Here is a 107,400-nt window from a genome sequence, read left to right on the forward strand (position 1 = left end):
CGGAGCTCGTCAAGTTCATTGAGTTGCAGTTTCCTCTTCTCACCAGCTGCATCATAATCAAAATTCAATCTTTTTATTGCCCAGAATGCCTTATGCTCAAGCTCCACAGGAAGATGACAAGCCTTGCCAAAAATCAAACGATATGGAGACATGCCAATTGGAGTTTTATATGCCGTGCGATATGCCCAAAGAGCATCATTCAATTTTATACTCCAATCAGTTCTTTTGATATTCACAGTCTTCTCCAAAATTCGTTTAATTTCTCGGTTAGAAATCTCAACTTGTCCACTGGTTTGAGGATGATAAGCAGTGGCAATCTTATGCGTGATATTGTACTTGGCAAGAAGTGTAGACACACTCTTGTTCAGAAAATGCTTCCCTTCATCACTGATTATAGCACGTGGAGTGCCATATCTTGGAAATATTACACCCTGAAGTAATCGGATTACCACCTCACTTTTGTTGGTTGGACTTGCAACAGCTTCAACCCATTTGGACACGTAGTCTACTGCCACCAGTATATATTCATTTCCATGAGACTTGGGAAATGGCCCCATGAAATCTATTCCCCAAACATCAAAGATTTCAACCACCAAAATATTGTTAAGTGGCATTTCATTCCTGCGAGAAATGTTGCCAAGTTTTTGACAATTATCACAAGTGGAGCAGAAAATGTGGACATCCTTGTGAAGAGTTGGCCAATAGAACCCTGATTGTAAAATCTTTGCAGAAGTTCTCTGGGTACCAAAGTGACCACCACAAGCGAATGTATGACAGAATTGTAGAATACTCCGTTGTTCTTGTTGTGGCACACACCTTCGAATGATTTGATCAGCACAATGCTTGTATAAATAAGGCTCATCCCAAAAATAATGCTTGGCTGTGGAGAAAAATTTCTTCCGTTGTTGGTGAGTCCAGTTTTTTGGAATAACAACTTTTGCAAGGTAATTGGCAATATCAGCATACCAAGGTATCTCAATTTGTACGGAGAAAAGTTGTTCATCTGGAAAAGTTTCATTCAATGGAAGCTCCGTCTTCTCACCATCGTTTGTTTGAACAATACGAGAAAGATGATCTGCCACAACATTTTCTGCTCCTTTTTTATCTCTTATCTCCAAATCAAATTCTTGGAGCAATAACACCCAGCGAATCAATCTCGGCTTTGAATCTTTTTTAGACAACAAATATTTGAGGGCCGCATGATCGCTATAGACAATCACCTTAGATCCAATCAGGTATGATCGGAATTTCTCCAATGCAAAAACTACAGCCAACAATTCTTTTTCTGTTGTTGAGTAATTAAGTTGGGCATCATTGAGAGTACGACTTGCATAGTAAATAACATGTGGTAGCTTGTCAACTCTTTGCCCCAACACGGCTCCAATTGCATAGTCACTGGCATCACACATGAGCTCAAATGGTAAACTCCAATCTGGTGCCATCATGATAGGTGCAGATGTAAGTAATTGCTTCAATTTGTTGAATGCTTGCAAACACTCGTCATCAAAATGGAAAGTGGCATCCTTGGAAAGCAAATTGCACAATGGCCTGGAAATCTTCGAAAAATCTTTGATGAACCGGCGATAGAACCCCGCATGTCCGAGAAAAGATCGCACACCTTTTACAGAAGTGGGAGATGGCAATCTAGAAATAACTTCAATTTTTGCTTTGTCAACGGCAATCCCCTTCTCGGAAATAAGATGACCAAGAACAATGCCTTCTCGAACCATAAAATGACATTTCTCCCAATTAAGCACCAGATTAGTCTTCTGGCATCTCTCCAGAACCAAGGCAAGATTGCACAGGCATGTATTAAAAGATGATCCAAACACGGAGAAATCATCCATAAAGACTTCAATGATGTGGCCCACCATGTCAGAGAATATACTTGTCATGCACCGTTGAAAAGTAGCTGGTGCATTGCAAAGCCCAAATGGCATTCTTCTGTATGCAAATGTCCCAAAAGGACATGTGAAAGTAGTTTTCTCTTGATCCTCTGGTGCGATCACAATTTGATTATAGCCGGAGTAGCCATCAAGAAAGCAATAATGGGAATGGCCTGCCAGTCTTTCCAGCACCTGATCAAGAAATGGTAAAGGAAAGTGATCTTTTCTTGTAGCAGAATTCAGCTTCCGATAATCAATACAAACACGCCACCCTGTCTGTTTTCTTGTTGGAATGAGCTCATTGTTTTCATTAGTAATCACCGTGATTCCCGATTTCTTGGGAACCACTTGAACAGGACTGACCCATTGGCTATCAGAAATAGGATAGATGACTCCTACATCCAACAACTTCAATATTTCAGATCGAACTACCTCCTTCATCGATGGATTGAGGCGTCTTTGTGCTTCACGTGAGGATTTTGAATCTTCTTCCAGTAAAATTCGGTGCATGCACATAGTGGGACTTATGCCTTTGATATCAGCAATGGACCACCCAATGACACCTTTGTACTGTCGTAGCACCCTCAAGAGACTTTCTTCCTCCAAGCCAATGAGGTTAGCAGCGACAATGACTGGTAATGCCTCTTCAGCACCGAGATAAACATATTTCAAATGTTCTGGAAGTTGTTTCAATTCTAACTTTGGTGGTGATTCAATAGAAGGAACCACTTTCGGAAGTGAAGGACCGAGAGCTTCAAATGTACGAATCCACCTATGATTCACTGGTTGTTGTGCCTGCAAATATGCACAAAATTCTGCAACTTCACCATCGTCTTCAACTTGCAGTTCAGGAAACGCAAGACAAGTTGCTAAATGGTCAATATATTGATGCTCCAAAAATGAATCATAAATTGAGCCATCAACAGCTTCAATGCTAAAACACTCCCCTGTATCAGAAGGGTGTCTAGTAGCTTCAAATAGATTAAATTCCACCGTTTGTCCTTGTACAGTCATGGACAAACAACCCTTTTGTACATCCACAATAGTTCCTGCTGTGGCTAAGAAAGGCCTCCCCAGAATAATTGGTATGTTTCTGTCTTCCTCCATATCAAGGATAATAAAATCTGCTGGAAGGAGAAATGTATCAACTTTGACAAGAACATCTTCTATGATACCGCGTGGAAATTTTATTGACCGATCTGCCAATTGCAACGTGATTGAAGTTGTTTGTAATTCCTTTTCGAGACCAAGTTGCACAAAAACTGAATATGGCATCAGATTGATGCTAGCACCCAGGTCTAGAAAAGCTTTCTCAAAAGAGACTTGCCCAACAGTACAAGGGATAGTGAAACTCCCCGGATCCTTTAGCTTTGGTGGTAGCTTCTTGTTTAGAACGGCACTGCATTGTTCAGACAACATAATCTTCTCATATGGTGCCAGTTTCTTCTTTCTGGTGCAGACATCTTTGAGAAATTTTGCATAGGGAGGAATTTGTTGAATCGCGTCAAGAAGCGGAATGTTGATCTCAACTTTTCTGAATATATCCATCATTCGCCGCATCTGGTCAGTCTTCTTCTCATTCACCAACCGGCTAGGAAAAGGCACATGAGACTCATTCATTTTATGCTTTGATAAGTCAGTTGGCTTGGGCTGAATTTCATCATTAGGCTTTTTGGCCTTTTCACCATCGTTCTCTAAAAATCCCACAGTTGTTCCGCGTCTGGTGGTAATAGCATTGATTTGTTCCTTGCCTTTTGGATTGACTTCTGGTTGACTCGGCAATCTGCCCAGATCCCTTTCACTTAGTCGCTCAGCAATTTGACCAACTTGAACTTCAAGCTTCTGAATAGATCCATGTATGTTGCTGAATTGTTGGTCGTACCTGTTGTTTTGCTCCGTCATTTTCTGAATAAAATTGTTGGTGTTGAGAGCTAGAAGAGCCATTTGCTCCTCCAAAGAAAGCTTCTTTGGTTCAATAGGGACTTGTTGTGTCATCTTCTGATTGTATTGCTTACTCTGGCCTTGTCCTCCCCAACTGAAATTTGGGTGATTTCTCCATCCTGGATTGTATGTATTTGAAAATGGATTGTTGTTGGGATGGAACCCACCTTGTCCCACATAATTGGTATGCTCTTGTTCAGAGTTGGAAGACATGGGACATGTTTCCGTGGTGTGGTTAGATTGAGAACAAATGGCACACATCTCAACTTGGGTTGCTTGTTGGGAAGATGAAATTGCTTTCATTAACATGTCAATCTTCTTCTCCATGGCTTGTAACTGAGGTTGGTTTTCTACTCTGGTGTGGACTTCATACACACCTTTTGGAAGCTTTACCCCTTGCTTTACTCTAGATGAAAATTGTTGAGAATTTTCACTTAAAGTTTCAAATAAGTCAAAAGCTTCTTCACTGCTTTTCTCCATTAATATGCCTCCACACGCTGAGTCTACGATGCTTGTGTTTGTTGCGTCGAGTCCTTCATAAAAAGCTTGAACTTGATCATCTTGTGATAAGTTGTGGTGTGGACATTTGAGCAGTAGCTGTTTGAAGTTATCCCAAGCTTCATAAAATAAGTCCCCATCTTTTTGCTGCCATGTTTGAATTTCCCTTCTTAATTGCTTCGTCTTCTGGGCTGGGAAAAATTTCTTCAAAAATTTTGTTGCCATTTGCTCCCATGTAGTGATCGATCCTGGGGTCAAAGAGTTGAACCACAGTTTCGCATTGTCTTTAAGAGAAAATGGAAACAACATGAGTCGTACTTCTTCTGATGTCAAACCCTGAACAGATTGTGTCTTACAGAGTTCAAAGAATTCTCTGATGTGTAGGTAAGGGTCATCAAATGTTGTGCCTCGGAAGTGTGGGACTGCATTGAGTAGAACTGGAGAGAATGTGGCATGGCCTTGGACATTGGGTTGAAATGCTATGCTGGATGGCTGCTCCATATTCTGAGGTACAAATGAATTCTTCATTGGCCTCCGAGTAAGTGCATTGACTGGTGGATTTGCAATTCTAGCAAGAGCATCCTCAGGATTCCCTTCTGCCATATTTCTTCTTACTTCTCTTCTCAGTTGTGCAAGAGTTCGTTCAATCTCTGGATTGAATTTAAGAAGATTTGAATTTTGAGATCGACGTCCTTGCATAAAAGAAAATGTCAGTGATAATAACCCTTTTTTTATTATTATTATTTTTTTTAACAAGTTAAATAAACACAAAATAAGAAATTAAAAAAAAAATAGAATGGAATGGGGCATAAAGGCCAACCATAAATAAAAAAAATAAAAATAAAAATAAATATATATTAGGCGGCTCAGCCGACCATATAAGCATATATATATATATAAATAAAGGTGGGGCAGTGTAAAGCCAACCACATATATAAATAATACTATATAAAAAAAATAAATAAATGTTACTGTTAGTGGCAGAAATTTAAATGTTAGTAAGTTAGTAACTGTTAGGGATAGTTATTATAAACAGATATAGGTGGTATAAGTAGAACCAGCCAATAATATATAGTTAGATGGAGCGGTAAAGCCATCCAAAAAAAAAAAAAAAATAAATAAATAAATAAATAAAATGAAATAAAAAATGAAAAACCTTCCATTAAGGAGGTGTAGTATACTAATATTAATATATACATATATACATATATACAAGAGTTATATAACAATATATTAAATCAGTCCCCTGCAACGGCGCCAAAAACTTGATGTGGGGTTTAGTACCCGCTAAAAGTATAGCGATTATAAACCCAAATTATACTCGCAAGTGCACGAATCAAATGTAGTATAGAAGTGACAAATACGAGTGTCGTACCCACAGGGACTGAATATTAAATATCTGCAATTCAAACTCTTGTAATTATCAATGGAAACAAAGTAAACAAGGATTAATACAAATAAACAAACACTAGGGATCCGATTTCACCAACTCTATTGTATTTAAATTATTTAGCCGACAATTATCATTTTATTCATGCATGTCAAAGATCAAGTCCCCTAATTTATGTAATAGTCATGGGCATCTGACTTACCACGTCTATTCTCAATTGCAACCATCCATGGGCATTTGGATTGGCTAGGACAATCAAGAATGCATTAGGATTTATGATAACTTATGTAGCGATCACAAAAATCCTAGCATATGGCATTTATGTCTAGGTAACTCCGGTATTAATTGCAAGAAGCTTGTCTCAAATTGGACATGGGCATTTGTCTCAATTTGCATCATGGTAATCGAACCTAGATGGTAGCTAAGCATCAAGATTTAATTATCAATAAAGAATAGTTAATTAACACTTGACATAGCATAAATAAACTAATAATCAAACCAAATTTATTTACATACAATAGAGTGGATCCATCATCACCCTAGTAAGAGGATTAGTTCCTCATACTAGGTTTATACAACCAACAATTGATCTCACAAAATTCTAGAAAGAATATGCGAGCAAATTGTTGTAAAAGAGAAAATAAAACTCAAGAACTCACTCCTTGATTTCTTTCTCCTCTTCCTCCTTGATTTCTTCTCTGGTTTTGTCTCTGATTTCTTCTCTGGTTTTTTTTTGTGATGTCTTTTTATCCGTGATCCCTCTTCCTCCTTTATAGTAGTGAAAATATACTGGTGAGATTGAAAATACTGAGGAAAGTCTTCACATGATTTCTTTAGCGCTGTGTTTTGAAGACTTTCGGATAAAAGTTGTGCTGCCTACATGAAAATCAATACAGATGTTAGACAATTATACATATATATATATATATAACACTATTCACTTTTTGACTTAAACGTAATATGTATATATATTTTATATAAACACACACACATATATATATATTACTATTACGTTGGACTTGGGCATATATATATACACACACATATATATATATATTACGTTGGACTTGGACTTGGACTTGGGCCATAAACAATCAATAGAGAGAGAGAAATCAAGAAATAAGGAAACCAAGTTTATTGAATCTTCAAGGTTTGGTTACATTAAGACCCTAGTAAGAAATCTAGCCACTCATGGAAGCAAAATACATCATTAAACAAAGGAAATCAACCATAGAAACTAGGATAGAAAAGGAGAGAGAAAACCCCCTTGTAGACTCTCTTCTTCTCCAAGCTTCAATGGTGGCTCCAAGCTCTCCAATGGTGGTAGAATGAAAAAACCTCCAAGAACTCCCCCAAAACCCTATTTTATGCCCTTTTATACTTCCCCAAACTCTTATGTCGTTTTCAAAACAAGTTGGGGTCGTTTTGGCTTAAAAACAAGTGAATTCGGAACTTTTTCACGAAACTGCGCGTGCTGTGAATAGCCTCTGTCTCCATGAATTCAAGGCTGTTTTGGCAGGTCCGACCGATCGGGAATGGCTCCGATCGATCGGAAATTGGTTCTGGAGTAAAAATCTTCATTTTGCACTCTTTTCCTTCCTTTCTTGCCTTGACACCTACAATATGCAAATATAACTATCTTAGGCAATATCAACTCTTAATCAACTCAAAATGAGATGAACTTATGTGTAAAGGATGTGCAAATGTATGTATATATTTGGCACATCATATTTCTTATTAAAGGAAAGGTGAAATTGGATATACTTTCATAGTTGGGGTTCTTTTTCATTTGCCACAATTTTGTCGTATTTGTTTGGCGGTAGAAGTTTTTTACTTTTGCTGTCACTTTTCGTTGTGCTGAGGTTTTTCTCTTAGGATTTTTGGTTGTTTTAGATACCAAATTGAATTTTCAGCCATGAACAGTTGTTCCTGAAGCAATCTATTAAGGTTAATGAACAGTTGCTTTTGCAGGGAAAAATCCTGCCTTGCATCGTTCCTTAGCTAGAATCAGGGCAAAACATGGATGTATGTTCCGCAAGAGACTACGCGTGGCTAAGCTGCTTGACCGACACGGAAGTGTGTGTACTTACCTTAAGTGTAAGGTATTGTCAAGTAATAAACCGGTGAGTTCGGTATCGATCTACGAGGAAGCAATGCAAATTTAAAGTGAAGATATGCAAATGACTAGTTAACACTAATAAACACAATGAATATAAAATAAAAGCAAGTAAAAGAAATGGGCCGAATGACTCGGTAGCATGAACAATTTTGTAATCAAAGTACGCACAAATTGGATTTAAAACAATTAATTAAATACCTAGTCTCTAATCCATCCCGGTGGCTACTCGGTTCTCATACTCAAAGTATCATTGCAAACACACACAGCCATACACAATGCATTGTGTGATACTATCAATTATGCATATGCAAAGAGAATTGGGATATAAGACTTCAATTCATACATGTAGGTCATCGGGTCTCTTAATCTACGATGAACGCAAAGGGATAAACACCTAATATTATGGATTAATGTTCCCCCTTGGGGCTCGGCTTGGCTAACACTCTAGTTTCACACTCAAAGATCAATTAACCATAACTCTCCCATGCACATTCTTAAATTAACCCAAAACCCCATCATCAATACACATAATCAATAGCTATGTAATGGAAAACTCAATTAATTAAGGAAATCATGCAATGGGTTTAACAATTCTCAATTGAACACATTAGATGCAATCCCTAGACTAGGCAATCTAAGAATACAATCAAATATGTCATTCTCATATATCCAATCACACAACTACAACGAAATTAAAAGAGAAGAATCGAAGCTACGATTCTTTGTGCATACCTTGAGTAATCGAAACCTTGCATCTACCGTTCGGGACTAGAAACTAGAAAGAGAACCTAGCCACTCATTATAATGAGAATAAACATCAATTTTATAGATGAAAACCAATGTTTACAATCAAGATCACAAGAACTAAGTAAAACCCTAGAGAGAGAAAGAGAGAGAAACTATGGAGGCTAGATGTTGGAGAATGAATGAATGAGAAAGAAAACCCAAATCTTAGGGTTTTCCCCTCTTTTTATAAGTACAATTACCTATTTACCCTTACAAAGCTTTCTCCCATTGGTTACATTTGAGAAATACCCAAAAACCCAGCTCAATTAATCATTCTTGGAATGCAGAAATCGGGCAACTGTCCGGACGGTTGAAATCTGTGTGGAAGATTAAACCTTCTGGTTCCAACTGTCCAAACAGATTATAGGGTGTTTGGACAGTTTGTGCAGATTTTCATTTTTGGCTGTAGCTTCATGATTCTTTGACCTTTTTGCCCTTGGATTCAACTATTCGAACATCCAATGAAGGTGTCCGGACAATTCTTCATCTCTATGCACTTTTCTTCAGTCCCGAGAGCTTACAATTTTGTCAGTTTAATCATATTTTCTGCAAAACCAATGAAAGACAATCATAAGAGTAAAACTAACTTATTTAAACACAAATACATTACTTAAGATACTAGAACCCCCTCATTAGATGGTATTAGGACCTCAAAATAGAGGTCCGGTCACACCCTCCAACTTAGACGTTGCTAGTCCCTAGCAATGCAAACACTACCTAAAAATAAAAACCTAACTCACTGACGTAGGAATCACGGTTGCATTTAGCATATGCAACAAGCCTTTAAACCCCTAGGTCACCCTAGTGGACGAGTTGTAGTCTCGTGAGGGTTTATCAGAGCGATACCCACAAACACTTGCCAAGGGATCCACCATTACTTTGAAAGCACCATAAATGATTCTTAAGTTCTTACATGCAAGAAATAGAGCTAATCCCCCAATTCCCCTGCTTAGTCAAAAACATGTAAAATCTTTGGAAAATCGATCTCAATCCCTTTAAAAATGACCAAGAACATTTTATACTATAAAAAATATATGTGTAATTAAGCAAGGCAACTCAACACATTAACACAAGTAAAACCTTGTTATGAACCCTTTTGGTGTTCATAATCCCCAATCCCAAATGTACACAAAAATATGAAAGCATTGTGCTAAGTGAATGACTTACACAATTGGATTAAATGTATGTGTTTATAAAAGATAATTTGGATGGGCATAGCTTTGAGAAAGAAATCACCTACAAGAGCAATTAATGCATTCACCAACTCACTTGCTTAACTTGGATCAAATTCATCAAAAGGTTAAATGGGTTGTAATGTGGCTAAGGGACAAGGTAGGAAGAATTGGGAACTAGGTAACAAGTTGCAAGGTTAAGTTCAAACATGTGAGCTAACTTCTCATTTTTGTCACCCCTTCCATTGTACCACAATTTCAAAGACTTCTCCTTCTTTACACACAAAGGATTCTTTATTGCATACACCTCTTTTTGATGTTTTTCTTCTCTTTTCTATGCTTTTTTTTCTTTTCTTCTTTTTTTTTTTCTCTTTTTCTTTCTCGAAAATGAACAACATTTATACAACAACCCTCAATTTTTTTCAACGTAAGAAAGGGTAATATCACTATCAACTTTTTTTTTTCCAAGCTCCTACTCAACCTTGCAACCAAAGGTGGGAAGTATTTAAGGAAGTGGTTCACACAAGGCTTGTAAGTGAAATAAAAAGGCTTAAAGAAATTTAGGCTTATAATCACTCACAAATGAATAGGCTAGGCTCAAATCTCTCAACCTAATGAATCATTCAATCCTAAGTTCACAGGCAAGTGGCAAAATACAAAAATCACACTTCTCAGTAATCAAATGTAATGGATGCAAAGCTATTGAAGAACAGGCGCATAAGATGTCAAATGAATATCAACGAATAGCATCACCCAAAACCCAATGTATATCAATGAAGAATGGCTCAAAAGGATGAGAAGGGTAAAAAAAGTAGTTTTTCAGACAAAATGATCCAAAAACGTAGTCATACAAATGCTTCGATGCCAAGATGCCTACTCAATCACAATTTTATATCAAACTAGGTCCCAATCATCCCAAGAAAGATTGATTACAACTATCCCACTTAATTGCATGTATCAACTTCACAAAAGAAATCAAGAAACCTACTCTACACTTGCACGTTTGAGCACGAATAATAAATTAATGTTCAAATTGGTAGTGAATCCCAAAAGCGTCTATCCTTCCCCTCCTAAAGTCCATCTAGCATGTATGAACAACAAAGCACAACACAATAGGATAGGGGGTAGGAAATCATACCATACTCTCCAAAAGTGGTCGGAATCATGAGAGACGAAGTATATCCTGAAAAAGTTAATACCAACCACACTATCCAAGCATGACACAACAAGATTTTTTTATTTTCAAAATTTTCAAAATTTTGATATTAACAAAAGCACACAAAAATAAAGCAAGTTTCACAATGAATTGACAATTCTCTCACCCCCAACTTAAATGAGACATTGTCCCCAATGTCAAGAATGAAAAAACAAGGCAAGAACAAATTGTGAAATGCATTGTGAACATACAAAAACACACCAAAATTAAGGGTAAGAAAATCATAACATAACACACAACCATTTCACAATTCTCACCCCCCAACTTGAATAAGTGCATAAGGAGCGAAAATTAGGAAATGGATTGTGAGCCTACAAAACACACACAAAAATTGAAATCAAATCAAAACAAATCACAACCATACTATGGTACAAGGGTGAAATCTCCCACAAACTAGGTGGGCGTGGGATCCTTTAGATCCCGGGGAACAACCAATGCATCAAAGTTCTCCATGAATGGTATCAAGCATTGGTCATTCACCTTAAACACTTTCCCTCCACTAGTGTCTTCAAAATCACTACTTCCATGTTGAGGAACATGGCGAACATCTAAAGGTCCATCCTCCTTGGTTCTCAAATCTCCGGGAAAAAATTGTACCCGAGATTTGGGCCGCCACACTTTCCTAATTTTTCCAATAACTTTTTGCACAAAGTGACGTTTAGGAGACTTTTTCACTCCACTTACTAAAGGTTTTCTTTCCGGTCTTGGTGGATGCAATTGGGATGATTCAAATCTAAGTGTTGGAGATTCTAATTCCTAAATGTCATCTTTCTCACACAAAGGTTGACTAATTTTCGCACCCAATGCTAGCACACCTTCAACTGGACCCTTTGCAAGGGTTAAGTCCAAATTATCCTCAACATGGGCATGGAGAAAATCTACATCCCTTATATCCTCACACTCACCCATAACCTTAGTCACACTAAAGATATTCATCTCCATGGTCATATTCCCAAAAGAAAGTTGTAGCACCCCACTCCTACAATTGATTAAGGCATTGGAAGTTGCTAGGAATGGGCGACCTAAAATGACCGGAATGGAAGTGTTAAAGCTAGTGGGGGGTTGAGTATCTAACACAATGAAATCCACGGGATAGTAAAAATTGTCCACTTGTACTAACACATCTTCAACAGTACCCCTAGGAACCCTAATGGATCGATCGGCTAATTGTAGGGTAATCGTAGTAGGTTTGAATTCACCTAACCCCAATTTTTGATAGATTGTGTACGGAAGGAGATTCACACTTGCTCCCAAGTCTAACAATGCTTGCTCCACCCTATGGTTCCCTATGACACATGAGATAGTAGGGCAACCGGGGTCTTTGTACTTAGGGAGGGTGTTGGTTTGAATAATGGAGCTTGCTTACTCCGCTAGGAAAGCTTTCTCCTTAACATTTAATTTCCTCTTCTCCGTACACAAATCCTTAAGAAACTTGGCATAAAAGGGTATTTGCTTTATGGCATCTAAGAGAGGTATATTGATCTTAACTTGTCTAAATAGCTCAAACATCTCCTTATGCAATGCCTTATTGGTGTTATTTCTTAGCCTTTGGGGAAAGGGTATCTAGGGGATGTACTCACTCTCCTTGCTAGGCTCTACTTTATCCTCACGGTCTCTTTGTTGCTTAACTCTTTTTTCACCAAGCAAAATTTTCTCATTTTCACTATTCACTTCCTCTCTCTTTCACACCATCACCAAAGTCTTGCACCACATCATTTTCATCACTATTCTTAAAGAGTATAGGTCTATCCACAACTCTTCCACTCCTTAAAGTAAGAATGGATTGCACATGCTCATGTCCACTAACCTCCCTACTCCCACTAGATGAATTTATCAAATTGGTTTGCTTTGAAGGATCAGGGTAAGATTGAGCCGGAAATTTCCCCTTTTCATAGATGGTGAGAGCTTGGGAAACCTTAGTGATTTGACTCTTAATATCCTCAATGGCCCTATTGGTTTGTTCTTGAAATTTGTTGGCCTTTTGATTCTCCCCTATTTGAGCTTGCATGAAAATGTTAAGAGTGTCTTCAAGAGACCTCTTAGGAGGTGGAATGTAAGGTTGTGGAGTTGGTTGTGCAACGCTTGGAGGAGGTAATTGTTGTTGGGGTGGATTGGGGAATGATTGAGATTGATCATTCCCATCATTCCTCCACCCAAAATTTGGATGATTCCTCCAAGGGTAATTCTCATTGTAAGAATTGTTGCCTTGGTTATTGGTAGGGTAGGGCTTCCTAAAGTTTTGAGAATTGTTCCTATTATAACCTTGCCCAAATAGGACTTCCTTATAAGCCGGTAAAGCATTACACTCATCCGTCCTATGATCCCTACTTTCACACAAAGTACAAGCAACATATTCATCAACACCAACCACATTTATAGGAGCCTTTAGTGACTCTAGGGACTCCAATTTCTTGGACAACAAAGCAAGTTTAGCATGCACATCATCATTTTCATTCAAAACAAACGTGCCACTAGAGTTTGGCACAACATCATGTCGGGTTAGTGGAGGAGCTTCCCAAGATCGGGATTTCTCCGCCAACCCATCAAAGAAAGTGAATGCTTCAATGGCATCCCTATTCAAAAAGTCACCTTGAGTCATAGTGGAAACCAATTTCTTCAAAGATGGAGTCAAAGATTTATGGAAGAAATTCACAATTTGGAATTTTTGAAATCCATGGTGAGGGCACATAAACAACAAATCCTTAAACCTCTCCCAAGCTTGGAAGAAGGTTTCATGTTCTTTGCAATGAAAATTCATGATTTGTGTTTGATAAGAAATGGTACGGTGGGAAGGAAAATATTTGTTGAGAAATTCTTCTTGCATTGCCGCCCAAGTCGCAATGGATTGGGGGCGCAAGTTCTCAAACCATTGTTTTGCATGATCCTTCAAAGAGAATGGAAAAAGTTTGAGTCTCAAAATTTCTTGTGTGCATGTGACATCACCAAAAGTAGTACACACCGATTCAAAATCACGCACATGTGAATATGGTCGTTCCGATTCCATTCCATGGAATTTGGGAATCATTTGGAACATTGATGGTTTAAGGCTCACGTTTTGTTGGTTCGGCGGCATGATGATGCAAGAATGTTGAGTTTGCCTTGCGGGATGCGTAAGCTCCCTCAAAGTGCGATGCTCTTAAGCTTGGGCATGAATGTACTCCATAGGAGGAGGTGCATGAAAGTTTTGCCCAAGGTGAGCATATTGTAGCACTTGTGGCATTGGATAATACATGGGATGCACATAATTGTATGGGGGAGGCATATGGTATGCGGGAGGCATATTGGGAGGTTGATAAACATTTTGCGGGGCAAATTACGCTGCATTGTCTTGTTGAAGTGGTTGAGGTGCATTTTGCAAAGCATGCTCAACTTGAACATTTGGCAAATTTTGGGCATTTGGCACATTTTGGGCATCTTGCACTTACACCAGATTCATCAACTCATCAATATTCACATGTTGCAAAAGACGACGCAATGCATCAAGATTCATATCACCCCCATGTACACTCCCTGCATCACTCGCATTTATATCACCATCTCTCCCATTTCTATTAGACCCACGCCCACTAACATTATCTCTAAGTTGAGACATGATGGCAAGGAACAATAGCAAGTAGCACACAAAAGTAGCAATCAACCAAGTCAAGTAACACAAGATTTTCAATCAACAATCAACAAACAACCAAGAACAATATCAAGCAAGAACAAGAGTAGAGATAAGAATAGAACAACAATCAACCTTAGGAACAATAACACACCAAGATGTAGCAAGTAGTGATAGAAATAAAAATGCGCAAAGCTCTCTCAAACGACGTATCACTACCAAGCAGCAAACAAGGTGGCATCCATCGCCCACAGGAATCTAACTTAGCCCCATCCGCCAAGTTCTCCTCACGATTTTTTTCTCTCTTTTCAGCAACTACACTAACTCAACTACACTAGAAAGCAAGTAAAAGGGAGGAACGAAGTTACCCTTGAAGCATGATCGTGCTCCTTCCTTATTTGATGGCATTTAATAGCATAAAGCTAGCATCTACAAGCCACCCAGCTTCGTCTTTGACACTCGCTTCCCCGGCAACGGCGCCAAAAACTTGACCGACACCAAAGTGTGTGTGTGTACTTACCCCAAGTGTAGGGTATCGGCAAGTAATAAACCGGTGAGTCCGGTATCGATCCACGAGGAAGCAATACAAATTGAAGTGAATGATATGCAAATGAGTAGCTAACACTGCAATGAATATCAAATAAAAGCGAGTAAATGAAATGGGTCGAATGACTCGGTAGCATGAGCGATTTTGTAATCAAAGTAAGCACGAATTGGATTTAAAATAATTAATTAAAAACCTAGTCTCTAATCCGTCCCGGTGGCTACTCGGTTCTCATACTCAAGGTATCATTGCAAACACACACAACCATACACAATGCATTGTGTGATACTATCAATCATGCATATGCAAAGAGAATTGGGTTATAAGACTTCAATTCATACATGTAGGCCAGCGGGTCTCTTAATCTACGATGAACGCAAAGGGATTAGCACCTAATATTATGGATTACTGTTCCCCCTTAGGGCTTGGCTTGGCTAACACCCTAGTTTCACACTCAAAGATCAATTAACCATAACTCTCCCATGCACATTCCTAAATTAACCCAAAACCCCATCATCAATACACATAATTAATAGGTATGCAATGGAAAACTCAATTAATTAAGGAAATCATGCAATGGGTTTAACAATTCTCAATCGAACACATTAGATGCAAACCCTAGACTAGACAATCCAAGAATACAATCAAATATGTCATTCTCATATATCCAATCACACAACTATCACGAAATTAAAAGAGAAGAATTGAAGTTACGATTCTTTGAGCATACCTAGAGTAATCGAAACCTTGCACCCACCGTTCGGGACTAGAAACTAGAAAGGAAACTTAGACACTCATTATAATGAGAATAAACATCAATTTAATAGATGAAAACCAATGTTTACAATCAAGATCACAAGAACTAAGTGAAACCCTAGAGAGAGATAAAGAGAGAAAAACTATGGAGGCTAGATGTTGTTTAGTGAATGAATGAGAAAGAAACCCAAATCTTAGGATTTTCCCCTTTATTTACAATAGAAAATACCTAACTACCCTTATAAAATCGTTCCCCATTGGTTACAAACATGATTTACCCCAAATGCCCTTGAAATTTTGGTGTAGAAAACTACAGATCCGCGGTAGGTGTCCGAACGGCTTCAGAAGGTGTCCGGACACGTGGGCTTCATCAAGTCTTCGTCATAGGCTCTGTTTGATTTTTCAAAGGAAGTGTCCGGACACCTAATAAGGGTGTCCGGATAGTAAGTGTCCGGACACCTTGGGAGGTGTCCCGACACCTCACAGCAAAAGGTGCCCAAAAAGTGCTCTAACTTGCCCGAACAAGGTCCGATTCCTACAAAACCAAGGGGAAACATTTGTAAGTATAAAATTAAGCTAGAATTCAATAAAATACATTAACTAAGTGCTAAAACATCCTAATTAAAGGACATTGGAACCTCAAAATAGAGGTCCAATCACCCAATCATCATCAGTCTCCAGTTTGATAGATCTGAACAAAGATTCTAATGAACTTAGTAACATACTCTCCTGAGCGAGATCTTGCTCAATTCTCACCGAGGGAGAGCAAGATCAAAGAAGAACAATAAAGCCAAGACATTTCCAAATTGTGGCCGAGAATAGTTTGAAGAAGCAGAGAAGTGGGGCAAATAAATTTGGGAAAGAAAAAAGTTTCTCTACCAACTTCACGGCTGCCACCTTCATTACTGTCTAGAATAGCTCCATGGGCAGATTTTTCTGTGGATAATAATCCTGCCTTGCGTCGTGCCTTATATATGATCAAGGAAGTAGACGGATGTGTGTACAGCAAGAAACTACGCCGAGGTATGGACTCTTATGTTTCTATGCTTTCTTCTTCACAAAATTCGTAAAGAATATAAGATACAAGATTTGCAGAAAACGTCTATATATTCTGTTTGTGCACTTATATATCAACTCTTTCTGCTAATTTCTCTCATAGTTTTCTCTTGCTGGATTGTAACATTTGAGTCTGTTGATTTTATGCTGATTTCTTATGTTTCCACGTCCAGCTGAGATGCTTGTAACACAAGGCATTGCCTGAGTAAGATGATGATGCTCATCCTAAAGCCACCTTTGATGGAAAATCAATCAATTTTGTGAAACTAGGACTGACAATATCTCTCACAAGCGGCTAGACTTTGTAATGGCCTTGCTCGAGACGATTGGATGGAAGTTACGAAGAAAATGCCCAGAATGACAACTATGAGAGGAAACTGATAGGATCCAAAGGTTTAGATGTCGTCACGTGTACCATTGAGTTTGTTAATAGTTGGTTTAATAACAATTGGGTTTCACTGGGTTAGTGGAACTGTTTTAGGGGAGGTTTAGCTTGTATTCAACAAATTTGATGAATACACAAGAAATTGTTCTTCTTTTCCATTTCTTGTTCTCTCTAGATTTTATTACCGCCATTGCTAGGTCGAGGACAACGAGGGCTATCAATTGGTATCGGAGCTGTTGATTCCTCAAATTCCCTTCCTGTTGCATGACACATAAGAACACACCTTCAGCTATGGATAATCGTCTATCCATTTTAGAAGCAAATGCGGAGAAGATCTCTACAACTCTGGAAAGTTTGCAGACTTTCGTTCACAGTGAATTTGTAAAGTTTTCATTACTGATAGACGTACAAATAGACTTGAAATTATCAACTAGTCTCGCGAAAGGCAAGTATGTGATGAATCATCAAGTTCCAGGACCAGTCGATGAAGATGACAGATCTAAGTTAGGGCTTCATCTTTCGTACATATGAAATGATGTACAAGCACTTCGTGGAGGTAAGACTAGAAATAACTAGTAGAAGATTGAATTTCCACGTTATACAGAAGGTGATGATTGAGTGGTCTGGATATACAGGGCAGAACAATACTTCTCCTTCTGGGGCACACCAGATCATCAGCAGGTACTTATTGTTTCTTTTAACTTTGAAAATAAGATTTTTCAATGGTTTCGTTGGATGGATTGTCTCCAAAACACCTAAATGGGAAGATTTTATTAAGGCATTTTGTCGAGAATTTGGACCCATTGAATTCGATGATTTTGCTGAATTATTGTTCAAATTGAAACAAAATTGGTAGTTTGAAGGAGTTTATTACAGATTTCATGAAATTAGCAAATAGGACATCTGGTGTTAGTCCTTGTAACATATGGAAATTTTTACCAAGTACGTGTTAAAAGAAAAAGAAAAAATCTTACATACGTGTCGAAAATATATGCATATATATAATATCGATAATTGAATAATTAAATTAGGAGTATGTTATTAAGCATATATGAGAATAAATTAAAAATGTACGTTAAGCTTAAATAATAAATGCATGCATGAACATATAGGGTTACGTAAAGTAATGGTAGCAAATATAGACTTTGGATTTGCATAAAGGAATGTTATAGGTAACTAGTTCCTAATAAGACAAATTAGTAAGCCTCACATGAGAACAAATGGGGATAAGACCAAAGAAAAAAAAAATTAAGAGAAAGAATGAGTAAATGAAGGTAAGAAAAATGATGTGAAAGGTGGCCAATTGGAGAGGAAGGTAGAGTAGTAGCTATTAATGATAATACCGTGTATAAGAGAATTAAAAGAGGTATAGTGAGCTAAGGTCAGGGCATGAATGACAAGTGGAAATGGAGTAGAATGTAGAGGTGAAATAACCAATGCGGGGGAAGGTCATTGTAAAGGATGTTGGGAAGAAAATCTAAAGTGATAGATATGGGAGAGTGGGTTGCCGTGTACAGAGAGGCGAAATTACACAGAGTAATCGATTAGGAGGCTGCATGATCGCCAACTGTCACTTGGACGAAGACAAAATGAAGATTAAAAAGGAGAAGAGGAAGTGAGATACCCATTCGTACACAAGCATATGAGACCTAGCGAGAAAGAGAGAGAATGAAAGAAAGATAGAGTAAGAGTGAAAGCAACACCCGAGAAGAAGAAGAGTTAAGTTGCAGTAATACTCAGGTGTGCAGGTAAGTTTCTTTCCTGTCAAAAATTTGATAAAAATCATGTGGATGAGCCACTGAAGGTGTAAGATATTTCCTTGCTAGGATTTTGGAAGAACTCAAGTGGAGTACCGAGAGAAAAAAAAAAAAAAAAAGAAAGAAGAAAAACAATCAAGGTAAGAAAGAGTCCATTTCTGTTTTGGTTAGTTAGGAGCTTATAACCGAGGCTCTGATAAGTATTAATACAATCTCTGGTTAGGAGAACCCAGCGAACGAAGAGGAGTTCGTGCACAAGGAGAAAGCGAGAGGTTAAAGGTAAAGACACTCAAAATCATTGATGTTATACGAATCAATATAGGGACATGATACATTTAGATGAGATCATGGCATGCATGTGTAGATCGGATGGAAATAAGGATTGCATGCAGGGCTGCCGAGAAATTTAGAATAGCAAACTAATTCTTATATGATGAAATACACGAAGAAATCGTGCAAGAAAACAAGGACTTGATCATCTTTCAAGTAGTTTAACCGAAATATGAGTTAGAAACCAAGTAACTGAACCTGCATGTTGATTTTTTTGAGTGAATGTGTGGGTCCCAAGATGCATGATAAATTTTGGAGGTTATAGGATACTAGTCAGAATGTAGTGATGTCTCTTTAGAAGTAATGATCATAAATGGAGACACTGATTATGGGTATTTGCATACATGTATTTCATGAATCATGTGACCTTAAACAAGTTATCACATACATGAAATAATCTGGAAGCCTTGTACCCAATAACCTGCATAAACGAGAATAGGAAATATATATATGTGTGTGTATATATATATATATATATATATATATGATGAATGATATACTTTTAGTATATAAAAATGTTGACTAACATAGCTCTATCTATTTTGGATATAAATGTGTGGTAAACCGAGTATAACCAGATTGGGTTTAAGTTCATGATATAGTCAAGTCAGGCGAAATTCGTTGTTTTTTTTAAAACTGGGAATATACGGTCACTGAACAAAATCTTAAAGCTTAATAAACTCATATCATACGGTAACAATATACTTAATATGTTCATTAAGCTTGTGTACTTGTTGAAGTAAAAGCAAATGATTTGACTAGGAACGGAAGACGTTGGACCAAGCCTTGTTTACGATAAAATAAAAGGGAAAGGCCCTGCTCAAACTTGAATTGTCGGCAAAGGTGAGGGTTGCCGTTGCTAAAATATTAAAAAAGATTTTAAGTGAATATATTTACTACTTGATGTGATTATGTAAGGTTCGTCGTCGCTACTATGTCTAAAATATTTCGACGTGATTTACAAGTTTTTCTATTATGATTAGACGGAAGTACATTATTTGATATGTGTCCAATTATTATGTGTCATAGATGACCGCTTGAGAACCATGAAAAAAGATACGAAATTTCTCTATACATATCTTTATATGTGCACGACATTTCAGAATTTGAATCCAAGCTTGTATAGATTGACGATTTCATAACTAGAGTTACAAATGAATTGAGTTGTGAATGCACCTGTATGCCATGCTTTGATTAAAAGGGATGTTGTGCTAAGAAATTTATGAGGTGTTGAATGTCATTAAATCCTTTGATTGATATTAGTGACAATATGATTTCAAACTCCCTGTACTGCGTTCCTCGTTACTCGGAATTAACGAATATAAGCATTGCATGCCTGTGCACATGGCCACCTCAACCTTGGCTCGGTTGTGGGTTTGCAACTAGTCCCGTGGTGCGACTAGGGCGGTGTGGTTGGAGCGATTATACTCCCACACCCTTAAAATATTTCGCCACGATCTTTCCGACGGGAAAGCATACCGGTGGAGTTCCTATTTACTAACCGAATTGACGAATCCGGGAAAATCGTACTTGGGAATATGTGAATTACTATACAAATGGGAATGTCAGACAGGGAATGGATTTTCATGAATTGTGAATTGAGTTACGTTTCTATATAATGACATTTCGTCTTTTATATTATGTTGTTTCCTGTTAGACTACATGCATATTGATTTGGTTCTTCCTATTATAAATGATCTTATATAATTGTTAAAATTTCTCGAAAGTTAAAGAAATTTAATGACTATATATGTATCTGCTCTATGATTAGCTTGGCTAACCCTCCTACATGTCTTCCATACATATAGATATTCGGAAGTGCTAAGTGAAGGGATCCAGTCATAATACAGTTCATGGTTTTGTAATAAATTTAGAACCTCATAAACAGATGTAAGAACTTATATCGGTATTAGATCCATAAGTATGTATGTGCTATGTGACGATTGTATGGATTATTAAGAAATTTGGAAACTTTGATGTTAGGATGATGTAATCTGATAATTAAGGCTTACGGTATGCTAATCGTGTGGACCCGAGCATCTGGGAAAATACGAATAGTTACCGTGCCGTGTAACTACCTCTGGTGAAGAATTTGGGGTGTTACAGTCCTGCTCTGTTGAAAAATTATTTTCTAGGAGGACTTAAAGCTGAATTTAGATATGATGTGAAATCAGAAATGTTCATGAAGCCAAAGCCATAGCAATCCAAGCTGATTCTAAATTGAATCACTTTCACATGGCTATGTCAAAACCTATTCCTACAAAATTGTAACAGCTCTTGTTTGCTGTCAAAACCTACTGAAATTCCTTTCAAGAAAACTAGTCATAACTTACCTGCTAGAAGGATTTCACCAGAAGAAGTTCAAGAAAAGAAATTAAAGGGATTGTGTTTTTATTGTGATGAAAAATATGTTAGAGGTCACAAATGTTGCAAGAAATAATTATTGTTGCTAGAAGTCAATTTTGAAGATGATATAGAAGAAGTTTCTGAGACTGTCAGTGAGGATGTTCAGACTAGTGCTTTGCAACAAATGGAACTTAGAGTGTGTTTGGATTGAGGGATTTAGAGGGGAGGGAAGAGAAGGGAAAGGGAGTTTCCTTCCAATTCCCTTGTTTGGATAGCTTATAAAAAATTGAGGGGAGGGATTTGAAGGGATTTGGGAGGAAGATTTGATTAAATTTTTGCCAAAATTCTTTCCTCCCAAAATGGAGTCATTTGGAGGGAAGAGATTACTAATTAAGTTACTTATAAGTTTAAAACCTATTTTACCCTTGGACATAACACTTAAACATAAAAAATAAGGATAAACTAGTAAATTAAACTATTTTTCTTTCCTTTTTTTTTTATCTATCCAAACATGAGAGAGGGAAATGTATTTTCCCTTCCATTCCCTTTTCTTCTCTTCCTTCCCTTTCCCTTCCCTTCCCTTCCCCCCAAATCCCTCAATCCAAACACACTCTTAGTGTTTGTGCATTCTATGGGATTTCATAAATGATTGCTGTGAATACTACGAAAGTAAAGGAGGTAGTTAAAAATCATCCAGTTATTGTCTTAATAGACTCAGGCAGTACTCATAATTTTGTTAGTTCTAAACTGATCAAACACTTGGGTTGGCTTTATCAAAACTGTAGAATTTGAAGTAATGATTACAGATGGTGGTCAAGTGAAGATTTGGTGATAACTGGATCTTAGATTAAGTTATCACAAAATCAGAATGCATCCATATGACATAGCAAAAATAACTTTTAGGGCTCATGAGTGACACTATGAGTTCTTAGTAATGCCATTTGGGCTTACTAATGCACCTGTATCTTTTCAAGGCTTGATGAATGATATATTAAAAAAGTTGTTGAGGAAGTTTGTATTGGTATTCTTTGAGGATATCTTGCTATATAGTAAGAGCTGGGAACTTCATTTAGCAAATTTGAGGAAAACATTTGATATTCTTCAGCAAAATCAGCTTCTAGTGAAGAAACAAAAGTGTGCTTTTGGCCAAGATAAGGTGAAATACCTAGGGCATGTAGTATCCAGAGAAAGAGTAGTAGCAGATCCTAATAAACTCATAGCAATTCTGGATTGGCCTCTTCCTACTAATTTCATAGAACTAAGAGGGTTCTTGGGTTTAACGGGTTATTATAGAAAATTTGTTTCAGGATATGAGAAGGTCTATCATCCACTATATCAGCTTAACAAGAATGGATTTATTTGGACTAAAGCAGCAATTGAAGCTTTTGAAAAGCTTAAAGATATAATGGTATCCCCACAAGACTTAGTGTTACCAGATTTTTCTATTTCCTTTGTAGTGCAATGTGATGCCTCAGGTAATGGAATTAGGGCAGTATTACAACAACAAAAGAAGACCAATTGCATTTTCTAGTTAAACTCTAGGTCCTAGAAATCAGTCATTCTCCTCTTATGAGAAGGAATTAATGGCTATAGTTTCTGCTATTAAAAGATGGCAGAATTATCTACAAGAGAGACACTTCATAATCAAGACTGATGATCACAGCAGTCTCAGATATTTTCTACATTAGAAGGTAAATTCTCCATTTAAGGAGGACCTGTTTCACAACAGTTTGTTCCTCGAGGATGACGGTCGGATAACAACTTTCCTCTACGGAGGCACAAGGAGGAAGAAGAAGAATGAAGATGAATATGAAATATCTTTGACACATACATATTGGTAAGTTTGTAACTTTTATCATTACTTCTAAATTTTTTTTGGCTTGTTTTTATTGGAACAAAACTCCCCCATTTTGTATTTTTGCGTAAATTCTCGATTGATTTATACGAAATATTATTTTTTTCTTCCCCCTAAAAGTAGCAAAAGTTTCTCTCCTGGATTGTACTTGGCAATTGGCATGTGGGTTTGAACTCCAGTATTGATAGGGCTCCAACAGTTGGTATTCCAGTTATCTCAGTTGTTGAGTTGGATGTACAAGATTTCATGTACAAGATTTCATGTACAACTTCACAAATTCACTTACATCCTTTGCGTCCAACTCAACGACTGAAATACCAACTGCTAAGATCTTTATCATTTTCATTCGGACTCGGAGGGTTCGATACTAAATTTTACATTAAAGAATATTTATAAATAAAAAATTAATCGTCCCAAAAAATTTGGTTATCTCGATAATTTTGTACAGCCTAAATGCTCCGAATCACAAAATACAACTTCCTCCTCCTTAAATTCCTACGCGGCAACTTTTTTTAATAGCAATTTTTTTTGTTTCAGATGCAATGCAAGATATCTATAGGAGCTAATTAGTGCCTCAATCACAAGAAGACTGCACTTGGAACTGTTCGTAGACTCTGCGACGACCAGAAGCTGGCAACATTTTCACTCAAGATGAGACTAATCAGCCGCAATTCATACGTTGAGAAGGATTTGTGCTTGAACCAGACTGTCGTTGTATATCAGTGTGAACTTCAGCTTGACAATGGTGGCCTAGACTCTGTCTTTTCTACACCATTTTTGCACACTACATTGTGAAATTACCGAACAATTTCATCTATATATACCTGGAGATTGTATGCATACTTCCCCAAGTCTTACCTCTCACTAAAGAAATTGGCATAAAGAAAACACACTACCTGTCAGAATGAGTCCATCACTTCAAAACAATTTCATTGCTTCCATTTTGCTGATTTTTGTGTTTTGTGCAGCTCAAGGCTTGTCCCAGACCTTGAATGACGATGCCTTCCTTGCTGAAAAGCATGAGCAATGGATGGGTCAATATGGTCGTACGTACAAGGACATTGCAGACAAGGAGAAGCGATTCAATATATTCAAGGAAAACTTGAAGTATATAGAAAACTTCAACAAGGCTGGGAACAACAGGACCTACAAGTTAAGCGCTAACAAATTTGCAGACTTGACTCATGAAGAATTCGTTGCCTTGTATACCATTAAGAACATACCAACTACTTCAAGCCCGACGAAAAGATCCTTCAAGTACCAAAACCTCACAGATGCTCCTGCAACAAGCATGAGTTGGGTGGATAAAGGAGCTGTGACAAAAGGGATAGGGGTTGATGGCCTGGACTGTGATAGAAGGGGTCACTGGCATGGTTATAGAAGCAGTAAGAGAGGTGGTGGAAGGAGGAGGCGTGGTCATGATTGTAAGACAAGGTGATCGGTGCAACTCACCAGAGTTTTTCAGGCTCCCGATACCATAAAGAGAATTAAGAGAGTACTTTCATTGATTGATTTATTGATGTACAAGATATTGTTTATATTGAGATACACGGTAGCATGTACGCACACGCAAGGAGATAAAGCTAAACCTATATATTATAGACTACAGACTGTCTATACTGAGAATGGCAGAGAACTGTTGAGTATTACAATCCTATTCAAATGTAAATAGTTGTACAACATAAGAGTTAACTAATATGGGCCTAGGAGATGGGCTTCATTACTTGTATTTGTTGGTAGAGGCCTTCTCTTTATTAGTACGTATCCTAGATTCACCACTAATCATCAGAATCTACAACGGCCATTTGCACGCATGAGAGTCTGTACAAATGAGCAGGAGGATGGTTACTAGTTCTTGGATTTCTTATTTAGTGTTGGATTTGTTGTTATACTCTATTGACATTTGAAGAATAAAAAAGAAAGAATTGAATGATGGCAAGTGTCGTTTTTCTTTCATAATGACTTTATGTTACAAAGTCTAACATATATAGTTACAGAATCACACGTCTTTCTCCCTAATTCTACTGTCAATCCCATAATTATAGGGATGTAATTATGGAATGTTGACTAATACCATATCATGCCGTGTTGAATGTTGACTAATACCATATCATGCTGTGTTGACTAATACCATATCATCTAATAACATTATTAAATAAGAATGCACCAAATCATGCTGTGTTGAATGATCAGCATGGCTTCTTATGAACCCAATCTCTTCAAGCACAGCACTCAACTTGGCGTACCAAGCCCGGGGAGATTGTTTTAATCCATAAATGGATTTATGCAATTTACACACCAATTTTGGGTCGCTGCTTTGAGGATGACCTGGTGGGAGTTTCATATATACTTCTTCCTGGAGATCTCCATGCAAGAAGGCATTTTTAACGTCCATCTGAGATAGAGACCATCCATGATTTACAGCCACGGACAATAACGCTCTAACGGTTGTCATTTTTGCCACAGGTGCAAATGTCTCCTTGTAGTCTACTCCATACGTTTGAGTGAAACCTTGTGCTACCAATCGTGCTTTATGTCTTTCAATGGAGCCATCTGACTTGAATTTTGTCTTGTATACCCATCGACTACCAACTGCCTTCTTATCATTCGGTAGTTGAACAACACTCCAAGTTTGATTGTCATTTAGAGCTTGAAGTTCTTCTTGCATAGCCCGTCGCCAGACTTCTTGATCGTTGGCTTCGTGAAAGTTTCGAGGTTCAGCTTCTTTGGTAATGGTACTGAGATAAGCTACATAAGATGAGGATAATCGATGATATCCAATAGCATTATTGACTGGATATCTTACCGTATATGTGACATAATCTTGCAGCTTTGATGGTGGTCGACGTTCACGGAGAGGATTGCGTCGAGGAGATAAACCAGTAGGATTAAGTGCTTCAATTTGTAAATTAGTACCTGTAGCTGCTTCAAGTGTTGGATCAATATTGGGAGTTGATGTGTGAGATTCTTCATGTGATGGCATATTATTGTCGGTAACAGTAGCAGGAGATTCCACCTCTTTAGTATGATCAAAAGCATAATTGTTATCTGTTGAGGTTGGCAATGGAAATAAGTCACAAAAGGACTCTTCCCCCTGACTCGAAATATCACCAGAGCGAATATAATAGGGAGTGCCTTCATCAAATCGAACGTCTCTGGTGACAAATACTTTGTTAGAGATAGAGTGATAGCACTTATACCCCTTTTGTGTAGGAGAGTAACCCAAGAAAACACATTTGGCTGCCCTGGGATCCAGCTTGTCACGTTGAGAGGATTGAATGTGCACATAGCAACAACAACCGAAAACCTTAAGGTGTGACAAGCTCGGCTTCTTTCCTGTCAACAACTCAAATGGAGAGATGAAATTTAAAATTCTACTAGGCAGCCGATTAATAAGATAGGTGGCTGTGAGCACCCCTTGAGACCAAAATTTCTTGGGAATATTCATTTGAAACATTAGTGATCTTGTTTTCTCAAGTAGGTCTCGATTCTTTCTCTCCGCTATGCCATTTTGTTGTGGAGTACCAACACAACTAGTTTGATGAATGATGCCATGCATGCTCAAGTATTGTGTCATGATATGAGACATATATTCTGTGCCATTATCTGATCGTAGAATCTTAATTGAAGATGAGAATTGAGTCATTATCAGTTTATGAAAATCTTGAAACACATGAACAACTTCACTTTTTGATTTTAAAAGATATAGCCAAGTAAACCGAGAGAAATCGTCAACAAATGTGACAAAATATTTATAACCATCAAATGACTCGAGAACCGGGCCCCAAACATCAGAATGCACCAAATCAAAAATTTTATTTGAACGAGATGTAGAGGAAGAAAATGGTAACCGAGTAGATTTGGAGAAGTGACAAACATCACAATTGATGGAATTTTTATTGAAACTAGGAAAAAGCTTTGCTAAAATTAACTCTGAGGGATGTGCTAGACGTTGATGCCACAATTGTTGCTCTGGAGCTAGAAAGGCATTTACGTGAAATCCCTTAGGAACGCGACAATCTTTGAGAAGATAATAAAGACCTTGAAAGAAAAAGCCCTCACCAATCGTCCTCTTGGTGACTATATCCTGAAATACAACATTGTGAGAAGAAAAAATAACATGGCAATTTAGTGAAGCAATAATCTTTCCAACAGAGAGTAGTTGAAAAGGGAAGGAAGGAACATATAGAACGGATGATGCAATTTGGTCAGAGAGTAATTTTAATTTTCCTTGCCCATTAATTGATGCACTTTTGCCATTAGCAACTGATATTTGAGATGGCGGAGACAATGTCTCAAAATCAAGTAAGATGCTACGATTATTAGTTATGTGATCAGTGGCACCTGAATCTATGACCCAAAAATCATGCACATTACTTACATTAAGAGCAGTTGAGAAAGCATTCAAAATACCTGGTTTGTCTTCATTTGAGACATTCTTATTTTCAGCAAGAAAACCCGCAAATTGGCTAAGCATGGCTGATGAACTTTCATTCTCATTCTTATCAATCTCACCTTGTTTTGCTTGAAGATAAGAGGCGAATTCATTGATGAGCGTGATCGGGCTAGAAGTAAACTTTGAGAGCCCATCCGTGGATGAAGCTGTCACATGATTGGCCTTGTAGCCTGATGATTGGAAACGTTTCTGTGCACTCTTGTTGTCTCTTGCAAATTTTGGCTTTAATTCAGGATGACGAATCCAACATCGATCCATGGTATGACCGATATTGTTACAGTGAGTGCACTTCAATTCGGGTCTCCTACCCTTATTTCCTTTTTCTTCAGATCGTCTATGGTTGGATACATAGGCCCGGGCCTCAGAAAAATCAGATTTAACATTTACGTTCATAACTTTTCTACGAACTTCTTCTCTAGAAATAGTTGAACATACATTTGCAAGGGAGGGTAGTTCTGAATTCATGAGTATGCGACTACGTAGATCTTCATAGTCAGGAGAAAGACTAGCCAAAAGTTGAAAAATTTTATCTTCTTCAGCCCGTTTTAACAGAACGGCGGAATCAGTTGTATGTGGACGATAAATGGATAATTCATTCCACATACTTTTCAAACTACCAAGAAATTGCACAAAAGGTTTACCTTCTTGCTGAAGACTTGCAATATCTTTCTGGAGTTGAAACACGCGCGCAGCATTATTCTGGTTCCCGTACATCTCTTTAACGGCTTTCCATAGATCTGCAGAAGACTCTGAAAAACTGAAAATCTCAGCAAGATGGAGTTCCATAGAGTTAAGCAGCCAAGTCATGACCAATTTGTCATTTGCGATCCAAGCTTTATATTCTCCTGAATTGACATCAGGAGCAACGCTATTCTCAGCGATAAATTCAAGCTTTGATCTTCCACCAAGAGCCAATAAAATAGCCCTTGACCAAGGAAGGTAGTTGAATTCATTCAAGAGGGCTGAAGTCAAACGCTGATTGGAATTAACTTCAAAAAAATTTGATGATGCAGAGACAGAAGAACTTTCTGCCTTTGAACTGGACGAGATAATATCTGCCATTTTTAGGCAAAACAAGGATGGAGCAGATGATTATGAACGGCCCCCTCTGATACCATGAAGAATAAAAAAGAAAGAATTGAATGATGGCAAGTGTCGTTTTTCTTTCATAATGACTTTATGTTACAAAGTCTAACATATATAGTTACAGAATCACACGTCTTTCTCCCTAATTCTACTGTCAATCCCATAATTATAGGGATGTAATTATGGAATGTTGACTAATACCATATCATGCCGTGTTGAATGTTGACTAATACCATATCATGCTGTGTTGACTAATACCATATCATCTAATAACATTATTAAATCTCATTTTGGATATCTTATTTTATTATTCTGATATGATTTTTGTATGATTCTCTAATTGTTTATACAAGTTAAATTGACTTTGTGTAAAACTCGTTGCGATTTAATATGGTTTATCAGCTTTGCTATTTGTAATAATTTGATGTAGATATAATATTCTTCATGTGAGAAGGCTGTTTATGCCTTTATGTGATTTCAGAGACAAAATATTTACTTTTTACATAGTTGAGCCACGAAAATGAAACTACGAATATAGTGGAGGAATATAAAATTGAAATTTGTCAAAGTTTGCCACATAAGAATTTTAGATATGTCGCACACGAATTTTTTGGTCACTTTCTCACTTGAAGGATGAAATGAGTAATTTTCAATAATTGATGGACGAAATTGGGAGTAAAAATAGTTAAATGACGAAAATGAAATAATGTATAGAGCAAAAGCTATATTTAGCCGTTTGGATTTGATGAATTAATTGGGCTCGATTCTTGGGTATTTGGGTCGTCTTCTGTTTAGCCCTCATATTGGGCATGTCCAAACTAATCAAGTATTGGGTAGAATAACAAGCCGAAATCCAACCCGATTGTCGATTGGACATAGAAGCCACGCCACCGCCTACCTCGATCGTCCCTTCCACACCGAGTCGGCTCCTCTGTATATTAGCCTTACCGCCCACTCCAAAGCTCTCAAGATAGAAACACCGAAGTTAGCGAGATAGAAACTTTTTTGCATCAAATAAGAAGACAAGGAAGATCATGGGACATGGTAATATCCCAATAATATCGTGTCTGGTTCTTCTCTTATATCATTAATACGATTAATGTGTAGTTACTTTTTCGTTTTCGGCTTTCAGGCGAGAAGGAGCGACCAAACAAGAAACTGAAATCCTCTGTGAAGGTTGCTGGATATGATACATTTGATGATACTTTTATAATCAACTTTTTAATTTTATTGGGCTCGCGTTTTTTAATGATCAATTATTCTGCAGCAGAATGATTTCCAGAGTGGTGCGATCGTGGAAGCTGGGGATGTTTATTTCGGTGAGGAAGCGGATGATGGTTTCCGTGCCGGTAAGCTTTATCATCCACTGATTATTGTTGCTGATATTAGGGATATGCACATGTTGTTAAATGTTAATTTCTTAGTTTGGTTTCTGGTTGTTGTGGGCTGAATTGAGTGATAAATTTTTGATTGTTTTGAGATGTGAAAGAGGGGAAGAAGAGGGATTTTAGCAAACTTGAACTGAAACCCGATCATTCGAATCGCCCCTTGTGGGCTTGTGCTGATGGGCGAATATTCCTGGAGACTTTCTCTACTTTGTATAAACAAGCCTATGATTTTCTCATTGCCATAGCTGAGCCTGTATGCAGGTATGTATGCTCCATAAATCAATGATTCTTTTCTTCTTTTTGCCCTTTTGGACTTTTATTCTGGAAGAAAAAATTTGGGGCATGTATGTTTCTGAATGTGAGTTGTGCAAATGCTATATTGTAGGCCAGAATCGATGCACGAGTACAATTTGACCCCTCACTCTTTGTATGCGGCGGTGTCAGTGGGTCTTGAGACGGAAACCATCATATCAGTTTTGAATAAGTTGTCTAAGACCAAGCTTCCCAAGGAGATGATTGATTTCATTCATGCTTCAACCGTTAATTACGGAAAAGTAAAGCTTGTGCTCAAGAAGAATCACTACTTTATCGAGTCTCCATTTCCAGAGGCAAGTTCATTGCCTTGATTTAGTATGGGGTTTTGCCTTGGCCCGTGATGTTGATGCTAATTTTCATTCGATATTTGCAGGTATTGAAGAAGTTGCTGCGAGATGAAGTTATATCTCGAGCAAGGATTGCTTCAGAGGTTTGTCCTTTATTGTGATTGAAAAAGTTACTCTGACCTGAGGTTTGTTCCTTTAGTGTGATTAAAATTGTTACTCTATCCTGTAGGTGGGTAAATGCTCCTTTTCATGGCATATGTCATATTAAAAAGTTTATTTTATGTGTATGATTTCATTAGGAGTTTTATGGACTAAAGTTATTTCCAAGGAGTTAGTTATAAGAGTTGCTTTATTTTCTTGTTGATTTAGAAGAATTGTTATTGAGGCAATATGGATATGTTATTTAGATGTTGGACATGATTCTTGAGAACTAGCATGCCATTCTTGTGCTTATTTATTTGAAGCTATGGATTGCATTCATGCTTCATCTGTTGTGAAGACATGAAATTTCCATTATTTGGTATTATCACTGATTTAGAATAAAAAATGTTGTAATATCATCTCTCTCTATCTAATTCCGCCTCCCAACCCCAACCCCAACCCCAAACATCAAACCGTCCACTAGTTTCGTATTGATATTGTGCCCAATTTATATGTAAAACTAGATATTTGCATGCACAAAGAGAGTGAAATCCAATCCCGTATGAGTTTCTTGTAAATTTGTATGTTCTCAAAATTGAATGTATTTGTTTTTTTTTTTTTCACTTTTATAGACAGTTTTGCTTTTCCATCTTATCTGTGTTTCTTGTCTCCCCGATTCGTTTCTTTTTTATATTTTAGGATTCAATCTCCCAGTATATGTCTTTGTCCAGGGTTCTCATGGAAGTGATGGCTTTACAATAAGCAAAGCTGCAGGTGAAATTGGAACTAGTGATGAGTTGTTAAATGAAGCAGAATTAGCAGCTGCAGCTGAAGAAAAGGAAACCCACTCATTTGAAATCGACCCAGCTCAGGTAATGCATTTTAAGTTGTTACCTCATTGTAACCTTCAAGGCACCTCCTTGATGCCTTCTGCATAAAATTCTTTTTCCACACACACACACACAAAAAAAAAAAAAAAAAAAGGTTCTGTAGGTCAACTTTCGCTAGAATGGAGATGTCTGTGCCTCTTCAATAATTAAGGACATGTTGCCAGTGTGGTCAATTTTGTTATCTTTGGGATTTAACTTTAGTGATATTTTTTTAGAATGTAATGAACAACCATTAGTTAAGATAATGTTCTACCATCGTGATTTGCATTTTCCTATATTATATTATCAAGAAGGCCAATTTGATGTCTTATCAATAAATAGATTGATAATGTTTCTTTCCAACTGTAATACATGAAAGGTCAAGATGTCAGATAAATCGGTTGAAATGCACCACCGATTAGATAAAATATATGTTGTTGATTGGGACTGTTTTGTCCTTTTGCTGCTCTTCTCCCGAGTACCTTATAGTTGTGTTTTTGTTTAGCTAGTTATGGGCTCTATCTGAAGTTTGAGAAGCGGGAAAAAGGTGAATTTCCATATTATTATTCAGATCCAATTAGGCGGCATCTAGGGTCCCCATCAAAGAGATTTGACACCCAAATTAGGCTGCATCTAGGGTCCTATCAAAGAGATTTCAGACCGAAATTAGTGCTCATCTAGGGTCCCATCAAAGAAATTTCAGACCGAAATTAGGTTACATCTAGGGTCCCCATCAAAGGGACTATCACAATATTTAGCTAGCCAAAGCTTAACAGGGCGACAAGTAATTATTTGTAAATTGACTGGCAATTTCCCTTTGCTTCCATTCATACCAAACTATGAAACGTTGTTTCCAAAGATGCAATTATTCTCCAAATGATTCCAAAGTATGCTCCAAACATCTCCGGTCCAAAAACAATGGAGGAATAGATGACTGATGGACTCTCTTCTGTTTTGAATAAGGAGAATATATTAAGAACATTTCATTGGATGATTATTAAGCAATTAATTGATTGACTTATCTGTTAGAATTGCTTGTTTCTGTATGTTCACATATGTGTATCTATGCCTATGAACATTTTGATTGATACTGGGAAGATCATAAAATTGGTGCAGCTTGTTTATTTTGTAGAATGGTATTAAAATTGAACTACCAAAAGAGTAACTGATATGATAGCAGTTTGTCTGACAGAAGTCAAAATAGTTTTTTTTTTTTTCTCCAGAGGAATTAATTTTTGTAATGAACTCACTTTATGGAATCTTTATGTATGAAACTTTTCTGGTTGGCAGGTTGAGAATGTAAAACAAAGGTGCTTGCCCAATGCTTTGAATTATCCAATGCTGGAGGAATATGACTTCAGAAATGATACTGTGAGTGAATTTGTTTTAAACAGAGGAATTATCCAAGACGATTAGCAAGTGATACTGGTTTAGAATGGTAAAGTTTAGGAAAAGAAGTTTGTATATCAGATAATAGTTATAAACGACTCCGCCCAATATTTTTAAGTTATTGTTTGTTTTGTCTAGAGGCCAGAGGACAACCTCTCCAAATATTATGTGTGTTAATGTCTGCGTACATCCTGTCTGTCCCCAACCCCGTCCACTGTGGGAGCCTTGTACAAGAGAGTTGTTTACCTACCTTTTTCTTTTGTCTGTTGAGGTCACGATTTTATTCCTCACCTCCTCCCCATTTGACGTGGGACTCCGATAGGCATTGTTGTAGAAATGAATTTTCCCCCTCGTTTTCCCCCCCTTTTTGTTTCAGAAATGAATTCTCCCGTTCATAATCCCTTTTATTGGTTGTAACTCTTGATGTAGGATTTAAGGTTGTATTCAAGTTGACCCAAGTTGAGACCAATCTTATATTCTTTTGGCTCAACTCGACTCGATCCTGTGCCAGCTCAAGCCCGAGTTTTGTTGCATTCAATCAATTTTTGAGTTAGAGCCTAAAATAGAATTAGCATTAGTTTAACTCGAGTCATACTGGATTGAACTCAAAGGATACAATCAAGCTTCTGGGCTCTAACTCAGGCTTAGCTCTCGTACTAAATATCTCCCCATCCAAATGCGAGTTAGAATATCCAATGGAAGTCACCTATGGGCTCTAATCAAGCCTGATCAAACTTGAGCTTGAGGTGCTAGATGAGAATTTAATTTGTTTGTAGCCTAATGGTAAGCCCATTTACTTTCTCAGGAACTGTCCATATTTTGCTTGCGCCTGTTAACAAGGTCTCACCGATAGTGTTGGTAGACCCAATCTAACAATTGTTGTCATTTTCTGTTTCGACCTAGTGGATTTTTTTTGGTTCACCCACAAAGGTACCTTATAGTGTAAGGATCATGGTCTTCATATTACCTACTGACTGGTTTTTGATATGGGGGCTCTAGTACCCTTTTGTACTTATGAGCTCCTACTGGAAGCTAGCTCTATGGGGACTGTAGCCCAAGGTTGCACAACGTATCTTGTGTTGACCATTGACTGGTATTTTTTTGAACTTGCAGGTCAACCCTGATCTTGACATGGAGCTGAAGCCTGAAGCCCAGCCACGGCCATATCAGGAGAAGAGCCTTAGTAAAATGTTTGGAAATGGTAAGGGTGTCACATATAACGAAAATCCCTTTTTTTCCTACCATTTTCAGCATAGAGCTATTCTAAAGAACTTCATATGTTTGTTAGTTGCGCTTTTGTACGAGCACAATTTAAATCTTGATTAAGCCGGTTACAAGACCCACTTTTCTTTTGATTTGAGAAACAATCAGCGCCGCCCTAAGCATTTTGTAGATATTCTGTAAAATTTGTTTATTAATTTGTTCACATATCCTTTCATCTCTCTTAGACTTAAGGTTGGCTTTATCTGCCTGTGTTTCTTTTTCCCTTTTTCCTCTGTAGAAAACAGTATGAAAATAAGCCCAAAAAAAGTGCAGTTAAAAGCATACATTGTCCAACCCAGCCTTAGATCCATGCATTTTTTTTATAATAAATCGTTTTGCATGCTTTTTATTGGGAAGATGAATCCTTTCCGCGTTAAAGCCTCCAAGTTGAATGTCTTGCATTGCAGGGAGAGCAAGATCTGGTATTATTGTATTGCCTTGTGGTGCTGGGAAGTCCTTAGTTGGTGTTTCCGCTGCAAGCAGAATAAAGAAGAGTTGCCTTTGTTTAGCAACAAATGCTGTTTCAGTTGATCAGTGGGCATTTCAATTTAAGCTGTGGTCAACCATCAAAGATGAACAAATTTGTCGTTTCACATCTGATAGCAAGGAAAGATTCCGTGGCAATGCTGGTGTTGTCGTGACAACCTATAACATGGTTGCTTTTGGTGGAAAACGGTCCGAAGAATCTGAAAAGATTATTGAGGAAATAAGAAATAGAGAATGGGGACTCCTTCTGATGGATGAAGTTAGTCTATAATATTATGGTTATTCTCAAGCTATATAGAATTCATATGCATTGTGTTTTAATTTGTACTCTCATCTGTTCAGGTGCATGTGGTTCCTGCTCACATGTTTCGGAAAGTCATCAGCATCACTAAATCTCACTGCAAACTTGGGCTCACTGGTATGCCTTAAAGTTACTTTGGGCACTTCACTACCTTCATCTTACTACTGAGAAAGCCATGCTAATTGTTTTGCAATTGCAGCCACACTTGTTAGAGAGGATGAAAGGATTACAGATTTAAACTTCCTTATTGGTCCCAAACTGTACGAAGCAAGTTGGTTGGATCTAGTAAAAGGAGGGTTTATTGCAAATGTGCAATGCGCTGAAGTATGGTGTCCCATGACAAAGGAGTTTTTTGCTGAATATCTGAAGAAAGAAAATTCCAAGAAAAAGCAGGTTAGCCCACAAGAGATTGTTAATGAGAGTAGTGTAGTTGAAAATCTGGGGTATACAACTTTTGGTGAATATGTAGGAACTATAGTGTAGGTTACGTTGCTGTCTCATATGGTCATTTAGTAGCAAGATGACTGCTATTTACTGATCCTTCACCACTTTATTTAGCTCACTGCTGGAATTTTGTAAGAATGGTCTAACAGTTCTTCTTTCTAACTTTCCTCCTTTGTGTTCGTAAATTCTTCCATTCCCTTAAAATGTGTACTCTTGTGACTTTCTATATCACTTTCGTTGGTTAATCATTATAATTCCCTCCTCGGAGGCAATAAATTCTTACAGGCACTTTATGTTATGAACCCTAACAAGTTCAGAGCTTGTGAATTTCTCATAAGATTCCATGAGCAGCAGCGTGGTGATAAGATAATCGTGTTTGCGGACAATCTTTTTGCACTTACAGAGTATGCAATGAAACTTCGAAAGCCTATGATCTATGGTGCAACCAGGTCTGTTGATACTTATCAACTGCCTTTTGAAGCCTTTAAATTTTAATACTTTTGGCGCTGCACATCATAATGGCTGATCTTTTGTGTTATGTGCAGCCATGTTGAGAGGACAAAAATTCTTCAGGCCTTCAAAACTAGTCGGGAAGTTAACACAGTCTTTCTATCAAAGGTTTCCAGTTTGAAAATTGTTACAATGTATTACTTTCTTCAGTATGTTTTTTACTGGTCCTGTCTTTAAACTTTGAGTATTACGAGTAATTATTTATGCCTTTAGAGGACCAAGAAAGTAGTTACTGGTGTCATAGTCGGGCGTATTAATGGAGCATTTGCTTGTTGTGTGCGTGCAGAGTTTCACATCCTAATCGTTTCTGCTTCAGTGATGTCTCATCTTATCTGGGGTTGTAGTGTAAAATTTGATATGTCCCATTTTGTGTGTTTGTTTAATTCGTGTTTCATTCTAAGTAGCCAATTGAATTCTGTTTATCTAATCTATTGAAAGATGACAAGTGATTTTCCAGAAAGTAATTTACAACTTGAAAATTCCATGTCATCTCGCAACATATGAGTGAGTATGCAACACTGTTAGAATATGTATAAATGCATGTTGTGAAATGCCTCAACCCAACTTGTTGAGGCTTTGAAGTTTATGATATTGTTCGTATGTACAGGTGGGTGATAATTCAATAGATATTCCGGAGGCAAATGTGATAATTCAGATTTCATCTCATGCTGGTTCAAGACGTCAAGAAGCTCAACGATTGGGTCGAATTCTTAGGGCAAAGGTAATTCTTACAATTTCTTTATATGTTTGACGTCCTAGCTTCCCTTATGACACGGGACGAAACTCGAAAGCATCATAAAGACTAGATATCGTTCTAGCTGGATGAAAACCTTGAATCCACTGGGAACAGATCTTGAATCCAACAGAGAAATGGAGCACTCTCTCTAATTATGCTAGAATTAGGAACTACTCTAAACACTACAGCTTTTACAGCCAACTCATATTAACTCTAGAGCTACTAATAATTCTATAGAAATACACTTCTAATGAGAAGAGAAAATATTTAAAGCCAACTGATGCAGGAAATGATGCAGGAAGACCATTAATGTTATGTTTTCATAAGTTAGTTTATTATTGGGTCTATTTTAACTAAGTTCTTTTAGTTTTCGAACTAAGGGTATTGTCGGAATTTCCAGATATGTTGGAATTTCGAATTTAGTAATAGTTATTTGTTTTGAGAGTCTTTTATTAGGTTATTAGTTTACTTCTAGGGATCCTAGTTTTATTTGAAGGAGGTTTCTTATGTAATTAGGATTACTAGGAGTCTATATATATGGATGCAAGTCAAGAATAAATAATAATGAGAGTTTTTTATACAAATTTGCTACAGGAGAGATTCTGTCCTAGGGTTCTTAATTTTGGGCTTAATTTGGGGATTAGGGTTTTGGTTGCTCAATCCTACAAAAATTCTACATCGGTAGTTTCAAAAACTACATCAGTCTTTGTAACTTGTCCTACATCACCTGAAGGAGGGAGTAGGTTAGTGCTAGCTTTGTAAGATCATAAGTTGATGGATTAAACGATTTTATTTCTAAGATTTGAAAGTGCCAGTGAAAAAACCAACGTCTTCGATTTATGCTATTGTTTTGTTTTAGTGGAGCATGTGTATTTATTAATCTCTACGTTGTGAGTTAAGAAAGGCCCAAAGTGGGCTTTTATTATCTGAATGAAGGGAAAGTACGATTGGATCTCTGGCATGCATATTTATGCTTCCTATTCATCTCACTATTCATTTGGTTTGGTTTCTTTCTCTATCCCATCGAATTTGTATTCGTAAAGGGGATATTGCATAGAATTTAATATTTTTTTGGGTTAACAGGGTAAACTTCAAGATAGGATGGCAGGAGGAAAAGAGGAGTATAATGCATTTTTCTATTCCCTTGTTTCAACAGATACACAGGTTTTTATTCTTAACTTCAGTATTTGTAGAGAGTCGGGTATCATTTTGTACTCCTCTCTTGCTTGATAATTAACCATCCTTGTTCCCCCTTGCAGGAGATGTACTACTCAACAAAAAGGCAGCAGTTTCTGATTGATCAAGGTTACAGTTTTAAGGTGCATTTTCTTACTGTCCAACATGGAAACAAACAATTTTTCCTTTCCCTTAATGTAAAATATCTATGTCAATGACCAGTGGTAGTGGTTTATCTGTGCAAAGTAACTAACTACTAACTAGAGGGTTGGTTAATTTGTCTACCTTTTAGTAGTTTATATATTATTGGGATAAGTATCAGGGGATTGCAACTAACTACTAACTAGAGGGTTGGTTAATTTGTCTACCTTTTAGTAGTTTATATGTTATTGGGATAAGTATCAGGGAAGCCCCTGAACTATCAAAAACAGATCAGTTGAGCCCTTAATCTTTTTTTCGTATCAAACTAGCTCCTCACCTTTCAGCTATGGTCCAGGTTAGCCCTCAGACCATTTTGCCGTTAAAAAATTCTGACATGGATTCCATTTTATGACATGTCCATCTTTTAGTTAAAAATACAAATTAAATGCATAATCTGACATGTATTTTAGAAAAGAAAAAAAAATAGAAAGAAAATAAAAAAATAAAAACATTCCAAATCTCCCAAATCAACAACTGAGATCCTCTTCCACACTATTTCACACCCTACAATTGTCCAAGAAGCTTCGTGACCTCAAAGGATCTTGCGAAGGCTGCTCAGCTTAACTACGAGATCCTCAACATCTGAGCATTGAAACGATGAAGGTTTTGGATCCCACTTCGTGTATTGGGTTGAATCCGACGTGGAAGAGGACAAAGTCTTCTATTGAATGACTGGTTTACAAACCTGGGCTCAGACGGATCTGACTTCGTGTACTGGGTTGAATTGAAGTGATGAAGGTTTTGAACCTGCACGGCAACATCTTTTCCGGTGAAAGCCTAGAATGTGTGCTCGTCAATCTTGCCAAATAAGGGAGACCATGGGCTGAGTGAGTTGATGATGAAATTTGTATTGGGTTTTCAATTAGGTTTTGGGTGTTGGATTTTCAATTAGAAGTTGCTGGTGTTGGTTTCGGTGGTGGTGCCGCCCAACAAGGCCGTGGATTTGCAGCTCCTCTTAGGTTTGATTTTTGAATTAGTGATTTAGGTTTGATTTTTGATTTTTTTTTTTTGTTTTCCATGTGGTAATGGAATACCAATAAAAAATAATAGCGTATTTCCACATGGAATATCATTAAAAAAAAAAAAAATACACATCACCATTTAACGGCCATGTCATCTCTATCATGACGGAAAGTGTTCGAAGGGTTAACGTGGATCATTGTTGGAAGATGAGGGGCTGATTTGACTCGAAAAAAAGATTAGGGGCTCAATTGATCTTTTTTTGGTAGTTCAGGGGCTTCCCTGATACTTATCCCTATATTATTTCATTATAGATAGATGTCATAATAGGGGGTGATATTTTCTACGTAGATGTTAAATTAGATCAGAAGCTGCGATGGTCTGGCTGGATGGATTCCCCCCACCCCTTTTTTGTTAGTCTGTTTACTTTTACTGTAAATAAAAGTCTTACGGCTCTGCTGAGGGAATCTATGAGCGTAATCAAATCTGGCATCATGTCATGATTACTCTTTGCTTGACCTGTTTACATAAGTGTGACATAGTTGATATGCCTGATAACCATTAGTGCATCAGCAACGTTGGATAGTTATTGTGTTAGTTGGCTTCTGATGTGTGCTCCCGGCAGGTGATAACAAGCTTGCCTCCAGCTGATTCGGGAGCCGACTTGAGTTACCATCGTCTTGATGACCAATTGGCACTTCTCAGCAAGGTGTTATTTCGCTCCTCCAGTCCTGTTACTTAGTTCTCAAAGTAGAAATTTCTGAACTGTTTCTCTTACCAGGTTTTGAGTGCTGGTGACGATGCAGTTGGTCTAGAGCAGTTAGAAGAAGATGCAGATGAGATAGCCCTCCACAAAGCCCGTCGCTCCATGGGATCCATGAGTGCAATGTCCGGTGCAAATGGGATGGTTTACATGGAATACAGGTATGTAATTACCTGTGCAGAACCTTAATAGTAATAAGTAAATGCGTCTATGATCTTTTGCCTATTCTACAATTTGTTGTTTTCACTTTGCTCTTTAATTTTGAATTCATGGTTTAATAAATGCGGTTTTTCTCCCTTCACAGCACTGGGAAGAAGCTTGCTGGGCAGGGCCAGATGAAAAGTAAGCCCAAGGATCCATCCAAGCGGCATTATTTGTTCAAAAGACGTTTTGCCTGAATGGCAATCAAACCGCTCGGAGTGGTGGCCTCTGGTTCGTTTTGCCCCTTGCTATATGCGCTATACATTGTTGCTTTCACTTGGATCTTCGTATGTGTAATACTATGGATCTGATCAACAAGTTATCAAAGCTTTATTGAAAATTGAACAGATTTTCAGAAAGCGTCGAATGTACGTACATCTGGTGTATTAAAGGCCTTGTGACCATGCTACTAATCAAGTTTTAATTTGTATACCTAAAGTTGATTGATCACTGTTATACATATTTACAACTTCTGCAAACACACCAACATGGTTTGGCATGGTTGCATCAATTCATTATTTATCAGTAGGTGGTTTCGACTAAGCTAAACCATTATCGTTTAATTTATTATTAATCACCGAACCTTCTCTCAAATCCTCCAAAATCGGGAATACCTCAAAGCAATTACGAAACATCATCGCCACTCATCCTCTTCAATCGTCTCTTTGGAGTGAATGTGAGGCACGAAAATCAATAATCCGTTTGGAGCGTCTTCGTTTCCTCTGTCGGAATTGTCGGAATCATCAATAGTGGTTACTCTTCTCGCTGATACGAACAGATATGGAAGAATGAAAGTGGAGATATGCAAATTAGCGAGCTAATATGAAAGTCACCAGTTCACGGTTTGACGGGTTTCACGATTTGAATCACAATTTTTGTCAGTTCAATGCTTAAATGATAAATTTCTAGCAACAACCCATGCTGACTATCAGTTCATGGGTTTCACGGTTGAACTGACAATCCGAGTAAAGTTTAAAAACTATGCTTTAAACTTAACATTTTTTTCAAAATTTTCCCGTTTGGGTTGAAAATCAGTCTAACAATTCTACAAAACCGACCCTAAATTGAACACAAAATTCAATTACTACCGCGGGCCGAACACCTAGTTTCAGCTTAAAATCCAGATGTCCAAAACCTATATATGTGAAGGAGGCATCTCTTGCGGATGCCACAACGAAGAGTCCAAAGTCCAAAACACTACCCTTTCATCCCATCGTCGCCAAACCCTAATGTTTTTGTTAGAGACACGATTGAAGCTAATGGCTACCATAGACGAAAGCCCTTCTGCTAAGATGTGGCTTCCTCTCGAAGGTAACCCTGATGTCATGAACCAGGCATGTCTCTTCAAAGCCCTAATCTCTCTTTCCATTTCTTCTAAATCTCCTTAATTCAAAGTTGGTTTTAATAGTTCGATAGATTGACGGTTTGGGTTTGATAAAAGGGTCGTTGGTAGTGATCTGAAAATTTGGGTTTATACTGTGACACTGTGTACTTTCTTAGTCCTTATGGTGGGTTTCGTTTTCAACTTTAATCCCCTTAAGGGATTTGGTGAACTTTCTGATTGAATTGGTTTCGAGATTTCCTTATGGTATATATGTTCGATAGTTAAGGAACAAAAAATCCAATGCTAAATTCAGGGTTAATTATGAAAAATCATTCTACAAAAGAACTTGGTCAAAATTTTGCATTTTATCAAACTTTTGCCTTGGGGTGAATATGTGAAATATAGACAGTCCTAATTTACGTTCTTCTATTGTGGCTGCAGTTCCTCTGGGGTCTTGGTCTCCACCCTGATGACGCAGAGTGCTGTGATGTTTATGGTTTGGATGAAGAACTCTTGGAAATGGTCTCAAAGCCTGTCCTTGCTGTGTTGTTTCTTTATCCCTTAACCTCACACACTGAAGAAGAGAGAATGCATCAGGAAAATATGAAAAGGGTGAGTACAGTGGCATTTTGATCATATGGTGAAAGTAAAAGCTCTGTTATTGGTGTGTTGTTCCTGATTAATTTTTTAATTTTGCATTGGATGCTGACGCTATATTTTTTATCACAATTCATTTATTTCGGAAATACTGGGGTACAGATTTTTTCCCTGTTGCCGTGATCTTTTATCCGATAACTTTCATTTACTTGGCAAATCGGTTTCTGGAAATTTAGTTATTAATTTACTGTTTACATTAATATTGATTGTATTTTTATACCTTAGTTATGAATTTTTGCAGTGTTGATATACCTATTTTAATCTTATACCTGCTGAAATGAACTGATTGGTAAGCCATGATGAATTTTTTTTTTATTTCACAATATTTGCTTGTAGGAAAAAATGGACTCTCACATTAGATGTGCAGCAACACAAGGAATTTAGTTTAAGGATAGTGACGATCGAAGATAAGATGAGATTAGATATTTTAAGATGGATTGCCATGTATAACGTTGATTGAAAATTGAAAAAACTCGGGTGGGAGGTATCAAAAAGAGTATAGGCTGAAAAACGATAGAGATGGAAATGATAATTAGCAATATTTGCTCCGTATTCTGCTGAATTTATTTGGGACAAACTGGTATAATTTTCGCTCCTTTTATCTCTTCATTCATATAAACTATGTGGGACTTTATTACTTTACTTCCTTGTTCCCTCATTCTGTACTTGAATTGTTATTTAATAGCGCCAATTAGTGACTCAATTTTAATTAATTAATTACTCACTGATCGTTGTTAGGTTTAATTTCTATATTGTTTATTTTCAGTTTAGCACATTATGTTATTGGGTTTTTCTCAAGCTTTGAAACTAATAAAAAGGTAAACAACACCCGTGCACCAAGCTCCCATAGTAGGCAGGGTCGGGGACAAGCAAGATGTTCGCAGACCTTAACCCACAAAATATGTGGAGAGACTGTTTCTAAGAATTATCTATGCCCTCTAGTAGGGCTGTGCAAATGAAACCGAAAACCGGACCAAAACCGGTAACCGGACTGATGCTTTGGAATTGCACAACTTTCTCCATAGAGGAGCTTTTCACGTTTTTGAGCAATTCGAGACATAACTTGGTCTATTAACGTCTTTACCTTACGAAACGTGGCACAAAGACGCAACTAGCAAGTTAGACATTTAAGATTAACTATGAAATATTAATATAATATATATCATTCCTTGAGATTTTTTTGGAAACATTTTTATCAATCTTTTAAGATTTGCTTACAAAATAGATATTTTACGAAAAACCATAACCGGACCGAAACCGAACCGGTTAGTCGGTTAACCGTAGTAACGGATTTTGATGGTTTTGGATTGGTTTTGGTTTCAGAAAATACAAATCCGTAATTTCCGGATTGGTGACGGTTTGGCCTCCACGGTCCGGTTAACCGGACCGTGCACAGCCCTACCCTCTAGGTTGCACCTGCAACCAGTGTTTTCAAAGGCGAAAACGCAAGGCATGGCGTTATCATCTCTTCAAGGCGAGGCGTAAGCCTTGATGCGTTGAGGCATAAATTTTTTGGGAAAAATATTTTTTACATTAAAAATATATAAATATGATAGAGATGTATAATATTTAAATTATTAAACTTGTGAATGAAGTTTAATTGGAGGCAACTGGGACTTAAAGCCCAAATGCCCAATAGTAAAGTCTTCTTAGGCCCAAAGTAGAACTAAATACTTCAATCAATCCATGGTCCAATTGAGCCTTCAAGTGGAAGACAGGACAAGATATCGCATAGGGCACTTGGAGAGTAGGATCCAGAAGGCTGAGGAGTGAGGACGAATGAAGCAAAACAGTACCTAATCTCTCTAATCTCAAATCTCTCGACCACCGGGTTCTCTTCTCTCCTCTCACTTGGGTGACTCAAAGTTCTTGTTCAGATGCTCTCGATCTAGTGACTCCAGGTTTTGGTTTCGATCTAGCAACTCCTAGTTTTGTTCTGATGCTCTCTTCTCTCCTCTCACTTGGGTGACTCCAAGTTCTTGTACTGATGGTCTCGATCTAGTGACTCCAAGTGTTCTTGTTTAGATGCTCTCCTCTCCTCTCACTTGTGTCTGGTTCAATTTTGTTTTCTTTATTCCCAAAAAATTTGTAAAACGATGTAGTATTGGCATAAATCCTGTGAAGCGACCGTATCTATACACATCACACATCACGCACCAAAATACACATTACGTCCAAAAGACGTACGCATAGTGGGAATCGTTTTTCTATATGCTTTGGTACTTTTTTTTTGTTGATTTCGCCCCAAAACGTGCATCGAAAATGCCTTTGAAAACATTGCCTGCAACTCTACCATACATGTTCGTCTGCCACTAGGTTTGAAACTAATGAAATGGAAAAATTTCAAAGATGCCTTGGAATGAAATATGGCGATAAATGATACGGATATGGGAGATTTAGAATATTAAGATATTTTTGATGGTTGTCAAAAATAATTCTGAGCTTGTCTACTAGATGTTTTCTTTTGTAATTATTTCTTTCCCTGTGTTCCTTTAAAATTCAAATTACCCCAAAGTTTGATTAAATGTTTCATGTAGTGTAACTTAAACGTATAGTACAAATTTTGATTTGCATGTGTATTTCTCAGGATTATTCCTATACGAATTGGCGTAGGAGGCATCATTGGTAGAGGTAAAAGTTTTAGGCAGCATCAGAGATTCTCTTTTTTCCCTGTGATTTCCAGGCAAATAGGGTTTGGTATGTATAAGATGACATTAGGGGATTTTGTGGATTGTGTTTACTGATTACTCCTTTTTGAATTGGACGCGCATAAATTGTAAAAGATTTGGCTCTATGTTGGAATCCTTTATTTTATAACTATTATGGCTTGGATAAGAATTTGATACTTTGCTTTCCCTGGCTTTGTTGTTTTTTTTTTCAAATTATTATTATTAACAGAATATATGGGATATGGAATGAACTTTAATTGTTGGGAGTGTTACTTCAATGCACAATTGACACAAAACATTCAAGCAATAAAGTCTATAATAAATGCATCATTACTGCAGGCTCCTATTGACTTAAATAGCACAAACTTCATGAATTCATAGAAGCCTAGGAAATTAACATTTGGTACAGTTTCTTTAGCCATAGTTTTTGACAGGTCTCAAGTATTATTATACACTAAGAAATATATTTTTGTAGCCAATGCATAATATAAATTGTCTCAAAATATAATTTAGTATTCGGTTTCTTATTATTTGGTAGTGTTATATGTACGTGTCAAAAATAATATTAATACTAATAATAATAATATTATTATTATTATTAACACATTGATAAATATATGTATGCACAAATTATTCCATCACAAGTAAAATAATAATATTGTACCTTAAATTTATGTTTTCCTCCAAACAAATAAAGGAAAACATTAGTAAATTTTTTGTCCAAACACTTGAAATTTTTTTTTTCCATGATAAATTTTTCTTTAGATATATTTTTCATGAGATGTTGTTTTTCCTCCAAGCAAACGAAACATTATGCTTATAAAAAAGTTTTAACTTACAACAATGATTACAATTGGCTATCTAATTGGAAAAAAATATAGGTACTTTGAAAAAAATTATTAATATTTTTTTCCTATTATTAAACACTATTAAACTTTTGATCAACTATTACTTTAAAACTTCACTTAAATACCATCCACGTAACGTGCGGGTTTACCACTAGTTTTCATATACTGCCAAAACACAACTTTTTGCTGATAAAGTTTTTTTTTAAGCCCCCTCAATTACCACTTAATTACTTAATAGCATTTGTATGTCAAGGCTAGGTAAGAGAGGACATAATATATAAGAAGACTTGGTAATAGAGACTAGAGAGAGAACAACATGAAGATGGAGAGATTACTATTGAAAATTGACTTGTGGAAAAAGAATGGTTAGAATTGTGGAAACAAAATGACTAGCAAGTTGATTTTAGGATGACATTGAGTTCTCTAAAAGTCGGTGGAACCACTTCACAACAATGCATCCTAGGCGTGCAGGGAACATATTGCACAACAACACGTCACGGTCTACCCACAATATCATCTTGTGAGTATATGTAGCAATATGGGCAACCGAGTCTTACTTACCATCATAGGGCTCGAACGTTGGAGGGTAGAACTTGGAGGGAAGATCATCCAATTATATGGACTTCACGAAAGGAGTTGTAATCATTTTCCTTAGAGTATGCTTTGTCTTTCTCTATGCACTCCACTGTGTATCACTAGTCTTCCTGAAACCTCTTGCCCTTTCCATCCTCCAAGATCTATGTCATAGCGAAGTCCCAACATACCGAGGCCTTTCCCGGCTTGGAGATGTGGACCAGCATCATGTCCTCCTAGGTGGGGGAAATGTCCTCGCCTCTTTCTTTGGGTGAGGCTCATCTTCTGACGACGACATCTGCTAGTGTTTTTAGCTTCTTGTGGCAGCTTTGAGCTCCTCTCCTCCGCTCTCCAACGATCACCAGTTCGATGACACTAGCAAGTTGCTTACCCTTCCGTTTGAAGGAGTTGAGCTTGTTCATCATAGCCTTGAGTTCGTCTTGTCCTAGCTAGAGTTCTTCATGCTTCCGACGTACTGCCTCCTCTTTCTCCCCCTAGAGGGCGATCATTCTCTTCTCTCTAAACCTGACTCCCCTGGCCTTTCCCGACTTCAGGAGGGGGCATATCGTTCAATCTTGAGCTTCTCTGGTATTTATGGTATGATGTTTGAGACTCACAGATAAACGATTCCCACAGACGGCGCTAATTGTGGATGCAAAGAATCAGATGATCCACACGTCAACTGCTGACTGAGCGGCAAGTATCCAAGAATCCTACAAGAATAAGGGAGAATGCGGCCCTTTGTGGCCTGGAGACACTCCGATACTCAAGTCAGTACTCCTAAGAGAGAATCAAAGTGAAAGTGAATAAGATAATAGTACGAAGCATAGCTTGGCTTACCCTCAACCTCCTTTATATAGGAGTTGACAAGGTGAGAAGATAAAGTCATTTGATATTATCGTCCTAGAGTGTCAATGTATGATCAAATCTCTCCTGATCCCAATCTCCTGAGTTTGAACGTCTTTAGACGTTAGTTTGAGATATTATCTGAGAGTTAAGAGTTATCATCTCCCATCTTTTATTCTTAACACGACTTCCAGGGAGCTGTTGTAGTACGTAGACTTTTGACTTTGTTCTTATGACACTTGACATGCTGATTAAGCATGGCTTATTTTTCTCATTCACATCAGCACTAAGTATGTTGTCTTGTAATACTTTTTTGTGTGTTGGCATATTTACAAGCTTAATTTGGAGTAAACAAAAAAAAAAATTGCAAACTTATTTATGAATACTTTTACATTTTTTTTGTAAGCGACACTATTATGAATGCTTGCTTAAAGATTATTTCGTCCATATGTTGCAGCCAGGGCCAAATCCACACACAAGGTTGTGTGATCAATTGACCCACTTCTTTTTTTCCATATATACATATATGCCAAAATTAAATTTTGACCCCATAAAATTTCTCCTTTGAACCCCACCTAATTTTTATGTTTCTTGATGTTTAATTGGGCTAGCAAAAATTTAAAAGATCCAAATAAAATGGGTTTAGTCCTGTAATTGTATTTAAAGGTCAACCAAAATTACAAAAACAACCACTAGGTGAGTTTATTCCAACAAAAAGATTCATCATAGATTGATAGTACATAATAGAGTCCTTATAAAAAGACCCGATAATCCACTTTCAAAATATAAAAAATCGTCGACAATATTTGTAAGTCAGCTTTCAATTATTACTTACCTCTATCTATAATATTTTGAATTTTAGTATTGTTTTCCATACTTTTGAAGACATAATTAATAAATAATCTAAAAAGATTTTGACGACGCTGCTCTCGGACCCCACTAAGACTTTTTTCACCCTAAATACTTTTGAAGACATAATTAATAAATAATTCAAAAAAACTCCGATGACACTGCACTCGGACCAAGCAAAAACTTTTTCTACCCTAAATATTTTTGAATATTTTTTATTATATAATTTTTTTCGAAATCTAACCCTATTTACTCAAGAGGCTTGGTCCGCCCTTGATTGCAGTTTCAACAAAGGGTTATATATTGGTTGCGATCATATAAGGTACGGGGTTGTTCAAGCAAATTTTGTATGGTTTTACAGTCAATTAAGCAAAGAATACACTTCATTTGCATGATTCAAGTTTGACTCATTACATTAACATCTAAGACTAAGAGCATATTTATTTGAGAAAAATAAACGCATAACGTGAAAGTTGAAAATTTAGGGCAAGGATTAAAAAAGAGTGAAGATAAGAGTTGTGAAGTATTTGTCGCAATTAATGAGGTTAATTATTAAGGCATGGAGTCGGGCAATGATGTGTTAGGCCTAAAGGCTTGTCCTTATCAAAGAAAATAGCATCAAACGTGAGATAAGACTGAGTGGACCATCTTTTTTCTAGTTAGCTTGAAAGTGACAACGTTTCCATATATGTATATAGCTTCTGTTTCCATCAACTATTATTATCTCTTCTGGTTGGTCGACCGATACAGATGAGTGTTTCATCTAGAAACCAAACACGTGGACCAACCAATGCTTCATTCGTTGCAGCCGTGATCTCTACCCTGATTCGCCTCTCTTTTTTCCAAATTTGTTAGAGAAAAATATTTTAAAATTTTAAGAAAGATCATAAATTAAAATTATCAAGGTTTTGAATTCAATGGTATTCTCTTTTATTGGATTAAAAAATGAATACATCAAGAAAAATATATGATAAATCTGAAATGTTTTAAACCATCGATACAATTTGTGTAACATATCTTCTTTTATTTTCATATTCAACCATCGAGATTGAAAGCTTAAATATCATAAGCTTTTTTATTGATGATTTTTCAAATATTTAAAAAATATTTTTACTTACAAATAATGGGGAAAAAAAAAGAGCCCAATCAGTTGGTACTGCTTTTAATTTGAAAATTTCCCTAATTAGGCACTCAACTTTAGTGACTACTATCATACGACGAGGTTTAAAATGCTAGAATTAGTAAATTATAATTAGTACGATTAATTTGGGCATTAATCCATTCCTTAGAAAGAATTGTCAAATCCATAACTACTACAAGTCTACAACAAGCGATCAAGAAAACTCCACACATTTTTGGAGTTCAGGGTACAAATTAAATTTATATAATAAATAAAATAATTCCACTTAGGGAGAAGTGGGCACAGTCGAAGAAATACATAATATATGTAAATCTCACTGTAGTTATTAAAATTCGTGTGACCCCACAGGGTCATAGAACGACAAAACCAAGCTGAACTATCCAAGTTAGCCTAACCAATACATTTAAGCCCACACTAGAGCCCACTCTGAGGCCCATGTAAAAGGCATTGGCACACCCCAGCGCCAACTCATCGTATGATCATTCCCCAAGGGAGCATCATCCAATCCTATTCACACCAACATTCATGGTCATGATAGGTATATATCCCCAGGCATGACCTTCTAACATACAATATCCATGCATTAATTGTTGCTCACATTACTATCCATACCCCGACCGACACATGTCGCAGACACCTCATATGTCCTAACATCTTTATCTTACTTTTCGTCTGCCAACCCTGACACCACCGATATACTTGACTTTCATACACTTACACCATGCAGTCTCATCCAATAGGACACAAGTGGGCAACACAACTTCCAAGGCCGATCCTCACTCTCATATAAATATCATTCTCGTACCTCGGAGAAAGGGATCTGAACATTGCGAGCTAGAAACCTAAACTCTCCAACCCCTTACTAAAGATACTCAGACAAACACTTAGACCATCGCCGGTCTCCCATCTCCGATCATTATTGACTCGATCGTCGGAGCCTCTACGATCAACAGCCCCCAGTCCAATCTAAGTGTTTTCACGATTATTCTTGTTGTAACGTTTGCAGGATTCAAAGGTGTAAACGAGCCCCTCGAAGGTAAAAATGACCATTTAACGATTATAGAATTTGTCCCTACACTCACCACCACATAATATGAGACGATGTTGTTTCAAAAATTGAATATGTGACTTGTAAGTTGCACATTTACAATTCTACTAGTGAACTACATATTCGTCTGTCGGAGCATATCATGAGCTCATCTTCACATCATGCATAACCTAATCTTTAACTTGACGTGGCATGCTTAGTGCAAAAGGCGTTAATGCTCACTAAAGCGACGTCGTATGGGGTTGACATTGCGTATATGAAAAGATATGTGCAGGGAAACGTAAAAGTAACACGAGATGACAAAGGGAAGAGAATCCCTGTTTTATTTTATTGGCAAGGTAGTTGGCAAACAGACTGACGCGTGTCGTCGAATCAATAACAAAAAGAGTTGAAGAAACAATGGCGGTGACGTGTCGAGCTCAGGAGACAGGACCATTTGGAAAGTCGGCGTCTGTGGATCGTCCTAACGAGACCATTTCCATAAACAGCCAAAACACAACTTTTTGCTGATAAAGTGTGTTTCTTTTTTTATGTAAAAGCCCCTCAAGTTACCACTTATTTACTTAATAGCATTTGTAGGTCAAGGCTGGGTAAGAGGACATATTTAATACTATATAAGAAGACTAGGTAATAGAGACTAGAGAGAGAACAACATGAAGATGGAGAGATTACCATTGAAAATGGACTTGTGGTTAGGTTTGTTCACATGCACACACATAAAGCCATTCACGAGCTTTGTCTACAAATATCAAACCTTTTTGAAAGCTAACCCAAATCCCTGGTCAAATATCCCTTGCAAATTACGTCCCAACATTACTCAATAATTAGCTGGAGACACACACCCTTTTATGACTATAAAACTTGAAGATTGAACTTTTCTTGGGAAAAGAACAAATCTTTGGGATTACATCTAAAACACGTTTAAAATCCTCTGAACCCAATCAATTTCAAGATCTGTGTATTGAACCAAAGACACACCCTCTCAACCATAAAAGGGGACTCCCTATTTCGGGTAATGGAGGAGAAATCCATTCATTAAATACTATAATATTACTTGAGAGAAACACATGACTAATTTAATCGTCGAAACCTCTTTAGTCGAACCCCTCTTGTAAAGGAACCTCTGATATCCTTTATGAGTTTTGCACGATTGCCAGTGACCTCCAACTACATATCATTGATTGTGGAAATCTTCCCCCACAAGAAATTAATCTTTTTGGTATACTTGTTTTTCATGTATTTATGTTTTTATTTTTTGAAAAAAAAAACCCAAAAACACATTTCTTAAATCACAGAAAAGCAGAAGATGACGGAAAAACAACGTAAAAATTGGGAAAAAAACAACTTTTGAAAAATTAAAGAACAAGAAACACAGAATAAACCAAACATACAAGTAATGCAAAGTGAGTAGTAGGGTTGGCGAGTTTAGCCGAGTTGATAAGTTCGGGAAAAAAAATATTTGAGACCCCCAATTTATGATTTCTATTTTATCTCCAATTTATGTGGAGTGTTATGTGGAATGATAAGTGAGTTCAACATATGTATTTATAATCAATGACTATCACGCATCAAACATAAGATTGGAGTTAAAATAATCATAAATTGGGATTTGAAACATTCCTTATAAGCGGGGGTTGAGAGGTGAAATGGTATTGTAAAGGATAATGCTTGAAATCCTTACAAAGTGACCGCCAAAAGACCTCATTTAATGTGAAGTGGTGGAAGTGAGGTGAGCCCTTCATGTGTATTTTTAATCAATAACAATTTTAAAGCCATATAGATTTAAGAAATTTTTAAGGATCAAATTTTGAAAGTCTCTAGCCCACGAGACTAGTGGAAAAGAAAGACGTGTCTAATGCTATTTGAGACTTGTGTGTTTGTTTTATGCGTGCAATAATTATTAAAAGGAGCTTGTGAGCTGCAATGAAAATTCCAATTAAACCCCTCTCTTGTTGTCCTATTTACCACTCACTACATGGGCAATATTGGAATTTAAGAAAGTATTAGCTGTAAATGTAACCTATTATGCCTCTATAAATACAGTAACTTGGAACCAAAACACAACACTTTGTCATTAATAATTCAAACTCCTTCAATTTCAATATCCTTCTGCAAGGGAGAGGGGGAAATTTTTATTTTTTCAGAGCCCGGTCTCCTTCACATTTTCTCTCTGTTTCTTGCAAAACATTCCTTAAAAAAGCCATGGAAACAATACAAGAGATACTACCATTCTCCAGTGCCAGTATTGGGTCCTCCCTATCACAACTAATACTAACAGGAGGAAGAACCAACAATTTGGACTCAATTTTCTCTGATTGTCCACCATCAACAGCCACCATTACTAGCCTTGTTTTTGAACCTTTGGGCTCCTCTGTTTATCTCCGCCAGAGAGATCTATTAACAAAACTCTGCCAAGAAAACAAGTACTCAAACACAATATTACCCTCCACTTCTTCAACAACAAATTCAATCCTAAACTACCCATCAAGGACAACAACCAGTTCCATGGCTCGTCCTAAAGGGAAGCTGTACAGGGGAGTGAGGCAGAGGCAGTGGGGCAAATGGGTTGCAGAGATTAGGCTCCCACAGAACAGAATGAGAGTCTGGCTAGGAACTTATGAGACTGCAGAGGCTGCAGCTTATGCTTACGATCGTGCCGCGTATAAACTTCGAGGTGAGTATGCAAGATTGAATTTTCCAAACATTAAGGACCCCAAATTGTTGGGGTTTACAGATAGTGCTAGATTGAATGTCCTGAAGAATACAGTGGATGACAAGATCCAAACAATATGCCAGAAGGTGAGAAGGGAGAGGGCTAAAAAGCTTGCAAAGAAGAGGAATTCTGATAACAATGTCATCACCACTGGAAGTAACGAGAGAGTGGGAAAGGTTGATTCTAGTTCGTCTTCGTCCTCTGTTTCGACTCTGGGGTTTGGTGAAAGTTGGGGGAGAGAGTGGGTTTCACCTACCATCTCTGAAGAATTGTTTTGGAATTGTGAGAATTCACCACCCTCTGTTTCCACAGATTACCCAATTATGGTGCCAGAGGAGACCGAATTAGAAGGGTGCTCGCTCGCAAAAATGCCGTCTTTCGATCCCGAGATTGAGACAGACATCGGCTTTGTCTCTGTTTTCTCTCTGTTTTTAGTGTAAATAATAGTGTTTGGAAGGTCAGTCTTGTTAATTCCATGTTAAAGAATCCTTATTAAAGTTAATTAGGGTGGTTAAGTATGGCCTTGGAGTTTTTGCATGCAAGGCAATTAAGGATGTCTTCGCTTCCTTTCTTCACAAATGGGTGTTATGAGGGAAGCCAGTGGGACCTTTATGTTAAGCAGTTAATTGTTCTACTTTTTAGCCCAAGCAATAAAATTCAGTATTTGCTTATAATTTCACATGTTCAGTGCCTATAAACTTCTTTAAGGACCTAACAGATGATTGCCAAGAACTTATTAAAGGATGGTTTTGTGAACTTTTATGGTGCATAATTCATAATACAATTACGAATGGAACCCCACAATTGGTATTCTAGTTATCCGAACTGTTGAGTTGTACACATAAGATCTCATGTGCATCCCGTGAGACATTTGGAGCCCATGAATTCACTTGAATCTTGTGCATTCAACTCAATAACTGGGATAACTGGATACCAACTTCTAGGATCTTTATCATTTTCATTCATATAGAGAGAACAGAAATTAGGAAAAACTTTTTTTGTGAGGGGTACTTTAACCCAGATCAAGAGGTTACACTCACGAGTGCTTCTGAAATCAACCTTTTGAAACAATACGAATAATTACAACATAGAACCTTACAAGCAATCATCACCACAGATTAAGCTCCACAAAAAAGGAAATATAACATTACCAATTCAGTGAATTTCTTTGAGTGCTGCATTTTCAAATTGTAAGAATTCTCCAGCTCCTCCTGCAAGTCATTGAAACAGAGTTAAATGAGATACTTCTCTGGAATCGTAACTTTGCTCGCAAGTAGTGCATATGGTTTTGTTGTTTGCAAACACAACAGTGCAAGGCAAATGCCAGAAGTTGCCAAAACTTTAATATATGAAGTGAGAAGCCAAGTTTCTGGAATAAAAAGGAATTGGATATACCTTGCAAGATCTTAGTAAGGGCTGCAAGAACGATGATCTAAAAAACCTAATTGATTTTCCATGTGATGTTCCATCCAGTTCTGCCATCCATCAAGCAAAATAATAAGCAGTCAGTACTTTGAAGAGTGCGTTCAAAAGGTCATGTAAGTAAAAGTGCCAAGTAGACGAAACCGTCAACCAGAATTATTTGCAACCAATATAAGAGTGTGAGCTGTGTAGTTAACGCATGCCAAATAACTAAGTTGACAGTATATCCTGCTCTTGCATAAATGGAGTACTATTTTTTGGTAGATTACTTTCTAACAACCAACAAATTTGCTTGAGTATATCGAACTTCTGGCTATCTATTTACATACCATTATCGGGATCGCCTCTAGTACCTGCTTTGTTAAGTTCTTCCAAGAGCTGCATAATTAAAGAAGTTACATCAGAATTCAGTAGGAACATAAGAAAATCCAACATAATATCCTAATATATCAAATAGAATGTGCATTAAGATCACCTTCCAGAAGGCGATACGTAGCCAAAAGAAAACAACTGACAAGGCACATAATGGACATTGAAGTAACATATTTGAAAGTTGAAACAATACTCGATTGAATATGAACTCTATGAGAAAGTATAATGGCTAACTTGAGCAAGCATATGTTACAGAAATCAGCGGTGGGAGAATGCACAAGCTAAAGTACAAAATGAAGATGAACCTTCCCATATCCTTGAACTGATTATTACATGATTAAGCAGTCAATTGGGCAATACAAATCTGATAACAAAACTATATGTCTATTGATAGACGAAACTAAACTTCAACTCACTTTTGCTCCTCACTGAAACCTTAACCATACTGATTGATAAGCAACTTTGCGGCATAAGTGTTCCTTAATCAATACTTAGGGTATTTAACTATGAGTAGTAAAAATTAACAACTTGAAAATAAAAATAAAACCCTTGGATAATGGCTTGATGTTAGCGACAATAGCAATAATTCCTACAAAACAATGTACTATGGGCAAGTAGTCATAAACTGAAAGTAAATGCAAGTGATGCTACTATGGGGATAGCTCATTCAGGGCGTGATAGAACAAGAAGACCATCACTCAATAACCAAGCCCCAACCCATCTACAGGCCATTGGGCCTGGCCCATACCATGCAGTCCAAGGCCCAAGGGGGTTGTGGCCAAGCCCTTCTATGGGAAAAGCTTGGTTACTAAGGAGAAGGAATACCTCTCACCTATATACAACACTTCCTCCCCTCTCCTAATCGATGTGGGACTCTATCAATACCCACCCCTTCAAGACCAACATCCACGTTGGTCGAGCACCTTGGCCTGCCATGGCAGGGTACTCAGACTCAGGACTCTTCCCTATCCCTATCCTTTCGGCCCCATATAACATCCTCCCCTCTCCTAACCGATGTGGGACTCTATCAATACCCACCCCTTCAAGACCAACGTCCACGTTGGTCGAGCACCTTGGCCTGCCATGGCAAATTGAAATACATTTCAAATTCTCACAAATTGAAATACATTTCAAATCAAAACTCATTTCTGCGTAAAAATCCATGGCACAAACCAGAGACGTACAATAACACATCAACTCCTGAGTTTCAGCACATATGACAGCAACTATATAAAATTTGATGCTCGTGATTAAAAGCATTGTTACTTTTTCCATAGAAATATAAATAGATAGCTAGACACAACTACATCACATCTGGCCTGGGTACATAACATACTGCATGAAATTTAGAGTATTAATTTTAGGTCAGGAAATCCTAAGCATTCCCAATCCCATAAGGATAGCCTACAATATCACAAATCTAAGTCCACATCAACATCAATTTAATATGGCCAATGCAAACTGTGCTCAACAGGAGCATCCACACTACATTGTAAAGTGATTCGCTTCCATGAAAAAGAAATTTGCTACAGCTTCGGCTTCATACCTTGTCTTCCTGATTGCAGCATTTGCTTAACTTGCTCCCATCGAACGACATTAATGTCTTCTTTTGAACTGGAGGATCGCCTACTCTCCTGCCATTTTCTGCGAAGCTCAGAAGTAACAGCGGCAGAGACAATATGTACTGTGCTTATTCATTATTGCATGATATGACATGGGGCTAACTAGTAATGGAAAAGTGAAAAGATCTTTAGTTTTTATACATTCATTGGGAATCAACTGTAAGATCTTCTCATATTTTTCCTCCGTCGATAATATTTTCTGACTTGAAAGCAATTTAGTCTCAAAGAAGTCCCTGAGAACCTCCATATAAGATCTCCTGTGTAGATACAGACATTAGCGGAGGAAATAAAAATCTGAAGACCTACATTTATTTATGATAAAGGCTTACACAAGGAAAGGATGAAGAACAGGACTAGTCAACGAAACCTTTTTTTGACTATTTTCATTACCCTGAAAAGCATACAGAGCCAGAAATTTGCATCAGACATTATGCAAAAAAGAATGGTCACAACCCAGATTTTAATTTTCAGCTATATGTGCCACCTTATACACACAGAAATAGTCTGCAATGGCTGCCCTTTGTTCATTCCTCAACCTGTAAACAATGATGGCAACAAATTTTATGCCTTTATGTCATACCACGGGTAATGAATCCAAAGATATTACCACAGTTTTCCACCTTCTTGCTTTGTGATCGCAAACCCAACAATGGACACCACGCGGCCACTATAAGCCCAAAGAATGTGATTAAAACCAAAGTCATCTGCATTATTGGAGTCAACAGATGATGTCAAATCAAGACACAACCACATGATAATCAACAATTAGGAAACTAGATTTTAACGCACATAATCTCATGCTGTAAGCACCTAGGCCAGACATGGACATAAGGGTAAAAAATAATGGAGTGAAATATAAGATAGCTAACTAGATTCAGCAATTGTTTGCACCATCAATATTAGATTAATTGTATCTGCCTAACAAAGAAATCAATGCCTGATGTTTCTGTGTTAGTGTACTGCCGTACTGGGATCAATGAACCCGCTTCATACAGCATAATCGATACATGTTCAGTTAGCATATGAAGCACGTGCACTAATCAATAAACCAGGGAAAGATCCATTGAGAACAACTTATGGTACTCATACTATATAGTACACTCTATACTTGTATTGCACATTTAGTACAAATTTTGAAAGAAGTATCAACAAAATATCAGTTTCAACCTGCTTTAATTGAGTTATGGTATTCAAAGAGTCTTTAGTTTTATTGCAGCATTTAATATTCGGTATTTTCTTAAATCAATGATGGAGGGCTTTACTAAACTACTAGTAACTAGTATGAAGCTTCTTTAGTGGTCTTGTATTAGAAGCATTAATGGCTAGATCCTAGTACTCTTACCTCTAAGGGAAGTATTAATAACTTTAATTGCAACAGTCATTAATGGCCAGCATTTTGTGTAAACATCAGCTCCTGAGCAGCAGTATCTAACATCATCATAATCTGTTATATCCTGGGTGAAAAGCATAACTGAAATATGTCAGCTAACAAATATTTTAAATTAAATGCAAGCTGTTCTCTTAATTGGTTGTTGTAGTTCCAATAACTTACAACATCAAAAACTAGCTCCCTTTCAACCGGAGTGAAAACATTATCACCACTTTGTGCATAGGCATGCCTCTTTACAGGTTGCAACATAGAACATTTTTGATAAAATTTGAGAAATGAGGGCTCCTAAAGAGCCAAAAGACTTTTCCACACAAACTGTTGGCAACAAGAAATACGTTTCAAATATAATCATAAAATATAGTTGACGGTATGCTTGTAATCGACCAGATCAAAAAAATTCCAAACTTCATTTGGGATGTAGTAAATTATTTTGTCTAAAATATCATAAAACATAATACGTTTGAATTTGGGACGGATAATAAGTGGAAATACATAGATAGGACACTCATTAACCTTCTTTGAGATTCAGAGGGCGTACAAGTTAACACCTAAAAATATATATAAATCCCATGGTGTAATAATGAAAAGAAATCTTACATCAACACTGTAAACAGGCCCAATATCTATTTTGAATGGGCACTTTTCTCTTCTTGCATTTTCTAGTTCAAATGCATTGTTGAAGGACTGGAACCGCAAGTAAATGTCATTATCAAGCGTTAAGGAAAATTCTCTTCAGCCAAAATATGATTTGTCACAAGCAGGATGCTTCCCATCTAACCCAAAAGAAAATAGAACATCTATCAAATCAAATGGCATAATTACACATGAAAATAACCTCAATCAGTATATGCACGCATTACAAACAGATTCAACAGAGGAACATGAATTACCATTTCCATAGGACATCCATCTGAATATATCTGCATAAGGAAATATCTTCCCTGCATATTTATTGAACTTTATGTTAGGCCCAGAACACCCAACAGCCCATGCATCAACAGAGAATCATAGTTCAACCAGTGTAGATCACATCATACATAAATTTGAACTTTCAGCACTTTCAGCACAAGGCCTTAAAAATAAGTAAAACACCGCAACACTTCAATTCACTAGAGAAGCAATAGAATAATGAAGCACTAAAAATCCCTCCCGTGAAAATTGAACAAACAATGAAGGAACCGAGACTGAACGAGGCAGGAAAAAAGAGGGAAAAATGTAGAAATTTTTATCGTAGTAGACCCTTAGATAATTAGCGGTGAATCCATGAGGCAGCCTCTGCATAAGAACCTCAGGCTGACAGCCATCGATCAGCATGTCGTATCTTCCGTTCCCAACTTCCTCTTTGCCCATGTTTGGATTCTGAACCTAATTTTCGAGGAAAAGAATATCGAGTATTGAGATGGAGCTGCAATTCCCAAATCAGAACTGCGCAGTTAAATGGGATAAGAACCAGAACCCTAACCGTAAAATCACTCCAAGGTGAGGGATTTTTCATTTTTGGCGCCAACACTATAAAGTGCTAGTTTTGTAAAGTTGAAATACCGGTAGAAGGGAGGTAGAAGAAGAAGACGAGGTTAGAGAAAAATATAATTTCATTGATAGATTCTGAATCAGGACAGAGTAACAGATACAAGTTCCGCAAGACCAACCACACTGCTTGCTATTTGTAGGGCATGGGTTTCAAAAAATGGGACATTAAAAATTTACATGTTCTAATAATTTTTTTTTTTTAAAAAGGTCATAGATTATATTAACTTACTCTATAAATTAAGTACTTGAGATTTGTAGGCATTAGGGCCATCATAAAAATATAGTACAAGCAAGAGGATAGAAATAAAACGAAAAAATTGAAAAACACAAAAAAAATATAACAATTGTCAAACACTCCTAGACGACACTATTTAACACCAGACATCACTGGACAATCGTCGAATGAATCCGATTTCACCGGTCTACGTCGGGTGACCTAGATATCCAAAAGTTTCCTTAAAAATACCGGCCTAAAATTTTCCCTAAACCAAATAAAGAAATATTGAATTGGTCCAAAATACAATGAGATGACCCAAGACAAGATAAAAAGATCAAATTAAACAATGAAGGCCTTTGGCCCAACAAACAATAAGGCTATACCCATGATTCAAGTACAAGACTTTAGGGATCCATTTCATGCAAACGAAGAAGCTTCCAAGGAACATTAGAGGAGCTAAGGAATCGTAGACCAAAGGAGAAAGAGGATGGAAGACGAAGCAAAGCTTAACATAAAGGTGAAGGAACTAGGGTTAATTCTTCTAAAAAAACGGAGGTGGGGTTGATAAAATTGGGCTTCGAACAAGCCTCTAAACCCAGCCCTGTTTATTTGACTTGGCCAGTAGTGCTTTCGTTCTCTTATGTTTCATTGCTTTTACAAAACCTGCACAATTACTCACAAACTGTGGATGAGTAAAAGTTTCATGCTTAGTCAACACAACACATGGCAAGGGAAGAATAAAGACCTACAGAGAAACTTCCTCCATTCAATCCAACATGATTCAAATTCAAACCAAGTGAAGCTTAAGACAAATCATTATATGGCAATTCAAATTTCAACGACTAGATCAAACCAAATTTGGGATAAAAAAATCTCAACAAACACACTCCGCAACACCTATAAAAGGAGCATCATACCTAATATGAGGTATGCAAAAAAATTCACTACTTCGAACTTTTTTATTCCCTCTCTAAAAAATCCTTGACACCAAGTGTGGACGTGTCAGGTGCTACAGAAAATAGTACTGACAATTTGGCACCATCTATAGGAAATGAGTATTGATCTAACTAACCCCTACGTTGCAGCATCATTACGGGAATTCTAGAGAGTTAACCAAGGATATGCCTCCTCCCAAAGAAGTTGGGGACAAATATAGAAATCAACAAAAGAGAGTGGAGACATGATTTCTCTAGAAGGAGAAATCGAGGAAGTTGTGCGCCGCAAACAAGAGGAGCTCCAACATGGGCAGGAGGAACTCGATCAGAGCAATGACGGAAGAACTCCAATAAATCAAGAGAAGGGACAAGCACCTTATGAGCATCATTTAGCCCACAAATCATAGCAGGAGGAAAAGAGTGGAGTATTAGGGTCTAGAGCGGCTCAAAGAGCATGAGAGTAGAAGCATGGAGAGATCTCATAATAGGAGAAGTCCCATATCGCAAAGAGGTGGGGGCATTCCCCTACGACCAGGAGGGTGCGACGCCACTCCACATCCCTGGGGAGATGACAAAGAAGTTCATTGGATGGAAGGACATGAGACTAGGGGTCATAGAATAGAATTTAAGGAATATGACCAACAAGGCATTGTGGAGGGCTTAGAAGAAGGCAAAGCAAACTTTAAGGAGAATGACTACCACAGCTTTCGTCAAATCCATCCGACATGAGGACCCTCTAGCGAAGTTTGCGCCCCAACATTTAAAGTATATGATAGGAAGATTGATATGGTGGCTCATATTGCCACTTATACCCACAAGATGGCATTATAGGCAGACAGAGACGCGTTGATGTGTAAAATATTCCCCTCCAGCTTAGGAAGAAGGGAGATGAATAGTTTCATATGTTTCCAAAGAACTCAATATCGTCTAGGAAGGAGTTGGAGCAATCCTTTGTGTCAAGATTTATCACCAATAACAGGGAGTCGGCGACTCTTAATACACTGTTTGCTTTGCTGCTTCGGAAGGGAGAGACTCTAAGGGCATATGTGTCTTATTATTCAGATACGTACACGAATATTGAAGGTTATGATAAGAAGACAACAGTCGCCACCTTTCAAATAGAGCTACAGAGATACCATAAGGTACGTGATAGCATAACCATGGCTCTGGTAAAGAGTAGTGGATCTATAAGGCAAGATAAAAAAGTATGTACAGTTAGAGGAGGATAAACAAGGAAAACGTCATAATGTGTCCCCAGAGATGAAACAGAAAGAGGAGACAAGAAGACAGAGAGGAAAAATTGGGAGAAGAATAATTCAAAGACATCAAGAATTGCCTACAAAGTAGTTAGAACAGTATTCAAGGAGCCAATCTACAGAATCCTTCCACAGATAAAGGAGAAGTTGTATTTCAAATGACTAACGGAGATGGTAGGAGATCTATCCACACGAGAACATCACAAATTTTACACTTATCATCAGAAGAAAGGTAATAGGACCGAAGATTATAAGAATCTCATGTGGTACTTAAAGGAATTGGTTCGTCAAGGACACCTCGAAGAATTTATAGATAAAGAGAATACAAAGAAAAAGAAGAAGAGAGAACATGAGGATGCTCGAATGAAGGAGAACCTAGAGCCTCTGGCTTAAGTGAAAATTTTCATAAGTACTTTGGTGTAAAAAATGGAGCTTTAGGCATAGTATAGAAAGATGGGATATCAGTAGGAGGTGCTAGGTTTGGACTTACGACCTAAGGTACGACGTAGAAGGGCGAGAGATGATTTGATAGCAATAGCGTTCTCCTAAGAAGATGCAGCAGGAATGATGCGTTTGTGATCACTTTGTGCGTGGAGAATGCTGACGTGAAGAGAGTGATGGTGGATTAAGAAAGCTGTGCGAATTTAATGTATTATGGTATCTTTCAGAAGCTAGGGAAGACTCCTTATAAAGTTATGATGATGAAGGAAGACATGCCTGTATTGGAGGAAGTTGGACAAGAGTCAGTTGCAAAGTCCGTAGAGGACTTGAAGAAGGTGGAAGTGGCACCATAAGATCCGAAGAGATTTTTTTTTGGTTGGAGCCATTAATCAGAATGTTGAGAAGAAATGTGGAAGCATTTGCTTGGATACCATACAAGGTGCCTAGAATGGATGGAGACGTTGCCACTGATTAGCTAAATGTGAAACCCGGATTCAAGCCAGTGGCTCAGAAGAAAAAAAGGTTTGTGTTTCAACATGTTGAAGCTATTGTATAGGAAGTGAATAATCTACTCGAGGAAGGGGCCATAAGGGAAGTATAATATCCTAAATAGCTCTCTAACACCATGGTGGTACAGAAAAATGATGGGAAATGGAGAGTTTGCGTTCACTTTATATATTTGAATAAGGCATGTCTAAAGTATCGTTTCCTTCTACAAAAGATTGAGCAGTTGGTGGATGTCATGTCAGGACAGAAGACGATGAGTTTTTTGATACATATTGGGGATATCATCATATCCTTATGTATCCTGCACATCAAGACAAGAGCTCATTCATAAGTCCAAAGGAATATACTGTTATCAGGTGATGCCCTTTGGACTTAAGAATGTAGGCGCGATGCACGAGAGGATTGTAACAAATTTGTTCAGACCGCTAATTGGGAGGACCATGGATGTGTATATAGATGATATGGTGGTGAAAAGCAAGCAAGAGTTAGACCACTTGATGCGCCTCGAAGAAGTGTTTGACATTCTGAGAAAGAGTAAGTAGTGCCTCAACACCACAAAATGTGCATTTGGGGTAAGTACTGGGAAGTTCTTGAGCCATTTGGTCGCATATCGAGGATTTTAAGCAGATCAACAGCATATAAAGGCGATCTAGGTGATAGAGTAACCCACCAAGGTAAAAGAGATGCAAATCTCAATGGCATGGTGATCCTATGATATTTTATCTATTTTTTATACCTTAGTTTACACTTGTTTTTGTCTTTTTTTGTTGAACTAACCATGGATTCTAAATAACTTCTCATTGTTTTTATTTTTCAGAATATTTATGAGAAAAGTGGTGAAAAAGTCTTATTTTGTATCAAGACATGGACACTCAAAGCCCACAAGTATATGAGTCCAAGAAAGCCCATAAATACATGGCTTTTCTTAAGCCAATCAAAAGAAAGAAAGGACCAAAAGACTAAAGATGCGCAACTTTAATTTCCAGCTGATTTGGAGTATTAAGACATGCCTTGCACGTGAAGTAGAGAAGCATGTGGAGAGTGCATTAATTGAAGCAAAAAAAATGGAAGTATTGTAGGGAAATAAGGAGACTTGCACAACAAGGTTAAAAGAGAACAATTGAAGGATACCTTCGATTAGTATTATGAGTCCTAGTATCACACTATGAAGGAAGCTTTTGTTATTATATAAAGTAGGTTCACGAGTGCAATAAGGGGCGAGTTGGAGAGTCATATTTAAAGAGACTTGATGGAAAGGATTTTTGTTAAGTTGAATGAGTAAAGTGTACAACCTATATAGAAAAAGGTCTAAGTAAAACAACGATCATAAACAGAGACCAATCTGACATAGTTTAGTATATGCAGACATACACACAACTAACCGTTGTGAGACAAGTTAAATTTAAACAAAGCTGGGCCTATTCTTTGGATTTATTGTTTGGGCTTGATGTTAGTTGAATTGTTGATGGGTTGGTCTTCATGATTTGATACAGTCTCTTTAAGCCCCCGCAAGCTGGAGTGGAGAGAAGCCACTCCAAGCTTGGATCGAAGGTCAACAAAACGAACACAAGGTAGAGACTTGGTGAGAAGATCTGCAAGTTGAAGAAGAGTGGAAATGTGTTTAACTTGCACAGAACCATTGTTGACTAGAGCCCGGACAAAGTGAAGATCAATGGCAATATGTTTCATACGGGAGTGCTTGACTGGATTAAGACTTAAGCGAGTCGCACCTAGATTGTCACAGTAAATTGAGGGAGTGTGAGGAAGGCGATAGCACAGTTCACGTAACAAATTCTGAAGCCAGATAACTTCAGAGGCAGCAGCGGCAAGGGCATGGTATTCCACCTCTGTAGAGGACATGGCAACAACCCTCTGCTTTTGAGATTTCCACGAAATTAAGGTGGAACCAAGAAACACCAAATAGGCAGAAGTGGAGGAGCGATCATCAGGATGACCTGCCCAATCCGAGTCGAAATACTCATTGAGGCACAAGTGAGGATCTCTATTGATATGGAGACCCATGTGAATAGTGCCCTTGAGATACCGAAACACTCTCTTTAGTAGAGTCCAGTGAGAAAAAGTGGGATGAGACATGAACAGAGCAAAACGATTTACTAGAAACTAAGATCCGGCCTTGTTAAACTTAGATACTGAAGGCCCCCAATGATTTGTCGATAAGGTGTGGGATCAATGAGAGGTTCTCCATCTGTTGCACTGGTTGTAAAATGAGATGGTAGGGGCGTATGAACTACCTTAGCACTAGCCATGTCTGCACAATCAAGGATGTCACGGGCATACTTTTGTTGAGATAAAAACAGACTAGAAGATGTAGGTTGAACCTCCACCCCAAGAAAATAAGAGAGATCACCAAGGTCTTTCAATGAAAAAGATTCAAAGAGAGCCTGTGAAAACCCAACAAAAAAAACTACAAAAATGGGAAAAAAATTGGTTGAAGTGTCCAAACACTTAGGGAGCCGTCCGGACACCTCGTGCAAATTTCGAGCAGTTTTACACTCTGACTCATTTTCTTCACAAAGTGTCCGGACACCCTTTAGAGCCGTCCGGACACTTATCGGGAAATTGGGTTTTAAAACATGTTTAACAGTTCTGGGTTCATTATTTCCACTGGTTTTACAGAAATAGCCGAGAGAGAGAGAGAGTGTGTGTGTGGAGAGAAGGTGATTTTGAAGGAAATCAAGGAGAAGGAAGCTTGAATCAAGAGTTTGGAACTTGTATAAGCTTGGTTTTCAAGATTTCTTCAAGATTGAGGTAAGATTTCCATTTGTTTTGAAACTAGGGTTATGGGTTTTCTGTGATTTCGTGAATGTGGAGGTTTTGGGGTAAAAGCTTGTTGTTTAATCAAAGTCTATGTATATTGATGCTAGATTTGAGCTTGGATTGAAGTGTGGAGATAGGAGGAGAGGTGGTTGAGTTAGGGATTGAAGATTTGGGGCAAGGTGAGTGATTTACCTTGAAATTTTGAGATAAATATAAGTAGTTGGCTTGGAAAGTAACAATTTTGAGATTTAAATTGAATTGTAAATGTGTGTATGGTTTAGGTTGATTGAGCTTAGAGGAATTGTGGTATTTGGCCAAAACGAGGTAGGGATTTTTCTTAACCCTTAATCTCAAGACACTATTGGCTACCCAAATTGTGTTCAATTCATTAGTTTCTACCTTTTTGTTCAAGGGGAAACAAACCCTGGGTTGTATGTTATTGTGAACTCAAATTGCTATGTTGTGTGTTTAATGAATTTGCGCGCAAATAAATTTAGTTGCATAACATTCATGTGTGATGTTGCATTTGTGCATGATGGAAGTGGTGGTGTGGATTTTGGTACGTACATCAACGTGTACTAGTGGTTCCGGTTATTTGGCTCTAGTGACACGGTTGATGGTACTTGTGTGAACATGCACTAGTGGTTCCGGTTAATTAGCTCTAGTGGCATGGTATGGAATATTTGTGAGAGCATGTGCTAGTGGTTCCAGTTAATTGGCTCTAGCGACATGGCTCAATTGGATGTACGGATTGCATTTGTTTGACGACATGACATATTGTTACATAGCTTTATTTCTTATGACATTCCGGCCTTATTCCTTGTTTTAGACTTCTATGCGATATCCCTATTGAGCCTCCTGCTCACCGTTTTATTTTTCCCCTCCTCAAGTGATATAGGTACTAACGCTAGTGCTCTGACTACGGATCAGCGGGGAGGAGCGTGACGCGGATGGCCTAGACTCATGATGGTTTGGTGTTGTGTGGTGTTTATGTTGTGATGCTTAATTGATCTTTTGTTTAAATGTGTATTGAGATACATATGAGGAGATATTGTTATGGATTGATGGTTATAGTTGATAATTATGGCCTAAGGCCCTGGTTGATTAGCTTAGTGATATTGGAATTGCTTGGTTTTAAATTGCTATATGTTGTGTAGGAGGCATTCTCTGATATACGGGGAGGTGCTGCCAGATTTTTGTTTAAATTTGTTGCATTTAATTGTGAGTTAAGTGAATTGAGTCCTTGATTTAGGTGGCGGCACGTGGGTGCACACATGTGTTACCAATAACTCACGTTCCTGGGACGGGGAGTGACAGAGCCATAGTAATCCTGCGAAGAAGAGAAGGATTAGAACATCTACATATACCAAGATATACATGAGATGTTGATTTTGGTGAAGAACAAACAAAGATGAATCCACTACGGAGCGAATAAAACCAAGCTGTAATAGACAGTTGTTGAAGGCAAGATACCAAGCCCTTAGGGCTTGTTTGAGGCCGTAAATTATCTTTTGCAATTTACACAGGTGATGAGGTTGATGAGGATCCTCAAAGCCACGAGGTTGCCGTATGTATATAGTCTCTTGAAGGGAACCATGCAAAAAAGCATTGTTAATGTCCAAGTGCTGAAAGTTCCAATTTTTAGAAATTGCAATAGTAAGCACCATGCGAATAGTAGTGGGTCGAACAACCGGACTAAAAGTTTGAGTATAGTCAAGACCAGGACGTTGAGCGTGGCCTTGCGCAACCAGTCGTGCCTTGTAAGGGCAATTGACCCATCAGGGTTATAATTGAGACGAAAGATCCATTTGGATCCTATAGGGCGTTGTTCTGGTGTGGGGGAACTAATGTCCAAGTCTGATGATGCATGAGAGCATTAAACTCATCTTGTATGGCAGCTTTCCATAAAGGGTTAGCAAGGGCACTTTTGACAGAGCGAGGTACAAGAGAGGCAGGGAGAGGATGTATAGTAGTAAGATTGAGTTTCTTAGGCTTGAACATATTGTTCATAGAACGAGGGGTAATACGAGCGGGAGGAGGTGAATGAGGAAGAGGAGAGGAAGATGAGACAGGATTGGCAGGTGGAATGACATCCGTGGAAGGAGAGGAAATTATAGGGGCAGTAGGTACTGGAGTAGATAGGAGAAGAGATGAAGAATTAGCAGAAGTAGGAGATGCCGAAGTAGGTGGGAGAGTAAAGGAGTTAGGATGAGTAGGTGATTGAGTGGAGACGACAACTAAAGATGCAGGTGGCTCAAGAGGGGTACGAACTAAAGGAGTAGGTAAAGGAGAAATGGCGGAGTGAGCAATGGCAGAATTAGTGTAAGAAGGAAAGTGATGTTCATGAAATGTGACATGACAGGACAAATACAATTTATAGGTAGTAGGGTCAAAGCGTTTATAAGAGCTTTGAGTGGTTGAATAACCAACAAAAAGACAAGGTGTAGATCTTGGTTCAAGTTTATAAGAGGTGTAGGGCCTAAGCCAGAGATAACACTGGCAGCCAAAGGTACGAAGCTTGATATAGTTAGGAGATCGATTAAATAGACGTTCAAAGGGAGTGATAGAGGAATTTAGCTTGATAGGAAGTCGGTTGATTAAGTAAGTAGCAATTTGGAAAGCAAAACTCCAGAACTCAAAAGGGAGATTAGCTGAGTGGAGCAGAGTTCTAGCCGTCTCGGTAAGATGATGATGCTTGCGTTCAGCCAATGCGATATGTTGAGGAGTATAAGGAGGAGAAGTAAACCAACTAATCCCTTCTTGATTTAAGTAGGCTTTCAATTTTTGATATTCACCACCATAATCGGTGTAGAGAGTGGGAATAGGCAGCTGAAATTGTTTTTCCACCAGTCGTTTAAATTGTAAAAAGACAGCAAACACTTCAGATTTAGAGTGTAGTGAAAACAACCATGTATATCTTGTACAATGGTCTACAAAAATAACATAATATGAGTATCCATCAATTGATTTAACAGGAGTAGGACCCCAAACATCACTGTAAATAATGTGTAAAGGTGAAGTACTAGAGACAGTAGAGGGACCAAAAGGTTGTTTGTGCATTTTATTAATGGTGCATGAAGCACAATGCAAAGGAGTACAAGAAAGTTTCTGGGTACATGGTAGAGAAGCATGATGCATAACAGTAGAAAACATCTTAAATGAGGGATGGCCCAAACGATGGTGCCATCCATTTAACGTGGTCTTAGTGCCTGAGAGAGATGTAGTTGCAGCAAGACATTGAATTTGGGGAGGATCAAAATGGTAGACACCATCGAAGCAGCGACCTTAAGCCATTATATCACCCGAAAGTAGATCTTTAATAACACAATGAGAGGAGAAAAATTCAACAGATACGTTATTATGTTTAGTTAATTCATAAACAGAGAGCAAATTTTTGTTTAGCATAGGAACACAGAGTGTTGGTGACTTTGAGTGATCGTGTGTGTGTGGGTAAGTAAGTGGTGCTTATGTGTGAAATTTCCAAACCTGAGCCATCACCAAGGTTAACTTCGTCTGTGCCGTCGAGTGTATGGATAAATTGTTGAGGTGATGAGTCATATTGTGACTAGCACCAGAATCCAGCAACCAAGAGTGAGTAGGATCAGCAATGTGGCAGTGTGAACCAGTCGAGGAAGCATAGTGCATTGTAGGCGGATAATTGGCTCTAGGAGCAAAGTGATAGGAGGGAGCTGGATTAGCAGAGATTTTGAATTTGCGGCACCTGTGAGCAGGGTGGCTAGGATGTTCACACAATTGGCAAACAACACGAGGAGGTCCTCGACCCCGACCTCTACCACCACTGCCATGCCAAGAGGAATTTCCAGAACGAGATCCGTGCCAATTTTGAGATGATTTATGACCAGTTGATTGTGGAATAGGGAAATTTCCTGGTTGCTTTTGAACGAAATTAGCGGTGGCCAAGGCGGTAGAGCTGGTGGGGTTTAAAAGATTGACAAAATTCATCCTTCAACTCTTCAAAAGAAAAAGCATTTTCACGAGTCCTAATCGACCCAACAATTCCAGTATAAGCTTCACTTAGACCATCAAGGATATACAAAGTAAGATCTTCTGAGGAGATGGGACTATCAACCAAGGCTAATTCGTCAACTATGCATTTAACTGACTGAAGATAATCAGTTATAGACTTCTCTCCTTTTTGACAACGAGACAGTTGAGATTTGAGTTGAAGCACACGTGACCGGGAGCTTCTAGCATATAAGTTGTGAACTTGAGTCCACGCAGTTGCGCTAGTGATAACATTACCAACAAGCGGTGAAACGGTGCCGTCAATACTGGCAACTATAACATGCAGAATAAACTTGTCCTGTCGTTGCGAAAGGAGAGTAGCAAGTGCAGCGTCTTTATCAGTGGTAAAGTCCTTATCAGAACTGGAAGCTGCTGCAACAAAAACAGGGCAAGGAAAGGTACCATCAATGTACCTAGAAGGTCATAAGCACTGAGTAAGGAGACAAAATGAAGTCTTCAAGAGCTGAAATTAGTGGGTAATAGTTTCAAGGCTATGGGAGAAATGGCATGTACTGTAACGGTTTGGGTTGTGGTACCCGAACTAGAAAGTGTTAGAGTAGTAGAGGAAGAAGTAGTGCCGACGGTAGCCATAAGTGACTAGAGAAGAGACTCGATGGAGTTCTCTAAAGCTTCGATACCATAAAGAGACTTGATGGAAAGAATTTTCGTTAAGTTGAATGAGTAAAGTGTACAACCTATATAGAAGAAGGTCTAAGTAAAGCAACGGTCATGAACAGAGACCAGTCTGACATAGTTTAGTATATGCAGACATACACACAACTAACCGTTGTGAGACAAGTTAAATTTAAACAAAACTGGGCCTATTCTTTGGATTTATTGGTTGGGCATGATGTTAATTGAATTGTTGATGGGCTAGTCTTCATGATTTGATACAGTCTCTTTAATATTCTCTCTAACTTTTTATTTTTATTTTTGTTCTTCTTTTTAGTTTTTCTTATTGCTAGGGTGTAATGTAGCCTAACATGAATATTACAAGCTATTTGATTTGATGAATGCATGATTTTGGTTCAATGATTCTTGTCTTTAATTACCATGCTTATAGTCTATTGTTTTTTTTTATTGTCTGATCACCAATTGAATGCTCAATTAGGCTCATCTAGCTGTGATTGAGGAACGAACAAAATTCACGTGTCTTAGGGGAATCGGAATTAAAGATATCAATTGTCGATTGGCATGAACAAGATTTAGGGGATTGATTGGTTGTTATAGTTCTTTAAATTATAATGAGCCATTGACTTTGGATTAACGACTGCGAATGAACACGATTAGTCTATTGTTTAATGATATTTGTTGGCACCGCGAACGAACCAACCAACATATTTAAAAAAGAATCAACCATTGAATTAGAACCATAATTGTGTGTTAATTAATTGAATGTTTGAGATATTATTGCTAGATGAAATCATTACCCTAGGCTTCTCTCATCTTAGTGAGAAAATTCTGAATTTTGTTTCTTTGTTAGTTTAGGTTACTTACATAAATTATTTTCCCATTCTCTTATTTTCATTCAATTCATTCATTAAGTTAGGTACAACAAGTAAATTAACTTGTCTCTGTAGAATCGACCTCGTACTTATATACACTGTGCTATGCATAGACTCTTGTGCACTTGTGAGAATTATTACATCACATGGTTATAGCACTAAACTGATGTATAACCCGTTCGTCAAATAGCTTTTGATCATTTTTCAATTGCTCAAGTCAGAAAGATTAAAAATAAATTATATATATTAAATTAAATTTAAGATTAAAAATCATATTATAATAACAAAAATTATAAAATCTAATATTATAAAGTTTAAGATCATACTTTAATTCAACAACTTTTCACTAGCGTCAGCTTATAATTCGTCAAACATCTCAGCATATTACACACCTTTAAACTCATCTTTTTTTTTTTAACAATTTTTCTGCTAATATTGAAAATCAATCTGATCGCTCTACCAAATGCACCCTATTGGCTATTCTCCCTTTCCTTGATTCCTTCTGGTCTTCTACAGGTATGAATATTGGAAATTATTATATCACATACTATTGACTATTCCCTCAAAATTTTTGTTGTTTCTTTACTTAAAGAACCCAAAAGAAAATTATTCTCCCCAAATCCCAATTCACTCCACCTCGATTAACGTGTCAAAAATACTATAAACAGTGTATACTCGGGTCAGGATATTACACGTCATCATCCCATCTGAAATAAATTTGATTATCCTTGTCTTCTCGCTCCACCACATGGATTGCTTTTATGAGAGGGTAGTCACTGGATCTATGACTAGGTATGTTGCATTTGAGATAATTTCCTGGGTTTGGCTTACTATTGGGGTTTATAGCTTTCTGTCCCTTCTTCGCATATGTCACATTTTGTTTTTCAACCTCCTCTTCCTCCTTATACTGGTCATTACGTGCAAGAGTATTCTGAATTGATTATTCCTGTCATGGGATTTTCTATAATTATTCTTGCTATAACTCTTGCGAGAATAATCAGATCGATTCTTTTCCTGCAACTTCAACTCAACCCTTAAAGTCATATTTCGTTCTTTAGATAGATTTCGCAATACTTGCACTCATATTGTTTTCTTTTATTATTGATTTCAGTCCCTCTAGATATCTAAAAACCTGCTGCCCTTTTGTCTCTCTTAGGTAATTCCTCTCGGCCAACCTCATAAATTTTACAGTATACTTATGTACATATTTCTAACCTTGATGGCATCTCTAATACTGCTGGAACAAGATCTGCTCATAATCGGGATGAAGAAAATCCCTCGATAACAACTGCCTCATCCTATATTAGGGCTGACTGGCGCTTTCCCTCACGGTTTTTTCTCCACTGCGATCTTTCTTATGATCCAGAAAATCCAGAAAATTCCCAATGTTTAAATTCCCCTTAAAGCAAGAATATTGATCTTCAATCTGAATTTGCTGCTATCTCTGTAACTATATTCATTCATTCTTGATAGCCTGAAATGTCTATGTAATTTATGCACTTCTAAGTTACGTTTTTGTTTAGTTTTTGATGGAACTTGGTATATTTCATGCACATATATTGTGTTTTATAGTGGATCGAGCTTTATAGTCGACTTTGGAATAAACCATTGATATTTGGGCCCTTTTGGATCAAGAAAGGAAGAATCTAGCAATTTAGAGTTCAACTACTCAAGCTAGTGCTCAAGCTGGAATATGTAGACTGCTTGAGCAGGCGCTCAAGCTGAAATGCCCATTGAATTAGAGGCCGCTTGAGCAGTGTCACGACTGGCCCCATTATTTTTAACCTAATTCTAGGACAAATATAAAAGGGGGTTTTGGAATTAAAATGAAATCACGCTTGAACAACTGTAACACAATTTTGGAGAAGACAATAGAGCTTGCAAAGGAGAGGAGATCTTGGATGAAGAAGAGACGATTGGATTGAAACTCACCTTCAATTAGTTTTTCTCTCTTTATCTAATTCATTATTTCCTTGTTGGATTGTACCAAATTTAGCATGAAATAAACCCTTTTTGCTAAGGTTATAATGTAGCCTAGTAATGATGATTCGTATTATTGATTTTGTGTTATTGAATTGATTATCAAATATTGTGGAGTATATATCATTGTACTTCATACTTTTGAATGCTTGATATCACCATTTGAATGAATTGTTGTGCATGTTGAATCGAGAGAGGAAGCATGTTACTTGCCTTGTGATATATCCCATGAATTGAACGAAAGACTGAGATGTGCCAACGAGATATGTGCGGTTTTGCTATGGAATACCATAGAACTTAATGTGCTCTCATACTTTTAAATTCACATAGAGATATCGTGGGTTATCGTGTATGAGTAGTTTTAATTCTACTCAAGAGAGGGTGTTGGATAGGTTAGGGTATTTCACCGTCAACAAGAGTAGATAATGATTTGATAGCATAGTCTTGATATTCAAATTGGATTGTTTAGGTGAATTGTATACCTTAGTAATTCATAATCTGATTAAATCCTTGCTAATATGTCATTGTTAGCATACTTCAGATTAGTTTAATTTTCACAAAACAGTCACTTTCGACTTTGTTCAAATAATTTAGAAGTAGCAAAATTTCGGTACTCAATAGGTAAATAGTACTCATGGGATCGATATTTTATTTTTCAGTATATTATTTGAGCGATTCGTATACTTGTAAATTTGCGTAACAAGTTTTTGACGTATTTGTCGGGATTGTTTTTAATTCTATGGATATTGATAGCAACTATGTCTAAATTAATTTGGATTCTTCTATTTTATTTTTACTCTCTTCCTCGACATTGAGATTTACTGTTCATTATTCTATTTCTTCAGGTTTTTCTCATACTTTGCATGAGACGTTCGAAAAGTGTTGGAATGCTTTTTGATCTGAAAATTGGACGGACTTGTGATCATGCTATATTTTACATATTTTTTTATACCTTTGTTTACATTTATTTTTGTCTCTTTTTATTAGAATGAGCTTGCATATTACATAATTTGTCTTGGTTTGGCTTTTCAGGGAAGTTATTGATAAAATTGGTAATATAGGCATTGTTTGGTAACAAAGTATGGTGACGAAGTCGACAAACCCAAGACTCCTTTGAGGCCCACAAGAAGATCTCTCTTAAGTCCATAACTCGCCCATCTTTAGCCTAATAAGTCAAGAAGTCACATTAGAAGAAAAAGAAGGAAATCAAGTGGAGAAAATACCAAGACAGGGAGAGACTCGTGGGAAAGAAAAGATAGTCTAAAGAAGTTAAAAGACAAGTCAAACAAGTGAATCCATTATGAAATCAAAGAAAAGGGGAGGCTTTCCGTGCGTATTCAAGTTTGCTTAGGAATCCAAATTCTAAGTTTCACGTGACAAGTTTATAAAATTAGGGATGAACCGAATTCACATGTTTTGTGGAACTGAAATAAGGGAAATCAATTGTCGACTGTTATGAACAAGTATGAGAGATTTTTCTGGGCCTAGGGGGCCATCCAAGCCACATCCATGTACTGTGTGCTTCGGATTAGGTAAGATCGTGATTCTGATCCACGTCTCTACGGCCCATCAATTCCCTACGTATATTCATATGTAATATATATACATGAAATTCAAGGAAATACAGCGGTCAAGAAACAATAATACATCTTGGTCATAGGTTTCAAAATTCTACTCTACAAGTCGTTGTGACCTGGCCTACAAATCAGAGAAAACATTTTTACATTATTGCCCATAATGGCATATAAATAAATTGCAAAGTTGCTCACATTTCTTATCAATCATGTTCTTCTTCATCACAATCTCTACTTTCTCCATGGAACTCCAATCTTCCTCCTTCCCTATCCTTGCATGCTTCATTTTTTTTGCGTTAATGGTGTTTAAAATATTGAAAAGATCCAAATCAACTTCCAAACTACCTCCCACGCCGTGGAAGTTACCTCTTATAGGAAACTTGCATCAAATGGTTGGCTTTGAACCCCACCTTGCTCTACGCAATTTGGGGAAGAAGTATGGACCATTGATGTACCTACAAATTGGAGAAGTTCCTACCCTTGTTGTTTCCTCGGCAAAGTACGCGAAAGAGGTGTTGAAAACTCATGACACAGTGTTTGCTTCAAGGCCTAAATTAAATGCTGCAAAAATCATTACTTATGATTTCACTAGCATTACTTTTTCACCATATGGAGAGTATTGGAGACAGCTACGGAAAATCGCCTTGATGGAGCTTTTCACAACGAAACGAATCCAATCGTTTCGATCGATAAGAGAACAAGAGATGTCAAAGTTGATCAATTGGGTTTTCTCGAATGCGGCAAGAGGATCACCAATCAACTTGACTAATAAAGTATTCTCATCGACGTATACGGTGGTTTCAAGGGTGGCATTGGGAGGCGAATCTGAAGAGAAGGATGAGCTCGTATCGGTTATCAAGGAATCTTCAGAGATAGTAGGAGGATTCAATATACAAGATGTATTGCCTTCCTTGAAATTGCTTCATTCTATTAGTGGGGTTAGCTCTAGGTTGGAAAAAGTTCACCAGAGAAGCTCCAACATTCTTGAAAACATCATCAACCAACATATTAAGGCCAAGGAAACACCACCAATGGGTGGGAAATCTTGCGAACAAGCTAAAGATTTGGTTGATGTTCTTCTCAACTTTTACAAATCGGATGCTGAATTCCCATTAACAATGAACAGTATCAAAGCCGTAATTCAGGTATCATGATTTAGTTACTTAATTCAATTTCCTACTTTTAAGTTGTCAATTCAACCCAATATGTTAATATACAAACACTTTATAAGGATATTTTTGGTGCTGGAGGTGAAACATCATCAGCAACTGTTGATTGGGCTATGGTAGAAATGATTAAAGACCCAAGAGTAATGAAAAAGGCACAAGCAGAGGTACGGCAGGTTTTCGAGAATAGAGGCAGTTTTGATGAGACTGCGATTCCTGAACTGAAGTATTTGAAGTTAGTCATTAAAGAAACTCTAAGACTACACCCACCTGTTCCACTTTTACTTCCAAGAGAAAACACAGAACGACAAGTGATCGACGGATATGAAATACCTGCAAAAACCCGAGTACTTGTCAATGCGTGGGCGATCGGAAGGGACACTGAGTATTGGGTTGATGCTGAAAGATTTTACCCAGAGAGGTTCATAGATAATCCTATTGAGTTCAAGGGGACTAATTTTGAGTACATTCCATTTGGTGCTGGAAGGAGGATATGTCCAGGCATGATGTTTGGTCTTGCGAATGTTGAGATTATGCTTTCACAATTGTTGTACCATTTTGATTGGAAACTCCCCGATGGGACAAGTCCTGAAGATGTTAACATGACAGATTTATTTGGTATAACGATGAGAAGAAAAGATGACCTCTACTTAATTCCTACTCCTTATCGCTCCTAAAGCTTTGATGAGCTTTAAAATTAGCATCATACAAATGTTCCTTCTGAAAATGTTATGTTTCAAATTTTCAGCATAATTAAGGTTGTTATTGAAAGAGTGAAATGTCATGATATTAAATTATTGTATGAATTATTAGATTATGTACTAACCATTAGATTATTAGTTATTCTTGAACAAATATTGTCATGCCACTATCAAAATTCTAACTATTAAATTCCCACGTTTTTCACATAGACAAAAATAATTGATGAACTTCAAGGAATTACATTGCTCATTAAGAAATAAAAATAGATCTTGATCTTTCAAATGTTAGATCATGGTTCAGAGAATGTCCAACCATGTACTCCAAAATAAGTTACAGGTAGGAGTGGACCCAGCTTCCTGAGTATATGGGGTTAGATTTATGAAAAATATTAGATAATAAAAAAATATTCAAAAATATTTAGGGTGGAAAAAGTCTTTGCAAGGCTACCCCAAAATTATTTTTTGGGTTTTTGTTGTGCAAACTCGCAAGTGTGCGAATCGAACAAATAGCAAAGCGTAAACAACCAAATTCAATTACTTGGATCAAGGGACAAACACTAGGGCGTCTAATTTCACCATCATTAATCCTTCTCTATTCCTTTGGCCTGCTAATTCCAATTATCATCCATATTGACAATCGATTTCCCTAACCTATTCAATACTTCATTCTTAGTTATATCAAAAATACTTTTACCAAGAATTTTTGTTATTCCTAATAATCGAACTCAACTAGCAAAAATCCATTAAGTTCTATGGACAATCATGCAGCAACCACATAGGTCATCCTTATATATTCTTATGATTGATGCAACCTATAGTATCTATTGTTAGAAGTATAAATCTAAACATCTACTTCTGATCTTAGTTTTAAACTTCACATCATTCAAATACTAATAAGTTATTTGAAAGTATTAAACATACAAATCGATACTCAAACATGAAATAATAATTATGATTTAGTATAATCAAAATCATAGAGGATTCATGACTAGGCTACATTAGAGCCCTAAAAAGAGGATTAATTTATCATACTATAAAAACACAATAAAACTAAATAATAAGAATTCATGAAACTAAACTAGAACACACGAGAAGGTGTCTTCCTTGTCCAACTTCCCTCAATTGCACTCCGTGTCCAATTTGGTCTCTTAGTCTTGCATTGACTTTGTCATTTTATTTCTTATTTCTTATGGCCGGGCCCATGCTTGTTTCCCTTGATTGATTCTGGCGGCTCATCACTCCTTCCCTTCTCTTCACATGTCTCAGTTCCTCTTCTCTTTCTTTATTTTTTTTTTCAATCCTTGCAACAATCCTTTCCTTGGTTGATTATGAGTTGATATTGTAAGAATTCGCAAGTGTATAAATCGAATAAATAGTAATAATGAAAAGTACAATATCAAACTCATGAAAATTGATTGAAATTTATTAAGTCCCAATTATCAATGACCCTAAATTCTATTTGAAAGATAGAAAGTTGATTTGTAATTAAACTAAATTAGTAAACTAGAAATCAAAACTTAAACAAGCAAAGTCGGCAACTTGAATCAAGAGAGAAAACATTAGGATTTTGAATAAATAGTAATAGTAAAAAGTAAAGTATCAAACTCACGAAAATTGATTGAAATTTACTAAGTCTCAATTATGGATTACCCTATATTCTCTTTGAAATATCGAAAGTTTATTTGTAATTAAACTAAATTAGTAAACTAGAAATTAAAACTTAAACAAGCAAAGTCGGCAACTTGAATCAAAAAAGAAAACATTAGGATTTTTAATTTTATCATCACCAATCCTAGTATATTCCTTTGGCATACTAATTTCAATTATCATTCATGTTGATAGTCGATTTCCCTAACCTAGTCAATACTCCATTCTTGGTTATATTGAAAGTACTTTTATGAGGAATTCCTATAATTCCTAACATTTAAACTCAACTAGCAAAAATTCGTTAAGTTCTATGGACAATCATGTAGCAACCACATAAATCATTCATTTATGTTTCTATGGTTCATGCAACATATGATATCTATTATCAAAAGCATAAACTAAACATATATTTCCGGTCTCAGTTCAGAAAATCAAATCATTCAAATATTGATCAAATATCTGAAAGCATTAAACACTCAAATAGATTCTCAAACATGATATAATAATTATGAATTAGCATAACCAAAATCATAGAGTATTCATGGTTAGGCTATATTAGAGCCCTAGCAAGAAGAGAATTATGCTATTATTATAAGAACACAAGAAAACTAGATAATAAAAATCCATCAAACTAAACTAGAACACCAAAAACGCAAGAGAGAATTATGCTATCCAACTCCCTCCATATTGCACCTGAGAGACCCACTTTATATGGGATGGGAGTTGTTGAAATCATTCCGAGTGATTCTATAGACAAGAACCACTGGATGCATTGAATGTATAGTTGACACATCTAATGTGATTGGATGTATAGTTGTCACAAGCTTCCTTCAATTGCTTTCCTTCTTTTATTTCCAACCGGGCCCTTCATGTTCTATTAAGTCCATTGAATTGAACTTACGTTGGCCCAATGCTCCTGAAAAGACAAATAGAAAAATATCATTGTAAGAATCTTAATTAAATCATTGACAAAGAACAAAATCCAATGAATTCGAGATATACATGTAGGTAATATTTGATGATAACGGTGGACTTCTTTGGTGGTCTTCAATAATAAAACATGAAATAAGCATTTTCACCATTATGCAGAAATTAACATACAAACCAAAATCAAAAATATTTTAGTAATATTTGTGATCAAATTCACCAAATAGAGAAAAACAAGTTAAGTAGAGGCGTAAGTCTAAATATAACATGATGCTATCAGTTATTTATTCACTATGTCTTCAAAAGTATGGAAAACAACGGTAAGTCATTAACCAATGACGAATTGACCATGACAAGAACTATAAACATAAAAAAAGAGTTATGAATTTAGACAAAAAAATAAGAAATTCAAATTAAACAAATTAGATATGAAAATTGATAAGTTGACTTACCATTGGATCTAATTATCATATGCTTCTCACTTCCTGAGGCCAACTCACTATCACTAAGCCGACTAAGGGATATGGCCTAAAATGAAGATATATGATAAGAAAAGGTAAGTGGATATGTGAGTAACTAGGTAAGGCCCATTTTATTTGGATTGGACCATTTAGTTTTAGATTTCTTTTTGTCCAATTCATGTAAACATTAAGAAATTATTCGATGTCTTTTGTCTTAGACAAAAAATATCCAAAATCCGGTTGTTGGGGATAAGAGTGTTTGGCTTATGGATGATGTGTGTTCAAGTGTGTCAAGAGTTACACATGGAGATTCAATAGTAGTTTGGCCAAATCCACAACTAGTTAGGCTTGAGGACTTGCTCGTCAAGAACAAAAGGATGAAGGACGACAGCATAACAAAAGGATGAAGGACAACAATGTGTATTCCAACAAAGGTGATCATTACAGCGATGATAGCTGAGCGAGTTCTACATCGGATGCATCAAAGCAGTCATCAATTGAAGATGAATAGAATGATCTAAATGAATTATTGACCTCTATTTTCGATGAGAAAAAAGAGGAAGACTTGAACATGAATTCTATTGATTTGAGGATAGATGAACTAACAGTCCCAGTATTCGACGACTATCAAGATAAAGAAGATCTATTGCTACAAGAGGAGATTAAAGAAAAAGTAATGGAGGAGAAATCTCACATTATTCAAGAAGCAAATCTTAACCATATTATGGTGCTTATTGAATATGTTGATTTTTTCATCCCAACTAGTTTAGCAAGGTCAAGAACTTCGGTCTCTTTGATAATTGAAGTTGAGAGTTTAAGGAAGTATTGGTCGAAGACATTCTTCTTCGTATCAATGATATTATTTTCGACAGGATTTTTACTACTACAACTCTTTAAAATTCGAGGTCGAGTTCTCTCCAATAAGGGGAGACTAATGCATTGGTTAGAAAGCTTGGGGAGAGTCTTATCCAACTACCATCGCATGACGATGGATCAATATCGTAGGTGATAGCGTATGTGACTGAAGCAATATCGTAGGTGAGAGGAGAGACCTAATCCGTGTATAGGGAAAATAATGTGACTCCAGATGAGAGAGAGAAACAAGAATCAATAGGAGAGAGAAATGGGAAATCCAATTGCTATTGCTTATATGGATTAGTTTTTGGTCCCACTTATCTAGGTGGCATGCTTATTTGTTGTGCTAGTTGGACTATGGACATTTATGTAACAAGATTCTAAATATGTTTAGCATTTTCGATTAGCGAAAGTTTGTGTTGTGCAAACTTGTTCATTTTAAAAAAATTATATATATATTAATATTTATATTACTACTTAAAAAAAATCGGAAATCATACATTAAGCAACGTGGCATCAAATAAAAATAAAAGCTTAATAGTAATTTAATTGAAATTCTATTAGATTAAATATAGTAATAGGACATACTTGATAACAGTAATTATGAGTAACATGCTAATTTTAAAGGTCATTAAGAGTGTGTTTGGATTGAGAGATTTGGGGGGAAGGGAAGAGAAGGGAGGGGAGGGGGAGAGAAGGGAAGGGAGGGGAAGGGGGATTATTTTTCCCTCTCCCATGTTTGGATAGATAAAAAAAGGAAAGAAGAAAAATTTGTTTAATTTACTAATTTATCCTTATTTTTATGTTAAAATATTATGTACAAGGGTAAAATAGATATTTAACTTACAAATGACTTAATTAGTAATCCCTTCCCTCCAAATGACTCCATTTTGGAGAGAAAGAATTTTAACAAAAATTTAATGAAATCTTCCTGAAGATTGAGTATAATATTGACAGTAAGGCATTAAATTCATCAACCATAGCATGATGCCACTTAGGATCTTTAATTGCTTGACTATAACAAGTTGGCTCAACAGTGTTAATTGTAGCAGCAAGGGAGGGAATGAATTTGGGTTTGGAGATACCAGACTTGGAACGAGTTATCATGGAATGAACAGAAGAATGAGAGGAATTGAATGAAGTGACTGGAATATTGAGAGAAGAACCAGAAGATGAAGAAATGGTAGGTGGCAGTGAAGATTGAGGTTCAGAGGATGTGGAAGTAGGAAAATCTGAGGTGATGGGAAGGGGGAAAGGAGGTTCAGAAGATGGAGAAGTGGTATGTGTCAATGAGGAAGGGATTGTCTTGTTCTGGACAGATGAGTTTGTAGAAGATAGAGGTAAGGCTGATGGAGGAGAGAAAGGGATGTGTTGTGGAGGAGGATCCTGGAAGGAAAAGGTATAGGTTGAGGTGAGACATGGTGGTTCAGATGTGATATTGGAGGAAGGAGAAGAGACCAAGGTAGAATAGGGAAAATCATTTTCATAAAAAATGACATGTCTACTGATATGGACTTTACGAGTGAGAGGATCCCAACATCGATAACCCTTATAGTTGGTTGCATATCCCAAGAAAATACATGGTATTGATCTTGGGGATAGTTTGTGGGAAGTAGTAGCACTTAGATTGGGAAAACATGCACAACCAAAGGGTTTGAGGAAGGCATAATTTGGTTGGGTGTTAAAGAGCTTGTGAAATGGGGATAGATTTTGTAGGAGGGGGGTAGGAAGCCGATTTATGAGATAGATGGAAGTAGAGACAGCATCTGCCCAAAATTGATGAGGAAGGTTTGAATCAATAAGCAATGTTCGAGCCATTTCAATGACATGGCGATGTTTCCGTTCAGCCAACCCATTTTGTTGAGGGGTGTGGGGACAAGATTTTCTAAAAAGAATGCCAGAGGAGGTAAAATGATTATGGAACATATGATTGTCAAATTCTTTGCCTCCATCACTTTGAAAAATTTTAATTTTTCGACTGAACAGATTCTCAACTAGCAGCTGAAAAGCACGAAAGCATTGAAAAACTTCAGACTTGAATTTCATAAAATAAAGCCAAGAGTAACGAGAGAAATCATCCACAAAAATTACATAGTATCGATATCCCAAAAATGAGGCAACAGGGGACTGCCAAACATCTGAATGAACAAGCTCTAGAGGGGCAACAGTACAATGTTCAACTGAATGAAAAGGGAGACGTTTAGATTTCCCTAAACAACATGAAGTACATTGGGTCAAAAATTTGGGAATGCCTAAATAAGAGCATGATTGCCGGATAATGTCAAGAACAGCAGAGTTGGGATGGCCGAGTCGACGATGCCATGAAGTACCAAGAGTAGTAGTGGCAGCTAGAGCAGAAGCATAAGGTTGAACAAAATGAGAGCTGATTGGGTAAAGGTCTCTGTCACTGGTGCACTTGAGGAGAGGAATCCCCGTGATCTTGTCCTTGACACAAAAAAGAGAACCATCAAAATAGACAACACAATTATTGTCTTGACAGAGGCGTTTTATGGAGAGAAGATTATAAGAAAGATGAGGAACATGATAAACATTAGTGAGACGTAATGGTTTGACAGGTGTGTGAAGTGTGGTTGTGCCAATTTTATGTATGTCAAGCAATTGTCCATTACCAACTAAAACCTTTTGTGAGCCATGGTAAGGGAAGGAATTTGTGAAAATACCTTCATTGGGGGTCATATGAGTGGAAGCGCCAGAATCAGGATACCAAACAGACTCAGACGGATCACCAAATGACATAGCAGCAAAAGAACGAGGGAGGTCCGCAGATGTATAGGCAGAGTTATAACGATGATGACACTGAATTGCTTTATGACCAGGAATCTCACAAATTTGACACACATCAACACGAGGAGAAGATCCCAAAATACCAGTTGGAGAAGGTGAGTTACCTGAAGGTCTCTGAAAATGAGCAGGGGGAACATAACCTGAGTATCCATGGCCAGAGTTAAAATTGTTGTGATTTCGGCCACCAGGAGAGTATGTACGACCAGAATAAGAGGTGCCATAACTGCGGCCACGACGGCCACGACCACCACGCCTATAATTTCCACGACCACGGTAGGACTGTGGTGGATCCGAGGAGGTGGTGTTGGCAGCAAGAGCTTTGTGGTCTGGAGTAGTTGATGAGGTGATGTCCTCCATGCGTACACGACGATCTTCATAAGCAATCAATCGACGACGAAAGTCTTCATACAAGAGATCACTGTCAAGATTAGAGATCATAGTGACAAAATCTTTGTAGGCAAGATCCAGCCCAGCTAAACCCTGAGCAATAATATCTGTGTCAGTGACAGAAATGTCGAGGTCACGTAGTTGATCAGCAAGGATTTTGAGTTCCCTGCAGTAGACATCGGCTGTTTTGATGTCTTTGCGAAAAGTGTGAAATTTTTGGCGAAGCTCCAATTTACGAGCCATAGATATGTCACGATAGCGGCGGTGAAGAATGACCCATAAGTCTCGTGCGGTGGAAAGCATATGAACATCGGCAAGAACAGATCGAGAGAGTGTAGCATGGATCCAATTGCGAACAGTCTGATCCATTCGTTGCCATACAGAATAAGAGGGGTTTGGCAAAACCTGGTTGTTAAAGGAAGTTAAAGTTGCTGAGGGACAAGGAATGGTCCCTTCAATGAAACCCAGAAGATCGTGTTGAATAAGTAGTCCACGAATTTGAGTTCGCCATAGTGAGTAGTCATCTGATGTTTCTAATTTGGTGGAGACAATGTGAGTGACATTAGGAGAAGAAGTAGAAGAGGGAATATAGGATGAAGTAGTGTCAAATGGAGGTACGGAAGTAGTGGTGGGAAATAGAGAAGGAAAACCAGGAGATGGGGCTGAGAGAGGTGAAGATAAGTACCCAAGAGGAGATCGAGTAAGCGACGGCAAGGAGAAGGATGAAGAAAAAGGTGGAGGGAGAGTAGTAGAGAAAGGTGGAGGGGGAGTAGATCGAGTCAAATTGGGACTTCCAATGTCTGTAGTAGTTAGAGAAGGTGATCCCGTTGAAGAAGACGAGATCTGAGAGGCGGCGGAAGCCATAGTTATAGGAACCCTAATGAACCTCTGATACCATGAAGATTGAGTATAATATTGACTTGTTGAAATTGAACAATACAGAAAGTATCTTACTTATACAGACCAAAGACAGCTGGTGTACAGCTGGTAAACTAATAGCAAAAAGTATCTTACTTCTACAGACCAAAGACAGCTGGTGTACAGCTGGTAAACTAATAGCAAGTATACACAGTAAATACAGATTATAAGATAATATATCTAATACTTCCTTCCAAATCCCCTCAAATCCCTCCCCTTAATTTTTAATAAACTATCCAAACAAGGGAATTGGAAGGAAACTCTATTTCCCTTCCTTTCCCTTCCCTCCAAATCCCTCAATCCAAACACACTCTAAGGCTCTCAGTAGGAGCGATGGGAGTAGGAATTAAGTAGAGATCATCTTTTCTTCTCATCGTTACACCAAAGGAATCCGTCATGTTAAGATCTTCAAGATTTGTTCCATCGGGGAGTTTCCAATCAAAATGATACAATAATTGTGAAAGCATTATCTCAACATTGGCTAAACCAAACATCATGCCTGGACATATTCTCCTTCCAGCACCAAATGGAATGTACTCAAAATTAGTCCCTTTGAACTCAATAGGACTATCCAGGAACCTCTCTGGGTAAAATCTTTCAGCATCAACCCAATACTCAGTGTCTCTTCCGATTGCCCACGCATTGACAACTACGCGGGTTTTGGCAGGTATTTCATATCCATCGATCACTTGTAATTCTGAGTTTTCTCTTGGAAGTAAAAGTGGAACTGGTGGGTGTAGTCTTAGAGTTTCTTTAATGATTAACTTCAAATACTTCAGTTCAGGAATCGCGGCCTTATCGAAACTTCCTGTGTCGTCGAAAACCTGCCTTACCTCTGCTTGTGCCTTTTTCATAACTCTTGGGTCTTTAATCATTTCTACCATAGCCCAATCAACAGTTGATGATGATGTTTCACTTCCAGCACCAAAGACATCCTTATAAAATGTTTGTATCATATTAGCATATTGAATTCAATTGACAATTTAACAGAAGGAAATTGAATTAAGTAATAAATCATGATATCTAAGGATAAAAAAAAATTGGTGTAAATATGTGCAAGCCAACCTGAATTATAGCTTTGATATTGTTGACCGTCAGTTGGAATTCAGCATCCGATTTATGAAACTTGAGAAGAACATCAACCAAATCTTCAGCTTGCTCACAATATTTCTCGTCCTTGGGCGGTGTTGTCTTGGCCTTGATGTGTTTGTTGATAATGTTTTGAAGAATGTTGGAACTTCTTTGGTGAATGTTTTCTAATCTAGAGCTAACCCCACTAATCAGATGAAGCAACTTCAAGGAAGGAAACACATCTTGTATATTGAATCCTCCTACTAGCTCTGAAGATTCCTTGATAACCGATATGAACTCGTCCTGCTCTTCGGATTTGCCTCCCAACGCCACCCTTGAAACAACCGTATACATCGACGAGAAAACTTTTTCAGTCAAGTTGATTGGTGATCCTCCAACAGCATTCGAGGAAACCCAATCGATCAAGTTCGACATCTCTTGTTCTCTTGTTGATTGAAATGACTGGATTCGTTTCTTTGTGAAAAGCTCCATCAATGAGATTTTCCGTAAGTTTCTCCAATACTCTCCATATGGTGCAAAACTAATGTTAGTGAAATCAAAAGTAAGGATTTTCGCAACATTTAATTTAGGCCTTGAAGCAAACGCTATGTCATGAGTTTTCAACACCTCTTTCGCGTACTTTGCCGAGGAAACAACAAGGGTAGGAACTTCTCCAATTTGTAGGTACATCAATGGACCATAGTTCTTCGCCAAATCGCGTAGAGCAAGGTGGGGATCAGAGCCAACTATTTGATGCAAGTTTCCTATAAGAGGTAACTTCCATGGCCCGGGAGGTCGTTTCGAAGTTGATTTGGATCTTTTCAATATTTGAAACACCATTAACGTAAAGAAAATGGAGCATGCAAGGATTGGGAAGGAGGAAGATTGGATTTCCATGGAGAAAGTAGAGGTTGTGATGAAGAAGATTATGATTGATAAGAAATGTGTGCAACTTTGCAATTTATTTATATGCCATTATGGACAATAATCTAAAAAATTTATCTTACTTGTAGGCCAAGACACAACAACTTGATGACTAGAGTTTTCAAACCTATGACCACGTTGTATTTCCTTGAAATTCCTCTGTTATTTTTTTAAGGCGACAAGACTGGATCTTACTAGTTTGAATTTTGATACTAACATGACCATATTTAACAATACAATAGAGAACTAATGTCGTCCACAAATAATATAATATATGGAGATTCATGAGCATATTAAATATATAATCCTCGATATGTTGTTGTTTGCTCTCTTCTACGTTGGACAATAGAGATATGCCGTTTCTGGATGTTGGGGATAGGAGTATTCGAGTTATTGATGATGTATGTATTTAGGTGTTCCATGATTTACTGTTAGTCCAAAGATCTTAATTCAATCTCATCATTGATTTGAACCATATGAGACCTAAAACAGTAATCCCCACTTATCATTTCACTCATCTACACTCTCAAAAAATGTGCATAATTTAATATAACTTGCGGGTATTCACATAAGAGAATTCCTGATACATATATGTATATATGTATATATATCATACATAAAATATACTTAACATAATTTTTTGAACACATTAACAAGTGTTATGCTATAACCTTAGCTTGCTTGATTCATATCAGGCCCAAAACTCTAGGCACAGACTGAAATTTGGGCTCAAGGCTATCTCTTTTGATGATTATATACGATTTATATAGTTAGGTCGAAATCCTTAAATATAAAATAAGGCTAATTTCTACCCATTAAGCCCCCAGTGTATCATGGGTCCAACATATGTGTTTATGTCTAAGTCCTTAAATTTGGGCTCAAAGTCTATAATATCATTTCAAGTACTTAGGAGTTATTTATCATTGCAATATATTTAATATTATAATTATAATTTTTTTTGTTTACTTAGGAGTTATTCATCGATAATATCATTTCAAGTACTTGTGCTATTGTAAATGGCATTAAAAACAATTTGGAGACACCTGTAAAATTTTTTCGGGTTGAATAATGTGAATATCATTTTTGAATTAGTCCACCCGAATTGGCCCAAGCCCACCTTAGATTAAGAAATCCAATTGTTTTTTACTTTGATGGGCAGTGGGCCTCGATAGCATCATCTTATATATAGAATTATGCCTTTACTAAACTTGCTTTTATATCTAGAGGAATTCTCACATAAGAATCTAATGTAAGGATGTAAAATAAGAATTTATATTTACACAATTGATTTGAAGCATGTGGGACTCAAAGTTATGGATCTCACTTGTTATCTCATTCATCCACGCCATTAAAATGTAACCCTTATTTTACACCCTTATATTATACCCTTATGTGATAAATCATTTTTATCTCTATTCGGTGAATTATATTTGATCATGAATATTACTAAAATACTTTTGATTTTTGTGCAAAATGGGGAAAATGTCTTATTTCATGTTTGATTATTGAAGCCCACTCATAGTCAAACACGGAAAGGATTGTTGTAGGGTTTGAAAAAAAAATAAAGAGAAGAGAACGTGGCATGCTTTGAGAAAGGAAGGAGAGATGAGCCGCCAGAATCAATCAACGAAACAAGCATGGGACCGGCTAGAAGAAATAAGAAATAGAAAGACAGTCAATGCAAGATTAGGAGACCGAAGTTAAACGTGAAGGACAAGGAAAGAAAGTTCGAATTGGTTTTGAAATAGGAAATCGAAAGGGAGAGACATGGAACACCAATTGAAAGAAAATGAAGCAAATCAAAGTCTAATTCCATGTTTGAGTATATGTTTGTGTGTTTAATACTTTCAGATACCTAATCAATATTTGAATGATTTGATGTTATGAACTGAGACCGGAAGAAGATGTTTGGATTTATTTTTCTAACAATAGATGTCATAGGCTACATAAATCATATGAATATAGAGGCATGACCTATCTGGTTATTACATGATTGTTCATAGAACTTAATGGATTTTTGCTAGTTGAATTCGAATGTTAGGAATAATAAGAATTCCTAGTAAAAGATATAAACAGGAATGAAGTATTGAATAGGTTAGAGAAATTGACTATAAACATGAATGATAATATATTGGAATTACTATGCCAAATGAATATAATAGGATTGATGATGGTGAAATTAGACGTCCTAGTGTTTTCTATCTTGATATAAGTTTTCGAATTTGTTAGTTTTTTTCCAGTTTGCTAATTTAGTTTAATTAAAACACCAACATATCCAATCTTTCAATTAGAATTTAGGATCAATCATAATCATTAGTACTTAGTAAGTTGCAATCAATTCTTGTGGTTCCGACACTCTACTTTTTACTATTATTATTTGTTCGATTCGTACGCTTACGAATTTACACAACATGCCTCATCATTAGTTTCAAGATCAATAACCCGTTAGACGTTAACCCTCTTTATGATCTATAACATGCATAGGGTTTGCTTGTGAATTGCCAGCTGTAACAAACATGAGTCGACAATGCGAGGCTGCAACCCTTGACCTGCTGGGTCTAAAATTTCTATCTTAGAGGTTATGGTTGACGGATCGAGTTTAACACAAGAGGGGGGGTGAATTGTGTCCCCAAATTCCAATTGGAATCCCTTTTTCAATTTAAACAAATTAATGGCAATTAACAAGTAGCACACATATTTGGACTCTAATGATTTTCCTAATCAATATTCAATCCAATGCAAGATGTGATACAATATAGTGAATGACCAAATATCAAATAATCAAGAATTGCACAAAACAGATTTTCAAGCAACACACTGCACACAGATTTTTCAACTCAGATTTTACCTATCAAATGATGTCGAAATGCAACGAAATTTTATATGCAATGTCACAACACCTTAATAAACACTATATCAAAATTTCAGATCAAAATTCAAAGTTTAAGGCAGTCTGCTAATCTCGGACAGATTAGGGTTTTGAAAATCCTGCAGTTTGAAACAAGTAGTAAATATAAACAAGTAAACAAAGAAATCAACACAGCGATTTATAGTAGTTCGGAGACCCTTCTCCTACGTCTACTACCTAGATTCACCAACCTAGGATTTTCCCAACTCCACTAAGGTGTGGTTTTAAGAGACCCACAAAACTCCTTACACCAAGGGTTTCTAAGAACTCCCTCAAACTTCAATGTTTACAATTTCCCCTAACAGAGGGAATTTCTCAATGGGATTTTCAGCCAAGGTTCTCACAGGTTACCTCAAAGGTATTTGGTGTGGAACTCTCAAGATTACAGCAACACTCTCAAAGATAGGATTTTAAGAACAAGAGAGGTTTAGATTGTAAGTAAACAAAGCCTAAAGGATATAGGAACTTCCCTTTTGCAAAAGCAAGAGTAGTGAGAAGTCCTTGATTGTAGAGGCTTGTATTGGAGAAGATTGTTGTAGCAAATAACAAGAAAGCTTGATGATTGATGAACTTGATAGCAAGAGGTTTCTCTCAAGGATAATTTTCAATTTGCTTCTCCAAGTTGTATGAAAGGGAAGATCCTCTTTTAAAGGCAATTCTCTCCTATGCTTGCAGCCATTGGATCAAACTTCAAGAGTTGATCTCTACCATCCATTGCAGCTCCTAATCTTGGTCATTGATGATTTGAGCAAACAAATCTCCACCATAGAGCATATAGACGTTGGAAGCTTGAGAGAAGTCAAGTTGTACCTTTCTTCCATAAGTGTTGTCACAAGCACAACCCTTTGATCAATGTACGTCTTCAAATCTTGACCATTCAAACTCTCTTTAATTCTCAACCATGGATGTAAATTGTACTATGCCATCTTGTCCCTTCATTTTGAATCAAAGACTTCAAAAGTGATCCCTTAGTCAAGGATCTTGTTTGATTGCACCAACCTAACTTTCTTGGTAGCACATGTCTTGAGTGAAAATGTCAAGGATCTTGTTTGATTGCACCAATCCTAACTTTCTTGGTAGCACATGTCTTGAGTGAAAATGTCAAGGATCTTGTTTGATTGCACCAACCTAACTTTCTTGGTAGCACATGTCTTGAGTGAAAATGTCAAACAAGAATATATCACTAATGATAGAGAGGACAAGGTTTGTCCCACATGTTAGAAAAGAGTTGTATCTCCATGAAGACCACAACCAATAGCCTCAATGTTTGATTCATTCAACTTGATTAAGTGCCTTAGTGGAAAGTTGGCAAATATAGGATTTTTCATAGTTTCCTAGAGCTCCAAGCTCATTCTTAGAAACATGATTTCGACCACTCTTTGAACATACTGAATTCTGAGCCATATGAGACCACAATGATGATTAACCTACAAGGAAATAGGAGGTAGAACTCCCCAATTGCATGTAAGCTCAAAGAGCTTCATATAGAGCGCATAGGTTAATTACATTAGAAAAACAACCCAGAAAATTCATATTACTGCATGATAAATCATTTTATATGTATTAGAATGTCCAAGTAAAATTTCATAACAATCGGAAATCGTTTGGTCTCTCAACCAAGCAATTAGATCACTAATAGTGAAACCGATAAATTCTAAGTGTAAATTCAAAGTCATTTTTCAAACTCAGTGTAAATGACCTTTTCTCTTGAACTTTACTAAATCAAATATGTTCATAGTGATGAAACTAAGATGCACACGAAATTTCATTTAAATCGGAGTTCATTTGGTTCACCACGTTCACAAAGAACACATATGCACAAAATTAGGTAAAACCTAGTTTTGGCGGAATTTAAGCATATGACCAAATATATATGTGATGCACTTAATTTCTCATGAATATAGTCCTAGAACATATATTAAACCTTCTTGTGCATGTGGTTCAAGTTTCAAGTCATTTGGACCTAAGTTGGTTAAGATATGATAATTGGAAAATTGATGCTCTAACTTAGTTCATGTATGTTTGTTTTCAAAACTTAATTTCCAGCACTATCTCAAAAATATATAGTCATTTAAATTCAATTCATATAAATCAAATATTGCTTTAATGTTTCATTATCATTTATAATTGATTTAATATCATCAAAATTAGACATATAGGACCATAGGTTCAACAATGGTGACGGTGTTACAGGAGGAGCATGAAATGGAACCATTGCAATCACATGAATTACAAATTCTATTCACATCTACATCTTTTCAAGAGAATTATACTCAGAGGATAAGTGCTTTGTGCCACGAGAATTTTTTCGACCAATGGTGAATGATAATGAGTCTAATCCAAGCTTTTGAAGTTCAACAACATTGACCAGTTGTCGCATAACGATGGCTAGCTAATGTTTCTGATTCTTTTTGTGTGTCCCATTCATTTGTTTCTTTTGATATGGTTCTACCTTTTTCATGTCTCTCTTCATCATTAGTCTCATCCAGAAACACTAATGGATGTGAATTGGTAACACATCCTTTGCGGGCATTCTTTGGTTATATGGATTTATTGAACGGGTATTGGGCTTTGATTTTGCTTCATGAGCCGAGCTCATACTTTTTAGGTCCTATCGAGCTCAGGCCAAGCATAAGGCCTTTCAAAGCCTGGCCCATTTCATCCTTCTATTCGTTTGCGTTCCTGCCTACATTCAATATGGATCTAGTGAATCTCGATCTTGACACAAATTCGAGTAGACCCATATGTGGTCAAAACACTGTGAAGTAACTTGTATTGAAATGTATTGATATATTGGCGAAAAAAATAATAATAATAATAAATAAAAAAAAATATCCGCATGAGTTTCAGTCCGGTCTAAAGTATCTGTCATTGTGGTGCAGGTTATGACAATCAAGTCCGGATTTAAAACAGGCACAAAGGTCACAAAGTGTCTGTTGGACTGGGGCACTCCGGATTATAAAAAAAGGGATCAAGTTTGAATATATGTTTAATGTTTTTATAGAGAAAAGGGTGTTTGATACTATTACCAAGTATGTTGTAATATACCGCTTTCAAAACATGAAAACTCGTAATTATAATTTGATATATGTGCCCTCAATGGCTGGAATTTATGGATCTGTGATGCAGTAAATAAACTCAAATCGTATTGATTCCTATGAAATGCCAAGAGTTTGGAAGGGATGAAGAGAAAAGTTCTCTAAGGTTTTCTTTGTTTCTATTCAATGACTTCCAAAAGCAAAAGAGGAGCACTTAAAATCCAACACAAAATAGGCTTTTACCGAACTTAGACTTTTACCGAAAGAGCCCAACACAAAATAGGCCCAAACACAAAGATTAAAAATCCAAAACAAAATATCAAAACAAGCTAAAACTTAAAAAATGCAAAAGTGAGGCCTTAAACATAACATACAAATATACATAACATACAAATATGCATCACATAAAGTAGAAAATACCTCACAAACACTAACGTAAACATTGAAGATCATAATCAACCACCAGTGCATATTTGTCCAGGATTGTTTGGAGTTGGGATCAAGTAAACATCGCTTCTTCTAATCGTGAAAGTAAACGCTTCAGTCATGACAAGATCTTTGAAATTCATTGCACCGGCAAGTTTCCAATATGGTAGAACATTTTTGTAAGTTGAAGCTCAACGTTTGCAAGACAAAACTGTTGGAGAGTGTGCACTAAAGTCAATCATATGATGATTCTTTAGCACATTATATTATCATGGATATTTTATTAATAAAGTTATTTTTAGTTATTGCAATTATTTATATTTGTGTAGTATGAATTATTGTAATAATGTCCCTAGAATATAATGTATATTCTTAAATGTCCTTAGCCAAATATTATTGTTAACAGGGACGACAATAATGTGTAGAGGCTAATATGTGCTTGATTAATATATGATATTAAGTCAACATGTAGGTACATAAATTGGAGAATTTATGTACTGGATCGACCCATCATGAAATCATTACATGGATCGTGTTATGGATGTCATAAATAATTTCATTGTGATAATGGTGTTTTGTAGTCCTTCGACCTGAGATCACCATTGTTCCCGACATAAGAAATTGTTCATTTTGACACTATCAAACGTTGCCCTTAACAAGGTGGCTATAAAGGTGGTGATCAGGTGTATAATAAATTATGTAGAGGGATGTGAGTGATCAAGATGGAATTTGTCCTTCTCATAACACGAGATTGATATCTAAGGCCTCTTGATTGAATAGAGCTGATAAATGCATGACCATGCTCAAATGAGTTGATATAATGATATCAATGTCATTTGTTTCGATTAGCTTATTCGGGAATCAGGAAACATTGATTGAGCTATACGAGGGTGACATATCCATGTCTCGTGTTCAATCTAGATATCGAGGATAAAAGGAATTTACAACACGGTAACATTAGTCGCGGTAAAGGTTGAGTCGAAACATTGACTTTCTCGTAATTTGGGTAGCAGTGATATGTTGCTAGACATCACTCACTGCTTGTAATTCTAAAATAGGATTTTATAATTACTACCAACATTACGGGAACCTACAGGGTCGCACACTAAGAATGGTAAACAATACGGAACGTAAAATTCATGAGATGAATTTCATATTTAATGTGAGCATTTTTCAGTCCTAGTTGGACTATGATATTTTGACTTTGTTATTAAGAAATTTCTAAAAACCAAGAGAAGTTTTTGAGTAGGACTCAAACATTTTGGAATTCTATTTGATCTCAATTTTTTTTATGTATATATATATAAAGATATATATATATATATATATATATATATATATATATATATATATATATATATATATATATACACACACGTTACGGATAGATATATAGAGATATATATATCAAACAAAAAAAAAATGGTTTGAACGTTATATATATATATATATGTTATCCGATATATATATATATATATAAACATAACAGGATTTGGAATATATATATATATGTATATATAGAAAGATAGTTTTTAAGTGAGGAGATGTTTTGTGAAAATAGATAAGTCATACGTGAGTTTTTCAAGAGTAAGGCTGAAAGTCTTTCAAAGGGTGTTCTCCTATTTTGCTCACTATACTGATTCAAGGTGTTGAATCGGATTTGAAGACGACGGGTTCGTTTCGGTCTAGCAACCGGAGGGCTCGTGAGTTTCGTTCGTGGACGTGAGACGTACACGAAGATTGCATCGTTCGTGTGGATACCGTAGAGGCACGATCAGAAAGTTCGTGTTCGTTGTATGCTTCGACAGTACGAAAGGCGCGCTACAAGGGTAACTATTCTAAACCCATAATCGAATGTAGTTTTTAAACAGATCCTCGGATTAGGAATCGAAAATTTTTATTATTCCGCTGCGTGATCATTGTCGATTCCTTTCAAAAACGTCATGCCAGGATATATCCTCCTTTCAGCAATGAATGGAATATATTCAAAACTATTCCCCTTGTAGTCAACTGAATCATCGAAGAATCTCTTAGTATAAAATTTTTCCGGTTCAGTCCAATACTCGGGATCTCTTGCAATAGCCTATGTATTCACAATTACTTTGGTTTTGACGAGTACCTCCCATGCAAATTTTCTCTCACAACTAGTAAAGGCATTGGAGTGTGTAGTCTTAGATGATTGACTTCAAATAATTTAGTTCAGGAATGCTTGTTTCATCAACAGTTCCTCTAATATCAAAAGCATGTCTCAAGTCAGCTTGTGCTTTCTTCATTGCTCTTGGATTTTTCATCATTTCAGCCGTAGCCCAATCAACATCGCAGATGTTTCACCTCCGTCAACAAAAATGCCCTAAACATACACAAATTCTTGTTAAGTAACCAAATAATTTGTTGATACTTAATGTAAAGTCACCCTTCTCATGAATTTAAGGAGAAAATCAACTAGATCTTCGTTGACATCATCAAGTTTTCTTGTTTTGATTCCTCAATGTGTTTGGTTGATAATGTTTCCAAGTATTCTTCGACCTCATTTCTGTAACTTTTCAATTCTCTTATTGTTGATAATGTTTCCAAGTATTTTTCATCATTTCAGCTGTCTTGTTTCGTTGCACAAATTATCAGCCTGATTTAAATTCCGGAACAACATAATTGGTGCTTTTTTTTAAGAGTTAATTCATGGTTTGGGTCAAAAATAACACACATGGACAGGATTAGTCAGACCTTTGTAAGTTGAACCACCAGGGAAAATATCTTGTTGAAGTCAATACCTTCTTGTGAGCATATCTGTTCACCACCAATCGTGCATGATACTCTCCACTTGATAGTTGGTATCCCGCTTGATTTTGTACACCCATTTGTTAGAAATGGATTTTCTCCCATGTGGTAATGGTATTGGTTCTCATGTCTTGTTCTGTGAGCTTCAATCTCTTCCTGTATCATTGCCATGCACAAAGATGCTTCTGAGCTATTTATCACTTCATGGAATGTTGATGCCTCTCCATCCTCTATTAGAAGACAATATGCAATATTACTCTCTATAACATACTATGAGTGCCAAGTTGGTGGTCTTCTTTCTCGAGTTGATTGATAGACTTCAGTAGCCTCAGACTCTATTGGTTTTTGTACCTTGTGCTTTGTTGCTCCTTTAGAAGAATCTTAATCTTCTTGCTCTGAATTATTTTCCACATGTTTTAATAGTAGACTCTAAACTTTCTTTCGAAGTTCTATCATCTCTTTTCTTTTTTTTTTTAGTTTATCTTTTGCAAATATCACATCTCTACCAATGATGACCTTGCAGGTAATGGAATCCACAAATAATACCCTTTTATTACTTTCTTTCGAAGTGCTATCATCTCTTTCTTTTTGTAGTTTATCTTCTTCAAATATCACATCTCTACCAATGATGACCTTACAGGTAATGGGATCCAACAGTTAATACCCCCTTTATTCTGTCAGCATATATACCTCAATATATATATATTCTCTGGATTTCAAATCCAACTTTTTTCTTTCTTGGCATTGTACACCACATACACAGTACATCCAAAAGAATGCAGACATGAGTAATGAATTGGCTTACCAGTCTACATCTCAATCGATGTCTTCAACAGTTGATGGAGACCGATTTATCACATAACAGGCATCTTTGGCTACTTCTGCCCATAATTAATTGGGTAAACATGCAGTCATTAACGTAGCTCTTATCCTTTCTGTTAGAGTTTATTTCATATACTCCGTCACACCAATGCACAAAGTGACGTTTATGAGATTTTTTTTTTCACTCCACCCATTGGGGTAGGGTCGAGTTGAGAACTTGCCCTCTTCATGAGTAAAATATATTCAAGTGAGTGCTCAGGAGGTGGAATATAGAGTTGGTGGGTTGGTCGTGCAATATTTGGAGGAGGTAATTGTTGTTCGGGTGGATTGGGGAATTGTTGCAATTAAGAATTCCTATCATTCCTCCACCCAAAATTAGGATAGCTCCTCCAAGGGTAACTCTCATTGTAAAAGTTACTTCGTTGAGTATTGGTAGAGTAAGGCTTCCTAAAATTTTGAGAAAATGGTTTCCACTCATGCCTTGCACAAATAGAACTTTCTTACAAGTCAGGAAGGCTTGAACCTCATCGGTTCTATGTTCTCTACTCTCACATAACGTGCACACAACAACCTCTTCACTACCAACCACAATAATAGGTGCATTAGCCGACTCTAGGGAGTCTAACTTCTTAGATAGCAAAGCCAACTTGGCTTTCAATTCATCATGCTCATTCAACACAAATTTTCTACTAGAGTTAGGCATAGCATCATGTCGAGATATCGGAGGAGCTTCCCATAAGTGGGAGTTCTCAGCTAACCCATCAAAGAAAATAAAGGCCTCATCGACATCCCTATTCAAGAAATCACATTGTGTCATTGAATGCACCAACCTTTTCAATGAAGGACTCAATGACTTATGAAAAAATTGACAATTTGAAAGTTTTGGAAGCCATGGTGTGGGCAAATGAACAACAAATCCTTAATCCTATCCCAACTTGGAAAAAGGTTTCATGCTTTTTGCATATGAATTTCATGATTTGTGCTTGGTATGAGATGGTGCGGTGAGAGGGAAAGAACTTGTTAAGAAATTCTTCTTGCAAAGCCGCTCAAATCCTAATGGATTGGGGGCGCAAGTTCTCAAACCATTGCTTAGCATAATCTTTTACATAAAATAGGAAGAGTTTTATTTTCAAAATCTCTTGAGACAAATTAGCATCACCAAAAATTGTGCACACCGACTCAAACTCATGCACATATGAATATGGTTGTTCTGACAAAATACGGCTTTGAGAATGATTTGGAACATTGGCGGTTTTAAGCTCACATGTTGTTGGTTAAATGCCATGATAACGCATGAGTTTTGAGCTTGTCTAGCAGGATGAGTAAGTTTCCATAAAATACGACGCTCACGCCCATGAATATACCACAAAGGAGGAGCATTCACGTTATGGCTATAATATGCATATTGAGGCACTTGAGGCATGGGGTGATGCATATGATGTGCATTATTATGCATGGGAGGCATATGTTGCATGGATGGCATATTGGGAGGTTGAAAAATATTTTTGGGCGCATTTTGAACTACATGGTCATGTTGAATCGGTTGTGACACATTTATCTAAGCATTTTCAACTTGAACATTTTGCACATTTTGTGCATAGCCAACTTGGGCATTTGGTGGATTTAACATTAACTCTTCTATGTTCACATTTTGTAACAAACGATGCATGCATTCAAATCAATATTCTCCCTTGTCTGCTCCCCTCACTTTCACTAGAATTACTCCCTCTCCCATTTTGACCAGAACCATGTCTACTTGAATTTCCTCTAGGCAAAGACATATTGGCAAAATTTTCAAACACAAGCGATGGCAATCAAAGATTTCTCAAACAATAGAACAATTGAAGAGACTAGGCAAAAAATCAAAGGCAAATATAAAACAACAACAGTTTTCAAGAAAAATATCACACCAAGTATGTCGAGCAAGCGGTAAGAAATTGAAAATGCACAAGTCTCTCTCAAAAAATGTATCACTACCACGCAACAAACAAGGTGACATCCATCGTCCATAGGAAACTAAGTTAAGTGCACAAGTCTCTCTCAAACAACGTATCACTTCCACGTACCCTTGTTGCGTGACCGAACACCTTCCTTATTTGATGGCGTTTAATAGCTTAAAGCTAGCATCTACAAGCCACTCAAATCCAGCTTTGACTTCGCTTCCTTAACAATGGCGCCAAAAACTAGAGAGAGAATGAGAGAAAAACCTAAAACTAAAAAGAGACAAGATTGAAAAGTGTATGAGAAACCTTTCAACTAGGGTTTTAGTCCCTCCTTTTCTCCTAAAAATACGTAACCACCCTTACAAAATCGTCCACAATTGATTACATTGTAGAAATACCCAAAAATCCAACTAAGAAACTGTGTTGGAATTGCAGATCTGAGACAACTGTCTGGACGAATCTTGCAGTGTCCAAACATATGTGCTTGAAAAAGTATTTTGGATAGATTTATGCACAAACTATTAGGACATATTCTTAGGTGTCCGATCAAATTATGAGATATCCTGATAGAAGTGCTTTTGGAGTGAATTTTGCACAAACTGTCCAAACGGATTCTGAGATATTCTGACAAAAGTTCTTCTAGAGTGAATTCTGTACAAACTATCCAAAAGGATTCTTAGGTTTCCGAATGTATTTTGATCAGCTACAAAAATAGGTCCAAAACGCGCTCGAACTTGTCCAAATTAGGTCCAATTCTTACAAAACCAATGGAAATGGAAAAACTTCTAAATGAATAATTAAACTAAAACAAACATAATAACATTAACTAAACACTAGAACACCCGAATTAAAGGATATTGAAACCTCAATTTAGAGGTCCAATTAGTGGTTGCTAACTGTTGGGATGGTAGATCCTTTCAATATGTGTGTAGCAATGATGTGCACATTATTATACACGTTTTTACTTGTGTTTTATGTTTGACTTTACTTTTTTTTTATCAAAATGAGATCTGATTCAGCATAAATTATTCTTTTGTGCTTTTCAACTCCTTACGAAATTTTATAAAGGATATGAAGTGACATTGTAACGCTGCTATTGATGAGCTGAACTTGCACCTCACTTTTTTTTTTGGGTTAGCAACTTGCACCTGACTTATGCCAGATAGCCGCTTGATCCACACTCGAGTGTAGATGTCATCAAACCTATTCGTACGCTCAATAGGCGCTCAATAGACGCTCGAGCGGGTCTTGATGAGGAATTTCTGCAATTTTTAATTTTTCATATGTTTTCTAATTCTAAACCCTAGTATGTAAAAGGGGCTACGAAAATTAGAAGAACACAATATTTTCAACCTCCTCCTCTCTAAACTCTTGCAAGGATTCAAGGACTCAAGGTTTTCTCCCCATTATCAGTGCCATCAGTTCGACGGGTTCTATGTTTTCTCTTTGGGTTTACTTCATATAGATTATTGAAACATACCCCCGTTTGCAATTAGGTCACCCAAAGAAAATATTTTCAAATTGGGTCACTCAATGTTCCAATTTTAAGCAATTAAGTCATGAGAGTCCAATTTTGGCCAATTGATTGCCAAAATTTACCGAGGTGTCAGTTTATTGACTATGTAGACCAAATGATATGGAATTTACTGCACAACACTCTCTTTCTCCAGCAGAACCGCTCAACAGCTTCTCTGTGGCTTTGTCCTCTCAAGTACGTCCATGATATGGGTGCTAAATCATGAAGACTTAATTGACGATGAACGCGGTGCCCTATACCAGAGTAGCCCACGCCGCACTCTTCATCAAGAAGTCTTTGCTACCTTAGGGCGGCAGTCTATGCTTCTCTCCTCTTCAGAGAGTGGCTCTAGTTGAGGCCGGACAGCATCCGCAGCCCATCGAGGCTTACTCCACTCTCATCATCCCAACCGATGGAGCACCACGCTTCCGAAGGTCTAATCGCTGCTTCCGAAAATGGATCTTGAAATCGAGACATGGTCGAGATATTGTTCCATTAGACTCTTTTTTTTCATTTTCATTCGGGAACTTGTTTCATTTTTCATTTTTTTTTATTTTTATAATGCCACTTAACATTTTTACTTTCATTTTAAAATTTATACTATTTTTATATTCCACATGGCATTTCTATTTTTATTTTGTTTTAGATTTCAAAACTTTTTTGACATGTCAGCAATTTTCGACAGGAAATTGATCGGAAATTGACCGGAGTGACTTAATTTCTTAAATTTAGAACATTGAGTGACCCAATTTAAAATTTTTATCTTTGTGTAACCTAATTGCAAACTGGCCAATTTTTGAGTGACCTATTTGTAGTTAATCATTTTCTCTTTTGACATTGTTTTAGCTTCTTGGATTATGAGTTGTAACAAAACTCAATTGCTAGGGTTTGATATAACCTAGCATGAATATTGCAAGTATTCAATTTATTAAGTGCATGATTTTGGTTCAATAATTTTTGTCTTTAATTTCTATGCTTATAGTATATTGGTAATTTGATTGCTTGATCACTAATTGAGTGTTTAATTAGACTCATATAGCTAAGAGCAAGGAACGAACACAATTCACGTGTCTTTGTGGAACTAAAATTAATGAAATCAATTGTCGAATGTTGAGAACACGGTATAGTTCTTTAGATATTAATGATTTATTACTATTGGGTTAACGACTGTGAACGAATATGATTAGTTGATTAGTCCATTGTTTAATGATATTTGTTGGCACCTTGAACGAACAAACCAGCCAACATATTTTAGAAAGAATCAACCCTTGAGTTGGAACCGAACATCATGTGCTTGTTGATTCAATACCCTAGTATTCTTTTCTTCTTTTCATCATCAATCATCCATATTTAGTTCCCATCCATACCAATTCTCATTTATACATCACTTTAGGCAAATTAATTAGTTTGAACTGGTCTCTGTGCGATCAACCTTGTACTTACATATATTGTGCTATTCGTAAACTCTTGTGCACTTGTAAGAATTATTACATCAAGCAATGCAGTTGATACTAATGTGGGCTCTTTCCTGCTGAATAATTAGAAGTGCTGGGTAGTTGAAGTCTACGAATATTCTGATAAAGCTACGAAATTTGGGGGCCTCATCCTTTTTATATTTTGAATGCTGGTGGCAGTCAGCGAGCGGGGTTCTATCAAGTTTTGCAGGACATGTGGAGCAAAGCTAGTGAAGAAGTCCTTAGTTCCTCTAGTATGGTAAGAAAATATAACATTATACATTGTATAGTTATAATGTTACAGTTTCAAATAGTAACATTACGTGAGTAAAATTGGTCAACTTCTAGTCTTCTTTTCTGCTGGTCATTTTGGACGGAATCTAACTGGGCATTGTGCCTCTCAATGAGAGGAGTCTAACAGTAGTGGTGGTATAGCGAACCGTCACCGGAATTGTCTAAATTTTAGATTTTTTCTTCGCGGTGGCTACGGCTTTCCGACCATTTTCCAACCAAAACGGGTTGTTGCTTGTGGTGATGGAACGTTGGAGTAGGTTCATAGTGATGTGAGATTCAATTAAGGTTGGAGTCCAACTTGCAAGATGAAGAAAACATGGAGGGAAGAGAGATGAGAGAGAAGAAATTGTGTATATTTTTTTAGGGAGGAAGAAGACAATTGGAAAATGGTACAAATGTAATTGGCCAATTAATGCGAAGTTTTAAGGAAAATAGTTTTTTTTGTGGACTTTTATGTCCAAAAGTTCTTTAAAAAGTAGTGATCTAGAATTTCCCCTTGTATATTTAGACTATGATTTTGTACAATTTCCTTTTACTTATGACCTAAAAATTATTCATTTTATTATTGTTAATATTAAACAAGAATACATTTTTTTTTATAAGCCACAATATATATTGAACCAAAAATGACAATACATAACAATACTTATGTGCTCTAAATATATATATATATATATATATTTTATTTGCATGATCTTTATTTAGTTTCATACATTTTAATATGTGTGGATGCAAAAATCTGGACAATTCACAGGTCAACTGTTGAAAGAGCTGATGCAGCGGCAAGCCTCCAAGAAATCCTGCAAGGGAGAGGGAGAGGGAGAGGGCGGCCTTTCATGGTTCGGGGACAATCCAACGCTTAAGTCAGTGTCAAACTCAGCGAGTTCTAATAATTTTAGAGTAAATAAGAGAACGTGTGTCTTGCGTGAGAGCGTACCTGAGATGAGTCTAGTTATCTTTCTTTTGTAGTGTTGTAGGTCGTATCTGTTGGGATTTATTGTGATATGATGATTCGTCTTATCTCTTGGTTTGAATTTAAATCGTCATGGGTTGATACTTGGAGATTCTATGTGAGGTCTTCTTCCCTCATTGGGTTGAGTTTAGGTAGGTAGTTGCTTCCTCAGATCATGCATAGTTGTTGGGTTGGGTTTCCACAATTGTTGGGATTCCCACGTCTCATTTTCTTTGGGTTGACTTCCTAGTTTGACTCCTCTCTACATTGTCTCTGGGAAGCCATTCCTCTTTATGCCACCTGTCAGGCAATCATATTGACCAGGCATATGTCATTTTATCTATCCGCAATATGCATCCCTCTGTATGCCACCTATCAGGCTGTCATGTTGACCTGGCATATGTAATTTTATCTATCCACAATATGCATTTATGTTAACATTTTGGGTTACTTTATTAGACCAAACATCACGACGAATGTTCATATATAATACTCCCTCCCTCTCATTTTGTTAGTTCTTCTTTCTATTTTGGGATGTCCGAAAACTAATGTAACTTTTCTTCATTAATTAACAATCTTATTGTTGTATTTCAAAATTATTCTTGTTTCAAGGAAAAAAAAGGTACCACTATAAATAAGGGCAAGTTTGAAATAAAATGGTTATTTTGTGTGATTGAATTGTATTAAATGATGTTCCCTTAAAAAATTGAATTTTCAAAGGATGACAAACAAATTGGGACGGAGAGAGTATCATTTTAATGAGTTTCATTATTGTAAAATGGCCCTAAGTAGATCTTTCGAGTGGCAGCACCGCGCTATTTTTTTTTGAACAAATCAATATGCAGCAGCCCACCCCACAATCAGTTCCTAGCTCCACCCTTAGATGTGAATAAATCCTTTCTAACTCTCATCCCTAAAGTGATGGTAGCAAGGTCAGTGAAGGAGATTAGGCCTATAATTCTCATTGGGAGTATATACAACATCATATCAGGTAGCCAGATCTTAATACAGTGTCCTTGCCGCGAATGAGGTTGTCGATACGATGAAAAAGAAGGCGGTTAAAGGCTTTATGTTCTTGGTGGAATTTTAAAAAGCCTATTGAAGCAACCGGCATGAAAAACAATGAAATCCTCACCAATTGATTTTTAGGATGCAATTGGACATCCATTCTGGTATACCAAAAAAGTGGGTAAGAGGGTTTATTGAGCATGGGGAAGGTGTTAGGCACCCCACAACTCCCGAAAACGATTACCTTCAAAAATGTTTTCCTATTTGGCTCTAATTTGTTTTTAGGAATGATTGTATGTCCCAATTGTTTAATGAGTTTTTCATATACCCAGAAAATCACGTATTATCAATTCGGTGGAAGTGTTCCATTATTTTTAGACCAAACTTTGATTTTGAAAATCCCATTTTGATGGGTTTTATTGGAATGTGATGAAAAATCCACTTAGAGTGGTTTTGAAAAAGGTGCATGGAATCACTGCGACTATCCCCGGCTTGACCAAAAATGAATAAAAATCCCATTTGGGGTGAGTTTTGATGATTTGAAAAAAGATGTACGGGATCACTGTGGCCATTCCCGGCTTGGCCAAAGATTGGATAAAATCCCGCTGGGAGTGGGTTTGATAATCTTTAAAAAAGGTGTGCACGGGATCATTGGGATCATTCCTGGCTTGGCTAAAGATTGGATAAAATCCCACTTGAAGTGCGTTTTGATAATTTTGAAAACAAAGGTGTGCACGGGATCATTGGGGTCATTCCCGGCTTGGCCAAAGATCTGTTTTGCTTGGTCTGGATGAAAAATCTCACTTGGAGTGGGTTTTGATAAGTTTGGAAAAAAGGGGTATTTGGATAGGGTTTGATGAAAAATCTCACATTGGAGTGACTTTTGATGTTTTGAAAAAAGATTTTTGGGGATTGATTGATACACCAAAAGGGTCCACAATCAATGAAAAAGGTTCAATTCAAGCCTTACTTACAATTATGTTCTTCAAGAGAAAAGAAATAATTCATTTAAGGCTCATTGAATGGACCAAATATCTTTAAACCCACCTTTGAGTCCTTAAATAAATTCTCCTAATCCCTAAAAACATATTTGCTTTCCGGTTTCACGAAATACAAATGTTTTGAATGAATACCAATGGAACCCCAATATCTTGAAGGCTCTTTCGTATTTAGACAAAACATAAGGGTTCCATAATTTAATATTGCTGTGTTTATTAAGGTGAAACGGCTTGGATTAATTCTAAAGCTAACGCGTTGCGTTTATTTTCATGGTACTCAAAACAATCCTAACATACATCTAGGAATCATGGCATAATGTGAGAATTTAAAGTCCTAAGCATGCATTATAATGAAATCATCATTCACAAAATCAATCCCTAATGTCTATATGCTTCTAGCACCCTACAATATCATGTATGCATTTCTATTTTACATCCACTATTTTTCTATCATATTACAAGGCCTACACTTTACAATTATGTACAAAATAAAAATAATAAAAGGAAAGATACAATACAAATAGTATACAAATATGGCCCATGGGGTCAATGCTCTAATCCAACCCAATTCCTCCAAGTATGCCCTTCGGCCCAAGTCCTCTAAGTCGCCCCTTGGCCCAAGTAAGATCAAGCCCGGTCCAAACCCAACATCAAACACAAAGAATGGTCAAATGGATACTCGGATATAATCAAGAGATCAAATTCACATCAAGTATACATATGCACATATAAACATACATCCCATAATGCAATATGCGGCCAAACCATGCATATTAATACACATATACACATGTATACCCCGAACCATGCTATATACACGTATAAACACATGCTATATATACATATATGCACACACGCCTACAAATAGTGAATATATACACTCATATACATATATTCAAACAAAGGCACATGAAACCTGATCCAGCAAAGATTTGAACCCAAAAAATCAACACAAACATGAACAGAACTTCAATCTTATCTTTAATAGCACAATCACTTATCGTTATTAGAATCCCATATCAAAGTGAAGCAAATGAACTCTTCAGAGAGAAACAAAATAACACACCCTATCTCATTTGAATCAGGCACCTAACCACAAACCAAGATGAACATCATGAATCAAACTCAAACCAATCATACCACATATAAGAGGCGGAGTCTCACACACAAAACCAAATCTCAGTTATTCATCATCAATGTAAACAGAAATCCGACCAACAACATCCTGAAATCAAGTTTTAATCATAGTAAGTATCAAAGACCTCAAAGCCTGATTTAGAATCCATGAACAAACAAACATTTAAACAACTCCGAACACAAGCTATCAATACATTTTTCAAAGAGACAATCAAAATACAGGTTATCAATACTAATCAACACAAACAAGAACACAAATCCCATGTGAATCAAAATGAACCTATAGCTCGGAGGAATAGACATATTGAATGTGGAAAAATCATGCATACACAAAAAAATCAGCTTAAGTGTAGTGAGTTACCTTCGGAGTCTGGACAGATTGAGCTTTTCTCTTCTCTCCGACGGCTTCTTGGTTTCTTCTTTGATAGGAACCTAAATGTCATTGTATTGTTTTATATAGTTCTTATTAGTATTAGTTAGTGATTTAGTGGCTTGGTTCGTGTTCGGTTAAGCTCAATAGAATTGTGATGATGTGGCTCACGTCTATTGGTGTGTGTTAGCTTAAGTCAGTGGTTAAGAAAGGATATATTAGGTAGTTTAGGAGGATTGTAAAGTGGTATTGTTAATGGAATGAAATGAAGATGAATTCTTCTCTATGTTTTCTCTGTCTTCTTCCTCTGTAAACCTTTCTTTCACCATAACTAGGGTTAGGAAAGAAGGTTCAATTGATTTTGATTATGATTGGAATCTACTATTCCCTTCTTGTGCAAATCCCACCAACACATTTATTTTTACCCTACAGCCATGGATAATCAAGAATCCCGCATTGAAGAAAATCTTGAAATTCGCTTATCCACCATTGAAGCAAAGCTGGAAAAGCTTAGTGTTCTTCTCACCAATCTCAAATCAACATTTGTTGAAGGTTTCCTACAACTTAGACTTAATCTATTCCGCCGTGAAGAAGGTGAAAATGATGATGAACAACCAGAGGTAGGATTCACATTTCCAGTGAGTCGATTTGTTCCAAAACCCAAGTTTGATCCGAATCTTTCAATCAATTCACTTTCGATTCAGTGCAGTATCCCGGAAGAACTATCTAATCTCCCTAAAATGCTGCGTTCATCGTTTGATCTGAGAAACAATGAGGCGTTGATGGCGAGCATTCATAGCAATTTCACACATGGTGTTTGTAAAATGGCAAGGGAGATGGAGACAATTAGCAAATGGTGGCCATTAATACCTACAATGAACAAGGATCACACATGGTGTTTGTAAAAATGCCCAAACAGGTAATATGTAGGTTTCCATTTGATCCTGGTATTAATTCTGTGAACAAGATTGATGTTTCTGGTGATAACATATCACTCTATGTGGACTTTAGTGGTTCTTTTGTTGGATTAATGAAGAGACTCATGAAGAAGCACTTTATTT

At 37.0% G+C, this 107,400-nt stretch overlaps 5 protein-coding genes, 1 long non-coding RNA gene and 2 pseudogenes across 11 annotated transcripts; 6 read left to right on the forward strand and 2 right to left on the reverse strand.

The window, feature by feature from the left end:
* Positions 1-13,677: 13,677 nt before the first annotated feature.
* Positions 13,678-13,777, forward strand: LOC119981569 (annotated as a pseudogene).
* Positions 13,778-30,030: 16,253 nt separating this feature from the next.
* Positions 30,031-41,056, forward strand: LOC119981068 (general transcription and DNA repair factor IIH helicase subunit XPB1-like). 4 transcript variants are annotated; one of them, XM_038824042.1, is made up of 20 exons: positions 30,031-30,227; positions 30,316-30,359; positions 30,451-30,532; positions 30,664-30,832; positions 30,957-31,179; positions 31,260-31,316; positions 32,046-32,186; positions 33,474-33,554; positions 34,686-34,773; positions 35,243-35,580; positions 35,664-35,739; positions 35,822-36,015; positions 36,352-36,515; positions 36,612-36,684; positions 37,184-37,297; positions 38,396-38,476; positions 38,572-38,631; positions 40,275-40,358; positions 40,431-40,573; positions 40,717-41,056. In XM_038824042.1, the coding sequence occupies exons 1-20, from the start codon at positions 30,218-30,220 to the stop codon at positions 40,808-40,810; spliced, it is 2,316 nt and encodes a 771-aa protein (XP_038679970.1). In that variant the 5' UTR covers positions 30,031-30,217; the 3' UTR covers positions 40,811-41,056. The 4 variants fall into 4 exon arrangements, with proteins under 4 accessions (XP_038679970.1, XP_038679971.1, XP_038679972.1 ...); XM_038824043.1 differs by having other exon boundaries at positions 30,454-30,532; XM_038824044.1 differs by having other exon boundaries at positions 30,032-30,227; positions 30,673-30,832.
* Positions 41,057-41,811: 755 nt separating this feature from the next.
* LOC119981274 (ubiquitin carboxyl-terminal hydrolase 3-like) lies at positions 41,812-45,430 on the forward strand. 3 transcript variants are annotated; one of them, XM_038824333.1, is made up of 3 exons: positions 41,812-41,947; positions 42,379-42,549; positions 42,931-43,223. In XM_038824333.1, the coding sequence occupies exons 1-3, from the start codon at positions 41,843-41,845 to the stop codon at positions 42,976-42,978; spliced, it is 324 nt and encodes a 107-aa protein (XP_038680261.1). In that variant the 5' UTR covers positions 41,812-41,842; the 3' UTR covers positions 42,979-43,223. The 3 variants fall into 3 exon arrangements, 2 of the variants coding, with proteins under 2 accessions (XP_038680261.1, XP_038680262.1); XM_038824334.1 differs by lacking the exon at positions 42,931-43,223 and adding an exon at positions 45,182-45,430 and having other exon boundaries at positions 41,813-41,947; XR_005464089.1 differs by lacking the exons at positions 41,812-41,947; positions 42,379-42,549; positions 42,931-43,223 and adding exons at positions 44,246-44,495; positions 45,182-45,430.
* Positions 45,431-52,659: 7,229 nt separating this feature from the next.
* LOC119981428 (ethylene-responsive transcription factor ERF061-like) lies at positions 52,660-53,949 on the forward strand. Its single transcript, XM_038824529.1, has one exon. The coding sequence runs from the start codon at positions 52,771-52,773 to the stop codon at positions 53,719-53,721; it is 951 nt and encodes a 316-aa protein (XP_038680457.1). The 5' UTR covers positions 52,660-52,770; the 3' UTR covers positions 53,722-53,949.
* A 348-nt stretch (positions 53,950-54,297) lies between these two features.
* LOC119980714 lies at positions 54,298-59,582 on the reverse strand (annotated as a pseudogene).
* Positions 59,583-65,601: 6,019 nt separating this feature from the next.
* Positions 65,602-66,863, forward strand: LOC119981358. Its single transcript, XR_005464105.1, has 4 exons — positions 65,602-65,742; positions 65,859-65,930; positions 66,033-66,075; positions 66,642-66,863. It is a non-coding gene; the product is annotated as an uncharacterized LOC119981358 (long non-coding RNA).
* An 8,202-nt stretch (positions 66,864-75,065) lies between these two features.
* LOC119981410 (cytochrome P450 71D9-like) lies at positions 75,066-76,802 on the forward strand. Its single transcript, XM_038824505.1, has 2 exons — positions 75,066-75,981; positions 76,068-76,802. The coding sequence occupies exons 1-2, from the start codon at positions 75,079-75,081 to the stop codon at positions 76,677-76,679; spliced, it is 1,515 nt and encodes a 504-aa protein (XP_038680433.1). The 5' UTR covers positions 75,066-75,078; the 3' UTR covers positions 76,680-76,802.
* An 8,197-nt stretch (positions 76,803-84,999) lies between these two features.
* On the reverse strand, positions 85,000-86,689 carry LOC119980715 (cytochrome P450 71D9-like). Its single transcript, XM_038823510.1, has 2 exons — positions 85,769-86,689; positions 85,000-85,638 (listed from the first exon to the last, which is right to left on the reverse strand). The coding sequence occupies exons 1-2, from the start codon at positions 86,669-86,671 to the stop codon at positions 85,000-85,002; spliced, it is 1,542 nt and encodes a 513-aa protein (XP_038679438.1). The 5' UTR covers positions 86,672-86,689.
* Between the last annotated feature and the right edge of the window lie 20,711 nt (positions 86,690-107,400).

This window comes from Tripterygium wilfordii, chromosome 16 (assembly GCF_013401445.1).
Source record: "Tripterygium wilfordii isolate XIE 37 chromosome 16, ASM1340144v1, whole genome shotgun sequence".
NCBI lineage: Eukaryota > Viridiplantae > Streptophyta > Magnoliopsida > Celastrales > Celastraceae > Tripterygium > Tripterygium wilfordii.

Excerpts from the sequence above, each read along its gene's own strand:
- LOC119981410 (XM_038824505.1), top strand. The coding sequence starts at position 75,079 with ATGGAACTCCAATCTTCCTCCTTCCCTATCCTTGCATGCTTCATTTTT. Across the intron at positions 75,982-76,067 it reads GTATCAAAGCCGTAATTCAG|GATATTTTTGGTGCTGGAGG; the intron begins GTATCATGATTT and ends ACACTTTATAAG.
- LOC119981428 (XM_038824529.1), top strand. The coding sequence starts at position 52,771 with ATGGAAACAATACAAGAGATACTACCATTCTCCAGTGCCAGTATTGGG.
- LOC119980715 (XM_038823510.1), bottom strand. The coding sequence starts at position 86,671 with ATGGAAATCCAATCTTCCTCCTTCCCAATCCTTGCATGCTCCATTTTC. Across the intron at positions 85,639-85,768 it reads ATATCAAAGCTATAATTCAG|GATGTCTTTGGTGCTGGAAG; the intron begins GTTGGCTTGCAC and ends ACATTTTATAAG.
- LOC119981068 (XM_038824042.1), top strand. Across the intron at positions 30,833-30,956 it reads ATAGCTGAGCCTGTATGCAG|GCCAGAATCGATGCACGAGT; the intron begins GTATGTATGCTC and ends GCTATATTGTAG. Across the intron at positions 32,187-33,473 it reads TTGAAATCGACCCAGCTCAG|GTTGAGAATGTAAAACAAAG; the intron begins GTAATGCATTTT and ends TCTGGTTGGCAG.
- LOC119981274 (XM_038824333.1), top strand. The coding sequence starts at position 41,843 with ATGTTTTTGTTAGAGACACGATTGAAGCTAATGGCTACCATAGACGAA. Across the intron at positions 41,948-42,378 it reads ACCCTGATGTCATGAACCAG|TTCCTCTGGGGTCTTGGTCT; the intron begins GCATGTCTCTTC and ends TTGTGGCTGCAG. Across the intron at positions 42,550-42,930 it reads ATCAGGAAAATATGAAAAGG|GAAAAAATGGACTCTCACAT; the intron begins GTGAGTACAGTG and ends ATTTGCTTGTAG.